The sequence below is a fragment of the Polyodon spathula genome, chromosome 26 (assembly GCF_017654505.1).
Source record: "Polyodon spathula isolate WHYD16114869_AA chromosome 26, ASM1765450v1, whole genome shotgun sequence".
In the NCBI taxonomy this organism is placed as follows: domain Eukaryota; kingdom Metazoa; phylum Chordata; class Actinopteri; order Acipenseriformes; family Polyodontidae; genus Polyodon; species Polyodon spathula.
Genome location: NC_054559.1, coordinates 17,408,274 through 17,529,548, shown reverse-complemented (window position 1 = coordinate 17,529,548; position 121,275 = coordinate 17,408,274). Strand labels below are relative to the sequence as shown.

The following is a 121,275-nucleotide window of genomic DNA, read 5'->3' as shown; positions in this document are numbered from 1 at the left end:
CACTTCAAAAGGCACCACTACGGTATCAACAGATTCTAGCACAGCTGTCCTCAAACCGGTCCCCTAGGGTCCACAGTGTTGTTACCGTGGCGTCAGTGAAATAATACAGAATGCTGCAATGCTGATGTGACTGCAGAGGAAGGAGAGCCGTTACAGTCCACTACCCTCTGCATGCTCACAGGCTCGGCTGTGGCTCCAGTTTGGGTATTCTATCTTAACAGCATTTCATTTTCTTTTGGCACAAATGTTTTAACTTCAAACAGATAAATATTTGCATGCATGTTGTTACCTACATTTACAGAAAGCAGGGATAGGCAAGGTTATGAGGCCCCTGTTGCCAGGATGTGACTGTATAACTGGGTCACACTGCAAGAAGCCCTGTAATCAAGAACAGGCATTAGGCACTCCGAGCTCAACCCCCCCCCCCCCCCCTGAAATCAGACGCTAGGGACACCGAGTTCAGCCCCCCTCGCCCCTGAAATCAGGCGCTAGGGACACCGAGTTCAGCCCCCCCTCGCCCCTGAAATCAGGCGCTAGGGACACCGAGTTCAGCCCCCCCTCGCCCCTGAAATCAGGAGCTGCTGACGTCTCAAGCTCTGATGTCAGGTGCACGAAGCTCTCTCCAGAGCCATTAAACATTCACAGCAGTCAGCTTGATAAATTAAACATCACTGTAATTATGATTCAATCAATATGAACCCAGGGAATGTAGCAGAACAGAGAGGACGACAAGCGCTGGGGCTTAACGATCACTTTTCAGTGAAAGTAGGACACACAGTTTTTGCACCTTGCTTTGGAGCCCTTATTTTCTATACAGTGCATTTGTTTAATAATCACACCTCTGCACCAGAACTCTTATTTTCTTGATTGACATACAAAACGGGAGGTTGGGGTCACTGCCCAATATTATTATACAGACTGACCCTGCCGCCCTTTCCAATCCACACACAGACCAGCGCGCAAGAGCAGATAATAAACTCATCCTCACATGAGACAGTTTGTTTTTAGATTAATACCCAAAGGGATTAAACAAATCAACAACTTTTTTTTTTTTTTTTTAAAGGTAACTCTGGGTCTGGGTTTGACTTGCTGGCCACTATCCAACATGCTGCCCACCCAGGTCCTGCAACATGAGAGAAATGTATTTACCTGCTCCAGGTATCATCCACTGAGAGGTACCGATTCCTAAACCAGAACCATGTACACAAGAGGGTCCAAGCACAGTGCTGCAGGGCCATTCCACTCCAGCTATCACAAGTAAAATGAGATGCTGTAACTACCTACTTCAGGCTCTGGATGGAGATGTAATTGTTTCAATTAAATAATTTAGAACAGGAGTGAAAGGGCCAAATTTAGCCACCCCTTTCTCATAATCCAAAATCCAAGCATTGCGGTACACCAGCTCTTTCCTATCCAGCAAAGAATGAATGTTTCCCACCTGTGAGCAGGCACAGGGCTGCACTGACCTGGAAACATGAGGGAAGTTGACACAGTACACCCAAGCTGCCCATCATCGCTCCTCTCGGGTGCATATCCGGAGGTGTTCCTGGTAACACTGTGCTCTTGTGATTAGTAAACGTAATCCACCAGCAGAAAGGCTCAAACTTGTAATGATAAAAGCTGCACAACAAACTTAACCAACATGGCTGAGAAATCAGGGAAAAGTGGCGATTCGTGTTCAAAACGTGGCACCTTCACTGCAGGTGACCGGAGATAATGGGGAAACACCACCAGTGCCAGGTCTGCGCTCTTAGGTGACAGGTAGCAGAACATCTTGAATTTAGGCACATTCTAACTTCTGCATAGAACAGTGTGGAACTTCTTGCTAAAATTCAAGCATGTCGGCACATCAATTCACAGGACACCACACTTGTCAGCCTTTATTCTTAGGGCCTATATGTGATTACACATTAATTACCCAGTGGCACCCTGCAGTAAATAAAAGCATTTTGGGATGTAATTGAAGATTGCACTCACACCTGCTACCAGCTCACTCTGTCGAGACTGGCTGCCTCTTTATTGAAGCAGTTTTAATACAGAATTGCCGACAATATGCTTAAAAAACAAAAAAGACCAACACATCTGCTTTCATATTTCGCCAAAGGCAGGGTAACCTACTTTTTGTCCTCCTGCTCTGTGCTGCAAACTAAAGGGAAAACAAAGTGGCAGAAAAACAAATCTTGAACTCTCTTCAGAATAAAGTGGTGTTGTTTTGTGTGCTGTAGTGCTTTGTTCCGGGATGTCTTCTGTACACGGCATGTGGATTTTGACAAATGTGTTTGAAAAGCAAATCCAAACTAGGTCAGAATTACAGGTGCATTAGTGTGGAGCTGAACTGTTAAAGGGAAAAGTTATTGGGCTGCTAGCACACGGCTAGTGATCATCTCCCGATACTATACAAAAAAAAAAACAAAAGACACACACACAGGATGAGAAACAATATCCCAGGATGGACAGGGTGAAGAACATCCTTCTTTTTTTATATAAATATTTCATTCCCTTTCTCCAAGCCCTTTACAACATGCAGGTTTTTTTTTTTTTTTATTATTTATTATCATCATCATTATTAATATTATTTACACATCAGAAATGTGTATACTGTTATACTGCAAAAAAAAAATGAAAAAAAATATAAATAAAAAAGTAGTCTAAAACCATAAAGTGCTTCTAAATGGCTTTGCACAGAGTTCTACACGTCCACACAGTAACAGGGCTGTGCCAGTTGTTGTCCTTTTTGGGTCTCCTGGTTGGACAACCCCCCCCCCCCCCCCCCCCCCAAAAAAAAAAAAGGGGAATAAAAAATAATTTAACGTTGGCATCAGTTGGCAAATTAGATAGATGGGTCCCGTCTTTCCGTTCTTCTCTCCTGCTGTCTTTTTAAATTCTCTCACTTATCCGTACATTCCTGGGTGTCCATTTTGTAACAGTTCTTCCAATGAATCCATGAAAATAAAAAATAAAATCACAGGCAGCGCAGCTCTCTCCCGATGTCTCTTTAATAAATCCCCAAGAGAAGTTACAAAAAAACCTGGGGAAAACAAAAAAAAATATTATGTACTATACATATCGATTCCTTATCCCCGGTGTTGAAAGCTGTCTTTTTATTGTTAAGAGTTCATAATCAATACTGATACTACTAAAGCAATGACAATCCACGTCTAGGGCTAGAGATTTTTTAGAGAGTTTTCGGATCTTGTCCCTCAATCCGCCAACGCTGTGGTTACGGGTTGACGCAACATAATTGCAAAGCTACGGTCCCAATTCTCCTGCCTGTTGTGTTTTATTTGGGGTTCATGACTCGGTGGCAATTGCAAAAGCAAAACAGCACAACAGATCTACATGACCTTTAACCTGGCAGAACTGCCCCGTGGTTCAGAACCGTTGTCCAGACTCTCTCTAAATGTCCAGTGGCCCGCAGGATCGCTTTTTACAAACAGCATATTATAACAGTTGGCTTGTGTCGTCCATTATTTAAAAAATAAATAAATAAAAATATGAGCCATATTTATTCAGTAGAGCTGCTGCTCATTTTCAACAGGAATTAATTCTCTTTAAAAAATGAAATAAAAAAAAAACAAAAAAAAACCTAGAAAAATCTGCCTCTTATCTCGAGCACAATACACAGACCTGCCTGACCCTCTTTCTTTCAGCATCCCTATACCGGATTTCAGCCAGTTAGTGTGAAAATGTGTGGGAGGCTTTGATGACTCATGCGGTGAGCTATTTCAAACTTATTAAATATTCCACTTTCCTTTCTTTTCAGAATTGATCCTGCAGTTCCTACCACACACAGCATGGGCAGCTCAGTGATTAGAGAAAGCGCTGGGCTGCAGTGTGGAAGGCGGTGGATTTGTGTAGCTCAGTGGTTAGAGAACGTGCTGGGCTGCAGTGTGGAAGGTGGGGGGTTTGTGTAGCTCAGTGGTTGGAGAACGTGCTGGGCTGCAGTGTGGAAGGTGGGGAGTTTCAACAGCTCATGCTAAAATGGCCTTGGGTACAAAACTGGAGCATGTTACTCATTGAAGAATAGAGATTGGTATCCAGGAAGGAGAATAGCTGGATGTGAACTAGAAAGAAAGGCCCTTTATACTGCAGAATAGGCTCAAATGAGGTCTGGCCATAACTCCTATTTTCCCCATAAGGCCATTCCACTCGAACGTTCATTCTTGGTAAAAGGTGGAGCACAATATCATGGTCTCGTAACTGTGCCTCCGGTCTAGAGAATTATCAAGAGAATCAGAGAACAGGGAAGTAGGAAATTACTGCACTTGAAAAGCAGACTGTATGAATGAGAAGCTTGCTGCATGAATGAATGCAGGAATGCATAAATCAAAATAAGAGATGGAGGAATGTAAAGGATGACAAAGGAAGCTGGAAAACAAAATTTTAAAAAAGTGATGTAATAAGCAAGAGAGAGGGAAAAAGATATTGAATACAACATATATTCATTCTGGGCTGGAAATAGGATAGCAGTTTCATCCATTTCTAGGAGTTTAACAAGACACCCCAGAGCTTGTTACCTGTACACTGTGGCTAATCAAGCGCATGTTAAAACCTGGAATGGGTGAAAGTGCTATGCAACAGGAGTTTTATTTCAATCTCTGCTAATTGATAAGGGGAAGTTTAAAAAAAAAAAAGAGGAGAGACAGGAGGGGGGGGGGGGTAAGAATATATGAATGAAGAAAGGAAATAAATGTTTCACTGGTAGCAATTTCAGCACAAAGCCGCCGAGCGAAAGCAGAGCTGACCTCCTTAAGGAATGGGGAGCTTTCTTGTGAATGAGTCATCAAGAGATGAAAGCCTGGCTCTGCCACTGCTGCTACACCGACATGAATGAGAGGGTGACGTTAGTATGAGACGGAGAGAGACACCCTGGAAGCGTGACTCTACTGCAGAGCTCTCCATCCACCCCCGCACTCCCGCTCTGCAACCCGCTCTCGTCAGCTCAGCTCAGGAAGCCGAGCCGAGAGGGAGGTATCCCGATTTCCAGCCATTCGAGTGGGTTAGAATAATTATCGTTTGCCGCACTATGTTAATGGCTTATTTGTTGTACTGAAAACTGATTCAAATCAATAAAATTATTAAAAAAAAAAAAAAACAGGAAGCGTCACGTTTCATTCCAAGTTTGAAAGATTCAATGCCTTTGCTGCCTGGATTTGTCCAGAGAGTTATTCAGAGGGTAAGGGGGTTAAGGATCATTTAATTAAACTGGGAAAAATAATTAGAACACCCCGCCTGCCCCCCCCCCATGGTGGGAGAGAACAGTGGTATGTTTTTTATTTAAATAACTAAATAATTAAATAAAATAATAAAACAAGTAAAAAGTAGACCAAGAAGAAACAGGAGTGTGCGAGAGAGGAGGAACTACTAACGAACTGTGTGTGAGTGTGTGTCGCTCTCACCGGTACAGTGTGACAGTCTCCAGCACCTCACTGCTGCTTGCAAGTGGAGTGTGTGTGTGTGTGTCACTCTCACCGGTACAGTGTGTCAGTCTCCAGCACCTCACTGCTGCTTGCAGGTGGAGTGTGTGTGTGTGTGTCACTCTCACCGGTACAGTGTGTCAGTCTCCAGCACCTCACTGCTGCTTGCAGGTGGAGTGTGTGTGTGTGTGTCACTCTCACCGGTACAGTGTGTCAGTCTCCAGCACCTCACTGCTGCTTGCAGGTGGAGTGTGTGTGTGTGTGTCACTCTCACCGGTACAGTGTGTCAGTCTCCAGCACCTCACTGCTGCTTGCAGGTGGAGTGTGTGTGTGTGTGTGTGTCGCTCTCACCGGTACAGTGTGTCAGTCTCCAGCACCTCACTGCTGCTTGCAGGTGGAGTGTGTGTGTGTGTGTGTCACTCTCACCGGTACAGTGTGTCAGTCTCCAGCACCTCACTGCTGCTTGCAGGTGGAGTGTGTGTGTGTGTGTCACTCTCACCGGTACAGTGTGTCAGTCTCCAGCACCTCACTGCTGCTTGCAGGTGGAGTGTGTGTGTGTGTGTGTCGCTCTCACCGGTACAGTGTGTCAGTCTCCAGCACCTCACTGCTGCTTGCAGGTGGAGTGTGTGTGTGTGTGTCACTCTCACCGGTACAGTGTGTCAGTCTCCAGCACCTCACTGCTGCTTGCAGGTGGAGTGTGTGTGTGTGTGTCACTCTCACCGGTACAGTGTGTCAGTCTCCAGCACCTCACTGCTGCTTGCAGGTGGAGTGTGTGTGTGTGTGTGTGTGTCACTCTCACCGGTACAGTGTGTCAGTCTCCAGCACCTCACTGCTGCTTGCAGGTGGAGTGTGTGTGTGTGTGTCACTCTCACCGGTACAGTGTGTCAGTCTCCAGCACCTCACTGCTGCTTGCAGGTGGAGTGTGTGTGTGTGTGTGTGTCACTCTCACCGGTACAGTGTGTCAGTCTCCAGCACCTCACTGCTGCTTGCAGGTGGAGTGTGTGTGTGTGTGTCACTCTCACCGGTACAGTGTGTCAGTCTCCAGCACCTCACTGCTGCTTGCAGGTGGAGTGTGTGTGTGTGTGTCACTCTCACCGGTACAGTGTGTCAGTCTCCAGCACCTCACTGCTGCTTGCAGGTGGAGTGTGTGTGTGTGTGTCGCTCTCACCGGTACAGTGTGTCAGCCTCAAGCACCTCACTGCTGCTTGCAGGTGGAGTGTGTGTGTGTGTGTGTGTCACTCTCACCGGTACAGTGTGTCAGTCTCCAGCACCTCACTGCTGCTTGCAGGTGGAGTGTGTGTGTGTGTGTGTCACTCTCACCGGTACAGTGTGTCAGTCTCCAGCACCTCACTGCTGCTTGCAGGTGGAGTGTGTGTGTGTGTGTCACTCTCACCGGTACAGTGTGTCAGTCTCCAGCACCTCACTGCTGCTTGCAGGTGGAGTGTGTGTGTGTGTGTCACTCTCACCGGTACAGTGTGTCAGTCTCCAGCACCTCACTGCTGCTTGCAGGTGGAGTGTGTGTGTGTGTGTTACTCTCACCGGTACAGTGTGTCAGTCTCCAGCACCTCACTGCTGCTTGCAGGTGGAGTGTGTGTGTGTGTGTCACTCTCACCGGTACAGTGTGTCAGTCTCCAGCACCTCACTGCTGCTTGCAGGTGGAGTGTGTGTGTGTGTGTGTCACTCTCACCGGTACAGTGTGTCAGTCTCCAGCACCTCACTGCTGCTTGCAGGTGGAGTGTGTGTGTGTGTGTGTCACTCTCACCGGTACAGTGCGTCAGTCTCCAGCACCTCACTGCTGCTTGCAGGTGGACAGCTTGCGGATCTTGCTGGTGGTGGACACCCCCTTGCGGGAGGGGTTGGAGGAGGTGGAGCTCGTCCGCCGCTCCTGTTTTGATTTGCTGTTTAACTGCACCGCCTCTGTGCCGTTCACACACACAGGCTTCGGGACAACCTGGCCGTGGCTCTGCCCATTCTGCTCAATCTCCTCTTCAGGCACCTGTCCTGCAGCGGGGCAGCAGAGAGAGACACACACAAGAAACAAGGATGAGAACCCACACTGCTGCTTGCTGTGCAATTCAGCTGTGTGAAGTGGAAGAAAACTGTTCTAAACCAAATTATTATTTTTTTTAATTATAAAATTAGGAACACCAATTAGCAACTTAAAAAAAAAAAGAAAAAAAAAAAAAAAAAAAAAGAAAAAAAAAAGCAATTCCTTAAATGCTCAAACTGGTTGTCACGCCAGCTAGGAATAGTGTCCTAAAAATAAGATGCAAATTTTTCACCCAAAAGTGAAAATTATCTTCGGAGGCCAAAAGATTAGCACGATTGGTGGCAGCAGCTCTCTGGCACTGACAGCTGCAAATAGATGAAACAAGCACTTTGGATAGAGCTGGTAGAGGCTCAGGGGTGTTTCCTTCAAAACCTCCAGTTACTGGAGCCAGCCCAAAGTTGTTAGGACTGATGAAGACTATCATGATATCTGCTGGACTCCAAATAGTAAGGCTGTAAAAAAAAAGTGTAAAAACGGTAAATATTTTACTAAACGTGTCCTGTTTCATGAGGGTCTTGTGTGGATTTTCATTATCATTCAGTGTCCTGATGCATCGTGGGCCACTACAACTGAAATCAGTGTTAGAAAAACAAATGTGAAATTTAAAAGAAAAACCAAAAGTATAAATATAAAAGGCAGTGTTGACTTAATAGAAAATCACGTCTATGGGAAACAGAAAAGTTAAAATGTTTAATCTGTTAAAATCTACAGCAAAAAAAAAGACCACTAACAATCCTCGCTAAGTAGCCCCTTTGTTGACTCTCAGAAGGGGCCCACCACTGTAGGGACATGAAACCTGCCTTCTCACGCCTTAAGGTGCTCTCTCCTGGGCAGGGCAGTGGAGACAAGGGGGGGTTCAGTCTCTAGGATAGGAGCAAGGAGTGCTTCCAGGAGCACGATCCATGCTGCATGGTTTCTGGGCACTTCACAGTCAGCCAACCTAACCAGCAAAACCTATTTTGTTCATTTCAGCTGATCATGGCAGGTTCATGATCCACGAAGCGTAGCGCAGATGGCACTCTCTTCAGACGCCCACACACTGGCTTGCTGTCCAAGCCGGACAGGGACAGGCAGAGCTGGAGGAACCTTTGTTTTTGATCAATTATCGCACGCAGGGCCAGTTTCAAAAATTAGCAGGCATGCCATCAGGGGCGAGCAGGGTCTACAGGGCTAGCCTGAGGGGATAAGACGCACATATAGAACAGAACAGCAGATCAGGTCACTATCCAAGAGACTTCAGACATTGCTGCAATTATTCTGAATGGACACAGACACATGCATAACACTACCCCGCTCCGTCACTGTAAAGACTTTTCATGAACCAGAACAAAAACACCAGGGAGACGGTTTAAAACATCACAGACAGGAGGGCTGAGACCGGTTATAGAAGGGGAAGCTAGAGATTGTTTAGAAAGGGAGCAGCTCATAAGAGATTGCATTAGAACAACAATAATAATAATAATAATAATAATAATAATAATAATAATAATAATAATAATAATAATATAGTGTCCATCAGTTTGTTTTGTATTTCAATGCATGAGATTTTATTAAAATGGTGCGGAAAATGTTTTTCAACAATTGGTCATTAAACACATTTTTGGCGAGAGGGGGTGGTTAGTAATGGCACAGGGAGTTGCATAGCAGTATCTGCAACCACGGTTTTTCCTCTAGCACTCTGTTCTATCTTTATAGAAATCACAGAGAATGAGAATACAGAGCATGCATAATTATAGGAGCCCTGAAGGAGCAAAACACAAACAAAAAGAAGGATGACCAACAAAAAAAGCAAGCATCATTTTCAGCACGTTTTTATCGTTTGTTTTGCACTTACGGGCAACCATACATCACAGGATATTAAACAGGTAACTAAAAGGAAACGCCAGGAGAACATGAAGGATCTCTTTAAAATTCACTATTTCTTGGATCCTGTGCCTGTTTTGCTCTCACGGGTTATGGGTACCAGACCAATAACCTCTTCAGCTTATTCACCGCCTGCCCGAACATAAAAGGGAATTTGATTTCCCCCGTCCATAAAAATGTTTCCGGTAAAAGTGCTAAATTGTACTGAACTGCGTGGCTGGGATTTAAGCAGCCAGACAAGTGGTTTAATAAAAACGCAATACAGAGAAATAAGACCAAGCACTAATCACACCTCCAGTACGTTTGGTGTGGGGAAATTATTCTTTTTTTAATTTTGATCAACATTAGTTTTCTGAAAGGAAATGAATGGTTTTCAAACTCAGACACTTTAATGTAGTCTCCTTTCCAAGTCCACCCAAGACACAAGCCTTCCCTCATCTAAGACATCACTTAGGGAGAGGTTTAGCTGCAGCACTAAGCTGAAGCCTGAAGCTTGAGTCTTTGCAGAATTGTCTGTAGATCAGCCAGATGTCTCAATTTCTACATTTCACCATTCAATTTTGACACAAAGCTTGTCTAAGATGGTAATGCTACATTGGTAAAATGCATGCTTTAAAAAAAAATAATAATAAAATAAAAGCATTGGAAAAGCTGTTGAGCTTAACTAAGGTAGCCGGTGCAAGGCTTTGCAGGTCAGCATCTCAATGCCAGCAGTATCCTTTTATAATCCCCTTTTGACAAACAGCAACTTGTCTCTGGACCTGCACAGTAAGTAGCACCACACCTGAATTCTACAAGATTACCAATGCATGCACAGCACTGCAAACAGCATTCTGCATTACATTCCAGCACACGCTTTGATTGTGTCGAATGCTGCCCCTTAGTTGCAGCCATGTTCTTGGGTGTGTTGGAAGAGGAGGGGGGGGGGGGGGGGGGGGGGGGGGGGTCTTACTCTGCTGCAGGGCCCTGGGAAGCAGCCTTCTCTGGAGGGACTGTCTGAGGGAGAGGGAGGGGAGCTCGGCCGGGCGAGGAGTTGGAGGAGCAAGAGGAAGAGCAGACAGCTGTCCACGAGGAGAGAGGCCCTTCACTGGCACAGGGGAGAGAGAGACAGAGAATGATAGAGATAAAATGATCGAATTCAAAGATTATCAAACACGCAGAGCTAGAACATGAAAAGTGTAGGATGGAAGAGCCCAACACAAGACAGACAAAGACACCTGCTAACTACCAGTGATGAAGCCACCCCACCATATGGAAGTGGACTCCCCAACCAATGCAGTTTCCAGTCCCAGATGCTTCTTGATGCCTGGTCAATATATTCAATGTTGTTCATTTGTGCCAATTATCTCCATGTAGAAAAGTGCCCTGGGTTGAGTGGGTGGGTCTTTCTCCAAACAAACATGTATCTTGAGATTCTTCGCTGGTAGTTTACATTAAATGGATTAAGCTGGTTGAATGTGAAGATCCTTCTATGGCTCCAGTCTGCGCTTCATCTTACCGGACGGTATTTCAATGTTTCCATCACTGGTCAATCCAGCAAGGTTCACCCTCAAAATGCACACGCAAACACACAGGAAGCACCATCTTCAACAGCTAAGAGCTACAAATGCACACACAGACCCAGCCCTCCTCTCTCATCTTGGGAGTATTATGTGATTAACGTAAAGTGAGGTGCGCTAAACGAGCTGGGTGTATTTGCACAGCACAGGAAATGAGCTTGGCAGATGATAATCCTCAAGCAGTGGCTATGGCAGCGCTCAGAGTGGATTACAGACTTCCATCTGCTCTTCTGATTGCATTATCAAAACACACAGTGGTGCCTGTCTTGTCTTAGAGTTGTACTCGTTTTCCTTCTTGGTGACGACACCTTGAAAAGGAAACGGCCAATTGCTGGCCAGGCTTTTGTTTGAGCGAAAAAAACTAAGAACAACGAATAATCGTAATAAAAGTAACTGAAATTGAAGGTATGCATTGCCCAAAGACGGCAGTAGACTGGGTACTGTGTTCAAGGTTTGAGGGCTCAGGTGTTTCTTTCTTTAAAAGAGAGCAAGTAAATTCCAATTTGTTTCCTTTATTTTTTAAATGCTACTTTCCGAACACTCTCAGCAGTCTATTGGTTATATATAAAAATAAAAAAAACAAGGATAGGCATTTTTCAGTGTGCAAAGGCTGTGTAATTTAGTTTCTATCCAGAATGGAAAAGACTCAGGATGATCCACTCAGGCAATTCCACTTAAACTGATTGAAAAAAAAAAAAAAAGCAAGCAGCTTCAAAATACATCTTTTCTATGTGTATGTCTGTGATGTTTGCTATAATTCTAAAGTGGTCTTAACCGCATTGTGTTTTACATTTCTGTTGATAACTCTGTACGGTGCTTTGGCAAGTATTCCAGGAGCTGGTCTCCAGTTCTAGTTGCCCGTCACAGACATATATAATACAGCGTAGATCAGTCAAAATGTCTTTATATTAGTAAGCCCAGCGCCAACTAGTGCAGAGGAGTGTACTGCTAGCAAAACAAAAGGAAACTATCAAGTTGCAGATCAATCGATGACGCTGGCTCTTGCTTCTCTAATGGCACCCTTCTCATTTAGGTGATGCTACATGTATGCCTGGCGGGTAACTTGAACTGAAGAACAGCCTCTGATCAAGTGAAAGCACCTCAAATAAAAAAAAAAACTGTTTGAGTAAATGCAACAAGATCCACCCAGGATTGCAAACGTTCAAAAAAAACAAGCAAAAAAAAAAATAAAAAACCCGCCTTTGTAACCCCTGTCTTAACAATGGTAAAATATAAAAATTAGACTGCCACTTAGGAACTTGTTTTAAAAGCATGTTGACAAAGAAAAAACAACGCAATCTGGGTTATGCGTTTCAGTTTGGACCCCTGCGTTGTAAGGCAGTCTGGCTGCTGGGCCATGGCAAAAAAAATAAATAAAAAAAATAATGAACAAAACCACACATGTCGACACAGCTACACCTCTACTCTCCATTCACATCAGTCCTGCTATCCCTTTCTCTCTGTGTACAGAAACACATACAGCATGGTCTGCTCCCCACGCTACTCCTCCAAGTGCTGACCTTATACAACCACTATCTGATGAATGCATTCTGCATGACTTCCACCCAAGCCCGTGACTCACTCGCAAAGCCACAGGCACTAACCACAGCGATACAAATGGGAGCCTACAGCGAATCTAATCCATCTCAGGAGCCCAGAGGTTCAGCTTCACTGTATTTAATGCATACAAGACTCTTGGCGCGCACGTCACTGCTGCCAAAGAAAGACACACAATCGTTTCCATTTTCTCTGAACACTGCAGTACTAATATAAATGTGTGCGAGTTAGAGACAGACCAGCATCGTAACAAGGGGCTGTAATTCTACATACAGGTTTTTTTTCCCCTCAAAACATGTTTGCGTGCATTTCACTGTAATTCATACACTGATTAAAGGAGTGTTAGGGGCACAGTTAAATAGCACAGGGTATATCTTTGAGGTGCTGAGATTGGAAGATGTCCTCAGTAGGTAGCAGGGATGATAGTTTGCATTTTGGTGGTCTGCTCATTGAAGCTCTCTCTATACACCTCAGATCAAAGGCATGCCTTATTTTCTGTCTCTAATGCAGAGGGGCAATTCAAATTGTACAAGCAGTGAATACAAGATTAGAAGTCTGAACAGGTTTTATTAAATGTGAACATAACTTTCAAATGAAGATTACTATTTTTTATTTATTTTGATCAACTATTCCCACCCACTCGTCCAAATGATGGGAGATTGAAAGCAGATTGCATTGCCCAAATATCTTCTGTCGTTCTCTCCTGTTTTAATGAAGGTTTATCCTTTGCAGCTGGATACGGTCAGATTAAAAACCACTCTCGTTCTCCCTCTCCTTTCTGCATACCTGCCTTGACTTCTCAACCCTGTCTTAAACCTCATCAACACAACCTGCAAATAGAGCACAAAAAAACACCACTCACAGTATTATGCAATACAACAGATGTCTTGGACTGACAAGTTTCAGCTATTTCCTTCTTAGAAACTGAAGCCACCAAAAGAGACAGGACAGAGCACACACAATATTACAATGAATGAATGACCATGTGCATCGCAATACATGGATGATCTTGAGCATCACAATATACTTCATGGTCCCGAGGGACTTGTTAGGAAGATTTGTATTTACAAAAAAACAAAACAAAAAAAAAAACCAATATGAAAGATTAATGACAGACTCAAACTTTAATGAGACATGATGGATCATGCAATCATACCACCAATAAATCATGCCTGGAACTTTTGGCAGGTTACTAGCAGCCGAGTAGTGCATTTAATTGACATACCCTGGATTCGTGGATTTACAAAAACACATTAGCCCAAGAATACCTCTCTGACACCGCTACAGACGACACACAGCAATGACAGCCCCTTCAAAGTACATGGATAAACAAACCACTATGCTGTGCACCACAAAAACTACTCGACCTCCATAACCAGAGGTGGAAATAAGACTCCTACTGTACAGCAGTTCCACCCATTCCAGGTTTTACTATGAGCCTGATTAGCCACAGTGCATTGGTAACAAGCTCATGTGTGTCTCTTATTCAAACTTGGTTATAAAACAGGAACTAGTCTTATTTCCACCCTGGGTAACACTGACCTGAAATCAAAGCATCCTTATTATGGATCTGAAGAACTTAAATGGACCTGCGTAATGTTGGAGAAACCTATTTTGAAAGCAGTGGTAAGTACATACATTTGGAATAGAATATTTATTTTATTGATGATCACAGGACTTGACAAACATTATTGGTAGTAACCCTCCCCCGCTCCCCCCAAAAAAAAGATGACATAAGCCCAGAACATGGTTCAAAACGGTCCAGTGTTGCCATCCTTGACAAGATGCTGCATCTCTGCGGATCAAATCCAGATTAAATATTCTCAAACCAGACAGAATCCCATAGTGCTAATTTAGCTGTTAAAGAAAGAAAAAAAAAGAATGCTTCACCACTTCATCACGAACCCTGCCGGGATTTATTTTTCCTCTGAAAACGTTTGTTTTAATGATTGTTTGTTTTTTTTTTTTCTGGACACACAGGCACCTGGGAATTGGCTGAAGCTCATTACACTAGAGTCGTGCAAAGCCACTTGACTGGAAAACAGACAGAGCTTGGAAGCGGAAATGGGAGAGGAATTCCTTTTTTTAATTTTTCAGATTTTTTTTTTCAGCTTTGCTGGATACAACAAAAATAAATAAAGCCTGACAGTTTGAATGACACAGTAGTTTGTTTCAGCTTCACTCATCTGACGATAAACTGTGAGCAATAAAAAGCAACACAGGATCCCTCCCTCTCCCTCAGAGCATCAGAGGCAATATAGGGTCTAATTGTCATGTAGAATAGAAATGCAGTTAGTGGTTAAAGCCGTGTGCCACTGTGGTTAGAGGGGCCGGTGAAAAGCATGGCCAACTTAATACTTTTACTTCCTAGCTCTCGGCACAGCAGGGAAACTATTTTAAGGACTTCTTGTAATGTGCACTGAATGATTTATGTTTCCGATAGAGGTGAATTGAAAGGTTTATCCTAATATTTTGTTCCCTCACTTTTTGTAATACATGGATAATTAGACAGTGATTGCAGCAACAAAACTTCCCACTTAATATAAAATAAGGGTCATTCTCTGCCTTTATCATTTCAAATATATAGTGCAGGCCCTATTTAAAAAAAAAAAAAAAACCTTCACTAAAAATTAAAACAAGTCCTTACTTAAAATAATCTCTGGATTTGGATAACATCTGTATTTAATTATTTTGAGTACAGCATTTGACAGTTTGGTGGTTAAATGTTTCCTTAGGAAACCTCCATGATGCAAAGTCTTTGAGAATGGGTAGCACCTACTGCCAAATCTCACTGTGAAATGAGTTAACAGCAAAGGATTAGTGCAAAAGGCCACAGGACAAAATAATTAGATCCTGCAATGGTTGCTATCTGCTTAAAGACAGGAAGCATCAGGGGAAACTGTTTTGTTTGTTTTTCAAAAGCAACAACGTTGTTTTATACATGGATCTCTCTCCAAGGATGTATTGCGCTAAGACTAACATTGTAAGCATTGGGCATTGTATCAAAGCCATAATAAAAATGGCATTTTACAATTTCAAAAGACTTCACAAACAACTCAATTCACCCTTTTTTTCATTACTGGAACAGGAGGTTTGTGGGTGTCTGGACACACTGTCAATTATTCCACCTAATCAATAGATTTCCTTTAACCTTTGGGGAGATTGAAAGGCGCTCAAAACACACATTATGCAATCTCCATGGGTTCATCCCCTCTCTAAAAGGGAGACATGTGAAAATGCGCGCAACACCAGACTCCAGAAGTTTTCATTTGAAAACACTAACCCGCCAAACTGTTTTGCATGGCTAATAAATGAACATGTGGGGGTCATCAGCACACTTGTGACTTCGTGCTTGTAAAAATGTTTCACATGCTAGTTGGGGGTAAACTTCTTCGTTGCTTTGCATTTTTTATCAAGTTCAAGAGTTGGTCTTTTTTGTTATAAATTTAGCAAGATATAGGTCATGGGTTGACATGAAGCAGTGGTCTTAGACTTATTGTGACCCAATGAATACAAAAGGCATATTTAATCCCTTTAAAACATTTTCAACTAGGTCTCAAGGATGCAATTCAATAACCAAGCACTTCAATGAAATGCATAGAATTACCTAAATGAGGAAAAAAAAAAGTTCCCTTTTTACAACAATGGAATTTATCAACTACCGTGCAATTATCACTCCGAGTCAGTTACCCTGCTGATTCTTGCACTCTCTTGCAACGCAACTGTCAATCAGCAAATGCACCCTGTCATCACATCACAGGCTATGGGAATAAATATCTTCCATATTACTGTGTTCTCTGATCAATGAACACATCAAAGTGGTAACAAAACAAGACTGTCTCAGTCAGACAAACAACACTATACACACATAACTGCCAATATCTCAGAGATCCTTTTCACTGGCACTGAGCACAGGGGAAAGAATACCCAGATTCAATTTAATGAAAGTAAATGCAGCTTGTCAAGTCTAAGCAATCAGGCACTTCCATCGCAAGAGAGCAATGATTACAGCAATCAATTCTGGAAATGCAATGAAAAACAAAGTCTCCATTTTGTGACAGGTCTCAAAACATTAAAATTAGCAGGACTGGGGGCACAGTTAGTAAATAACATCAATAATTTGAGAGAGAGAAGAGAAGAAAGAGAGAGAGAGATTCCCACTGCATAGCAGTTTGAGCCATTCCTGGTTTTAACATGAGTTTAAGACACACCTGAGCTTGTTACCTACACGCTATGGCTAAATAAAGCTTGTTATAAAACCTGAAACTGGGGAAACTGATATGCAATAGTAATACCCTCGTCTGTGGACAGCTTATCTGAATAATCACTTTGTACAGCATACATACATACATACATACATACATTACATATACACACACACACAAATTATGGAAAAAACTAATTTACAGCAAGACTAGGGCTGGGGATTGTATTGCCTATGTTTCCTCACTCAGACCCCTTACTTACTAAAGATCTTGGTATCCCTGAATAGACTGTTGCCGGGTAACCTCAGACTACCTGCTCACTAAATATCTTGGTATCCCTGAACAGATAATAGTCTCCTCTTTAAAAATACACAAACGATTTTATTGAGCAATCCATCTCACAAGTTCAGTGGTACCCCAAATATGATTAATTTACTAACAATGCTGTGTTTTGTTGTTTTTTTTTTTTTTTTTTTTTTTTTTTTAAAAACAAAAAAAAAAAAAAATGTTGGCAAGAAGACAGACACAGATCTCTCTAGTATCTTACCTGGTACTGTGAAGTCCTGAGTGTAGAGGATGTCGTCCTCCACGTCAAACAGCTCTTCCTCATCCTCCTCCTCCTCGTTGTATCCGTGCAGATCCTCCAGGTAAGGCACCACTGTCATGCTCCGCCACTCATCCTTCGTCTCGGGGCTCGGGGGGATGGGGACTGGGGCTTCAGATGGGGGGTGTTTCTTACGGACCCAACTGGATCACAAACAAACAAAAGTGAGAAAAGAAACAAACAAAAAATACGACACGCCGCCTGTTGCTGAGCGCGTAACACAGGCACGATTGCCTTCTGTAATCATTGTCCAACTTCTAAATACTCAATCACAATCCTAAAGGAGAACTTGGAAGAAACTGAGTCAAGGCGGCAAGCTTTTTGGCCTGTGCCTTCCGTCTGCTTGACTAAGTTTCTTATAAAGGTTCGGTTTTCTGTTGTCACCTCTTCCTGAACTTCGTAAAGCTAAACTTGAGATGCTTCAGTGTATGAAGAGATTTTATTGTACTAAAAAAAAGAAATGGTCAGTATTACTGCGAGGTGTAAAATAGAACAGATCATGCAGTACCCGATTCAGGGTTTATTACGGCATCTGGAGAGAACTGTGACACTTTCTTGAGCTGGGGGTGGGGGGTGTAGTGGATAAGACCCAAGATGTGTACACACATGCAAGGTCACAAATATTGTGAGCACCTTTCAGAAGACTGTGCTCGTGCACAGCTAGCTGCAAGGTGGGAGGATGTTTACAAACTCAACCAACGCATGGTACTAGGGGCTGATAAAGTGGGGTACAGAGTGAAGCAAGACATAACACAGGCACTCATTAGTGCTACAGAGAAAATCTACCTGAATCCTCTCCTGACGACAGACCATCGCAGCACCTGAGCTTTCTCCCTGAACACTAGGTAACTTATCACTATGATTTCTGATTAAATCTAGGTGCTACATTGTTGTGTCAAGCGATAATGTTTAAGCTACACGCGTGTAACTTTTGAATATTGGAATCTATAGAAAACTAACTGACTGGTATTGTGCACATTCATTTACAGATATCAAATTCGCTTCCTTACACACAAATACAACATACCGATAGTCCAAAAAGTTTTGTATAAAAAAAAAAAAAAAAAAAAAACAGCAGGTCATGAGGTTTATGCTTCAGGGCAATCTAATATTTCACCTGAACTGAGAAGCTTGCTGAATGCTGTGGTCTAATACTTGCACTCCTGCCAGTCAAACCATGAAACTAAAAGCAATCCTGGTAGATAGTTTAAATTCCAACTCCAGTCATGCTGACACAGAGAGACAAATCATCACAAGACTGAAAATCAGAATGACATCACCTCTTCTGCACACCAACTCCCACGCATCCTACCCACCCCTCGAAATGATTCATGACTACATCGTTAATTTAGCCTTGCGTGTTAGACACCTCCATTACCAGACTGACAGGCGAAGCTGTGAACGCCTCAATGAGATTTTTCAACCGTTCACCTTGGGGCCCATATCCCACGTACAGGAAGGAAGTGGGATGAATTAAGAAGTTTTTTCTGTTAACGAGAGCGCGGCGCAAAACAGTTGTTGCACCCAGAGGACCTGATATTTTACTATGGGTTATTGCAAGACTGGGTGCTTCATCAGCTGGATTCCCCCTTTTCATCATTAGCAGGGCTCGCAAAATTTTGGTAATGGTACTTGCCCTTTGGGCAGTCCACTGTAGACATTTGGTTGTCCAACAAAAAAGTCAAGTTGCCCATGATTGATCTACATTTGTACAAAGTACACTGCACTCAATATAGGTACAGTATCTCAGGGTTCATACACTTTAACGTCAAAACTTCAGTTTTTCCACACTTAGATAGTTTCTACTAGTTTTTCGATCGTTATCTACATTGGCGGGCAGCCGCAGAGCGTTATAACTTTTCAATCCAGTGCAGAAGTTGCTCCTGGTTTTCTAAAAGTATTTGTCAGAATCTGGAGGTGCATATCTAAAAAGAGACAATGCAGGTATGCAAAAGAGAAGAAATATGTCCAATATTTGAGAACTATGTTGCATTACTTACAAAAAGAATATACAAAGTTGTATACTGCAATTAGAATATATAGAATAGTATAATGGTATCAATAGTATACTAAAACTAGACAATTTTGGCACAAGTATACTTGCAGTATGTTACTTTTTTGTAACGGATGATATTGGATTCTGATCCAAACTTCTTTACACCCTCTTAAACGCTGAACACTATGGGAGGTGAAAAATAACAAAAATGAAAAATGTGCACACATTATATATTAAAATGTGCAAGTGCCATATATTAAACATACAAGTGAAATACTAAATACAGTACACCCTTGCTACAACCCTGTTTGGGTCCAAAGCCTTTTGCTCGCTATAGTAAAAGGACAATCCAAAACGAACAATACAGTAAGTTAAAGAAGTCACCTTGGATAAAAAGGCATTAACTAAATTATTAACAACATTAGTAGTATTTTATTCTTTGATTTTCTTTATTAAATCACAGTATTTGTCATTACTAGCAATAATAATAATAATAATAATAATAACTAGAGCTGCCAGGCAGTTTTACGGCTCCCAAGCCTCAGTATCAGTACCCGTCTAAGCGTGTTTAGTTCTCAATATGTCAAGTTTAAAATCAGCAACTTCAACTGTTCCACAGTAGATTTTGAAAGTTTTTTTTTTTTTTCTTCAAAAATGCGTCAGGCAGCCATCTTGTTTAACGCGAGTTTCTTAAGTCAGTTGTATTGCTAGTGTCAAGGATGATGTTTGTGAAGTTTCGAGTTAGTCAAGTAAATCGTTTGTCAACTGACGCAGGTTTAAATTTCAAATATAAAAACGTATACGTGGAGGCCATCTTGTTTTATAAAACAACCATTTTGGCATTTTTGTGTTCCATTGTTACTGGGACAATAACTACCAAGTTTGGAGTTTGTTGGTCAAACGGTGTTCAAACAGCAGCAGTTTGTTGTTAGGGGTGCGATTCGATAAGATTCGTGGCAGCCATTGAGACATAAAAATTTATCGCAGAAACTTCTGCTTCGTAAACTTGATGTGGGTTTGGATGCTGAGGATATATGCCAAGTTTCAGATCAATCGCTTCACCGGTTCCCAGGAAGATGATTTCGAAAGGTTTTATCGAAAAATGCGTCACGGCGCCAATTGCAAGGACGCAGCAGCAAAAATTTCAGCCAAAGCATCCAGCTCGTTACCTGTCAAGTAAGAACCTGATCGGTCACACAGCTTCAAAGCAACAGCAGTTTAAAAAAAAAAAAAAAAAAAACCACAGTATTTAATCGTATAATGAAGGCCTATAGCGATGATGTAAATAGCGTATCTACACTCGGCAGACGGTTTGGACCCGAGACTGTTGCTGCACACGGTACTGTACTTTACATTTAAAAGCACCATACATTTAAAATAAAATTACCAGTACATTTTATTAATCACATAACTGTAACTTTGTTTAAGAAATCATAGCCTTCAATATAAAAGTACATCCTTTGGCTGTAGTGGTGTCCGTTTTACCTTGTTTCAGTGAGCAGGCAGTCACGTGACATACACCAGCGCACTGACTCGATAGGATTGCTTGAGTTGTCAGGGGTGTTACACGGGCCAATCCTTGCAGGATTTGGTCACAAGCCATGTATACGTGTACGTCACCCCGAAAATCACTCAAGCATTACCAATGAAACATACTGATCCCTCTAAACGTGTTTTACCGGGATGACCTGTGAGCAGAATCTCGATTGAGAAACCACTGTTTTATTAAAGTACAGAACGTTATCTTGTTATAGAGTAAAAAATCTGACTGCCCGTTGGGCAAGCAGCCAAAAAAACACGTTGTCCGACAGATTTTTTTGGTTGTCCCGGTATGTTGGGCTAGCGATTTTGCAAGCCCCGATTAGAAATAAAAAAAATGCTGAGAATTAAAAAAAAGATCCTTCTGCCTTTGACGCCTGTTTAAACTAAAACTCCTATTGCATAGCACTTTTATCCACTCCTGCTTTTATTAGAGACTTTATCGAGACACACCTGAGCTTGTTAGCTATACATACACTGTGGCTAATCAAGATCACAGTAGAATCTGGAATGGATGATACTAATGCAACATGGGTCTTATTTCCATCCCTGGAATTTGAATCCACTCTTTTTAAATAAAAGATCTGATGAACAACTAGAGCTTTGCTGCACACTCATGCGTGTTAGTCAACCAGTGCCCTTCAACACCCTCTTGGCTCATTAAAGCAAACTTTCTCCTCAAGTGCCCTCAGTCCCCTCACCACATCATCAGAGCTGAATACATTTACAAGACACTAGATTGAGATGCGTGGGCACTTCCTAAAGGAAAGGGTGAAAGCTATAGCAATGAATTGCATGGCGTACTTCAGTGCATTAAAATACAGATCTTTGCTTTCCCACCTCCAGCTACTTAAACCCCATGCACAACTCCCTAATAAAATTTCAACCCTGGAAATCAACCGCTGCCTACTCACGACAGAGAGGCCCATGCTGTTTAAGCAAGTGCTGCTTTTCTACAAAAACAGTAAAATAAATGAATTAAAGCATACTCCTCTGTGCTTTATCACACTGTCTACACTTCATTAACTGTGCTTTTACTACAGTATACTGCAGTAAACTCTCAAGGGTAGGGTGACTGATACAAAAAATGAACAGATATATTACCATGTCAATGGGCCAGACAGTCCCCACTGGACAACACTCTTTCTATGCAAAGCCAGCAGAACAAGTGCACGTCTAGCAGGCAAGCTAGACGCCTCGTGCATGAGAGTCATCAAATCTTTAATAGGTAAGCCATTTAGCCAGTGGTATCTGCAGCCGCCCCCAGTGCATCAGCGCTGCTGGAGGCAACAGCTGCCTCTGCAGCAACAGAAACAGCTGCTGACATTGAGGCTACTGGAGCTGAACGGGAGCTTGAGCACTTGAGGTTAACAGCACCCACACAGAGAGCAGAGGAGGAGAAATCCTGCTGACAGGGGGCCAGCAAACACCTGCAGGGATATTCACAAGATGGCATGAAGGAAGACAAGGCAGAATACTTGTATTGCAATGATTAAAAAAATAAAAAATAAAAAAAATATATATATAAAAAATTATATATATATATATATATATATATATATATATATATATATATATATATATATATATATATATATATATTATATATATATATATATACATACACACACACACATACACACACACACACTAGTGTAAAGCCCTGACACACTGGAGCATGATCCCCAGACTGCAGCGACAGACCAATTACACTTTAATTTAAAAGACAATTTCAACATTTATCTTAAAAGGGAAAGTCTTTATTCATGGTTGGGCCATACTGGCAGGAAACTGTATGCATTGTACTCTAACTTTAAACGGTGCGTGTAGAGTGCCTCCTTTTTTATTTTTTTTTTAGTCATCAATGGTTTTTACCCCGGTTTTCTCCCCAGTTTGGAATGCCCAATTATTTTTATTTTTATCCTGGTTCCCCGTCGCAACCCCCCCAGCAACTCAGGAAACAGGTTCCTGCCAAGCCGTAATTTTTCGCAAAGCAGATCCACAGCAAAGCCACCAGACCTATAGTGCCGGAGGACAACACAGGTCTGAATGGCTCCACTGCAGACCCGCAGGTGCCCTGTCAGCCACAGGGGTTGCTGGTATGTGGCGAACCGTGGATTGCCCTGCCGTGCTGGACTCTTCCTACCCGGGCTGCTCTCTAGAAACCCCCGGTCACGGTTGGCAGTGACATAGCCTGTTTTCGAAGCTGTGATCTCCAGGCTACCGGGTAAATCCTGCACTCCACACGGAGTACCTTTACTGGATGTATGCCTCTTTTAGTTAAGAGATGTCACTTTGGGAGGCTGACTGCCCAAACTATGCAAAATGCTATTGACACTGCAACTCATTGTAAAGCACAGGAACGAAGATTGTACTAATGAACTACTGCTAAAACAAAGAAAATGCGTTAGGACTATACCGTATGAGAAATGCTTAACAGTGCTTGCTTGATTTCTCATGCACGATTTATAACGTTGTGAATAAGTAAAGGGCTTATATGTAGTGTTTCAGGATTTTAAGTTTTGTTTTTAAGTCAGACGGTGAAATTAGGGACCACAGTACAATGGAACAGCAGAACATATCACCACCCATGCCTTATAGACCCACAAATAACAGGAATTATAAACCGTTACTAATAATAACCCAATTAATAGTAATGATAGCTCACAGACAGGGGTCTTTTAGAGCCACAGGGGCCCCACAACAGAAGATTCTTTTAAATGGAAAGGGCATTAATCCCTGAACTGCGCAGCAACGCGTCCCCTTCTTGAGGAGAGATACCCAAGGAGCCGGGGAATTAAAAATGCATGGATTCTGATGTGGTGCCGGAGCCAATTTCAACTCCCCCTGAACAAAAAGACTTGCAAACAGCGACGCAAGCCATTTAAAAAGCCTGGCTGCCCTTTTCCCTGCGTTTAAATATTTATGTCCTGTACTTTATCACAAATCAAAATAAATTAATAAAAGACAGAAACAGGACAGATGAGACAAAGATGGGGGGTGTGAAGCATAATTATTTAAATTAAAAAACACACACCTCAGAGTTTAAAAAGAGTTTATTCTCCCACAAAAGGCGGCTCAGCAAAGTGTGATCATTATTATTTTTTCCTCTCCTTCCCCTGCAGTGGGAGAGTATGAGGAGATCAGGCAAGTGAACGGGTATGCTGCGGTCATTCGTAACCATGGCAACCGCAGGCTGCCTTTTGCAATTATCAGTCCTAATGTAAGGCACCATCAACACTGCGGGGGGGGGAACGCTTATAAAAGACACAGAAATTCAAGCCAAAAAATAATCTTTAAATGCATTACGCACGCATTTAATCAAACAGTAAAAGTCTGTCCAATTAGGCAGTGCCAACAGAAACAGGCAGGGATTAAAATTGGTTCTCAGACTGCAAGCTTGGGTTCCACAACGCAAAGGCTCGCAAGTGGACGGGTCAGACTTCCACGTTAGAAGTCCTGCTGGGAACGACGTGTTTTTCAAACCTATGCTTCACTGCTGAAACATGAGTCACAATAAAAGTAAAATATTCAAAAGCTTAAGACTGCATGGAGACGGAAAATGTTCATTCTTCTACCTCTACCTGCGTGCGTGCGTGTGTGTGTGTGTGTGTGTGTGTGTGTGTGTGTGTGTGTGTGTTACCTGTATTGAAAAAATGGCTTCACGTGCGAGACCCTGACAGTGAAACTGTGGAATTATCCCAAGCAGTAGGGCCATGGCTATTGAAGCATTAATTAACAGGTTAACAATGCTGTGGCCTTGTGGTTAACACACTAACTACACTTTGCAAGAACTTCCCATGAAAGATTTTTACATGCAATTTAAAAATAAATAAATAAATAAATAAATAAATATAGTGGTCCAATTGCTATTGGGGGGGATTGGTTATTTTGCCATTTTCTTTCCATCTGGTATTGAGAACCACACCCAAGCAACCCTGTGAGCCACTGCCAATTCCCCCTGCTCCCTCCCCATATCCATTTACACATCTCATCATCTGCAGTTAGGGTGTAACAGGCAGATAACAGGCCATTATATTTCAAAGGGCCCCTCTGTTTTGAAATTTAAGGAGACCTGGCATTAATTTTAAAAGCCTGTCACGCCTCATAAATCAGATTTCATCCCTTTTGAGCAAACACACAGTGGAGCAGCAAGAGGTAGCGGCTGTAGCACCTGATTTCTGTGGACAGCTGAAACCCAATAATCGGGTCGTGCAGCACAAACAGAAAAACACTGAGGCATTCCCCCTGGCGGCAGTGGCAATGTCTAATCCCTGCGCCTCTCCCTAGCACCGAGCCAGACCTGTGCAGAGACCCCAGCAGCATGACCAGGGAGGGGGAAGCATGTTTCAGTGGGACCAGGAAGCTGCAAGCTCTTCACAGAAGGGTGTTGTTTGATGTGCTTCAACTCTAAACATTAAACCACACCTTTCCTCTCAAAGAGCTTTGCTCTAACACCAAACAAACAACAATTTCAAGCATCGTCCAAATTGCTGCTGTAATTTCGCGTACTTGAAAAAATAAATAAGAAAAGGGCTTTGAAAGTAGACGGATTTAGTGTTACATGGGGTTGTAGAATTGATATTCCCTCCAGGTCACTGTGTGCACATTGGATCACGTTAAAGTTTCCTATCTATATCTATTTTAAAATGCATATCGTAAAACTTTAAATAAACACCCCAGCATTGATTTACAATATTTGCCAGTAGTCCTGGCATCTATTGGAGACCAGCAACTATTTGAGACTGTTTATTATTACACAGAGTGTCTGGTTATACCCTCTCACCAGGTTTGAAATTGCTGACTGCGAGCACCCAAGACGGCGAGCCACAGTACGCTGCCCTAATCCAGTCTCCAACATGCCGATTGGACGAAGGCGCTGCTCTCTTGACAGACGTGGCATATTGGGGTTTTTTTTGTGATGTTCTTCATTGCTTTTGTTCAAGCTTGCAATTAAACATCTGAAATCACGCCATATCCAGTGTCCATTCAACTGTCTCACTAACTAGGTGATTAAGTGCATGTGCTCCAGTCAGTCACTCAAGCGTGCCACGGTCAAGGATGAATGATCAAGTGAGTAAAAAAAAAGAAACCAAAAACATTTTGTCAATGTCCATCATTTAAATTAACAAGCAACGAATCCTCAATGCAAAACAACCGCATGAAATACTGTGTTAATACGAAATATAGGTTCATATTGTTGGCCCACAACCCACTGAAAAATGCTTCAAACTGTTTAAAGATCAAAATCAACACAAGTACCAGTTTTATCACAAAACTAAAACTAATTTGTTTTTATAATGTGTACATTGATAAATAAGAATGCTGGAAAAGGAACAAAATATGAACATTCATTGCAAAACTCAAATGCACGAAATACTGTTAATACAAAAAATAAAAACATATAAACACACTAAAAGGCAACCCTGTTAATATCAGAAAACAAGTTTGTATTTTACTTACTTTCAGGACGCTCAGCAAAGCTTCACAACTGGTTTTAACATGAATAACGTCATAAAAAACCTGTGTGCATTAAGTGTACATTTTAAAATAAATTAAATTCAGTTTTATCATTCATCCTGAGCCTCAAATTGGTAATGAGTTTTCTTATTCATCCTGAGGCTCAAATTGGTAAGCTCGCTGTACAACCACGTGTGTGTATTGGTGGAACACTCAGTATGACGCGTATTATATTATTATTCATAACCCAGTGTTTAAGAGAGACCCGGAGTCTATTGATCACATTTCCTGGCAGTCCCGGCGCTTAGAGAAGAAGAGAGTATTGGAGACCGGCGATTATTTGAAGTTTTGCGGTAGCCGCTTTTTTCAAAGTTATGGCAGGGCAACTCTCATACATCACACAAGGTTTTAGAAATTTATGATCAAATTTATGACTAAAGTGTTCTCAGCATCCAGTTGATAATTCGCCTGCTGATTTTTGCTGGCGAATCATTATGTTACACATGCCCATTATGACAGGCTATAAACACACCTGTGCCAAAAACAGTTCATTGTTTCAACTAGATAGTGCAAGGATTTGTCAACTCTGCATTTATTCCCATCGCTGTAAAATGAATCCGTGTTTTCTTTTTTTTTCTGAAACAGCAATAATCTTTAAAACTAAGTTATATAACATGGAGGCTATTTAATCTACAGAGATCTAAATTATACCACAGTTTAAATAATTACTGCTGGGATACAGATATAACTTGGGAATGATATTCAACTTCAGCATGATACTAACATACAGAAAAATCCTTACTTGTGTTGTCTTATGTGTTGTATTGAGAACCTCTTTGCTGGGTCATATTCAAGCATGCCTAAAACAAACAAAAATAAATAAATCAAATTGAGAGGTTAAAATCACCATAGCAACATCAACATACACAACACTTTGTAAAAAGCACAAGTCTTTACTCTGCCAGGTGTTTGACAAAAATAGCGATTTACACACACCAGCATATCAAATAAGTTATATTAGCATAAAGTCTACCTTCATATTTCTCTTTTAACAATACTGTGCATTACACATGTACTATTACTTCAATGACCACCTATAGTTAATTATTATCATCATTTTTTTTTTTTTTAATTTGTGTAATTTACTTTCATTTGCGTTGCAGCTTGATCATAATGCAAGCATTATTGCTACAGACTGTTTAAAATCTCTGGAGTCAGTGTGGTCATTTATCTGCACAGAAAAACAAGTATAAAAGGCAAAGTAAACAAGACTCCTGTTGCACAGCAGTTTGATCCATTCCTAATTGTTTCTACAAGTTAAACAAGACACACCTGAGCTTCTTACCTATTCACTGGCTAATCAAGCTCGTAGCAAAACCTGGAATGGGTGAAAATGCAATGCAATAGAAGTCTTATTTCCATCCCTGTATTAAGTTCCTGGTTATAACAGGGACTGTGATACTTAGGGGTACTTGAAAATCACTGCCTTAGACAGATCCCCAAAGCATGACCGCAATGAAAAGGGAATATGACAACACAGATGATTTTTTTTTTATTTTTTATTATTATATAAAACAGAAGCCACACCCAGTCCAGATGGCCATTCATCCAGCCACCTTGGGTTAGTGATCTCTACATGATATTTAGACCCTAGATATCTTACAGGCAGGAAGATTTCAGTATAATCAGTTTATGGAGAATATATATTTTTATCTTCATCAGCAGGAAAGGGTCAGGGGCAAAACGGGAGGCTTTTCTACAGGGTGATATACCAACACTGAAAAAAAAAAAAAAAATTAAATCCTGAAAATAAAAGCACATCATGCTGTCTATAGGGTATCAAGCTGGTTCCATGTACTTCACAGCTCTGCGGTTACAGCTTGCTGTGTTTTAGGAGTTACATCTGCTGGCAGTCTAGGACTGAGCCACACTCGTCTTTCCTTTGGGCTAACCTGTAACCTTCATGGAATTCATTCAAATGCCCATCCTAGCATGTGAAACTGAACCACAAACAGACCTTCAACAGTCTTTCAAACTTTACAGCCAATATAAAGTGTTCAGTCTTCCTGTGGTTAGGTAAGAGCACAAGCAACGAGATTTATTTCAGTGTCTCTGGCTAGGGAAAGGGTGAATAGGAACGAGCCCCAGTACTGCCAGTCTTCCAGTCATAGAGATGCTACGTGAGGAGCCTGCAGCTGTATCACTCCCACTTTGCTAAGAAGGAGTCACTGAAACCTCTTCTAAAACTGTTCCATTAAACAGCATTGTTAATATAAAGTCATTCAAGCCAACCAGCTTCGTCAACACTATTCAGAGAACCCTAGACTAGACAGAAGTCAATCTGGAGAAGTTAATTCGAAATTCTAAAGGTCTGATGCATTGTAGCAAACTGAAATAAAAAAAACTCCCATACTGTCAAAACAGTGCCCTCTGCTGAACTACACTATTAAAAGTACAAAACCTAGTACTTTTATGGAAGAACTGCAGGGATGAAAACAAGACCCCTATTGCATAGTAGTTTAAGACACACCTGAGCTTTTTACCTATACATTGTGGTTAATCAAGCTCTTGGTAAAACATGGAATGGTTGAAACTGCTTTGCAACAGGAGTCTTATTTCCATATTCAGTGGATATCTTCATAAGTGGCAATGCTCACTTAGGGGTGCTAAGTAAACGGTTGCTCATATTGAGAAAAGCTCCCCTTTTAGCGAGCTTTAACACTCAAGTGGTTCTCAGTATGGCTGGAAGGCTTTCCCCACTGTACAATACTTGGGATCTAACTGAATTTCCACCTATAACAGTAAGATTAGTGCACCAGAAGCTGCTCTTGTTAATGCTGATGGAAGTGTTCAGAACGGGCGAAAGTCCTACCTTATTAATTATTCTTTTTTTTTTTTTTATAAGCGTTTCAGCGTCAGAGCCCCTCACCTCTCAGTAGGTCTGACAGCAGGGGCCCACAGTCCTCAGGAATGCTGTAGTCTCCCTTGCCAATGTTTTCAAATAGCTTATAGATGTTGTCCCCTTCGAACGGATACAGGCCGGTTGTAATGTTATATCTAAGAAAAAGAAAGAGGAAAGACAGAGTCAAAGAACATGGTCCAATTCATTCCTTATTTAATCAAGTACTGCACATAAAAAACCAACACGTTCTGAGGAGAAGTGCGTGTATATACACAGTCGCTTTCTGACTTATCCCATCATTACTGCATTATAACACATTATTACATTACTAACACTATCATTCAAGCAAATAATTACTAATATTGAATCTGTCCCTCCTAATAGTGTTAGATAGGGACTGGTTTGTTTAAAGACTTAGGGTGGGGGTGGACAGTAAACCATTCATTATCCTCCTGTATTACCGAACTACAGCCAGCCTCACCAATCTTACTCCATAAATCTGTTCCAAGTCAATTTTCAATCGCAACCTGCCTGGCTTTGCAGATAGAGAGTTTCAATAGCCAGTATAGCTCAATCTGTAACTAGTTAAAACAAAGATGTACATTAGATTTTAGTTGTACTTTCACTTACAGCGTGACACCAGCAGACCAAATGTCCACTTTGAACCCCGAAAACGTGTCCAAGCCGTTGGCTATTTCAGGGGGCTGGAACGCTGGTGACCCTTGACTTGTCCTACACGTGTCGTCCTCTGCAAATGGATGCAACGCCTGGGGAGGGGGTGGGAATTACAAGTCAAGGTGGTGAAAAAGTCGCTGCTAACTAACGAACAGAAATAAAACTCCTACTGCATAGCAGTTTCACCTATTCCAGGTTTTAATGCAAACTTGATTAGCCGCAGTGTGATGCAGCAAGCTCGGGTGTCTTGTTAAAACTGCTATGCAGCAAGAGTCTTATTTCCATCCCTGTAACGACTAAATTCTGTAGCTATGGTATCAAAGCCTCAACCCAAACCCCTATTCAATTCTTGCTACATCATGACAAAAGTTCACTAACCTAACCCTGCCAATAGCTGCATTTAACACACAAGAAAAACTCTTTGCACCCATAAAATCGTGTTTTATATATAAAACGACTTGTGTACAATGTTGAAATATAGATTATTTAGCCTAGGAGAGAACAATTTTACCTGCTTATTTAGTTTAAAACATCTCCAACCTTCCAAAGCAAATGTGTAGCGTCACTGAAAGCACCCATAGTTCTCTTTAAGCAATCGTTTTTAACTGAACCAGGCCCCGAAGTAAGATCCATTCATACCATACCTCAGCCACTCCTAGATCAGAGATCTTCAGAGTGCCGTCTGTTGTCAGCAGGAGATTCCCTGGTTTAATGTCTTTGTGGACTATTCCCTGGCTGTGCAAATATTCTAAACCATCGATTAGCTGGCAGAAGTACCTGCGGAATGCAAAACAGAAGACACTGAGTAAGACAGGCAGCAACTTCAACGGTAGTTTGTGTTAAACTACAATCTGCACTAGGGGTGTTACAATTCATCATGCATTGATGAATCATATACTTTCTTTACATGGCACATCACATCGTACTAAAGGGATGTAGCCTTTGTGTCGTGATACAAGACCAAAAGCACAACAGAGCTCAATGCAGTTCACCAAATGGTTCTTCAAAGAAGAATAAAGGATGTTTTATAAGTGGTACGGATACACAATCTCCTTATCCCATTTCATTTTAGTTTAACAAAATAGTCCATCGTTAAAAGATCATTTGATCTTGCAATGCATCATACAAAACAGTCAATCTGGACCAGTATTGTGATACATATATCGTGACCTCCTGCATCTTGTGATACGTACTGTATCGTGACATCAGAGTCACTACAACCATTCTGTGCATCACACATCTGAGGTCTGGGGCGTTAATCTATTTACATGAACACTGATCTTAGTTTTACTACAGCAAATAGAATGCAGACATCAGAAAGTTACATATCGAGGACATTTAAAACACAATCTAAGAATAAACATGTCTCTAGCTGTGCATGGTTTAGCACTAAGTTGCTTGAGTTGCTCTGAAATACAACAATAAATCACTGAACACGAAAGGTCTAACCACAGGGTTTCATTATAGGAAAAGATAATTACACTTCAATGAATGAACCACTAGAGCAATCAGGGTGTCTCCTGCCAGCTGATGTTTTAGAATAACAGGTGTTAAAATGGTACGATACTCACCCGTGAGTCTGAAATACTGGAAAGCATTTTTCAGGAACACTGTCTAACATTTCCTGCATTCCACATACGCAATACTCCATAACCATATACGTGCAGGAAGGGTTAAGGAAAAACATGTGGAATATCACTAGCATCCAACACAAATAAACATCCATTCAAACAAGATGTTATACACCAACGGAAACCAAGACAATACAATTCACCATAGGGAAGCATTATGCAAGTTCACCACTGTAAATTTCTATGGTAATTTTGCAGTTTTTCCATGGTTATGGTTTGTCTTTTTTTTGGCTTTTAATATGCTTTACAATGCTTACCCACATATGCTATATTTTTAAATTTATTTTACAGGTCCTACAGCAAAATTATCAACAGGAGGAAAAAAAATTAAATGTGAGAATTACATCCCCCCCCCCCCCCCCCCCTCCCCTCCCCCCTCCTCCTCCTCCTCCTCCATTCGAACCAAGATTGATTCTGATCAGAGCTAGGAAAGCAATAAGAGAGTGCGAGGGTCATTTCAGCTGGTATGACAATCTGTTATGAATTCTTAAAGGAAAGGAAGGAAAAGAAAATCTGTATGCAAACATGAAGCTTGTGCCAACTAATCTTTGGAGGCTAGGTGGGATTTTTTTTTTTTTTTAAATAGACTTGACAAACTGCAGAAATCAAACAAGTTCTAAAACAATAGACAAAAGGGTTACACAATCAGTTAAAAGTCTGAAATGTTTAACACGGTGTTAGAACACTGGCCTGAGTATAAAAGTGTCTTTGTTAGATGTTCTCTGAGTTAACTAGCATGTTACCTAATTAACCTTTTGTCACCAATTACTGTTAACATGTGAGAGTCCATGATTACTATAAATATAGGTAGCATAGGCACAAGTTTGTTATTCCTGAATGTAAGGGAGCAGAAAATGGCAAAATACACTCAGTTAAGCAAAGAAAAAATGACTGTAATTACTTTAAGAAATGAAGGTCAATCTTTAAGACAAATCGCAAGAACTTTGCAAGTGTCTGTAACTGCTGTGGCCAAGACCAAATGATCTGAAGAAATTGGCACTCATGAGGACAGAACAAGGTCAGGCAGGCCAAGGGTGACCTCAGAATCAGTCACAAGTCTGCGAAACCGGCGATTAACTGCCTCTGAAATACAAGCTCAGCTAAATGTTACTAGAAGTACAGCTGTTTCAACATCAACTGCCCCGAGGAGATTGCGTGAAGCTGGCCTAACTGGAAGAATTGCTGCAAAGAAACCGTTGTTAAGAGGGCAGAATAAGAGGAAGAGACTTGCCTGGGCCAAAAAGCACAGAAACTGGACGTCTGAGAAGTGGAAGTTAATCTTATGGACTGATGAGTCAAAATTTGAATTTGGGTCCAACCGCCAAGTATTTATAAGACGCAGAGAGGGTGAGCGCATGAGTTCTGCATGTTTGGTTCCCACTGTCAAGCATGGAGGAGGCAGTGTCATGGTCTGGGGTTGCTTTGCTGGTGACAGAGTTGGTGATCTTTACCAAGTACATGGCAAGCTCTACCAGCATGGTTATCACAGCATACTTCAGAGGCATGCCATTCCATCAGGATTACAGCTAGTTAGGCAGTCCTTCATTCTTCAGCAAGATAATGACCCGAAACACACCTCAAAGTTGTGCAAGAACTATCTGGCGAAGAAGGAAAGTGAAGGCCAACTACAGCAGCAAGTAAACAGAGACCTCCAGTGGCCACAAGAAGACACTGCAGCAACTTGACTTGCAGCCATTGAACTCATGCAGTGGAACCCAAAGGCTAGTCTATCAGACGCTTCTTGTAAATCAAAGTAAATGCACATTAATGATACAAGTGGTTCCAAATTATCATGTATTAATTTAAAAGATCATTTAAGGGCTATTGCAACACAATGTGAACACTGATTGGTCTTTTGTATTGCAATTTGCAGACAAACTAAATTGCTAGGAATTCATTTAAAATTAACTGTAATGCATTAGCTTTTAAGAAAGAAATTACAAATACTACAATGATTATTTTAAATGTCTTGAAAATTCAATAATTAATTAGCAGACATTATCTAAAGCAATAGATTATCCACATTTAAAATGACTTTACATAAACAATGAATTAGAAGAAGAAGAAAAAAGGTCTCTCGAAGTTAATTAGGTCAGAAGTAGTCTGAAGTCAAAACAGCAGAAGAGTGCGCTGTGATTATACTATCAGCACAATATTGGCAGTAGGTTATAACCGGTAATTCTACTAAGACACATCCAAGACAAAGATGTTCTTCAACAGTGTCAAGGTGGTGATAAAGGATATATTTTCTGCTTCTCTTCGTTGTACAGCACGTCGACCAACTGAATCACATTTTTGTGCCTCAGCCTCCGTAGCAGCTGGATTTCTCTGAAAGAAACAAAAAGGAAAGATAAATATGGTGAGGAAAACAAAACAAAAAAACAAGCAGCAAACCGGGAACTGTTCCGACCGTCAGCAGGCCCACTGTTTATATGCCAGTAGTTAGAAACAACTTTTCCAGAAACTCAGATATGACGCCTGGCACTACACTGGGATAAAACCAGTTAGCTAGCTAACTTCAGACACCAAGCCTCCCATTGCATAGCAGTTTGTTCCAATCCTGGTTTTGCTAAGAGTTTAATAAGACACGCCCAAGCTTGTTACCTGTAAACTGTGGCTGATCAAGTCTGTATTCTAGAATGGGTGAAACTGCTATGCAATAGGAGTCATTTCCATCCCTGAAATAGATCAAAATATCAAAAGGTCACTGGCCTCATTTTCTTTTATTTGGTAAATTTTATTTCTTACACTGCTATCCACGGTGATGATAACTAGTGTTCTATGAGACTAGGGCACTCCTTCAATTTCATAATATGTGAAAGCACCGTGCACTGCAGAGAGGAACTGCACAAGGCCTCCTGGGAACGGTTTCCTTGTGTCTTGTAATTCTCTGTGATATTTGCTTGACATGTGGTATGAAATATCTACGATGATGGACTGGCAGGCTGATCCCAGGACTTAAATGACATGAGCTATGAGGACAGGTTAAAATACTTCAATCTCTTCAGCCAAGAATAAAGTAGGGAAAGTGGGGACCAGGCTATCAGACATACCCAAGAGATGTTCTCTGGTTAAGAGCGGAGCTAGAATTGAACAAAAACAAACTACAGCACAAGAGAAAGTGAAAGTGCAGCCAGGTACATCATGCTGCCAGCTAGTTCAGCTCATGCCTATCAGGGATATACCGTGGCACTGGGTCAGACAGCACAGAGCTCCACTCTTCTGTTATGCTATCGAGGAATTCCAGCTAGTGGATGCTATTCAGAATGCAGGCATGAGGAATAGTGCTCTAGAATCCAGAATGCTGAGTTCACCTGGAACAAACTGAAATCAACACTGAAAAATAAAAATGACCTTGACTTGTCTGGACCTCCCTGCGCCTTTAGTGTCCAAACACAGCAGCAAGATTATAACTGCTAACAGTAACAGGAAGCACCTTGGGTTATCTGGCCTAAAAAAAAAAAAACCTCCCACATACAAGGTTACTGGGTTTTTTCAAAAGTTCATACATTCCAAGGTGTACTTAAGATAAGGCAGAACCCCTACTACTCTTAACAGTCAACTCAGTTTGCATGGGTTTATGGTTCTCTGTGTATATGCATTATAAAAAGCAACTAGCAAGTTAAATGTCAGGCTAAAAGAGAGGACAGTGGTTTTAATCTGTTCAGCTGGAATGACAAAGTAAATCTTTATGGAAATCCAGGTGAAGCTCAAAACCTTTAACAAACTGTAGTAACAATTTTTGCTTTTGCATTTATTGGTGGTGCGCATTAGAAGTCCAAAATAAAAAATGGGAAGATACAGTATCCTTGCAGGCTGGGGAAGTAGCGGCACAGGCTGTACAGTGTATATTGGTAGGGAGTCAGGGAGACGCCGAGGAAGAGAGGCAGCAAGATTCATCTTCAGCAGTTATTTCAGATATTTCAAAGCTTCCCCAGTGTGTCCATTCCAACGTTCCCAGTTTAAATGCAGCTAGCAATGCATTAGCGCACAATGTCGGAATGGCTTGCGGGGTGATCTTAGAAGACACTGCCTGCGGCGTGCAGCACAAATGAAATCTACAAGATGGGTTTCTTCTGTGACGAGCTTCTCAGTTGTATTGTGGCTCTTAATAATATTCACTACAGTACAGTACGCTTGGTATTAGGAACACAGTGACCCTGAGAGTGCAGTTACTTTTAAACAGTAACTTTTCACATCCGTAACAACCAAGCTGGCAAGGGGTCTTTATAACCTTCCATTCATCCAATTGGCAAGATTTACTATTCATGCTTTAGCTTCAGTTCAACTATATGACTAATACGTTAATGAAAACTTCTAAATTTAAAACGTACAAGTTTAACTAAAATATCTACAACAATTTGAATGTAGGGGGAGGGAGCTAACTAAATATGATCGAATATTAACCTAATAGCTGAAAAAGATCTTGCCTTTTAAGTTAATCTTCAACCACACAGGCCTGCAGAGCCCAGTCAACTTTGATGCAGGTTCACTGGTTTCGGTTCAATAGGATAGTCGATAATTGAATCCACGGCGTATCAGATATAATGAACAGAGTTTAAGAAGTGTACAGATGTGCGCAGTGTGTGTACGGCAAGTTGAAACAGACTGCCTGCTGTGTGCCTACCTCACGGTATTTAAATGGGAGCTGCCTTCAATTAAATGCACAGACTAAATCGCTGTGAACCTATTTTAGTATTTTGAATAGCAGCCTGCAGTTACAGTAGCTGAAGTTTCTGGATGCCATCCGGGTCATCTTGCATGTCATATAAGTGAGCCCCTATCATGCCGAATTGGTTTAATATGTGAACGGAAGAGTAGGAGGAGGTGGAAAAAGTAGCAAAACTACATTTATTTTTAAATTCGCTTTTGTCAATATCTGCATCTGTAAATCCCTTCTGTGTTTGTTCCAGAAGTCCAGTTTACTGTACAGTGAACATCTGCTGTGTCAAGTCAGAGCAAACTGGCTGCAGCGCAGCAGTCTACAGATCCAACATACAGTTGTACAGCTTGCTAAATTAAAACAAGCATTAGTCATGCTGATAAAAAAATGGAAGCTTTGGGATTTAGTAAAAGATTAAAAATAGCTACTAGTATTTTCTATCAATTCAATATACAAACTGGCCACTAGAGTTAGAAACTAAAAGTGGCACGACAGCTTTGACCAGTTCATGGTTTTTTCAAACTACTGGTATGGCGCTGCCACTGGGATAGGACCAGATCCGGTATTTATTTGCATATTTATTCCCAAAAAATATAATCATACGGAACAACCACATACAGAACACACACATTGAAGTGATTATAGTAGCCCTTTCCACCCAATTACTTTTTACAGCACGTTAAACCTTCACTCCCAAACTCGGGCAACGCTGAACAGCATTTGTTTCTTTACAAAAAACTTTACACACACATTTACTGAATTTCACACAACAAAAAAATCTAAAAAGGACCTATCTATCTAACACAGGTGTATACGTTAATCTTAATGTTAAACCCAGAGGTCAGAGGCAGCTTGGTTAACCTTGACTACAGTGCTGGTACAAGCAGAGATTGAAAACAAAGAGCAGAGCACAACACAGTACATAAAAATGGTTTAGAAGTATGGAGAAAATTATGAATATATAAAACTACACAAACAAAACAGCTTATGAAAAATGTAAAGGTTTAACTGAGTTGTAAAGAAATAAAGGTTAAAGCACTACATGGAAAAGACTTGTTTTAGGCAGTTATGCAACATCACACCATCCTACTGCTGCGCCACTCCTTAGTCCTGCCAGTTCTGTCTGCCTTTGCGCAGAGGAATGCAGTCACTGAAATGTTCTGAATGAAGAGAGTACTGTACTATTGAAATCAAAACCATGCCCATATTAGTAGAGGCTGCATAGTGAGGTGTGGAGAAACTGCACGTTACCGGATCCACTGCAAACTTATTATTGCATTACTATGTCATTGTAGATATAACTTTTTACATCCTATTTCACATTGTATTCTATTAGTATTATTGTACTTCCTGTAAACTAAACTATTTAAATATGAATGTTGCATTGTAACCCTGTCCTGCCCTGTAACACCTGTAAGTCGCCTTGGAAAAGTGTCTGTCTAATTAAATAAATTAATAATAATAATAATAATAATAATAATACCTACACCAAGCTCGTACTGTCTCTGGAATTTTAGTGCATGAAAAAACTGGTTTCCAACTTCAAAAGGTATTTCTTGACGATAAATTACACTGCACACTCAATCTGTAATCTGCAGTGCAACATAAAACCTGAAGGTTTTCAAATTCTTTTTGATAGTGCTTAACAGTTATAGATAAAAGAAACAGAGACCCCAATTTTCTGTTCAGGCTTCTGCATTCTTCCAGTATTAGTCTGCTCCTGTATCTAGAACACAGACCCAACTGACTGTCCCGTTCGTTTTAATGGATTACCACCCTCTTCTTTGCTTTGCACTTATTTAGCCATACAGGCAGGGTACTACTTGCAGCAGTAAGGGGATTACGGTGAGATCATTAAGCCATCTATATAGACTTAAGAACCAAACCACACAGGAAACTGCATCTCAAAAGAACAGAACTGCAGCACAGACAGTGCAGGAACCCGCAACACTAAAGAAAGTCTCCTTGCTAAACACCTCAATTTAGCATGAACAAAAATGTTATGGTACTGTTTCATCGCTGACCTTTAAGGTGGCAATCACATGGTGTAGACCACATGGTTGATGAAACTAATGACAGGACTTGCTAAAACAAACCAGCAGTATCAAAGGGCCTTTTGCCCACAGGTTGACTAAAAGGGAGGGGTGCAGGGAAGGGAGGAGGGGAATGTCAAGCAGATGGCACAGCGTACGAAGTATTACTCTGCAGCGTAGCGATCAGTCACTTTAATAGCTTCTAGTGTCTTCCTCACAGACCAGCTCTTTGTTAAGAAGTGCAATCAGTTCCTCAACTCTTTCAGAACACATTTAGAGCAAAATCCTGGTCCAGCTCGGGGCAAATATATTTTGAAGTCAGATCAAACGCTGGCGAGCTGTTCTCTTCATCAGCGTGAGCAATCACAAACCAAAAAGCAAGCCTAAGAAGAGCACCAAATGAGGCGCTAGATCACTATAGTATAAAGAATGTCTACAGTTAAGTACCATCACAGTCAAAAAACCAACTATATCACAACAGCAACGTTGGGTCTGAACTTGCACACATTTCAAAGTCACAGCTATTTCATGAAAAGTTCCTGCTGTTGCTTCCTGGTACCTAGTCACTTCATGCTAGCAGCAGATCATGTGTAGCCTACAGCACAGGTACCAGGATGCAGCATTTTAGTGTTACAGGGATGGGAATAAGACCCCCCATTTCACAGCAGGTTGATCCATTCCTGGGTCTACTATGAGTTTTATAAGACACACCTGAACTTGTTACCTAGACTGTGGCTAATCAAGCTGGTATTAAAATATGGAATGGGTGAAACTGTTTTGCAATAGAAGTCTTATTTCCATCTCTGCATTGTATTTGAAATATTTGCATAAACTGAACTAAACTTAAAAAAATGTAATTTAAATGACTTAGCAACAAGTGATCTGAATAAAACAAATAGTTGGCAATATGGATTAGATGCATTTGTCAGCACTGATTTAAGTGGGTAAAGGCATGACATTTGCCTTGTATCAATTTCAAACAGCAACTGTTTATCTTGTTTAAGTAAACTTGCCCTATTCCTGTCACCCAGGTAAGCTACCCACGTGCCCTCAACAATAAATCAAGCAGGCCTGGCAGTGATTTACACTTACCTTTATCTGCAACAAGCACACCACTACAGAGAACTGGTAACAAAAGCGCCAAACACGCTGTGCCATGTAGTGGTCGGGACCATCTCATGCATTTGCCAGACCACACAAAGCTATGTAGCAATGGTGACACATGTGGCACGGTTCTGCATCACACAATGCATGATCAGTTTTTTTATTCTACTGTTCACTGATCCCATCTGCAGCCAATATGTTTTTATATTTGCAATATAAAAATAATATCGGGGTCTCTTCAGCTGGGACCTTGAAGAAGCAATCAAAATGTTGCTTGGAGTGACTGGATAATTCACTAACCAATTTCACTGCACTGGGCTTCAATTAGTATTGCTTTCCATGTGCTGTATTTACAGAAACTTGAATGAACAACAGACTCAAGCCTGTCATCCAGGCTTTAATGAAATGAAATCCTTTTCACTATCCACAGCTTTAGCATCAGTAGGTACAAAGTAAAAAAAAAAGTTTCTGAACATGCGCATTAGTAATGCTTATAAATCACTCAGGTGATCAACACAACAATTTATTTTTATATAGCGCTCCCAGGGCATTTTACAATTAAAAAAAAAACCAAAATGAAATAAAAAGGAAGCCAACGGCCTAGCAAATCCATCTTAAAAACGAGCAAACTCAAATAGCTATGTTTTTAAAATGCCAGCATTCCCGATATGATTTGGAATAGAGTTTCAAAGACAGGGTACAACTGATCTCAGGGTACGACTAGGGACATAAGGTACCAACGGTTCCTGCAAATACAAAGGCCCTAGACCATGAAGTGCCTAATAAGTAGTAAGAAGAATTGTAAAATCAATTGTCAATGCAGTGGTTTTAGAATCGGAGTCAAGTGTTGTGAACGGCAAGTGCGAGGAAGCACTGTGGCTGCAGCATTGCGAACCAGTTGAGGCTGACGGCATTTAGAATCAGGAAGGCCAGCAAACAAAGCATTGCAGTAATCTAGTCGAGATCAATACATTTCAGTGTTTAAGATTCATCCAATCTGAGCTGGACCAAAAGAAAAAGTAACACATGAAGTACACTTTTGTGTGAAAGTAAATTCCTAGTGATGTACACAGCTGAGACATAATAAAAAAACAAAAGGCTTACAAGTGCCACAGCCAGATCGCTCCTGATTTTGGCCAAACAAAAGTTCAACTAAAAAACTACGACAACCAGGAACAGCTTGCACAACCAACAGAGAATGGCAAGAGTTTCAAGTGGGCCCTATTTCTGGAATGGATTTCATTACATCGGTGTCTACATGCTGTACCAAGGACGGAAATAAGACTCCTGTTGCATAGCAGTTTTATCCATTCCAGGTTTTAAAACAAGCTTGATTAGCTACATACAGGTAACAAGCTCAGGTGTGTCTTAATACACTCATAGTGAAAGCAGGAATGGATCAAACTGCTGTGCAATGGGAGTCTTATTCCTGGTACCTGTGCTGTAGGCCACACAGGATCTGATTGCAGCTAGAACGAAGTGACGAGGTATCAGGAAGCAGAGGAGTCTTACATGCATTTCCATCCCTACCGTACTGCTGTCCTTACTTTTTGACGTTGGCTTCCCCGTTGGGAATCCTCCTCAGCTTCTTCTTCTTCAGGATCTTGACGGCCCTCCTGCAGAGGGTATCCGAGTCCAGCATCTCCTTCACTTTGCCGTAGGAGCCCTCCCCGAGCAGGTCCCCCATCAGGTACTTCCCGATCAGCTTGGCCCGCTTGCGCCGCGGCTGGTAGATGACCTCCGTGGAGTCAATGCGGTGGATGAAAGTGTCCATCCCCATCAGCTCATTGTCAGTCAGGTAGTCCAGCTGCTGGGGTTCATCCAGGTCCATTTTCACCCTAGGTCCAGCTAGTGCCCTACTGGTTCCAGTTCTGCACACAGAATTCTCTCAGAGGAAATATCCCTCTTTTACTCTCTGGTAGTCGTCCCAGTTGGTTCTGCCAACAGTACCGATCTCCAACCCAGATCCTTGGTGCACTGTTGCAATCAGTTGTGTCTTTGTGGTGTTAGAATGACCCCCTACTGTATAATACAATATATAACACTTGACAGGGGATCAACAGATGGCCTTCTCAGCAGGAGCTCAGTTCAGACAGACCTTGGCATTTACATTAATACTATTTTGTCATTTAACTTAAGTCCTGTATTTTTTTTTTTTTTTTTCAGTAGTGGCCTTCAATCCCTCCAGTGTGTTTTTTTTTTTTATTATTTGGTTGAGGTTACAAATTATACAATACTAAAATCACGGCTCCACAGTCAAATTAATCTGCAGTGCTATCAGCGCCACGTGCAGTCTCTTATAATTCAAGCACCAGGCCCTGGGGGGTCAATGAAAGGGTTTAAACACTTTCAGATTTGGTCTACAGGTGCATTAACAGACTTCTTTGGTATTGTGGTATTGCTTCGGGAAGATTTGTAATGGGGAAAGACCCCCTCTCTTTCTCCTGAGCCAAAATCGTGGGATTATACACAAAACAGCCTGCCGTCAGTTCCACTGCAGCTGCGACCTAGAAATAAATAAATAAATAAATACCATACATAAACAAATGAATAAATAAATGAATAAACAAACAAAACTTGCAAAATGGGCCGATACTATATAAAAGTAGAGCTGGTTCTAAATGATAAAGCCCAAGTCTCAGGGAAACTTTTACAGATTGCGTTACATTATTAATTTCCCCCCTGGCATTAAAAGTGAACATGATCTGACCAACTTAAAAGTGCAACAACTAATATTAATAGCCAATGCCTGGCCCCGGTTTAATACTCGACTGACATACAACTCTGTAAATTATAAAAGAATTCACAACGTGCTTTCTGTTTTTTGATGTGTGATAAACTCGTTAACACAGAGCAACAAGATAACAAACAAACACATTACAATGCAGTTATATTTCTATGTACTTGACTTACAGCTACATTACAATACTAATAATTAAAAAATATAAAAAAAAACACTTATTCTTACAGTCCGGCGTGCGGCAGATGTTACTGATGCTTTTTAAATTATGTTTAACTATTCGGGCGCTTGAGTGGTTTCAATTATTATTATTATGATTATTATTATTATTTTACACGTATTATCTGCCCTTTACAGAACCTGAAGACCGTACCATCTGAGGATTATTTCGCGAAAACTGAAGTCAGATATTACTGACTAGTATTTATTACATACGCTGCCAAGAACCAACGTACATTTCAGCCAGGGTCCCTGTCCCGTACCTGCCGTCCACGGGTTTGGCGCACTGGGCTTTACTCTGTATTTCTCGGACTCGTCTTCGGTGTTATCGTTTTGATAGCAAGAGGCTCGCTGTCCTGTAAACTGCAGCTCCAGTCAGGCGGCCTCCATCTTGATTACCTCCCCCTCACTCCAGTCTCAAACACCACGTCGGCGCGTCAACATGGCAACCGGAGGCGTGCGCTTCCATTGGCGCCTCGGTATGGCATTCACCTAAAGGTGCACCCCCTTGTGGGCGGGGCAGTCGAAAGCGAAACCCTAATTGGTCATTCTCGAGTTGCTCAAAGAGGCTCTCCGCCCCCCCACCCCTCCAGGCTTTTACAATGGGCGGGAAGGTGGGGGGGACGGAGGGGGATATATTTTTGTTTTGACTCACTGGCCCATCGCAGCGCACAGGAATATCCCATAGAAAGTGTCCCCAGGGCATTGATGATTGTTAATGGTTAGGGTCAGGGTTAGGTATTGGGTTTGAGGTTAGGGTTTAGGGCAGGGGTTGTTTAAGGGTTTCTACTCCTGAGGGGCAGTGTGAAACTGAAGGTGTTCAACTTTTGACTTCCAATATCTATATATATATAATATATAAATATATATATATATATATATATATATATATATATATATAATAATATACAGTGTTATCATGGTGTACTCTGAAGCGAGACCTAATAACGAATAACGCCCCCGATTGGTTTTGGTTAAATAAATTCAGTCAATCGGGATACGTCAAAACAAAATGGTCTTGCATAGTTGTATAATTCCCATACAGAATAATAATTATATAAACACGCTGGGAAGCGTACTGAAATATTGTATAAACATTGGGGACAAAAAAAAACCTAAGAAGCAAAATAAAGCCACTTCTTGTAAAATTGCAGGAAGGTAATGTTTATTATTATTATTATTATTAGTAGTAGTAGTAGTAGTAGTAGTAGTATTATAAGTATTTTAGAATATGTATTATTTTTGTGGCCCCGCACGTAAAACCCAACAGTGGCAAAATACAATAAAAGTTTCTGTGTATATCATTGATTTGGATTGATTTTATTCCCAGGGCAGGCACGCTTGTGTTGTATGTTTTGTTCAGTGAGAAGATGACTTTTCGTTTACTTCACATCTACTGTCGCCTGCTTCTTGGATACGACTTGTTAAAGGCGCTGCTTTAATCTCGGCATTTCTATTGCTAATGCTCTTTATTTACGCTGTGCTTAAAATAGCCCTGCCTGTCTATGTGGGTGTGTGCGTATATAACGAACGTGAGTCTTGCACACGGACTCTCAATATAGCTTGTAAGACTAACACACTGATAATGCTGCAAAGCGTGTTTCTGTAAATCATTCGTCCAAGGCCTATATATAACAAGCATGGTAGCTGTTGTTGAAATGTTGAACAGCTGTGCACATGGCAGGGTCTCGTGGTGAGAGCCCGACATTGCATTTCCTTTAAGTCATCTGCATTTTCATACTGTTATGATTCTTTATGGGAGTTCTCCATCATCCTCTATTGTTGCTGCCGCTGAGAGACGATGCTTACTAATTATTCCCCCAGGCGCGTTGAGCGTTGTAACTCTCAGTAACCATAGTTACAGGGGAAATACACTGGGGTTGGAGCTCAGTGCTAAAACCACCTCGCTTTGAGGGTCTTTTCAGAAAAACGGCATAGGTTGGCAGGCCTGGTGTTTAATGATCTAAGCAGAAACACTGCAATAATGAATTATACAAGACACACAGAACTGGATATTAAGCTGTCAAGAAGTGAAAACTATTCTGAAAATGTAGGATATTATCTTTTTAAGAGGTCCTGGGCTCGGCTGCTCACTCTGGGTATCTACCTTGCAGCACGCTGTTCTTGGTGGTCAGTAATGTCAAGAAGCAGCCGCTCGGATCATCAAAAGGTGAACAGAAAGAATGGCATTCTCGATAGTATGTGACAGCAGCAATGGGTTGCCATGGCTATTTTCAAACTGGTAGAGCTCTGTGTAACGATGGTATATACCTGATGTGGTGAGTTGATGAGGTAAACTTATTATTTAATCACCCTGTATATAAACTGCCCATGAAGAAAATGCTGACCATGTGTTTGACAATTAGCGGTGAGTCGTAAATTGCTGCTATCCAGTTCTAATAATAATCTTGAAGGAAGTGTTCTTTGTGCCGCCCCCGTTCCATAATTGGAATCAACAGTCCGAGCCCTTTGTAATCATGCCCAGTGAGCTGGGACCGTGTTCTCCTATCAAACGTAGCCCCAGGCTAGGCATTACTTAGGCTAGTTTTAGCTTCTGTGCAAGAGCAAGATGAGAATAATAACAATCTGACATTTTCTAACTCCACTCCTGCAAAAACACAGCTGGAGTCAGGCGCTTATCTAACAGTGCTGTCTCCAGCAACCGCAGCATTGCATGAAATTCACTGCTTTGGGTACATTCTTTCCTAATGTTACTTCGTAATGTGCTTCTGCTTCGGTGACTGTGGTTTTCATTAACCATTAGTCACCAAATGTTTAAACATTTTGGGTGGGGGTGGGGTAGAATAACAAGTATCCCACCCAGTCATGCTGCCGTGGTCTGCATTTGGGATCGCTGTAGAATAATTTGCATCAAGGGAAATTTAGCAAGGAGAATAAAAGGGGCAGCTAATGTCCCAGCCCCAAGGGTCACAAACCAGCTGCGGTGGTTGAATGCTTTGAGTCACAGGAATATTATGCAATGGAATAGCTCAGCTGAAGACTGTGTCGCTTCATATCTAACAAAGAATTCGCTTTCTTCACTTTCCCTATGAATAGTGTCAGCAGTAAGGGGTTCTACCTGAACAGTCACATTGTTGCCTGATTTGAACGATCAATCTGGGCCCTCAAAGCCAGGTAACAGCAGATTTTGAAACAAAACAAACCCACAATCAATCAAAATGTCTGCAAACCCCATAAAGTACCATCATGAAAATGTTTGAAATTGCTTAAAATAATATCCAACATTGCCTGGATTGAATTCCTCAGCAAAACACTGGGGAAGAAAAATAAAGAACTAAAATAACGGTCGCGTCTTTTTGCTCCCGGCTGTTATTATCCCAAAACCATGGAAATCACAAGAGGAGACTGCTCCAGCCCCCCTCCCTTTCACAGGCTTAACCCAAGAAAGTGACATGGGCGGGGCTGTCAGTGCGCCTCCTGCCTTACTTTCACCGCACAGGACATTACGCTCAAGCACTGGAGTGCTGTCTATGAGGATGCAGACAGTGCTGGGAAATGCCAGTACTAGTGTCTTTGTGCTCAAGCAATATTTTAAACTTTACAGAACCTTGTCACAAGAGGCTAGATGCAAACACCCTATTAACCTAAAACCAAGTTTGTTTGTTTTTTTAATGCTGATGTTAAATAAAAAATCTTCAACTATAAAAACATAGGTGAATTGCCGCCATTGTTGAAATAATTAAAAAGGGAAAACCAGCATCTTTTAGCAGCATGTTTTGAGTGTCTTAAGTGTATTTTTGTCGTTAAAAGCAAGTACAATTTAGTATTTCAAAAGCGGTACTTGTATCTGAATAAATCCCACATTTCAAGGATCTGGATCATCTTATAAACAAACATTTTTTATATATATATATATATATATATATATATAATTTTACTTTGGGGTACATCTGTAACTGGTATGGGGTCTACTCCTGTTACTTAGCTCACTGAAGTCAGGCTGTGAATGATCTACCAAATGCACATGTATAGGTATCGATAGAAATATATAAAACACCTGAGCTTTCTCCACAGTGATTCAACCAGCAGGAGTATTGATACTCATCACCACCGACTGAATAGAGCATTGGAGCAACCGGAAACCATGCAATCAACATGAAACTATTAAGGGAGAGAAACACACAAGCTTTTTTACTCTTTTAGCATCTTATTCACCGCAGCCATGCCAAGATGTAAAAATCACTCCTCTCAGCCATTCCGCCTCTGATCACCACGTTCTCTGTAATAATAGTTTAATTACAGGAAGGCTCAGTTAACTGCATTCAAGCAAAGTGGTTATTAATCAAACAGCAGCCGATGACATGGTTAATGCACTCTTAACACTGGCTATGATGGGACACAATCTAAAGCACTTGAGTTTTACTGTGTTTATTAATGTATTAAAAGAGCTATGCATTTGATTTTTAGAAGCACCCACACACGAAAACAAACCACAGCACGGTTTCACTTTGTTTACTGAACAACACAGTCATGTTTTAACAGGTTTCATTCAGATTTTGCTCCAGTTTAACCCTTTGTTATCACCATAAATAACGGCCGTTAACCCAACAGAACACGCAGGTTCCACCGTGCATGACGTCACATGCGTTTTAAAAAAGGCTCCGAGGTTTGAGAAGGGCTGTCTACCCTGCCAGCATTATGCAACTTCCAATTAAAGTCTTCCACTCTAGAGCCTGTTTTGCTTCGCTGGAAGTTCTGGGCTAAATTTAACAAGTGCAAACTCTCAGGAATGGCAAGCGGAGGATCTAGTTACACAACTACAGTCCTGCACTCCCTAAGGGGCTTCTATATTGAAGGCTGGCTCCGCGGTGCTGAAGGGCGGGCGGGGCGCACAGAAGCGGATATTACCGTCCCACGATTGCCAAACAAAAAGATCAGATTGTTGACCATGTCAAAAATAAGAGTGGAGTCAAGTTTATTTACTCAACACTTTCCCATTCTAGGAACCACAGCTATACCTGGAAATGATGTATGGATGTCATAATCAGAATTGCTTTAGTTTAGTTCACCCCCAAAAAAACCCAAAGCTTTCTAATTTTTTTAAACAGGTTGACAAAGATTTGCAGATAAGCAGCTGAACCACATTCACCAGGCAGAACAGCTGTATAATGACAGGAGCCCCTGCAAGAAAGAACACGAAGGGACACGTTAAAAAAAAAAAAAAAAAAAAGTTTATTATCGACAGAACACGACATTAAATTTTCCCAACTATAAATGTAGCAACAAAAAACGCACACAGCTAGACAGCAACTTTCTAGCAGAAGTATTTGGTTTTGAGGGTCAGGTTTGAGATTTCAGTCGAGACAAACCTACAACACATAGTGGGCTTGCTTGTTTCTGCGACCTACTGATTACTATGTACTCCGTTCAATGTTGGTCTTTAGTTGAAAAGAAGGTAGTGAATGCCGACAATGATAAATACACTATGCAGTCAAACCCATTGAAAGGGATTACCAGGCAACAATTGGGTGGAGGCTGGGGTGTGCAAGCAGCAACGTTCCCATCACCAATAGATGGTAAGTCGCACCCCGTGAGAAAATCCAACAGGTTAGTTCATGCTGCCTCTTTTAGAAATACAGTACTACAAGAATCGCTCAAAATTAGAATGCTGTAGATTTTATAAAAGAACCAGTGGAATATTTGTCTATTTTTTCCAGTAACACTGAAACAGTAAGACATGTAGCTAATTTGTGCAATTGCAACTAAGTGTCACTATTGCATTGCAAGAATCAAATCAGGAGATGCGGTAACCGTTGAAAGAGGCAACTCCTGTACTGTGCTGCTGTAGTGAAAACTAGCACACAATGCATCAATCACTGGATGTATCCAACAGTACCCCTTGCTTTAATACCTGCACCTTCAAGGCGAGCCTGGCTAGAGCAATGATTTCACCAATAAAAGCATGCAGATGATTCATTTCCATAGTATTTAATTCTGATTGGAGCATGCAGATGATTAAGACAGTCTTATGGTGGACTAGACAATACCAAACTCAGTAAGGATGGTAGACTATTAAAAAAAAAAAAAAAAAGTGATTTGAACTCTCTCCTTCAGTAGTACGGTCTTCTTGGATTGTTCTGAAACAGAAAGAAAAAAAGTAATGACAAACCAAAATTGGACCCATCAGTTATTCACAGCAGGCCTCCATATACCTCGGATTCCGATACCTTCAACAACTAGTGCAAAGAAATGACTTCATGACATTTCAACACAATTGAAGAAGAGGTTCCTCAGATACAAGTATAACACAAGTGTGACATACAGAAGAACTGATGAGACAGACCAATAACTTGCTCTAAAAACTCCCTTTTTAAGTTTCACCACAATTACAAGTGAAAGCTGCAAAGGAAACTCTGCATCCAACCCAGATCACTGCAGGAATCTGCAGCTGCACCCCCAATGCCCAGACATGCTCTGCTTCAGCTCTCAGTTAAAAATAACCATGGAAACAACACAAGCACAGCAGAACTGAAAACATGAAAACGGTTTTAAAAACCTTGATCAAGAACACGAACCGTGTCAGGGCTAATAACTGTCAGTAGCAACAAGCACGGCATATCCATGGAAACCCCTTTAAACGCTGCCTTAAAAAGAAGCCTCAGGTCATCCATGTTTGCAGATCAATAACACAGCTTGCTTGCTCAGGTAATTTCTGGGATAACAGCTTGTTAACTTCCCCCTGCGTCTCCATTTTCCTTACGAGGTTACAAAACCATACAAGAGACACCACAAGACGGGATAGATCTTAAATGACCTTTGGGGTATGAACAGACTGCTTGGGGTACAGCATGTTCCTCTCGCTATTACTGCTGGCAGTACCTCAGCGCTTGGTGTCAGCTACCACTTAAGGGATAATTTAGGTCAACACTGCTCAAGATCCCTTCCAATCCAGATCATTACACCAAGCAGGTCCTAAATTATTATAATTGCACCTGTTAAGGGCCAAATAAATAATTTTGCACCCGACTGGTACACAAGCCCAGACAGGAACAGATCTCATGGGCTGGAGTTGTGCACCACAGCTTGATTTAGACAGGAGGTCCCCAGCATTCCAGAGTCATTACGGGTCGTACCAGGGGGTTGGGCCTGAAGCGGTATGCCAGCATCATCCTCTTGCGGAACGCGTCATACTCGTCGTCGTCTTTCGAGAGTTCCGCTGGCCGGTCAACCCCGAACCCGGCCCCATCCACCGCGGTCGTGCCTCTGCCAGGGAGAGAGGGAGGGTTAGGGGCAGGTACTGCTGGGACCAATATTCAGACAAACACTGCTTGGAATGTCTTCGCCTGCAACACTGGCCATGTTCACATTCGTTACTAGAACATTACAGGGATGAAAATGAGACTCCTACTGCATAGCAGTTTCACTCATTCCAGGTTTTAATACATGCTTGATTAGCCACAGTGTCTAGTAAAACCAGGAATGGCTCAAACCACCATGCAATGGGAGTCTTATTTCCATCCCTGCATTATACTGACTGTATTAAAAACCTACATCAAGCAAGGGATGCACATTGATTCTACTGAAACTTCATTTGATAGCGTGCTGGTTGTATAATATCTGAGCAACAGCTCGTAGTACAAGGGTTATCTTGCAGAGAGCTGTTCTACAGGTCTAGTGTGCAAGAGGTACAGAAATACACAGTGAACTGTCGCATCCTACCTCTAGAGTGAAAGCATTCTTTCATGCAGCCGCCCACCTGTTCACTGGGTTCTTGATGCCTTGCCCGTCTGATCCCAGCCCGTCTCCTTCCTTCCAGCCCATCTTCATCAGCATCTGGAAGCCGAGGTTCTCCACAGTCAGCTTGAACTCCTTGTACTCCGAGTAATCTGGCTCGCGCCCCTCCTGCAAGGGGAAGAGAAATCACAGCAGGTTAGAGGCTTGGGGTCCCAACACAGGCTTACAAAGAGTTAGGAGCATTATTATATGCACGATCGCACCTAACTGCAGTGCACATTAAATAGAAACTGCTTTGGCACACCTGCCATGGTCGTTTAAGGGAGAATATTTCTGTATGTGCAGCATCCCCACCCCTAGAACCATCTAAGGGCCTCCAAGGGTCCTCAGTTTGGGAAAAGTTGGTTTGCTGTAATCAACAAGCCCTTGCTTTTGTAATGTACTCTTATATACATTACAATGCTCCCCTAACCTTCAGTGCCTTGAAGGTCTCCATGAATTTGTCCAGTTCATCAGGGGGCAGGAAATCCCCAATGAAGTGCTTGCCTTGGCCCATCTCTGTCAGCTGCTCTGCCCACTCTGAAACAAACAAACAAACAGATTTGTTAGCAGGTTGCCAAGGGTGTTAAGTTACATGGAAATGAGGTCACTCAGGCTTGCAAACCTGTATCTCTGCACACTATTGGCTCAGGACTCTGATATTTTGGCTGGCTGACTTACTCAAAAAGGTACCAAACACTACTGCACAGAAATTTTAGCCATTCCAGGTTTTACTATGAGCTGTATAGGTAACAAGCTCAGGTGCTCCTTACTAAACTCCCAGCAAAATGAGAAATTGCTCAAACTGCTATGCAATGAGAGTCCCATCCCAGTAGTAGTCCACATGTTTGAGTGTATAACCCCCACCTCTGGTTTTCTCCATCTCCATCTGGCGCAGCCGGTGTTCCCAGGTGCCCCCTTTGGAGTCGATCTCCTCGTCGCTGTCATACTCGTGCTGGTGGTCCCTAATGGCCTTCTCCCACATGATGTGCATCTCCTGCATGGCCCGCTTGTGCTTCATGATCATGTCGAACATCTGCTGCATCTAGAAATAGAGAAATATCGCATTAAACAGAAACCTTGCAGGCAAATTTAGCCCTGGATTACAGTAAATAGTCCACAGGGTTAAAATACATGTGTGTAGACTTTAGATTACAACCCAGACTATGGAACGGTTGTAACCTGTATTAGTGACACAGTACCAGGAACAAGAGCAGTGTAGACTTGTTAGTAACATTGTGGTGCTTGATAAACCTAAAACTAAAGGAAAAAAAAAAACACACAAGCAAAGAAAGCAGTGATAATGTTGCACAGGCTAATAAGAAAAAAAAAGAAAAAAGAGACATACCTCCTGCTGCTCCTTCAGCTGTTTCTTCTGGTCCTCCGACAGTTCAGTGACCCCCACCAGACCCACAGGCTTGCCTTTATCATAGCCAAGACCCCTCAGCTCCTGAGCTGCAAACACACACACACACACACACACACCAGACAATGCTGTTAAAAGCACTGGTGCAACTGAATGTAGAAATACGAAAAGAAGCCTAGATTTAATGACTAACATTTCACTGTCAATGCCAAGAGAAAGACAATGAAATGAAAATCAATAAGGGGGCTTTCACCCTTAAAAACAAAACAGCAGTACCAGTCAGTGCTGGGGGCTCCAGCTCTGGGGGAATGATGATAGGAGGTGCTGGGATGTCCAATTTGTCATCCTCGGCCCCCCAGCGGCTCTTTCTCTTTCTCTTGGTGGCGGAGGGTCCGGGTGAGGGCTGTGGAGCTGGTGCTGGTACTGGTTCCGGGGAGGCAGTCTGTGCTGTCAGGGGGGGCGGGGGGAAAGTGCATAGGGGGCTCCTGCGTTTCTGCTTCACCTGGGACTCCCGGTCCCCCGATCCAGCTCCAGAGTTCTGGGCCCTGTTGGCGCAGCGAAACTCCTCCACTTTCTGACGGTAGAATCTGTGATCCCTGCTGTGTGTCTCGTATAAAAACCTAAGGGTAGGCCAGAAAGAGAGTGAGAGAGAAGCATAAAACATAAATAAGGTCACGTTTCTGTGCTGTGGGTTAGCTTTGCAAAAACTTGAATCTCCCCCAAGCTTCAATGCACTCAGGGGCACTTAATGCAACAATAAAAAGCCTAATAAAAAGACTTTAAAATGTAAGATTCTGCCCTTACTGATTAAAAAACAAATATAAATGTTTGATACAGTCCAATAAGACACACCTGACCTTGTTACCTATATACTGTGGCTAGTCAAGCTCATAGTAAAACCTGGAGTGGGTGAAACTGCTGTGCAATAGGAGTCTTAATTCCACCCCTGCACAATAGAAGCTGTTGTTTTCTGCTGGTGGAAAGCAGGTGTCTCTCTCTTACCTGAAGGCAGAGTTTTCGCAGTTGTTCTGAATGGCGATAGCTTCCACTTCGGGCCCTCCGTCTGCCACAAACTTGGCCAGTTTCTCTGCCACAATCCGAGTCTCAGGGTCCACTGGGGGTGAAACTTTAAGCAGGCTATCAGTACTGGGGTTCAACCCAAACACTAACTCAACAGCCACTTAGCGTCTATGTTGACCAGGGGATAAGAAGGAGGAAAGGGGAAGGGGGGGAGGGGGAGGAATTGTATTTTAAAAGAGGGACCCCCAATTCTCCTAATAAACGCACTCATGCCAATTCAAGAAAGAAAGAAAAAAAATGTCTCTTGCCCTAATGTCACGGATGTCTGTTTATGAAAAAGACCCAGGCCTTCCCCCTTTTCAATGTGCTTCACGCCTGCCCTGCACTGGAGGGATCATAGCTTCTCTTAGGGGTGAGGAAGCAGTTCAGTTTGCCATGCTTAAAGCCTGCCCTGGACTGGAGGGAGCACACTTTCTCTTAGTTAGAAAGGGAGCAGTTCAGTCTCCATGCACATCCAATCCTAGACCTCTCTCACAGATCTGATTTATTAAAAAAAAATAACTAAACACTACATCCCCTGACTTTTATAATTTACATTTCATTACAGCTAAATATAATATTTACACCTGGTCTACACTGCCCTGTGTGGAATGGTTAGACAGTAAGCTGGGCAAAAGGTGGATGTTTTACAGTGCTGAAGCGCGCAGAGCTCTCTAGCAGAATAACCTTACCTCCAGAGTACGAGGATGAGGCGTAGTTTGGGTTGTCCTTCCTTAGCTCTGCAACTTTCCGCCTGTAGTACAGATAATCCCGGCTATTCTTATCATACAAGAACCTGCAGCCAAAACATTGGAAAGTGTTGATATACCTGCAGCCACAACTAGAGGAGATCAGCAATCTTCCGAGAACACCGGATCTCATGTGATCAAAGGGGAGAGAGATCCCCACTTGTCATGGAATGAAAATGCCATTTCTTTCTTAGTTAAGAGAAACTAAGTTAAGGCTGACGAGTATGGTTTTCTGCAATTAGTTTACATGCTTAAAGCTATCAATATCTTGTGTGGTTTGTCTAATTAAGCGCGGGTGTGTAACTCAACTCCCACCAAAAGCTGGAATGGAATGGCTCAGCTCAAACAGCCAGGCATTTGTTGTCTTAACCCTTTCATGCATGGCGACCTCATATGGGGACTAAGTCTTTATATGGGCACATATAGAAGACCAAATGCATGACAGCCTCTTATGAGGCTAGGAGACAGTCTTACTTTTGTTGCATGATGACCTCATAGGATGCCACCCCCACCTCCCCATATTTTTTTTAATTCAATTTAATTAATTTAATTTCTTTCAATTAAATATACTGTGCCAAAACTACTTTGTGTTTTTTTTTTTTCCCCAGCTATTTTCAATAATTCATGCATGAAATACACCCTAAAAAGACGAATGAATGAATAAATACTGCAAACACATATCAACGAAGAAGTGCCCTTACGAGAACACAGGGCTGTCCCGGTAGTCTTCCTTCGCTTTCTTCTCCAGTTCTGGGCCCCCTTCCGCCACAAATCGGGCCAGCTTCTCCAGTATGGTGCGGGTTTCCTTATCCTCTGGGGGGGAAACTTTAAGCAGGCTATCAGTACTGAGCCTTAGCTCACAAACACACTCTCTCCCACTCGCACCACCAGTCAGGTTCTACAGAGCCACTGAGGGGGGAGGGAGGGAACTGGGAGAGAGAATGTCAATGAAACAGAGAGGGAAAGAGAATCACGTTCCATCTCTAGAGCTCACAGCTAAGAGCAGACGCAAGGCTTTTCAATTTTGTAAGAGCTGCTGAGTCTCTTTGCTCGCCAGGTGTTTAGCTTTACCATTTGATTATGTGGTGGCGATAGCAAAGTTTTGTTTTTTTAATTTATTTTCTTGTAAAACATGACTTTTTTTAGCATCCTTTAACAGGGTCAAATACTTTTATTTCAAAATCCTTTCGACTTTTCTCTGCCTGCTATAAAATATACATAGCCTAAACTAAACTGCAGAACAAAAACAATAATAATGACGACAACAACAAGCTTTGCCATAAAAATTAAAAAATGAAAAAATCTAATCAGACCAATTCCTGCAGTTATTTAACCCTTCACTGGATCTTACTAGACCGATAAACAATTTTTATTGTTCCTCTTTTTACCTTTGACCTCCAGGAAGTGGGCGTCGTCTGCCTCCTCCTCCTCCTCGTCGGGGGACAGGAAGACACTGGCCCGGCTGGAGCTGGGCGTCTGCTTGGCGTGAGAGTAGCTCTTGAACTGACTGAGCATGCTGCCGACCCCCAACCCGGGCCGCTTGCCAATGAGGATGCCTTTCTTCTGTGGCAGGACCCCACCGCTAGCAGAAGCAGCAGATTTATTAGAGTTGCTGGTGGTGGTGGTGCTGCTGCTGCTGCTGCTGCTGCTGCTGCTGCTGCTGGAGCTCGAAGCTGTGCCTAGGTGGAAATGAGCTTTGAAAAGTCAGAACCAGGTCTGATAGTCTGCCCTCTAATCACAGCCTGCCTGGTCTGCTGCATTTTACTATTATAACAAACTAGTTATTAGGGCATTCAGGTTTTACACATTATCCACAACAGCAAAAAATCATTATTTGACGTTAAAATATAAGGAATAAAGTCAAGCAGAAAAAAAAAACCTTTCAGCTAGTAACTGCTTCTGGTACTCTAAAGAATGCTCAATGCTAAACTTTTTTGTTCTTTAGTTTAGGTTTTATGCATTATAAAAACAATTTGGGATGCAATTTCTACTTGTTCAGGCTTTGCAGATTTCAATTTTTAAATTTCAGAACACTAACATACAACTGCAAGTAATTTTAGATAGTAGATCTATATTCCAAGTTTCAATACACACACACACACACAGAGACAGGATGTCCTGTACCTGAATCTGGCTTGTCTTTCTGCATCTTCAGAAACTGCTGCAAGAAGCTGCCGTCATTTACAAACTTATTAGACAACTCCCCCTGCTGGTGAACTGCTCTATTAAACAAAAAAAAAAATATATATATATATATATTTATCATGATATTGCTGGGAGAAATACATGAATATTGAAACAGACAACTCCCACACTTGGTCTTTCAATTGGGCAGGCAATGCATCCAGTGAATTCTGAGGAAAAAAATTATCATGTTCATATAACCTGAATTTATACATGACTATTAAAAAGATCACACAAAGGAAACCAATGCATCACCGAGGTCAGAGTTTTTCTCTGCTTTCTTTAACAGGTAATCGGACAGAGTGAAGGGATTTATTTTACTTTGTAAGGGTTTTTTTTTTTTGGTTTGTTTTACTGTAAGATGGTCTGAATTATACTTGTATTCCAGCCACTTAAAATGAAAGAATCTTCAAATATTCAGTTACATTTTGGAAGACTATTCGAACATGCTTTTCCCACCACTAGTATTTTATAATACAACACATCCGCTATTTTTGTGACTTTTTCCTGCCTTCCTCTTGGGGCGCCTTTGCAAACGAACGGTTTGTTGCTCATATGGCTTTTAAAAGAACAAAAACAATCCAAATCAATGTATAAAATCAGAACGCAGTGTTAAAGAGAGCGACCGTTTCTGCAGTCCCTGCATACTTTGGCGGAAGAGGTTTCTGATTGAGCTGGTGGCTGGTCCTGGCTTGCTGTGCCATTTTGGCCTCGATTTCTCGTTTCTTCTGGGCAATCAGCTCTTCCTGGTGCAGGATGTTGATGCTCATTTTGTTGTTTTTCGGTGCGGAACCGAACCTCCAACCGGACCGTCCTGTACACAATTAGAAGGAAAAAAATAATGAATCCGATTAATTGCCATAAAAAAATGCATTTGACATTAGAGCAGATCATTCTACCAGCTGTAAGATTTTAGCAATTTCATCCATTCTAGGTTTTACTACAAGCTTGATTAGCCACAGTGCAGGTAACAAGCTCAAGCATGTCTTACTAATTTCAGGGTAAAACCAGGAATGGATCAAACTGCTATGCAACGGGAGTCTAATTTCCATCCCTGGGATTTTTACTGGCACTAAGGCAGCCGATTTGCTGTTGCCAGTAGTTGCACAAAACTATTTGTTTTTTGTTAAATGCATTAACTACTCATTTCTATAAACCTAAGGCCATGAAAATATCAATGTGTCCCTTTCTTCAGCCCTGCCGTTAAGCTACTGACAGCATTTGGTTCAGGGGTCTCTTACTGGTAGAAGAATTGTGTATTGGATATAAGAAACTCCCAAAAAGATCCTAGCCCAGGCGTGAATACAAGACTCCTATTGCATTGCAGTTTCAGCCATTCCAGGTTTTAATACAAGCTTGATTAGCCCGCAGTGTATTGGTAAACTCAAGTGGCTCTTATTAAACTCATAGCAGAACTAGGATTCTGGACCAAACTGCTGTGCAATGGGGGTCTTACTGTAGAAGATTCTCTCCTGGTTAGTCAGTCTGATAAATTATTGTTTTAAAAACCGGTAAATGTACAACCGCAGAATTGAATGGAAAAAAAAAAAAAAAAAACCGTCGTTAAACGTCTAAATAAACTTAACACAGCATAAGACGATCCAAACTCGCACAATACCAGCTCTTAAATGAATAACGAATCAGCAGTCGGCAGTGTATTATTTTTATCCGGGTGGTCTTACAGTACAGTAGGCCAGACCCTAAACAAAACCACCCAAAATACCGTCGCATTTAATTGTTCTCAAATCGAAACGTTATAGCGCGTTAGCTGAAAAATGACCATTGCTTAATACTCTATTATTTCCATACGCCGAATAACTGGCTATCTTGAAAGGAAATATCAACTTTATCTTGTTTATTTATTTATATTGTTTTGCCCAACCTGTCTCGCCGCTCTCCATAGCTGTTTTCCCTGAAGGACTAATCGTAACTTCCGTTTCCGTTGCGCCCCTGTTCATTGTTTGACATTACTCTTTTTTTTTTTCTTTCTTTTTTTTGGTTTGTTTTGCATAATTCAGAACTACAACTCCCAGTGGGCCATTGGGGCATTAAATTAGTAACCAGGACAATGATTCTGGTGGGTCGGTGGGTGGGGGTGCTAGCACGTGCAGATCTAGTACGTACAGTGTACTATACATGTATGTATAGTATTTTGCTGAAATGCTACACAATGCATTTTCACCTGTTTCAGTGAGAGCAAAAACTAGCAAAAAAAAAAAAAAACCCAACACTTTAAACCCATTACTTGTTCCGTGAAATTAGCAGTTTGGTTTTATTTGCTATATGCACCGCCCTTGGTGCGCCCTGCCCCACTAACTGAGTGAAAAGGAAAATGTGCTTCCCAATTGCAACAACACGTCATACTTCGTAGTTGAACTAAATACCTACGGGTTGAGTTTCAGAGTGTGGTTAATTTATATATTGCATTGTCTATTAAAGTGTTATTCAAGAAGGTCTTATATTAAATATTAATATATAAAGGGAAGGGAAACGATGGGTTTTTGTGCGTTGAATAGGGAAGTGGAGATAATCATCTTGTGTGGTCACTTTATTAGAAATTGTCTGAAGCCTGGCTGGACTGCAGGGAGCACTCTTTCTCTTAGAGGGTGACGGAGGGAGCAGTTCAGTCTCCATGCCTCAAGCCTGCCCTGGACTGCAGGGAGCACCCTTTCTCTTAGTTGGTGACTGAGGGAGCAGTTCAGTCTCCATGCCTCAAGCCTGCCCTGGACTGCAGGGAGCACCCTTTCTCTTAGGGTGGTGAGGGAGCAGTTCAGTCTCCATGCCTCAAGCCTGCCCTGGACTGCAGGGAGCACCCTTTCTCTTAGTTGGTGACGGAGGGAGAAGTTCAGTCTCCATGCCTCAAGCCTGCCCTGGACTGCAGGTAGCACCCTTTCTCTTAGTTGGTGACGGAGGGAGAGTTCAGTGCCTCAAGCCTGCCCTCCATGCACCCTTTCTCAGTTCAGTCTCCATGCCTCAAGCCTGCCCTGGACTGGAGGGAGCACCCTTTCTCCTAGGGAGTGAGGGAAGGGGTTGATTATAAAGTATTCCTATTAGTTGAACAAACATCACCATCAGAGCAATGAAAGTGCTATGATAGCCCAGGGAATTTGTCCAATGTATAAACATTTCTTCAGAGTATTGTTTAATAGCACTACTAATAATAATGAACATCATTGGTTAATAATTAGCTATTACTGTTTTTGTGCTTATGTGAACATGCCAAGGCGCAGTGTAGTTTGGTGTATGATGTAGGGTCGCAAAATGAAGTGCAGTGATGATCAGAGACAATCGATCACACCGATCGTTGCATCAAAGGTTTATTGCAGTGGTCATCAAAATACAGAGCGCTCCGGAGAATAACAGTCACTCCATCAGTAACTAATGTATTCTGCTGGGGTAAAGCACATACATGGGTTATATAGTTCCTACATAAAATTCCCTGCCAGCATTTGGCACGCAGCAGACAATTCATCCATCCATAAACTCAAATACTCAACCAATAAAGGATAGCTGTGGGGCATGATTGCCCCCTCCGTTGCGGTTGTTATGTTCACGTCGGCCTGGAATTTATGACCCAGCAAGCAAGCAGGCATTGCCCTTCTTCTACCATCCCCCCACTGCCCCTGGACATCTGACCCAACCTAATGGTGTACTGAAACATGCTGCCCTTCCCCCTTCCTTTCACAAATTCCTCACTAAACATTGCAAAACCGCACCCAATGATCGTTGGTTGATCCTGTTATCCTGTTTGGTTCCTTCAATGATCTCAAAGATTAGATTCTGTGGAAGTTAATAAGTTTATTTTGGTGTGCAGTTTTTTTTTTTTTTTTTTTATCACACTGCAGATTTCTTTATTTCCCTGCTGTGTAAACAGCCTCACACTGATATAAGTGTGCTCTGGTGTTGGAGTGCTGTTCTAGAAACGCCTGGCAGACACAGAGTATGGCTCTACACTGGCTCTTGCTGACAGTGGTTCTGCTGCTAGACACTCTGGCTTGTGGTGAGTTTCAGCTTTTATTTGTCTTATGATTCAGTGTTTGGTGCTGATGTGGCAGCGACTGGAAAGAAAGAAGGAAAGTGCTGGACTTGCAACACTAGAGAAAGAATGGTAAAAAAATAAAGGAAGAAAACAAAGATAAGTAAATACCATGCTTTACCCTTCACTGGGTTTTTTCCTTGCATGCCTGCACTTTACTTTTCTTTGCTAAAATGTTACCACAGTTACCCTTGAGTGCTTACTGTCCTGACGTTGTTGCAAGTGACTCTGCCTTGTATAAAGGCATTTGCTAAATAAACAAATAATATTGTGAACTATTGCTTTACTGATCTAAATCTGACAGTTAAATCCAAGTTAAACAGCGGCGGTATTAAGATCCACTGCTGTTTAGACCATTAAAATAGAGCCCCGAGTGTTATATAGTTTTGCAAGAGCAACATACTGTCAATATGAATCTGTGTTGCCATGTAGTTGCATCAGCTGACACACAAGGCCTATGTAATTACACAGTAGTTCTCAAGCCAGCGCCACAGTCGAGTTCCTAAATGAAGGCGCAAGCACGGTTCTGTAAGACCCCATTCCTCTCCCCACTCAGACGGAGGTGGGTTGAGGGACAGGATATTAGGAGGGACGGATGCCATCCCCCACTCCAGGCCCTACATGGCAGCCCTGCTATTGGACGGAGTTCATGAGTGTGGGGGGTTCCTGATTTCCGATCAATGGGTGATGAGTGCCGCCCACTGCTTTGTTGCTGAGTAAGTACCAACACTGTCATATCCTATTTACTAAGGGTGTGCTGATACTCGCAATTGCCTTTATTAAAATATTTGCATTGTAGCATGTCAACTTTTCATGACGTGACACAAGAAGAATTGATGTATAACCATTTAACTGTGGGGGGGGGGGTTTCCTGTAAAATATTATACAAAAACAAGCAGGCAGCACAATTTCTGTTTTGCTTCTTGAGCTGTAAAATTAAATCATTTATAACATTTCAAATGGCAGTAATCTCGTATGCTATCCTATTGGGTCCAATAAATTGTGAACCCTCTGTCTCTCCCTCTCTCTGAATCCTCTTTCCAGTCTCAAAGGAACATATACAGTCCTCCTGGGGGCTCATTCCCTGAACAATCACGAGGACACTCAACAGGAGTTTGGAATTGCAGCACTCTACCCTCATCCGCGTTTCACAATGACCTACGACAACGATATCGTGCTGATCAAAGTAATGGGCTCCACTAGGCAGTTCAAGGGTACCTTTGAGAAAACAGGTTTCTCTAGTCTTAAAACAAAGAATCCCAGTCAACGCCAAAAGGCAATCAAGAACACCTTAAAAGGGGAGTCAAAGCAAACGAACAGTTGTTTGGAGTAAGAAATTGTAGATTATAAGACCCGCAAAATAGAGGCATAGAAGACATTGGGAAAGACTTGAAACGGCTGTCAAAGAATTTTGCCTTTGTTTCTTGTAGTGTAACCGTGCAACCAAGCAAATAAGGGCAAGCACTTCTCAGCCTTGCAGGTTTGTTTTGCAGGTTTGGTGGGGGGTGGTTTAGACATTAAAACTGCATTTTAACAGAAAACAGCTCATTTGCAAGATGATACAGTACTACATAATTTTCAAATGATGGTGCTTTATAATCATGGATGAACAGGGATTTTTCACCACTGACTATCCTGTGTCGTTGTGTGTGTGTGCGTGTGTGTGTTTGCAGCTGGATAGGAGTGTCACCTGGAGTCCTGGCATCCAGCCTATCAGGCTCCAGAGTGACACAGCGGAGGTGCCAGAGGGGACGGTGTGCAGCGTGGCGGGCTGGGGCTGGAAGAATAATGTCGGGATAAAACCTGAAAACCTGCAACAGGTCGAAGTAAAGGTCATCAGCCACCAGCTGTGCTCCCAACATGATTACTATGGAGGCAGGATCACAAGCAACATGATGTGCGCTGGGCAGCAGGGCAAAGACACCTGCCAGGTACAGAATGATCCTGCAATAAACTTATCAGCAGAGCTTTCCAGCGCCTGGACAGTAGGGTCCACTGCAGCGCAATGAGGAAACGGTCCCTGGTGGTTTAACCTCCCTAACTCACTGGAGTGACACCACTCGGCCATGCAGGGGAAACACTCGGGGACCCCTCTCCTGTATGTTTTTTTGTCTCGACAGGGTGATTCTGGAGGTCCGCTCGTGTGCAACGAGGTGGCGACAGGCATCACTTCCTTCGGAGGGACCAAGTGTGGGAAACCGAAAAAGCCTGGTGTGTACATGATCATCTCCCACTACTCCCAGTGGATCAGAAGAATGATGCGTCTGAAGCACACATAGACATGAATACCCTGTCAACTGTGTCCTGTGCAGTCCTTCTGCAACCCTTGTTTCAGCTGACATAAATCAACGAGTAATGAAGTGCCAGTAATAAGGCGCAAACAGGACATGAACAGCCATGTAATTGCATTGTAATGCATGTGTAATTACCTAAGAGTCCTGCTGTTATTTTGTAACTACTGTGTAATTCCAGCATTCTGTTACCTGATGTAATGACATGCTTTAGTCAGCTATAATTATACTACTATACACCTATTCCACTATCAGCTGCCACGCTAGCACCACTGCTGGGTGTATAAAATGGTTGATGGGCTGATTTATCACATGTGTCACACCTGTTGCATAAGTGCGTGGATAATATAGTAGATTAAGTGATTTATGAGAAAATGTACATTGACTGTAAATTAACACTGCATCAGCAAATTATTAAAATCAATAAAACCGCTTATGAAAAATCAATGTGCGTATTACATCATACCAAGAATCTAGAATGTCTCTTGAAGCCTCATTTTAAAACAGATACAATCAGTATTGCAAGTTAGTGCCAGTTGAGCCATATTTTCAGAGTGTTTACTCCAGTCTTTAATTACCTCCTATATTTCGAAAGAGGTAAAACACCTGTTCATTTTAAGAAAGCCTTTATGGGACATTTTTGCTGCTTCAGAATGGAATTTCCTCTGTTGTATGTAAAACACAAAGACTGGAGGAAGCATTTTGAACGTATGGCCCCTTGAATTGTATTACCTAGCTTATGTTTAGTAAAATGTCCAGGTGTACTTGTTTTAGTTCATGCTTTTAATGAGTTAAAAAAAAAATAGTTCACAAGACCTACATTTAAAACCTGACCCAGATCACTAAAAAAATTGAAAAGATTGCGTCACATGGAAACTCAGCCCCCCTGATAACAAACTCAACTCTGGCAGAAAATCCATTATTTTAACTAGTTGATAGAAATTGTATTCCTACATATAATTACAAAAAATTAAACAGTAGGTGAGCTGAGTGCCAGAAACCAAGAACAAAAATGCAGGGTAAGACAGTAATCCCTGTAAAAAATGTGGAGAACAACAAAATAGAAATCCTGGTTGAGAGCCTGCCAAAGAAAACAAATAAAGAAAAAATGCATCCACAATTCCAACAAAAAACAATATGTGCAATCAGTATGAAAAAAAACACAAAAGTCCAATTGGAGGCCTTCTCCACAGGGCAGAATTCACCCAAAACAACACAGATGTCCAAAAAAAAAATGTCCTTATTGAAACTGTCCTTGCCCAAGGCAGAAAAAAATAAACTAGAAAAAAATAAACCAGCAACAGAAAATATGAAATTGGTAATCTCTCACCCGGAGTTCAGGAAAGGATGTAGCCTCAGAGTCAGGGTTCCTCTGGTGTAGAAAATCTCAGCCGAACAAACGACTTCCCTTTGAACAAATAGATTGGTAGAATAATCCTTGAATAATACTCCAGAGGAGACCAGGAGCGGCTTGGCAAGACAAAGCCCAGAGATCTGGATGGTGGATATAAAAACATCGATACATTACTCTTCATTTACAAAGCCAAGCAAAACTCAGCTGTAGAAGTTAATTATACTCGGGATTAAAGTTTTAGATACTCTTGCTTTCCTAAGTGTTTTCTTTCTTCTTCCACAAAAAAACTGCCTCTCCCCTGAACCAGTCAGGTGCCTGTTATCAAGAAATTGACCAAATGGCATAATGAGACAAAGCTAATAAATTAAATGAGAACCAGGGCATTGCAATAAAACCACTTAAACAATTAACCAGGTAATGAAGAACTTCTGCAAAAAAAACCCCATCTAAACATAGTGTTGAGTATAAAACAATGGCTTGAATAATTACTTTTAATTTTCAGCATGTACCGCAAAACCCTGGTCCTTTATATTTAATGGCTTAAGAATTTTTATTAGACATGATAGCAACCTGGCCAGGTTTTCTGCCACACAATTAAGGGCAGCTGGCAGCAAGCTCCTGTTGCTGCTGCTACACCACCACAAGCCCTTTTCCTTTCGACACTTGTTTCCAATTGTATTACACCCAAGCTGAAGGTTATATACCAACAATGACTAGAACTGCTGTTATATTTTCTGGTCAAATGCAAGCCCTTCCAGTAAGAATTAAGAAACAGCTTGTGTGCAAAAAGCTGTGGGTTTGCATACTGCCTGCAGTGCTGTTGCGACATTCCCATGTTTAAAATACTTATATAGAGGACATGCTAATTATAACTCTATAATAAATGTACAGCCACGTAGATATACAGTGAAACTTCACTGTGGGCTTCATACTGAAGAGCCTGTCTCCCTTCTTTTAGATTGCTATGTAGAATTTCTTGTGACAAATTATGATCATAGGATTTCTGATTATTTTAAACGTTCTTAGCTTAGCCATTTTTATATACTTATTAAAAGCATATTTAAAACTGGTTGATGTTAATAATTGAAGGTTGAGGATAGGGATTAGTCTAGGATTCGGGTAATACAATAACATAGTATTGAGGGTGTGCTAACATCAGTGGTGTAAACTAGGGTTGCATGCTATCTATACCTCTACCGTGTATATATGGAGCAGTTCATTATTATCTACAAAGGTGTAAATGATTCATATTGCTTCTCTATTTTTACACACTGGTCTGAAACCAGTCTGTCAGTCTATCCAAACTAAGAGTGAGAACTGGAAATTAAAATTGCATTTATTTATTTTACGATTGAGACTGATAAAATCGACTCCAGCATTTGCCAAACCGACTGAGTTTGACTCCAAAGAGTGCCTTCACTTTTTTGTGCAATTAATCTGAATTACTATGGAACCATAATAATATCTGGGTTCGCTGCAGAAAAAACGTATTTGCGTCACACTAGGGCTGCCGCAATATGTTTGCTTTTTGGGGGGGGGTTGTGCATGTTTACCCTTTACACTTCTGTCGACACGTCCAGTTTGAGAAACGTGATATGAGGAAGTGGGATTTTGTTTTTGTTTTTTTGGTGGCTGTGTGTTTATTTTATTGATACAACACACTGCAAGCAGCAGCTAGAGGCCCTTCCTCTTTCTCAGTCTCAGTATATATATATGTATATAGTGATACGCAACTGAATTGCGTCAAAAACAAGCATTTATCTTAATCGTTTACTTTATTGAAGGTGACAATTAAAGTAACCGTGGAGTGTGTACATAGTGCCTGTAGAAATGGAACAATAAAAAGTGAATGAATTCTCCACAAACGATTGCGAGAATTGATGTGTTCAAGAAGCTTATTTTCTATATGAATTCAATATGAACGAAGTAGTGTATTAAGAAATCGTTATTTTTTCGCTAATTGTCTACAGCAGGGTCGACACGCTTTGGTTACAATAGCGGTCACGCACACGTGAGTTCAGAGGGTCGAAAAGCCAATGTTATCATAATATATATATATATATATATATATATAATATATATTATTGTATGATTTGTCATAGTTCGTTCTGTATGTTCAAGTCGGGCGTGTAACCCTCAGAAAATGCATCCCGGTCAGAAGATGCATTCTGGTAGCATTTTCTCACATTGCTGTATATCAAATTTTACAAAATCTTGTAAAACATGAATGATTAACAGAAACACTTTGTTGCATAGGCAGGGGTGGCTTTGAGTGAGCCAAGGCCAGGGGTGACTCAATTTCTGAAAATCTGGGGGGGGCACAGCCCCTCAACCCCCCCCCCCCCCCCCCCCAAAAAAAAAAAAAAATGAACTCAAGATGCCCGATTTTAACCATTTTTATGTAAACATTAAGCTGGCTTTCTAACATTACCAGATCTTTCATTACAAACAGTTCTACGCCAGACTGTCACAATCAAGACAGCTGCAAACAACACTTTACAGGCAAAGGTCTCTTATTGACAGCTTCACCTGCACTAACCTGAGTGTTTGAAATGGAAGTATCGTCACACTCTCGTGCTGTTAATAACATTCTGAACTACACACGAGTCAGGTTCGGTTTCTTTTGGTCTCTGGCGTTGGTGGTTTAGCTTTTTTGTTGTAGAAAAACTCCAAACGTAGCTGTCTTTTTGCCATTTTAAAAGGGCTACAGCAAATTCACTCTGTTTTTAGCACATATATTTGCTGACTAAAACAGTGAAAGTCTCACAGGAGAACAAATATAACTGTGAAGGGTCTTATTCACTATTTGGTTATGTTATTAAGGTTTCACTGACTAATTTAATTACAGTTTGATTGGCGAGGGACTGCTGATGGTAGCTGCTAGCTTGCTGTCTTCAGAGGGTTCATCAACAGTCATCTGTGCGCCCCGAAGGCGGTGTTTAAGTTTAGGTCAAATAGGCATTAATGCCGCAGGCTTTAGCCAATCAAAGAAAAATAGTCATTGTGATGCAATACTTAGGTGGGATCTTCCTCTCACACAACGAATCATGTGCAAGCCATGTATGATTGACAGCACGTGGGACAGTTGGCACGGAGACGTGCCAGAGGGGACCGTGTGCAGCACGGCTGGCTGAGGCCAGATCTTGGGGACAATGCCGGACAAACTGCGGGAGGTCGACTTGACTGTCATTGGCCATGAGACGTGCGCCAGCTATAAATACCACTAGGACAGCGTAAGGGACAACATGATGTGTGCGGCGGACCCTGGTAAGGACAGCTGCTATGTAGATTTCCATCATGCTAAACCATTAATGCAAAATGCATAATAATTCAATGACAAACGTTTGGACTAGAAGCCCCAGTGTGTTATTGTTCTAGTCTGGAGTGGTCCTCTGGACTTGGACAAAGCTAATAAATGAATCAGTTTTTAGTTATTTTGACTGCACTTGCTAATAGTAGCACTCTAGAAAGTTTGACTGAATATCACCACAGAACAGGGACAATAATGCTGTGTTTTTGTTTCAAATCAAACCTGCCTTTTAGTTTCTTACAGTTTTTAAACCCTTATAAAATGTTCTCCATAGTAAAAGCATGGTAAAAGATAGGTAAGCATTGTGAAGAATAGTGAGGTATGGTATATCAATGAACATGGGAAGCTATGATAATTGCACCGTAAAACTGTCAAAATAGCATAGAGAAATATAGTGGTAAAGTTTTCTAAGGGAAGTTCTGCTCAGGGTGTTTTATTCTTGATTGTGAGCACGCTTCACTTAGATTGATTGTGAGCAAAAATCACTTCCTTCAGGGGGAGAATGTGTGGGAGACACGCCCATTGTCTGGTGCCTGTGGTCTCTTTTGACCGCTGTTTATAATCTCATCTAAGGCGAATGTGTTGCTAAACTAGATCACAGACCTGTTTTTTAAATGTAATTACATTTAGTGATGTCATAGAGGGGAGGTCAATCGACCTGCTAGCTGGATAACAGAGAGTTAACAAGACAACAACAATAAAAACAGACCTTAAAACCTCAAACCAGCTTGGAAGTGATGATAACAATTATATCTCAAGCTATTTGCATATCCGTGTTATATTTACCGACTTCAGAATATAATTAGTTCTAACAGAAAGGGCAAATTATACACAGTTAAGGTATTGCTTTCACATGGCAATGGCATTTACGCTGAACTGAGATGCTGCTTGATCATTCTTGCTTGCCGAGAGGAATGTGCTGATTTCTGCTATTTTGAGATGAACTTTCTTTCCTACTTTTTGTACAATATTTTATTTACACAGTTTAATAAAATGTGTACAAGATATACTGTAAGTGTTGCGTGTTTTATTGGTATTTATATCCTTGCGATCTTGAACTCCTTTGGGAGAAGTTTGTAACCTAGGAGTGTGAACTAAATGAAACCATTACATGTTAATTATCTTCACTGGGTAGCTAAACACTAATACTCCCCCACACCACTGCTTTCTGTACATGCATTCATTCATAGACACACACACATGTGTGTGTGTATATATATATATATATATATATATATATATATATATATATATATATATATATATGGGTGTATATAAATACAAGTGATATTACATTTATAAAACTTAACTTCCATTACATTGTGGCAACATGATATTAGCTATGGAGCTTATTGTTGACTTATTTTGAATCGTAATCATGTTTTTCTCATTATAATCAAAACTCACAGACGCCACCTCGTTCGAGCACGCAGGCTGCTTAATTCCTGTCAGCACCTGGTGGAAGTGACGATATTTCTCCTTGCTTTTTTGTCAGAGGTGGGAATAGAACAGGCAGGGTGTATTTAGCAAAGTTACCAGGAGATGGCAGCATTGCAGTTGTAACTATGATGTGAGGACTACTGCACGTTCTGTCAGTTTTTGATGAGTGTAAATGCTTTTGACTGGGGAAATACATTTTATCCTGCCAGCAAAAAAAAAGTATAATGTCGGTGCATAAGGTGGCTCCACCTTATATCCGCATTTCATGAAACTCCTGAAAATATTGCAATAGTACAGTCCAAAAGCCCCATAATCTTCTGGTATACAGTATATGACAGACCGAGCTGTCCAAACTTTTTGACTAAAAGAGCCAAACAAGTGACCAGTTCCTAAAGAGCCATAAAAACAAAGCATGCATTGAAAAATAAGACAGGCTGTTTAAGTCTGCGGAACCCTTTTTAGTTCTGAGCTTGTGTTTTTTTTTCCTCGTGCATACGCACATGCTTTGACTGGCTTCAGCCAAAAACTACACACTGTCCAGCCTTGACCTCCAAACTCCGGGCTGTGGAGATCAAGACACATTATAGTAGAAAGCATCTTATCTGTTATAGTATGAAGAAAAAAAAGGAATTGATAAACTGAAAACTCAATATTTTTATGATCAGCTGCAACATTTCGGCTTCGGTCATTTTCCGATAGCATGGTAGAAGTTGGCTGGCTGGAAGTTTGACAGTCCCACCTCAGAACTGTCTGTTTCACAGTGTTTCTAGAACACTCGTCTGTAACACTGAGGGAACATGAAGCCTCTGATTTCTATGGATTGATGAATATCATTACCTTGGGATACGGAGCTGTGTGCTGTTTTTGAGGGCTCTGAGGTCGCTTCTAGTATAGTATACAGCTGGCCGAGTGTCTCCCCTGTGTCCTCGGGCCCTATTTCCCACACACCCTCACCTCCCTCAAGGCTATGCGATGGCCTTGTCTGAGCCCTGTGGAGCGTGGCCAGCCTTGTTTTTGATCAGCCGATCGGGTGCTCCCAGGGTGTAGTGCCGCGCATGGATTGGCTACCTGTCAGACAGACGGAAACGCCCACTAATAAGAGGTTTGCAGAGCGTGGAGAGGACTGTGAAGGTTGTGTAATGAACTCTGTAGCCCGGGGGCAGTGGAAGCCTTCACCTTGTGTCACATTCAGTATCAGCAGCCTGTCTGGTACTGTAGCATATTATGTCTGCATCTTATATTGGCCGAATCTATAGCTCTCTTTCTATGGGAAAATGACATTTCAGGGACGGTAATAAGACTTTTACTGCACAGCAGCTTCACCCATTGCAGGTTTTATCAGCCCCAGTGCATCGGTAACAAGCTCAGGTGTGTGTCTTGCTATACTCCTCGTAAAACCAGAATGGAACTGCTATGCAATGGGAGTCTTACTTCCATCCCTGCATTTGATCTGGACGGTATCATGTATATATGAGATCTGTGACAGATATATATATATATATATACACACACACACACACACACACACACGCATTGCTTGGCCAGTATTTTAATGCTATTCTTACCATGCATGTGTGTAAACTGTACTGACTGGTAATGTGGTTGCATTGCAAGTTTTACTGCGCATATGTAATCTTTTTTATATGGGCTGGATATTGGAACTAGCTGTTTCTCTGATATAGTAAACATAACATGCTTTCCGATAGTGTTGCCCTTCCTCTCGGTAACTGTGAAAAAAAAAATATATATATACACACACACACACAGTGTCTATAGAAAGTCTACGCTCCCTTGAACTTTTTTCACATTTTGCTGTGTCAGTGCCTCAGAGTTTCATGCATTTAAATTAGGATTTTTTTTTCCCACTTATCTGCACACCAGACTCCACACTGTCAAGGGGAAAAAGTTTTTATTGAGAAAAAGATTATATATTAAAAATACAAAACTGAAAGATCATAATTGGATAAGTCTCCACCCCCCTGAGTTAGTACTTGGTGGAAGCACCTTTGGCAGCAATTACAGCTGTGAGTCTGTTGGGATAGGTCTCTACCAGCTTTGCACACCTAGATTTGACAATATTTGACCATTCTTCTTTACAAAACTGTTCAAGCTCTGTCAAGTTCCTTGGGGAGCGTTGATGGACAGCAATGTTCAAGTCATGCCACAAATTTTCCATTGGATTTAGGTCGGGGCTCTGACTGGGCCACTCAAGGACATTTTACCTTTTTGTTCCTTAGCCACTCCAGTGTAGCTTTGGCTGTGTGCTTTGGGTCGTTATCATGCTGAAAGGTGAACTTCCATCCCAGTTTCAGCTTTCTTGCAGAGGGCAGCAGGTTTTCCTCAAGGACTTCTCTGTACTTTGCTCCATTCATTTTCCCTTCTATCCTGACAAGTGCCCCAGTCCCTGCCGATGAGAAACATCCCCATAACATGATGCTGCCACCACCATGCTTCACAGTAGGGATGGTGTTCTTTGGGTGATGCGCAGTGTTGGGTCTGTGCCAAACATAACGCTTCGCATTTAGGCCCAAAAGTTCCTTTTCTGTTTCATCAGACCACAAAACTATTTGCCACATGGTACAGAATCTCGTTTTTTTTCTTTGCATACTTCAAACAGGATTCAAGGTGGGCTTTCTTGAGTAATGGCTTGCTTCTTGTCACCCTACCATACAGGCCAGATTTGTGGAGTGCTTGGGATATTGTTGTCACATGCACACTTTGATCAGTCTTGGCCATAAAAGCCTGTAGCTCTTGCAAAGTTTCCATTGACCTCTTGGTAGCCTCTCTGATCAGTCTCCTTCTTGCTCGGTCATCCAGTTTGGAGGGACAGCCTGATCTAGGCAGGGTCTTGGTGGTGCCATACACCTTCCACTTCTTAATAATCGTCTTGACTGTGCTCCAAGGGATATTCAAAGCCTTTGATGTTTTTTTATACCCATCCCCTGATCTGTGCCTTTCAACAGCTTTGTCCCAGAGTTCTTTTGAAAGCACCTTGGTGCTCATGGTTGAGTCTTTGCTTTGAAATGCACTGCCTGGCAGAGAGAACCTACAGGAACTGTTGAATTTATCCTGAAATCATGTGAATCACTATAATTTAATACAGGTGGAGACCACTTCACTTGATGTCTGATTATGAAGGCGATTGGTTACACCTGAGCTAATTTAGGATTGCTATTTCAAGGGGGTGGACACTTATCCAACCAAACTGTTTCAGTTTTTATTTGTAATTAATTTTCTACAAATTTCTAGAATTTTTTTTCACTTGGCAGTTGTGGGATAGGGTGTGTAGATAAATGAGAAAAAAAAAATGTAATGCGTTTTAATTCCAGGCTATAAGGCAACAAAAGGTGAAAAATTTGAAAGGGGGTGTAGACTTTCCATAGGCACTGTACATATTCAAGTTAGTATAACTTATCAATACCACCATACCTAGGCAAGTTTAACTTAATTTTAATCTTTGGTTATAAACAGATCATTTCAGCCTTTATATATTTATGTATAAAATACAGGTACAATCACAGCAGCAAACAACGAGAGTCTATATTATACTGTAAGGAAATTATAGAAGTAGGTTCAAGTAAAAAGAAAAACTATGTTGACTCGCTTTTTTCACTTTCTACTTCAAAAGTGGTTTGCCGTTTTACAAATTTTAAAGTATATGATATTGCTTGTTGCAATGAACCAAATAGTCAAACCCTCTTAATATCACATCAAAGGGCCTGAGCATAAATTAGGACAAGTTCACGTTTTCAAATGAGCCCCCGCTCGAGGCGAGATTATTTTAATGCTGTTACTGTTATTCCTTTGAAGTAAAAGCTTGCACAAGCTTACCAAACTTTGGGTATCCTATTCTATGTAAACACAATGTCTTCCTCCTAGATTGACCCTAATTACATCCATATTGAATGAAAACATAATTTATTTCAAAGTTACTGTATATGATTTGTTTCTAAATATTTACACAAGGCGCGTTGGCACGTTGCATCCTTTCCAGTGCTTATAGCATAGGCACCAAGCCAATCTGCATCAAGAAGGATTTTTGATGTCAACTCAGTACACAGGAGCTCTGTCTCTAGCTCACTCAGCAGCACAGTTTTCCCTAATACCCTGGAGTGAGTGAGGTAGCTTGTGACAGGCTGGTGAGTGGATAGAGGCCCAGAGACAGACTGCAGTTCAAAAAAAATAACGATTTTATTATAAATAACACAAAATAAAGCGCACAAGGGCAAAATAAAGATCTTTAAACACAAATAGAAAGACAACAAAACTTACAAAAATAAGGTTTCCAGGCTGGGCGATGCCTTCACTGGATTCACAAAATTCAAAAATACAAGCAAACCAAAAAACCACCAACCTGCTTCCTCAGCTCCCTCCTCCCAATGAGAAGTAGAGGCCTCCTTTTATGTCAGGTGGCTGGGCGTTGATTGATTGTTAATTAAGTTAATCATTTAAAATCAACTAATCAACCCCAGCCACCTGAACATAATAAACCCAGGCAGGTAGGGGAAATTAACCCCATCCCTGCCAATTTCTAAACGGCAGAGCTTTGCTCTGCCACACACCTCCCCCCATGTACAACGTACACCGGCCACAATCGGCCAACTCCACCCTCCCCCAAAGAGTCCAATTATGTCCCTTGGGTGGGCTGTTTTGGTGGGTGGTGGTGGGCAGGGTTGATGTCGGAGCCCCCAAGCCTTCTTTGGTTGAGGGGGCCCCGGATCTCCAAGGTAGTACGGCGACGGCGGCCCGGGTCCCTCTAGTGGCGGAGGCGGAGGCCCAGCTCCCTCTAGTGGCTGAGGCAGCGGACCCTCGGGAGGCGACGGTGGACCCTCGGCAACCCTAGAAAACAAAAAGGAGACACCACCAGTCCCAGGCAATGCGGAGCAGCAGGCAACCCCAGGCGATCCAAATGAGTTATCCCTGAGCGGAGCGGGCGTGGCATCCCTGAGCAGTACAAGGCAGGCATCCTTGGGCCATAGCTCCTCCCTTCTGGGCTCTGGGAGCGGCGGCTCCTCCCTCTCTGGGCTCCGGGAGCGGCGGCTCCTCCCTCTCTGGGCTCTGGGAGCGGCGGCTCCTCCCTCTCTGGGCTCTGGGAGCGGCGGCTCCTCCCTCTCTGGCTCTGGGAGCGGCGGCTCCTCCCTCTCTGGGCTCCGGGAGCGGCAGCTCCTCCCTCTCTGGCTCTCGGGAAGGCAGCTCACCCCTCTCTGGCTCTCGGGAAGGCAGCTCCACCCTCTTTGTTGGAGGGAATGGGGCATCTCCCATGTCTACCGCCAGGTAATTAACCACCATGAGGGCAACCTCTGGGAAGGACGCCGGGTGGTGTTGTTCCTCCCACTGTTCCCACCTCTCCCCATCTCGACGCCACTGCGTGTTGATAACTATGGGGAGATCGTGGACGAGGTCTCCCTCAGGGTGCATCAACCAGTTCCAGATCTCCTGGAACGGTGGTGAAGGTGGTGGTGCTGGGGGTAGTGGGGTGGCCCCTGATGCCCGGGGTGAACACTGCACCTCTTCCTGGGCCTGATTGTAGGGGCATCCTGCCCAGTTGTGGCCGTCCTCCTCACACCGGCCACACCAGTTTGCCGGTGGCACGTCTGGGCAGGACCGCCAACGATGGTCCTCCTTCCCGCACCAGGAACACCAGGGGAAGAGGCTGGCCAGGTCCTCCAGCGGTGGCTGCAGCAGCTTACATTTCTTCAGCTGCTGCATCTCCTTCTGCCTTTGCCGCTGTCTGCTCTTCTTTCCCATTTAAAAAAAAAATAATTATCCCAAAAATTCCAAAAAAAAATAAATACTGCTCTGAGCCTCTAGGTGGCACTATCCCACTCTGACACCAAATGTGACAGGCTGGTGAGTGGATAGAGGCCCAGAGACAGACTGCAGTTCAAAAAATAACGATTTTATTATAAATAACACAAAATAAAGTGCACAAGGGCAAAATAAAGATCTTTAAACACAAATAGAAAGACAACAAAACAAAACTTACAAAAATAAGGTTTCCAGGCTGGGCGATGCCTTCACTGGATTCACAAAATTCAAAAATACAAGCAAACCAAAAAACCACCAACCTGCTTCCTCAGCTCCCTCCTCCCAATGGGAAGCAGAGGCCCCCTTTTATGTCAGGTGGCTGGGCGCTGATTGATCGTTAATTAAGTTAATCATTTAATCAACTAATCAGCCCCAGCCACCTGAACATAATAAACCCAGGCAGGTAGGGGAAATTAACCCCATCCCTGCCAATTTCTAAACGGCAGAGCTTTGCTCTGCCACATAGCTCTTATTTCATATTTACCACCACAATTTGACAGTTTTTCCACAGTTTTCCTGTGGCGATAACATGCATTTGCCATAGTTTTACCACTGTTTGCCATGTTTTTTTTTTGTTTTTAATATGCTTTACCCTACCTCTTTGGGCTTTTCAACGGTCATTGTGCTTTGTTACACTTTGTGACTCTTTTATTACTGCAGGTAATCTTTGGAGCCAACCAGCTATGTAGATTTATTGACTTATATTATATGTTTCTAAGTGTTCTGAGGTTACCTCTAATCAAGTAGACGTTTACAATGAACATTGTAGCTGTTGTTATGCTACCATTGTCCTCTGCATCACAGAACCATTGCAAGTGTGGGTAACAGTTACTGGAAAACTGGGAAAAAACAAAGCAACATATAAAACTCTGTAAAACAGTGATGCAATTAATCCACAGGGCACTTGATGAAACTTCCACTCTGCTTTGTTGTTTCCCGTGTGGCTGTGGAATGGATTGAGATGATATGATATGAGATATGCACGCACGCACACACGCATTCACCCACACACGCACGCACGCTGGCCAGCATGGAGAGCTGCAATTTGTATTCTTCTAATGGGTTCCAGGTTTGTTATTTAAGAGCCACCCGTGACTGTGAATCCTGCTCGCCTGAGTTTCACCACTTAACTAGCATTTCTGCGGTTATAAAAACTGGGAGGGGGGGGGGGGTTCAATTGCATGAGGTCGTTCCAGGTAAAAAATAAACCATTAGGGCATGCCTGACTTCCTGCCTCTCCGTCTGCCTCCTTGTCTCCCTTCCTTCCTGCCTTCCAGCCTGCCTGGTGGGTTCAAATCCAACTCCGATCAAACGATCTTGGTGGTTTTGCTTGTAGTCCTAGAATGTACAACAGTAACAAACTACACTGGATTATACATGTGCACATACCCAGTGTAGGGCATGTTCTCCCGGTGTAACCTGGGTCCCTTGATCACGTTAGAAAGCTGAACGAATGTTCACCAAACAGTACCCATCCACCATGCCAGAATTGAATCGTTTGAGCAGCACGACAGAGGCTCTGCTTGGAAATGGAATGACGAATTTGCCAACACTATCCCCTGCCTCCATCTCCGCCCCAACAGTCCTTGAGAGATCTTGCACCATGCTATCCTAAGCCTTTGAACACTGGCGTTCCGGTACAGCACACGAGAAAGCGCTGGGTTTTCAGATCACATCCAGGCAATGCTTTGCTGATGCACTGTGTGGTCTGGCTCTAGTGCTTCGCTAAGCTGCAGTGGTTGCTGAGTTCAAAGCCTCACTCTCTCACTCAGTTCCAGAGCTCATGCACCTGCACTTGATCCAGGTCTGTGGTCAGCCGTGTTGCCTGCCAAACCCTGGCCTTGACTTCACCTTCCTGTTGGCCCCGACTCTGCAGGTAAGCTGTCAAAATCACAGAGCAGCAAGTGCATTACTAAAAACATACAATTCTGCTATTCAATTTGCACATCATTTTCCACTGTGCTTTCTGCTGTAGAGCACAACAGGCTGCATCCATAAAGCATTAACATGCCAGGGGTAATAGATAGCTGTCCTACATATTTAACAGCACAAATTTGGTCTTCGGTTCCAGTTTCCAGTGTTTACGTGGTTGACCCTCGGCTCCCCTGCCACACTATACCAAATTGCTCTTTAAGCAAAATATTTTTTTATTTTTAATATTTCAATCGGTCTGGTGTTTTGCCTCTTGGAATCTTCAGTGCTATTAAATCTACTGTAGGTAAAATATCCTGGCCCTCGTCAATGGGATAGCTCCCAAAACCAGTCTTGCGAAACAACAAGAATATCCTCGGCTTTACATTCCCATCTAGAGTTACAGACTCACATCCTTTTTCAGTTACTCTCCCGGTAATAAGATAATGTTTCTCTACCAGCGTGTTTAATGGGGAACACATTTCCATTAAATATTGCTATAACAGGTTGGAATGTGAGGTTCTTTGAACATAAACAGATGAGGATTTAGCATAAACAATATAAAATTCATTACCCTATCAGAAGTGCACTTGATTTCACTTGATGTTTTTTTTTTTTTTTTTTTTTTTATTTCATTATTATTTTTACTCCAGGAATCTAAAGAACGGGCCGGCAAATCTCCTTCAGAAAATCAAAGAGAACGGAATTTGAGCTGATCGGGTGGGGTTCGGAGTTTAATTTGGAAGTTTATCTACAGATGTGTGGAAAGACGGCACATAACTCACTACAATGACTGCCCTGTGATCCCTTTCACAAACTGCTGCTAGGTGGTTTAATCCAGTTTATTTTTATCAAGCAAAATGCATTGAAAGAATGAAGGGATTGTTGCTAGCTAGCAGCCTGCTCAGTGCTAGAAGAGAAGCTGTCTTCTTCCCTTATAAAAGTTTACCACAGCAATTTTACAGTTTTCCCATGCTTTTCCAGTTGATATACTATGCATGCCATGGTTTTTAATATGCATTAATATACTTGTGTGGGCTAAGCTTTACTGCGCTTTCACTATAGCTTTATTACACTTTGCTAGGCTAATTTATGACTCACTTTTATATTAGAGCAGTTGTCTCTACAGAACGCTCTCCAGCATGGGATGGGATCACTGTCCTTTTAGATGGCGCTGGCTCTTGCTTTACTATAGACTCTTCACATATATATATAGAAGGGAAGTAGAACTAAAGAGCAGCCCCAGAACTACTGAACTCAAAATCTAAAGAGGGTCCTCATAATGTTACAGTAGTCACGCAGTACCTGAAATGTTAAAAATATCTGTATGACCCGAGTCAGCAGGGGGGTTGCAAGCGGTAAGCCGGGGATACTGATAATAATTGGGTAAATAAATAAAAATATCTGTATGACTCTAGAGTGCATGGATTATAGCCAAATGCAACCTGGCAGTAGAGGGTGATAGACAGATGGACACCAATTGCAATCACAACTGCTCAGAACGATTGCAGACGTCGTAAAGCACTGCTTAAAGGAAGTCAGATCGCAGAGCTTCTTGTTCACTGCTCAGACCTCTCCATATAGTTTGGAAACAGAAACCCAGAGGCAGAGGAGCAATGATTCTAATTAGGGGGGGAGGGCACAGATCTCTCCAGAAGATACTGCCCTGTTATCAGTTCCAGTAAACAACGTTGGCTCTATCCTTGCACGTACATCATTCAAAGGAAAGGGAAATTGAATCCATGTGGCTCAGATAATTCATTAAGGGCGCTTGTAGTTTTTTTTTTGCAAATCGTACACTTGCTTTGTTTCTTAATTAATCCCTTGGACAACAGTGAGAATCTTTCTTTCCGGTTACAACATTGTCTTCGTTTTGAAGAGCTTGTAAACAGCTATTAAAGTTGTTGGGACATATTTTTGTGGTAAAACACCTCTCTTTTTTAAAGTGGTAAAACATCTTTTAATTTTACAAAATTAGACCCAAAAGTGATACATTTCAAGTTGTCATAAATACTTTAAAGTTGTTTTGATTCTCAATTTTTGACACGAACATGATTTTTTTCTCCTTTCAAACAAAGAAATCCGTCGAGTTGATAAAGCAGAGTGAATGCAGAGTGAGTCTGTCCCATTGATCTGAATTCAACAAGCTGAGCATGGCTCACTTCCCTGTCTCAGCATGGAGAAAGCAGCACAGGCATGTGTTGCGTTGACGTTGCAGAGCGATTAAAGACATTTGAAAATAACATGTAACAAAAACAAATAAATGAAGGACGGGATTCTTAGCCCTTTGTCTTCAAGACTGAATTGTTTTCATACCTTTCCTTTACCTTTTTTTTGTGATGAGATTTTGATTATTTGTTTTCCTACCAGTCTATTTGTCTCTAACTACATTAGCTTTCAGCTAAGTTTGCTGCTGGATGCATCTGTCTTTGATTGAGTGTAGTACACTATAGTGTAGCGCAGTACAGAGCAGGTGGTGCCAATAGATTTGAAAAGTTACAGCCTTACTTTCTGTTGTGAAGAAATCAAAACCACATGGGATCCGTATTCCACAACAGCAGCGAATTTAATGGAAGGCTAGTTGTAGAAATTGGTAGGAGAAATAATTATATTGCAATGCAAGACTATGTTTGGCACATGAATATAATGGCACAAATAGGTATCGATTCTGTTTACGCCAGTCTCTTTTGTTTGTGCATGTTTTCCAGTGCACCGGCTGTCGTAGTGGATGGAGATGCAATAGTCCCAGGACGCATCTCATCCCCTGTGGGATGAAAGCAGAGGTTTTCATTCACAGCGAGCTGCAGGTTCCTTCTAGCACTCCCTTCCCAGAACATGAAGCAGGCTTCTCAGTTTCTGCTCAGACTTGCCTGCTTGCCTGACCACTGTTGTTTTTGCATTATAACTGCTAACACCAGTGAAACGCATCTGACATCACTTATTTATTTCATCAATCTGTTTGGTTTAAGTGGCATTCAAATCTAAGCCAGATTTGTTTTCTACTTCATTGTTTTTTTCTCATCACCACCACAGGACCACCCATGAGAACCATGCCTTCAGGTTACGCTGGTGGTCTCGACTCTTAAACGAGGGAATCGGATCCAGACTCATTTTCTCGACTGCATGCTTAATTTGCAATGTTTGTGCAACTTCCTAAACCTGTTTTTTTTTCAAACCTTTTCCCCTTCTTCTGCTTCTCCTTCTTCTTTTGATGGGTTGTCATCAGAGGGGTAAACAAATTTGCAATTCTTTATAAGTATGTAGAGCACAATAACATATTTAATAACTGTATTTAATTACTTTTCAGAAATCTCAAAGCCTGAAGCATTTCTTCTTTTTATTCATCTTGGAATACATGTCTTAATCCTCTTCCCATTTGTCATTGTTAATGCAAACATGTTCTCATGGGTAAATGAAGGTACAGATCGTGAATCTTCTTAGCTACTAAATTAAGGTAAACATTGATTAGTTAGCTTCTTGATTGTTATTGACTTTTTGTCCTGCAGGGAAGCAATGACTGCTTGTGTTGTTGGCTACAGGAAAGGTTGGGGTAATGGATTGGGTTTTTTAAGGGTTGGATTTAGACAGGAATCATCGCAGCAATTCCCCACACACCTCAGGGAACTGAAGGTTCAATGAGCATCCTCTGATCCCACCACCAAGGAAGTTCCTCTTCTACATCCTGGAACTCGAGAGCGGATGTCAACGAGCTACCAGCCTCTGGAGGATAAAGACCAGCCCTGCAGGTGTCCGTCTGAGCTCACTGGGCACCATAACAATTTGACATTCTTAGATTGGATCCAGCTTTCAGACGTTAGTCTTGTGGTTATTGTTGTTTTTGTTTGTTTTTAATGTCTCTGAGGAATGTGGGTGGTCTTTTTTTTTCTTTTTTACGCCCAGTTTTTTTTACTATGAGGCTGTCTGTAAATACCATGCAACCTCCACCGCTCCTGGACTTACTGGGAACTGGAGCACCCATCCTCGGAGAAGAAAGAACCTGGGGACATATCGGGCTCATGGAGTGAAATGCTGAGTGGAGAGGACTGCAGTCCACATCACAGAACAAACCACTGCACGCACATACAGGCCATGTAATAATCACAGTACCTGAGAGGTTACAAATATTTATATAAACGTGAACGTTTACAGGATTTTAGCTAAATGGGATGCAAACCGTCTACAGGAGCCGAGCAGTGTTTGTTCAAAGATCGGAGCTCAGCATTGTAAGATGTAAAGTGTAGTGTGGGATGATTGACTGTTTGGCGCAGGATCTCGCCTTCTGGACTGATAGGAGCCGCCTCGTTTGAGGTGTGACCTCCGATGTCGGTCACCAAGGCCGGGTGATGGAGGACCACTGACACCCAGAAAGGATATACAGTTGCAATGGCGGTGGTGGGGAAGTGGGGGAGAAAGGCTTTTCAGAACAAGTATTGGAAGGTGACTATATAGGTTGAGGAGCCAATAGGATTAGCGTAGTGAGCTGAGCCTCGCTCCTAGATCCTACGACAAGACTCAATATATAAGTTTGGTGAAGATTGGTGCAAAATGAAATCACTAAGACAGACAGGCAGGCAGGCAGATGGACTGACAGTGCATAAGGCCCCCATTTTTTGCATGAGGACCCTAAAAAAAGTGTGGGGTTACTAAATTACTATGGGATGTTACTGTGAGTTGTTTTGGACCCTGAAATCATGCACTCCAGCTGCCACCAATCAGACCGGAACTTGCATTGAGCAACTATTTGATAGGGGCTTGTTAGGATAAGCAATCAAAACATGAAGCAATAAAAAACAGACAGATTCAGTACCCGCCCTTGTGTGTGTGTCTGTGTGTAAGAATCCAATTATGTAGCAGCTTTCATACAACATGCAGTGCATTCCAATATGAAAACTACTGCAGCCTAGCAACCCCTAACAAAACCATTCTGGCACGACAATGGTTACGTACCAAGGGCCAACAGGAAACGGGGTAGCATTTTACTGGATTAAATTGTCCTGTTTTCATTCCTGTAGTGTGACACTGTTACACTCTAGCAATAGAATAGTCTTCAAACATACCAGGAGCACCGTCTATGCAATATCTCTTCCAAGGCCTTTGTGTTGCCATTGTGCGTGTGTTGCTAATAACCATAAAAACAAAGGAGAAGGTGGGGAACAAGAAGAGGCCGTTTGGCCCATCAAGGTGGGTCCCTTCTTAGCACACCATTTGCCCATGCTAGGGGAAAATAATTTAATAGGACATAATCTAGTTTTTTTTTTTTTTTTTAATTTTATTCCTAGTGTTTGAGAAGCTACTGCTTCACTTGGTAGGCTATTGCATGCACTTACACCTATACAAATGTTACTCAGCGTACAAAACAGTGGCCTATTTTGGATTTTATAAGCTGGTGTCTGCACAGCTCATGCCACTGAGTCCCTGGATCACGCTACTTGCACTTCGCTGTACCTCATCAATCGCAATCGTGTCTTTTTTTGTAGTTAGAGAATCGGCTAGAGGTTCTGCTGTGGTTTCTTCAGGGCAGCGTGCTGGTTTTTGTAAACGTTTTCTTAATGGTAGTTGTTACACAGCTAGATGGAGGGTAGTAAAGGGGGCAAATACCAGTGGAAGGCCCGCACAAGGCTACAAGAAAACTGATTCAGTGGAATTCTTTCTTTCTTTGTCTTTCTTTAGTTTTTTCTTCAAGAGCGGATAAGAAGACTTTATCATCCTGGAGATAAGGTATAAGTAACCAAAGGGTTTTGATGCCAGCGCGCACCCAACCTGGGCTGCAACATTCATTTTCAAGTTTTAAAAAAATAGAAAAAAAGCAAGCCACAGTGTTTTGCGGCTTTATTGCAATTAAGAACACATTTCATCACTCCTTCACAAAAGCAGGATACTTGGAATAACACAATCTCCTAAAGTTAAAACAGATGCTCGCACAGTCTGGATTAGTGCCTTTCTAGAAGCTGCAAAACAACTAGGAATTTTGTGCAGGAAAGTGACTCCCCATCACATCAGCCTGTACCCCAGCCCTCTCACACCCCTACTTGGTGGCTTTTTCATACTATGAAGATTTTTTTTTCTAAGGGTACCACTGGATACTAATCAAATGCTAGCGTGTTACCCTACCAAATTCCATTCGAAAACAATGTCATATGATTTTTTATTTCATTCATTTTTTCATTCTATTTTTTCTATGAGGAACACCAGTTCCAACTGACTCAAGCTGATCCACATACCGCCCCTGAAGTGAGAAATCCTATAACATAAGATAAAGCTATTAGTACATTAAAGAAGTTACCAAGCCAAATGCTTGTCTACTTTTCTTAGCTTCTCATATTTGTACCTTGATTAAGTGTTTTGAGATTATGGAATGATCCCAGAACCTAATAAAAATTGCAGCGAATATACTTAAATGTTCATTGTAAGCATGTTAAATATTTTGACAACGATCACTGTATAAAAGGTCTAGCTGAATTCCAAATATTTCCAGCTCCACCCTTGAAGATGTTTAACTCTGAGTCAGTGAAAACAGTTACTGTAAAACAGGAACTGACTGTTGTGATTAAATAAATGAGAAGGAGGTCCTGCTGTGCCCTATCGACACTACCTACAAATATGATTGTGGTTTCACTGCATGTTAATAATGCATTTTTGTGTGGATAGGGTATAAGGCACAGAAGGTAATTAAAACTGTCTTTGGAGGGCTGAAAGGCTAGTATGTTCATAGGCTAGCAGACACACGTACTAACCCTTGTTAATCCTGGAGGCTGACTGCTATCAGATCGGGCAAATAACAAGGAATCCAACCCAAAACGTTACTGTCAAACATACAAATATATTTATGGTTGCATATTACAGAAGTACAAAAATAGAAAGTAAGTATACAGTACATAACAGGATCTCTCAGTGCTGAAGTAAACACATTGACATGTACAAGTTACAACAGAACAAGAAGTAAATAATATCATCTACTGTACTGCAAACTACATTAAACGCAAGCAGAAATAATTATAAGTAACTTGTGATATATATAGACACAGTGCCCCCCTTTACAAGGCAATCCTTTATCCCTCAGAACAGGTTATAAGGCTGTGATCGTATCATGGACTCCCATTTGCCCATAATGCCTTTTATTATGATCATAAGAAAAATGTTCCGTGTTTTACTTATATTACGAGAAAATTGAGATACTGATGTCGCAATATTTCCTCCTCGTGACAAAGGAGGAGCACTATATATTAGAAATATATATATATATTATATATATATATATATATATATATTATATACAAAATATAATAATATAATATTATATATATATATAAGCATCATAATGATATTCAAACCAAGCATTCAAATAGTGTTAATTTACCAAATCTGTGTGTAGCTGTATGTGTCTCAAATTAGGTTTGCTTTACAAGCAAAAGTGGAAATAGAGATTGGTTTTATTCCCCTTTACAGAATAACATTTTTAACATATAGAGACAGAGAGGTGGCCACTGTCTTTGTGATCATCTGAAACAGACAGTCCCCTGGTACAGTATAACCAGCTAAAAAAATTGGAGGCTGCTTTTTTTCAATAAAGTGAGCTTCCAGCCACCTGTGCTAAACTAAGCACCATGCGTTGGTGAAAACAATTCAGTTTGCATGTCTTCAGGGAGGACATATTCATTTCACAATTTCTTTGTTCACGTTGTCTTTTTCATGCTGTATTGTGTGTTCTATTGGAGCAGGGAATACAATGTTATTTTGTCTGGGCTCTCCCTCCAGAGACTACAGATTATACCAGCATAATTCTAAAGAACTGACCCTGGCATGCCCGAGCGAGACTCGCAGACACTGGGGAATTCAGCCATTGTGTTCGTATTCTTTGGCTTTTAGTCCTTAAAGCAGGACCGTGTCCTGATAATATCCACGCTATGCTATTATATCCAGAGATTCACATTAAAAGGAGCTGATTTTCCTGAAGTTTCCCATAGTAGTCCGGTGGTAAAAGAAAGGGGCTTGTTACCAGGATGTTCCGGGTTCAATCCCAGTTCAGCCACTGGCTCTCTCTGTGTGACGCTGAGCAAGTCACTTAACCTCCTTGTGCTCCGTCTTTCGGTTTAGATGTAAAGCCGAGGTCCTTTTGAAAGTGACTCTGTAGCAGCAGTTGGGACGCATCGTTCACCCCTAAATCTCTGGAAACTGCTTTGGATACAAGCGTCTGCTAAATAATAATAATAATAATAATAATAATACAAAAAGCATAGCAAAGTGTAATGGAGGATAATGAAAGTTCAGGCCAGAGAGCTATGGTAAAGTATATTAAAAGCATGGCCAACTATGGTAAATGGGATTATAACTATAGGGAAAATAATGGAAAACATGCAAATCTACTGTGCTAAACTGTTATAGGAGCTGTAAACACTAAGACAGTATTTTGTAAGTGTTCAGTTTATTGTGGATTATTTAGAAATACTAAAATAAACTTCAATGACAAATGTTTCAACTAGAAATCTTTCTCAATGTCTTCAAAATGTATAGCAATGTATAACTTCAGCTACAACCAGGAAAATGGAATTTCTATTAAGTTTACTGTCAATTAGATGGCATACATATTAAACACATGTACATTACATAACTTGAAAATATATTAATATTATATATTTTCTTTCTATAAACCAACAGCTAATTCCTGGCATCCCTTGATTAATACCAGCTGACCTACTTTACAAGCAGCATGACCTTCACAGGCATAAAAACGCCAGAACCCTTTACTGAAACACTTCACAATAAATACATCTCTGAAGGTAGCAGTAGATGACGTGAAAAACTAAAATATATAAATAAAACTTTTTTTTGTTTTTTCTTTTCTTTATATACCTTTTGCTCCAATAAATATCTGGGGACACTTATTTACAATATTCACATAATGCCCCTTGTGTAATGCAGTCTGTAATGTTCTCTAATGTTTAAACCAGCAGGGGACTAATTGTACACTAACGTCACGATATGATGCGTATCACGATATGAAATGAATCACGGTGTGACGGTCCTGATGGGCTGCTTGTATGATGCATAATAAAATCAAATGATCAGTTAATGACAGACTTTTGTTAAAAGACAAACGTTAAATGAGTCAGGTGGAGTATGTATTCCTACCAGCTGTAAAACACTTCACTCAAGAACCACTTGGTGAGCTACACTGAGCTACGCTTTGCTTTTGCTGTTGTATCAAGATACAAACGATGCTGACCTCTATGATGACACTATGTGTCATGTAAAGAAAGCATTCAGAGATACACTCCTAACCCCAAGCCCCTGTAGCAGAGCCCATCTACAGTAGCTGGATGTCTATTTAGAATGATTGTCGCCAGTCTAGAACCAAAAGTATAAACGTAAATTAGGGACACACCAGAGCAGGACATTATCAGCACAATTGCGTTGTTGTAGAACACAAGGGCATGAGTAAAAAAAAAATGGCTGCATGTGTTGTTTTGAGTGGAACACTTGATTTCATAAAATGCTCTGCAAATTCCTAGTATGATGGGAAAAGTGTGTAATTTAAATGGGAAATCACCCCTCCCCCCCAAACCCCATCGGGCACACAACAGTGCCCTCCCGCTGAACCCCTGCCCTGCCCCTCTTCAAAACTGTCAGATATAGCGTCCATAAAAGAACCAGAACAGTGTTCTGATCCTCGTCTTACTTTGATTACCAGCATTTCTGAGTTGCATGCGTGTGTGTGTGTGTGTGTGTGTGTGTGAGTTACGTTTTCTTCCGAATTATAACCCTTTCGTACAGTTGTGAACCTGGACCTAGTGTTGCTTCTGCTTCTGTTGGCTTGCGTTTGTTCCTGTCGGGTTTCCCCTCCGGCTGTGCCTAAATCAGAGAGTGAAGAAATGCTGCTGCAGCCTCCGGAAACGGAGGGGCTCACACTGTGTTCTCATGGCTGCCCCAATTCTCCTCAGCATGCTTGTAGAAATCTGCAAGAAACCAACGAGAAACTTTATAGACGAGACCAAGCAATTCTTTAGGCATGACACATTTCTTATTTACACCTTGTATTACTGAATTGAGACCATATTCAGCCCAGTACGTTTTCCGAACGAAAAGGTGCGAGGTGTCCATCACTCAACCTGTATCAGGTAAAACTTATAGCAAACTTCAGTGTCCGCTCATGAAGGCACCAGCTGAAAAGTTTGTCTGCTGCAATGTGGGCTTGATATGATACAGTATAGCTGGATAGGCTACAGCTGTACTGTATTAGAGCATTTTACAGCACTGAAGAACCCCCCTGGATTGTATTAAAGCACTTTACAGCACTGAAGAATCCCCCTGGATTGTATTAGATCATTTTACAGCACTGGAGGATCCCCCTGAATTGTATTAGAGCATTTTACAGCACTGAAGAATCCCCATGGATTGTATTAGATCGTTTTACAGCACTGAAGAATCCCCTGGATTGTATTAGATCATTGTACAGCACAGAAGAACCAACCTGGATTGTACCAACAACCTGTCCCTGGTTATGACAGGATTACCTCTAAAAATAGGTGCTTGGATCAATTCAGGGGCATTCCCTTCCCGGCACTGTAAAATGCTCTAAAAGCTACTGGTGGCTTATCCTTGTGGCATATAGGTCAAATCAAATCTCCTAAGTTTTACAGAAGAAAGAGGCTGTGGCCTGGCTCTTCCCCTGTTGAAACCCCCCTTTCATTGTAGTTAAATATCCTAGTGCAAGGGGCATGCAATACGAACATCAGTGAAATTTAATAGTAAAAGGTAAATATGTACAGCATCATATGTTGACCTTACAAAATTAAACACGTTGGGACACATTTTCAAAGAGTTAACTCCAGTCTTTAATAAATGGACTCCTATGAGTTGCCAGCGTTCTCTTACGTGTGCAGTGCCCGGAGTGTCGGACTCCGATGGAGCGCCCCTGGAAGCAGGTTGCTCTCCGGAGGTGGCAGGCGCTGGGGTAGGTGACATTGTTGTTTCCGCAGATGGACTGCCCACCGGCCATGGGGACAGGGCACAGTGCGGTGCGGCACATCACGCAGTGAGCGCTCTCTGTCTGATCCGTGACACAGGTGTGGGTGCCAGGACACACCACGTGGGAGCAGGACTCTGCAAGGGGGGAGGAGGGTGCGCAGTTAGCTGTGTTATATATCGACTCACGCCTTAGACTAACAGCATAGATGCCATAAAATTTATTTATTTATAATAAACTGGGTCAAGCAGACAAACATGTTCTGGGTACTAATGAAGGCACTAGCCAAATGTTTGTTTACTCAACTCGGTTTCTTATAGGTTTGACCCTGAGCAATTCAAGTTATGGCCCATTGTCAAAACGATGTTGGCTTTCTGCAACCCCAGCACCATTGTGATACAAGGAATGCCTCACCCTGTACTCTAAAAGCTGGTTAGCAAAATACTTTTAAAAACAAACGTTCTTTTGTTTTAAAAAGTGATTTTGTTTCAGTGTTTGAAGGCTGTTTTCATTTAGCTAACAGCAAAAACAGAAAGAAACCCGTTTGTTTTTTAACATTGAAGATGTTTCATTGTGCAAGTGATCACTGTGTACTTATTCTACATTCTGCTCTAAACCTTGCCCTCCTCTCAGGGGATGGCCTTCTGAATTTTGGAAAGGAAGTAACCAATTTCATTGGCTTTCTTTGAGTCCAGAGCTGAAAACTGCTGCCTGCCGGAGGTCTGCACGATTGGATAATTTGATAAAATGGCTCAATTAGAAATGTATCCTCTTAACGTTGTTTATTCTGGCTCAGGAAACAGTAAGCTGTAAAAATGATCTGAATCTCTCCCTTTTGTCAGTGTGGAAGGATGTACAGATGGTTGCGGCTCTTTGAATCAAGTAATTGCACATGTTCTGTTACTCGTATTCGATGAGGCTGCACAATGCCAGGCACACATCGTACTGTACACAGGCGCCGGCGCACTAACACGGTTTACTGGCTGAAAATCTCGGAGTTTAAAGCAGAAACGCATATCACTGACATCTGCCAGTCAGTGTATTAAGTTTATTTTACTATTTCTGCATTTAAAATTTGAATAAAGAGAACGTTATTCTAGCAGCGCTGGCAGATTGCAATTACCCGACCCAAGGTCGCCATTATCATTGCAATAGCGCGTTGTCAGTGACGCCCCCAAAACCTCGTTACACTCACTCTTGCATTCTCCCTGGTACATGACAACCAGGTCGGGGTGACCCCTGCATCGAGCCAGCAGCAGGGCGCACTCATCCCGGTAAGTGTTGCCGTCCCCGCCGCACACCGGCTGCCTGTGGTTGATGTGGGAGCAGTCCGGGGCGCATGCGCAGTGGGGGCGCCCCTGCTTCATTCTGCACACCTTGCTGGGCCCGCAGTACACATCGTCGCAGGTTTCTGCGAAACATAAAAACGAGACAGTTAAGATTTTGTGGTTTAGCGTTTAAGCTCTTCACAAGGTGTGTGCGTTCCTTCACACACTTTAAACAGAAAGCTTTACAATACATATGTTCTATACTTTTTGCATATATGAAACACATTTTATTCATATATATATATATATATATATATATATATATATATATATATAGATATAGATATAGATATAGATATAAATAATTATGCTTAATAAGTTTGGCAGAAGAAAAAAAAGTTGAATTTTCGTGGGTTTGAAGACGTAATGTGAGCAATCGAAACGTCCTTGAAAATGCTTGAAAAGGTCTACTAGACCTCTAACACAGCCAGCTTCAGTCTGATGGAGACATTATGGGCCATATTTTCAAAGTGTTTCCTTCATTCTTTAAATAATTCCAATTTTTGACAGGAGAAAAAAAAAAGTAAATGTTACAAAATGAGAAACAAAACACCATCTGAATGCTTAAGAGGGTTTGGATTGAATTGCAGCTGCTTGGTTCTGGTTTTGTATAATTGGCAGGCGTTTTACCTCTTAAAAAAACAATGAGTGAATTAAAGACTGGCGTAAACGCTTTGAAAATATGGGCCATACTTCTCACAGAATGCACAACTGGGGCGAACATGAGATTTTCGTGTTCAGATATTCTGTTATAATTTAAACAAACATCCGAATAATGCTCAGCTGGAAAATGAAAGCACAATTCGTACCATATTACAGTAACAAAAAGTGACCTAATTGAATGAATAGGTTGAGTGATAGGTTGTAGTAAATATAAACCAGCAATTACAAACTTAAATGAAACAAGTCCGTGGGCTACTCAATTCATTACACGAAGGACCTGTGCTGGAATGAATTGAAAACTACAGGGGCATCGCTATCTGGAGAAGAGGGTTGGGAACTCTGATGCATCTGAACCAGGACCTGAATATCAAAAATTATGACATTAGCTGTGCTTCGAGTTTATTGTCTAACTGATTACATTATTCCTCTTAAGATTGGAGTGGAATGGCCCTCAAGGATTGCATCTGTCCACGGCTGGTCTAGGCTTTTTTTCTATATGAAACTGTATGTATAGAAAAGCATGACTTTGAACCGTTGAGCAGTAACACATGTGTACACTATAACAGCATTACCTGTGAGGCCCGCTGTATTGAACATGTGCAATAAAAAAGAAGGGCATGTTGTTTTTTTTTTTGCTTTATGAATACCAGACCTTCTCAGCATGTGGAAAGCATTGTGGAACTGTGATTTAATAAGTTTGTTTATCAAAATATATTTTATTGTAGGCTGATGCGTTAAAACGATAGCATGTGTTTAAATTTCAAATTCCATCTTCTCAAAAAATCTATTGTTTTAGTAGCCAGGTTGACCTAATAGTACTTTGTTTGGTGAGAGAGAGAGAGAGAGAGAGAGAGAGAGAGAGAGAGAGAGAGAGAGAGAGAGAGAGAGAGAGAGAGAGAGAGAGAGAGAGAGCTAATTAAAAAAAAGAGCAAACAGCTCTATGGCCTGGATCAGGATCCAACAGGATACTTACCAATCACCAGAAATACTTCATGAAGAAGAAAAGTAATTAATTGATAAACTGAAAACTCATATATACATGTATAAAATGTTATCATATATAAAGCCGCCAACGATTACTGTGAGACAAAGCTTTGAGCGCACGCTTTCCAAAATGCTAGTAAGTAACGTGTGCTGCCATTTGTAGCCAAAGTCTGCAAATATTTTGTACAGTGCAAGGGGTATTGGATATGAAACAGCTCTTAAAATACAATGGGGTTTTTTGTTTTGTTTTGTTTTTTCTTCTCATCGTTTTAAGTTTATTTCAGTCCAGCCCGGCCGGGCTCCAATGAGTAACAACTGCATTGCATACTGAAACGATGCTGAAGAGATGCTACATAGAGATACTAAAAGGCTGGTGGATTCTACTCCAAACACCTGGAGAAATTCGGAAAGAAACATCTGGGTTTCATCCAGAGCATTAAAAAAAGAACGATCTCCAACCGATACGCCAGACACACCGCTTTATATTAATATTACAGAACCCTATTCATTCACATTCCCGTATTCGGACAGCTCCTTCCAGCTGACACAGCTTTAGGAAGGAGCCCGACAGAAAGCAATACAAAAAACCACTCTCACGTGTTTGCTGTCACAGATGTGAAGAGATCGAATGACTTTGCTGTCATCAAATCGCAGATAATAACACAGACCTACCTACCGAAATTACCTTTTTTTCTGAATTGAAAGTACAGTTTAAGTACAATAACTTGAAGACACCGCCGAGCCGAGCTCAGCAGTTAATTGCTAAGGTAAATATGAACTAAGACAACTCAAACTATCTCGCGGAAATCGACTATACTCAATTTAGGCATCCTAAGCCCATGGTATCCCCTTGCTACTGCATTTCAATTTTTGGCGTGTGACAGCAGAACTTGTAATGAACCTAGCCTTGTCAGTTTCTTAACTTTATGAAATAAGTTTTAAGTCGCGTGTAGCTTCTCAAATCAACAGACAACCAAATCAAATCAAGCAGTAGTACAGTTGCCCCACTCATGCCTCAAGCCTGCCCTGGGCTGGAGGGAGCACCCTTTCTCTTAGGATCGATCATGCACTACCTACACTGCTAACTACCTACAAGGCTTTGATTTTCTCTTTTTAATTGTTTTGAAAATGTCCCTTTACTGAACATAAATACTCCAGACTAAAATATTTACATTGTGATACACAGTATATATTTTTAGAAAGCATTTTTTTAAAGCATTAAATGAGATAATTGTTGTAACTGCACTGTGGAAAACAGGACCCCGAAAGGAACCCTAGACCCCTGCACAGCACCAACCACCCCTCCCCTAATACCCGGGCACGTCTGCGTTACCTTTGCAGGGCTTGCATGTGACCATCCCCAGAAAGCCCATGAGGCTGATCTTGTTGATGGAGAGGGTGTAGTTGGACCAGGCCGTCTCCAAACTGCCGTTCCCGCAGCACTCCTCGCGGGACACCTCCGTGTTCAGTATCACCGCGCACTTCTGATCGCGTCCTTGCTGCAGCCAGCAGATCCCGGCTGAAAGCATGGGAACAAGCATGCGGTTAGACCAGCAGCAACAACACACGTGCAGCGACATATCACTGACCCAGGCGCCCACTTCTCTTCAGCGGGTGCTTTGAAATGTGCCACGGTCTTCACTAATGCGCGACTTAACGACGTGCTTGTATCTGTGCAGAGTCAGCAAGAAAATGGTGGCAGTCATTGACTACTGTGCATATCAGTACAAACAAGACAAACTGCAGTTCACCCACACAATCTTATATGTTACATGTGATAACATCACACCGGTATGGACTGAGTAACGAATTTGCACTATGCGGAATCTTTTAACTGTCCATTTTTAAAAGTTTGATTTGAGTGCAACTTTTTTTTGTTAACATGACAGATCAATAATCATCTTTATCACTTAAAACACTGAATCTGCCCTGGGAGACGGGGCCATTATGATTAATTCCGAAAAGTTTCGTTGTTCAATATGTGCAACATAACCCCCCCCCCCCCCCCCCCCCCCCCCCCCCCCCCCCCCCCCCCCCCCCCCCCCCCCCCCCCCCCCCCCCCCCTTCCCCCCCCCCCCCCCCCCCCCGCTCTAAATCGTGACACAAATGAGCTGAAAGATACCACGATATATCCCCCAATGTATAATGTTATAATGCTAACATCTAGTTTAATCGCAACTGGATAACCGAGTTTCTAGATAGCTGTAACAAACAAAAAAAAAAAAAAAAAAAAAAAAAAAAACGTGACTTATCTAGGCTAACTTGAATTTCGCTTTTGTTTTCACTCTAGGCTTTAAATAACTTACATTTTATAAACTTAAGCGTTCTCAAGTTGTTACAAAATATAATTCAGGCATTGTTTTTAGGAATGTTTTTTTAAGGACCTTTTTTTTTTTGAGAAGGTTAATAAACATTCCAGCCGAAAAGTTTCGTGAAATGCAAACTGTAGTTAATTCATTAAATAGGGCGTTAAAAAAAAAAAAAAAAAAAAAAAGTCCTTAAAAAACACATCCTTAAAACAGTCCTTTTGTGGATAGGTCCAATTAATATGGATTTTATTTGCCTCATTTATAAATGGGAAAGATTGCAGTAAATGTCTTGCCATTAAGAGACCTGGGTAAGTGCTCACTCTCCGAGCGTTAAAGTCACTTCTTTGATTTGTAATGTGGTGCCTGTATCTGGTGACACGTGTTAATATAAATCTAATTGTCAATAAATACTGTCTGGTGAAGTCTGTTTCTTTCGTTTGTTGGGCACTACAAGGAGTTTAAATAGCGTGGTTGCAGGCAAAGCCGCAGACACAAATTGAACTATGCCAGTGGTAAGGAATCATCGAGCAGCAGTCAGAGATAACCTTTGTTCAAATAACATTGAGATCCAGTGAACCTTGAAACTAAACCAAGGAAAGGCACGCCCTATTGAGAGGGACTGCACGTTAAGTCCGGTTTAACATTGATCAAGCAACGCGCTGTTACCGAGGGAACGGACACGAGATTGATTCTAAACGTTAACAGAGGCAATAATAATGATTAACGGATTTACCAGCAGTAATGTTGCTTCTCTACTTATTTTGTAACATTTCCTTAGCAAATGCATCCTCTGTAGCGAAAAATAAAAGCAAATAAAGAAGGAGATGATATGAAATAAATAAAAAAAAGAAAAGTCCTGCAGAAGTCACAACGCCAGTGACAGCGCTAATAACAGCTGTCTGGAATTCCAAGCGAAAGTGTGTGCAACTGTACTTGCTAATGTTAACCCTTGTCGTGCACAGTTTTGACGTTCAAAGAAAAGTCCCGTTACGCAGCTCTCTTTTGCCTTTGCTTTCAAATACAGAGACATCTCCAATCGTTTATTATTCTATAGATTCCTGGAGATGAGGCACCTTCAAGCAAATGTTATAGGAATTTGGGGAACGTTTTTCTTTTTCTTTGTGGGATTAGATTTTATAAAGACAAGATTGTCGACATCCTTTAAGATGAAACTGTTAGCCTAATGCGTGTCATATTAAGTAAAGCGGCATTTTCCAATTTAATATAGTTGCAGTAGATCAAAGGTAATCAATAACACGTTAAACGGGGTTAATGCGTCACGAACAAGCACGAAGAACGATTCAAACTAATTCAAATAAAAACAGGTACTGTAATATAGCTCAGGTCCCCTGCTTAAAGTGGGCACCTCCTCTTACCATTGGATCCATTTTATTTTAGTTTTAGCCGCGAGACCCCTGCACCTGTCCTCGCGCAGCTCACGGCACCTTGCAATCTCTCCAACGAGCTCCCCGCGCACGGTAACACGGCATTGTGCGCCTTGCCTCACAAATATATATTTATCTTTGTTTTTATAATGTTGATGATGATGATGATTATTATTATTATTATTATTATTATTATTATTATTATTATTATTATTATGACACAATGTAAGCTATGCCTTCAGGCTCTACGCCTACACGAGTGTGCGCCCTGGCGCCTGTAGAAATGAACCGCACGTTGCATCCAGTCGTTGGTGAAATAACTCCAGTGCTGGTCTGAAGTGTGTTGCTTGTGCTCTGATGCTCTAATAGAGAACGCACATCACATTCGTTTTATATGGAAATACTACAGCTGCATTGCAAGTTACCCAAAAATGCTTTTTTTGGTAAAAAATAAATAAATAAACAAAAAAGAAAAATAAAAAACATTACTCCGTTTAATAACATTTAGATACTCTTAAACGAATACAGTGTTCGTTTGTGTACTGTCAATTAATTTACTATTAATCTATCTATCTATCTATCTATCTATCTATCTATCTATCTATCTATCTATCTATCTATCTATCTATCTATCTATCTATATATATATATTATCGGGATCAGTAATATGCTACACATTCAAGATCTATCCATGAATGACATACTCAAAACTATACGTTATATATGAATATAATCAACAAATACTAAACATTTTTAGGATCGGGTATAGGCAGCACACTTACCGTTTACTGAGTATCGTCCAATATTTTGACATAAGATGACACAGGTCAAAATGTTACTAAATGCTAAAAAGTTCATGTTTGAAAGAAAAATGAAGGAGACCAACTTTATTCTCGGGACTGCTCGGCCAAATAAAACTCGCCAGTTGCTTTATTTATATATGTATTTGTTGTTGTTGTTGCAATTATTAGAACTATATAGAATTTTCAAAGGTAGTTAGCGCTTCTGTTTGTATTAACGCTCTGCTGGCAGTCCCCCGCTGTCTTTGCTGAATGAATGTGTGTGAGTGTTCAAGGTCCTTCCTCTATATAAATATTTTGGCAAGGCAGAATTACGCTGATGGGCGATGGTTTAACTTTCAGCCAGTGCTATTGGTGGGCAGGGCATTGTTTCTGATGTCTGATTGAGTCGGGGTTGGGGGTGGAAATAAACAACAAGCTGTCTCTAGCTGCGGCACGGACACGCCACCTACTCCCGCCACACACAAATGACTCGTCTGGGATCAGGCCAACATTTCAATCCGGCCAAAATATCTAACTTAATCAAAAACTCAAGTAGTGTTATTTTTTCTCTCTCTCTCTCTCTCTCTCTCTCTCTCTCTCTCTCTCTCTCTCTCTCTCTCTCTCTCTCTCTCTCTCTCTCTCTCTCTCTCCACAGCAAACCGCTGCCACAAGCAGGCAGCAGAGAGATCGTCTTCATACAGTGGTATTAAGTTTATTCACTAGAGAGACTGGAAACTCACATTTTCTGTCCGCGTTTTGCTGTACACGAGAATCTGTGTGGGACGCATCAAACAATATTAGGTTTTAGACTTTACGTGAGACGTATTTACTTTGTTTGGTGGTGAAAATTTCTTGAATAAATAACATAACTTTGCAAGAACCACATTGTTTTTGCGGGAGAACAACAAAGTACTCACTGTACAAGTGCTACGACAGGTCAGTAGACCCTCAGTTTATGTATAAACTTACTCTCACCTTCATTCGGCGTACTCCACGGGGGGGGGGGGGGGGGGGGGGGGGGGGGGGGGGGGGGGGGGGGGGGGGGGAGGGGGGGGGGGGGGGGGGGGGGGGGGGGCACGGGGGGGGGGGGGGGGGGGGGGGGGGGTCTGTAAAAGGACAATCTGCATTTACACACGTTAAATATATATATTTTTAAAAATGTAAAAAATAAAATCAAGTAAACATTTTAAAAAGTGCAACTTTTTGCAATAAAATGCTAAAGTGAATGCGGTCCTGTAGATTAAAAGGGTGCTCGGATTGAACTGTGTCGACTCTGTCAGCTTTATTTTAGTTAGGATGACAAAGAGAGCTGGATGGGAGCTCCCCTCTGTGCCTCAGCTATGCTCCCCGCACGGCAGGTGATTGAGACATTCGGCTTTCTAGCTGCATTTACTAGCCTCATGCACGCGTGCATGGATGATCAGATTCAGTTCATTGTAATTTACGACTCACCTAAAACAGCTAACATAAAACCATTTGGTGCATGGCGACCTCATGTGGAGACAGATAAAAAAAACAAAACAAAATCATTATTGGCTTTATATGAGGACATAAGGAACTGCATGTCGACCTCTCATTGGTGGATGCAATTTTCCCCATACAAATCAATAAAAAAAAATAAAAAAAAAAACTTGCAAAGAAATTCAAAATATATTTATCATTGCTCCAAAACTACTTTGTTTTCAGCTATTACATTCGAGTTCTCAATTCGTCTATTATCAGTTAATTTTCCTTCACATTTATCACTATAACTGTGGTTTGTATTTCAAATAATTAAACATTTTAGTTCGTGTATAATAACACGGTCTGTTGTTAATACGCTCTGCTCAGTATGTAGCGGCCGACGAAGGCTTGCGTTTTCGTGTTTTTTTTTTCAACCGAGGCGCGTTTTGTCTCCTCCGGCTGCCCGTACCAGTTCCGTATCGTACGTGTGTGTCTGTCTCAGTTAATCGGAAGATGGCGGAAGCTCCCACAAGACCAGGTCGGTTTTTCTGTCACCGCTGCTCGGCGGAGATCAGCCCGCATCTCCCGGTAAGAATCCCGGTCATGGACTGGGGTGTGAAGCAGGTCCTTTGAGGGGGTAGTGGTAACGGTAGGCAGGGTTCGCTACGTTAAATGTGTGTGGTGTGATCCCAACAGGCCCCTGTATCACAGTGTCTCTGCATTTTCACGTACAGTTGAAGATATCTGAACAATACAGAATATTATAACAAAAAAAAATAGATATATGTATTGACAGCGGGGGCAAAGACACATTCACGTCAGAACCTCATGCTGAGGCGACATACTTGTGATGATAATGTCTTTAAATCGAAATACCTGACATTCAAACGGATTGTTTGTGGCTGATCACACATATAGCCTGACACAAGCTAGAGGCGTTTCTATGGTTTTTCTTATATGTGTCTGGAATTTAATATTACATCCTTTAGCACGTTTTTAATGAAAGCTAGTTACCCCGTGCAGTTATGATAAGACTCCAGTTATATAAGTTAAACGTGTCTATAAACGTGAAAATGAAAACTGTAAAACCATTTTTTGTTTTGAATTCGGCCAGCTTCATTTATTAAGCTCGACAGTTCGCTGTGAAATCTCTTTTTTTCGTGCGAAATGCAAAGACTATTAAATTGCGTTACGTAACATTTGTAATCAGTTTTCAAAAGGCATTTGAATTTCGTCCTTAAATAAACTGCGTTATTTTACGTAAATAGATGTCAGATGTGGAAATGCAATTATCTTAAATCATGCATTTTGTTTTAAGTGACTCTGTAACCCGTAGCGCACACTGCAACATTAAGGAGGTCTGAGGTTCGGGCACACCTGTGTACCTGTTTAATTACTGCACATATATTTTTCATATATACCAGATTTTCATTTTCTGATGTGTGTATCATACAATAAGGAATGTAAGGCGCTTCTCAGGACTAAACTAAAGGGAATAGACGCTTTTTATTGCTGATGCCTGTTTCTATAACGTGAAGCGGTGTGTCAGAATCTCTCAATGCTGTTTGTGGGTCCTACACCCCCTTTCCAATCCGAGGGAGACAGACAGTCACCTATAGGGCACAATAAAATCAGGAACTGATCCCAGTGGTACAATAACCCAGAATCGATATGCAGTCAATAGTGCCTTGTCAGGCTGATTTGGGGTCTGTAGGGAAAAAAAAAAAACATTAAAATAAGTGACAACTTTCATGCTAAAACAATACAGAAATCAGCATTTTCTCTGTTTGCTGGACGATTTTGGTTCTTAATTGCACTTTGCATTCTTGTTGTTGACATTATATTGGCCAGGTTTTGGTTTCGGCATTGATTGTGCATTGCCACCTGGTGAACAGAGGTTATTAGAATTATGAGCTGAAGTGGTTTATAGTGTTGGACACCCCCGCTTATTCTCAAATTAAATTAGTCTGCAGGGCTCCATTTCACATGACAACCTGACAGGTACAAACCATGTGGCTGCTGCTGCGTACTGTGGTTGATGATGAGCACCGGTATAGGTGGCATCATTTATCTGCATAGATCACTGTGGTTAAATACAATAAAACACTTTTTTTTTAAAACCCTGTCACTGCCATCTGAAGAAGTGAATGGCGTTTCACCTACAAACTGACACAAAGTTCTACTTTCTTTCAGACGATCCCATTCATTACTTTTACATTGGCAGCCATGGGGTTGGCTTCTAGAATGAGCCCCTACGGTGCCAGTCTAGCATTGCTCAGCACGCATAGGGTGTACTGTTGTGTGTCGTCATCAGATCTGATCTCAGGACAGGGAAGTTCAGCCTGTTTCTGGATTTTATTGTGCTCTGCTGGCAATTGGCTGTCTGTCTCCCTCTGTGATTGGGAAGAGGGTTGGATAATATGCAAACCTTGAGAGATCCTGACACACAGCTTATTACAGGAACAGGCATCAATTACAAAATGCGCCCCCCTCACTTTAGTCCTGACGTCTTCTTCTAATTTATCATACACAAAACTCACTGAGTGACGTGCCAGTGAGTGAATAGATGGGGTTCTGGTACTGTCTATTTTAAACAAATCTGTACAGTAAATAAACACACATCTAAAGATTTGTGCACTTTCTTTAAGCCATGTGATTTTAACAAACAAACATAAGCACATGTAGAGAGGGTACATTTATTTGTTTTGTTCATCCCCTACAGGATTACACCTGCCCGAGGTGTGAGTCTGGGTTTATCGAAGAATTACCTGAAGAGAGAAGGTACGCAGGGAGGGGTTATAACAGACTTGATTCTGAAAGTCGTTTTCCTAGATCAGCAGCTCTAAGCGTATTAACCCCTTAAGGTACATGAGGAATTGAGCGCTTCTTTAGATGGTTTCTTCTTAAAATGCATTTGAGAGCGACTCAAGTATCACTAGGAGGAAACTGACAATTTGGATGACCTGATCCAACCTGTCAGTCACACCCTGTTTCGTGCCTCTCGCTGCAAAAATAAAAGTTAGCATCATTTTTATTTGTGGGACACACATGTCCCTTGTACCTTAAAGCAGTGCTTCCCAACCCTGGTCCAGGGGAGCCCCTGTTTCTTCTTGTTTTAATTCCAACTGAGCTCTTAGTTATTTAACTAGACCCTTAATTTCACTGATAATTTGCTTAATTAGACCTTTTTAATTGTTTTCAGTTCTTAAACAGTTGCAGAATTCAAGTTTTTTATAAAATGGTGTAGCTAACATGAAATCTACAACTGTTTAACAGTTGAAAACAATTAAAAAGGTATAATTAAGCAAAACCAGCAGACACACAGGGGGTCCCCAGGACGAGGGTTGGGAACCACTACCTTAAAGGGTTCATACTGAATTAAAGAAAGCATCTTTCTTTCATAATAAGATTTCATAACACATAACAAAATGAATCAATGCAGCTGACAAAGAACTGAGTCGGTCTGCTGGTGGTGGGGTTGTTTTGTGACCCCTGAAACTGTTCTGAGACCCCTAGTTTGAAAACCCCCTGCTCCAATTGAGCTGAGCATATGTATTAAATTTCCTGAATACTCAGTTGTAATAGGAATTATTTTAGTATCCAACATTTTAAAACTTCCTTTGCCATTTTATTTCAACAGTACTGGTGTGTCCTATTTTGGGGACTGAATGATGTTTGTTTTTCCCGATTAGCACTGAAAATGGTTCCACCTCTTCAGCCTCTACCAGTGATCAAAACCGACACCAGTTTGAGGTTTGTGAGTTTCTTTACTAAACAGCTTTTATGTTCTGCTAAAACAATACAAAATCATTTAACATAACTTCAATTCTTGCTAGGTGATACATTTTCACACCATAGTATTCCTAGAGTTCTGGAGAAGCAGTTTTGATGGCTGTGGTCCTGATTCTAGATGGCCCTTTTGAGCTGCGTAATAGAACAAAAAAAAAAGCAAAAACCCTTTCGATAACTGGAGATGTAAATAGTTTTAGTATAAAGTGAGCAGGGTTAGGTTCAGCTTCTGATTTTCATTTCCAGTTGCCAGTACCTTTTAACCAATTCCAACACATCACTGGACAAAATGGCAATTCTGTTATAAAATGAGCTTCTCACAGTGGCAACAGATTACTTCAATTGAAGTCGCTGCTAGTCGATGAAATTGGTTTCAAATGAAAGCAGTTGAACAATCCCAACAACTCCCTAAAATATCAATTCCAATTCCTTCAAAAGAATTGGACTTGAATTGGGAATTGATTTTAAAAAGGAATTGGAAATTGAACTGGAATTGGAAAAACAGGAATTGACCCGAACCCTGGTAGAGAAGAGTTCAGAATTTTTCCTAAACGTTTAACCATTGTCAGAGAGGGCAGCTGTAGTGTTTATACAGTAGGGTGTGTGCAGTGTAAGGATGTTTATTCAATATTTGTCTTTTCCATGTACACAATGGTAGTCTTGTGTATTAATGGTCTAGTGCATCATGATAAAGGAACAGCTTTAATATGGTAAGAAGTTGAATTACTCCTGATTTCCCTGCAGACCCTGGACCAGCACATGTTCACCTTTCCCCCCGGCTATGGGCAGTTTGCGCTGGGGATTTTTGACGAGAACTTTGAGTTCGGTTCAGGGCCGCCCTCGGAAGACAACAGGGAGACGGAGAACCGCAGGGAGAGGGAGTTGGCGTCGAGGCAGCGTTATGGTGCCAGGCAACCCAGGGCGCGGCACATGGCAAGACGGCAGACAGGGAGGCACGAGGGGGTTCCCACTTTAGAAGGGTAATTTAAAAATTGATGGGACTTGTACTGTATGCTAGAACTAACCCTGCACCCGGCCCTACTACACTTTACAAATTTTGTTAGACTGTTTTTTTAATTCAAATTCTATTATGCAATCTGTGTTTCTGAATCCATGGGACAAGCATCCAAATCTGAGCCTTTACAAAACGTGAGCTGGCAGAAATACAAAAGCTATTGTGCTTGTTTGTTTTTGTCATCCTATTATGCAGAGTTGCACTGTGCTTTTGAGTCTTTACGCTGTATAACACAGGTTTGTTTTCCTGATACAGAATTATCCAGCAGTTAGTGAATGGAATTATAGCACCTACAGCCATTCCAAACATAGGACTGGGACCCTGGTAAGTGCATTTTGGGAAGTTTTAAGGAATATTCATGAGTGGAGCTGCTTACAGTGGCTTGGCAAAAGCGTTTTGCTCAAAATACATGACAGTAGGTTTTAGCATGTGCATCTGTAACCCTGAGTCAACGTGACAAGCCTGCAAGTAGTTCAGATTGCTTTCTTATTAGTCAAAGAGATTGGAGAAAAATATTGGTTGCCTCTCTGTTTCTTTCAGGTTTGAAATGTCTGTAGGCAAAGAGGAACGAGTTCAGACCAGTGTGGTGCAGATGGGGTGTGGCTGCCCCTTTTAACAGAGAACTTCCTAATCAGCATGATATTGCTTAAGATGCCTGACTTATCCACTTATATTACTTGTCGGCAGTTATTGTAATAAATGCATTAATGAAAAAGGCATATTTTAATATAGGTAGAGATAGGGACTGGCAAAGGTGCATCAACTAAATGTCAGGTGTCTTGATCTGATTCCCTGTGTTCTTTTCTGAAGGGGTATGTTGCACTCAAACCCAATGGACTATGCATGGGGGGTGAATGGACTTGATGCAGTTATAACACAGGTACAGTGAACGAGGGGGTCGTGGGGTCAGAGGGATCTTACTCTGCTATGCCAGTTTTATTTCTAAATTGAATGTTGCTGTAACTATGGTTCTTTTCCTTTCTTTACCCCACCAGTTATTAAATCAGTTTGAAAACACCGGCCCCCCTCCAGCAGACAGAGATAAAATTAAGAGCCTCCCCACAGTGCAGGTTACAGAAGAACATGTAGGTACGTGTGCTTTTAATATATGTGAGTTTAAAGGCAAAATATAATGGGATATGTTCAATTGCATTTTGCCAAAATTATTATTACACCTACACAGTGCAACCCTAAATTAAACCTTAAAAACAGCCCTAAATTAAATTCTAATGCCATTTTCCCAAACTCTTCCTGTCCTGTTGGAACAAAAAAGGTCAAACATGTTCCACATCACTTGCTCCCCAAGTTTGTTGTGCTGGGACATTTGCTAGAAGCTGTGCACTGTGGCCTGCATGATGCTGTGGCCTGTATCGTCTATGTCTAGGGGGGTCGGCTTGTTTAAGAGGAAGCTGTCTGTGTTTGTCATTTCAGGTTCAGGTCTAGAATGTCCTGTCTGTAAAGAAGATTACACCGCAGGAGAAAGTGTAAGGCAGCTCCCGTGCAATCACATGTTTCACAATGATTGTATAGTACCTTGGCTTGAACAGGTGAGTTTGTTTCAGTTTATGTTGTACTCTGCACTACTTAAGAGCTGGACACTTGGCAAGGAATGACCTGTGATGTGGAGAGACTCTCCTGTTTTGTTTATGAATTATACGTCTGCATGAGTTACTGTATCTCTGCCTTGTTGACTGCACAGCATGCCAAGCTTAATTTAAATTCTCAGTTGTTAAGTAGACAAACGATTTGGCTAATGCCTTCCTGAAGTGATGAAGGCAGCGTCTGAAACTGTATCTGGTTTACGTATTGCTGAGTGTTTTGAAGTTACGGTATTTGTGAACAGTTACCCAATGTGTTTCTTTCTCTTTATTTCTTTTTTTAGCACGACACGTGTCCAGTTTGCAGGAAAAGTTTAAGTGGACAGAACACAGCTACGAATCCGCCTGGGTTATCTGGGATGAATTTCTCCTCATCCTCCTCATCATCCTCCTCCTCTTCCTCCAGTTCTCCCGGCAACGAGAACATGACGAATAACTCCTAAAGCCCCTTCCACACTCTCTGACTGAGCCAGGAGAATGCGAATGACATCAACCACCCACCCAACCAACCACCCAACCAACCACCCACCCAACCAGCCACCCACCCAACCACCCACCTCATTCAGGAGGCTGTCGGAGGGGAATGACGAGAATAAAAAAAATACTGATCTCAAGAACCTTGCAACGTTTTTCAGTTCCACGCATAAGCAAGTATGGTATCCCTTTTATAGACCCATCAAATGACAAATGCAGAACCTGCCTACATCTGGACCAAACTGAAAGGGCATGCCTAAAATGGAAATGTGGCAATTGGCCCTCAAGAAATTACACACACACACACACACACACACACACACATACACACACACACACATCCTTGGGTTGGTGTTTATTGGCTGACGGGGTGGGAATAGACCCCTTTTAAAAAAAAAAAAAAAAAAAAAAAAAAAAATTCTGTATTCTGTTCAGCCAAAGGAACAAGGAAACTGAACAAACATGTGGAATTGATTTAAGAATTCAGTGAAAAAAATGCACTTGGATAAAAGTTTTTTTTCATCTCTTTATATGTACTCGAGTAGGGAAAGATTTATTAGGTCCAGTTAAAACCCCAATTAAAAAACAAGCAAAATGTGTTCGGACACACTAAAGATGGACTGCTCTTCAAGAGATGATAAAAACCAGCCAGGTTAATCCATGAGGTTGCCTGAGCTTCTAGCAACAGAATAAACAAAATATGTATATATAATCTCACAACTGTCTGCATCTCTCAAGATAGGCATCCTGCAACAGTGGAGAGGAAGAGAGGGAGAGAGAGTCACTTCTTTCTGAAACTGAACAAAGAACAGCCAACTACGTTTACATCCTTGTGCTTCTTTTTCTTAGGTATTCAGTGAATTTGAGTTCAACACTGAACTTTTTATAAAACTTACTATTATAATTACTATTCTAAGTTAAGGGATATATATATACACACGTGTGTGTGTGTATGTATATATATGCATATATATGTGTGTGTGTGTGTGTCTGTGTGTGTGTGTATGTATATATATATATATATATATATATATATATATATATATATATATATATTATATGTATATATGTGTATGTTTTTTAAATCATCATTATAGTAATAATAGCGAAATATATAATTAATGGTGGTTGTGGAGAAACCAGGGTAATAGAGATAGTACTGTTGTGATGTGATAGGTGGTATTTGATCTAAAATATGACACTGCAGCCAGACACCACTGGCGGTGCCCTGCTGAGTACATGAATTAGAAAGCATGGTGCAGAAATGGGAGTTTTGACTTTCGTTAATTAAACATGTTTTCTACAGCAAGAAGAAAAAGATTCATTTCCCTACCCTCATGTTAGCTTTAATGCCTTTTCCAATGTCCATGCTTGCTGCACAATTTATTTATTAGATTTTCTTTGCATTTCCAATGAAGTTTCTATATCCTCGCACATGTACAGCACCCAGAGTACTGGGGCTTCACTGAGATCAGCAGAGTGCATTGGTGGTTGTGAATACTAGCGCACCTACATCAGGAGAGAACTGCTGTATAGTGAAGGTGTTGGGCTTTCACAGCTGTTTAAAAGTAAAGAAAACTTAACAGCACAGTTAAGACTAGGGAACTTAATTGAAAACCCTTTGCTACTTTGTATTTAAAGAAAATGTAGATTGTGGACTGAACCTTGTTCATTAACGTCCTTCAGGAGAGAAGAAAGCTCCTCGCTCCAGCTCTAAAATACTGAACGTTGACTAGTTTCTTCTCTGATTTGATGAGGCTCTGCTCTGCTCCAAAATTAGCACTGCTGGTGAATGGTCTTAGCAGCTTTATTTACAGCTACCTACTGGATGCAAATTGAAAGTATTTTTGAACTGTACAGATGGAAGCACAGCTAGATGATTGGGAGACGTACTCCTTTATTTGCCTTTTAGTTTTTTGACACAAACGCTTCGTAAAGTAAGGCAGTTTCTCTATCTATCAGGGACCTATGAATTACATTGCACACACAGTGAAATACAGGGGATGCTACATTACAGTGGCTTCATCTGTTCCGATCTGTCCCGGTTCACTCGCCCAGGTTCTGTTTGCTCTGTGCTGGCAGAGGCTCTGTGCTAGCGTCTTTACTGCAGTCATTTCTGAAATCAGTCAGGTTTTAAAAGCTAAATGTCGAAGCATTGTACATATCAGACATTTCCACTCAGACTTGAAAATATTTATCTTTCTGGACAAGGTTTTAATTATATATTATAATTTTTTCTTTTTTTTTTCAGGTACTATGCTATATTTCTGGGCTTGTCAGCTCCAGAGTTTCAAACTAACAGTAATATTTCAGTTCTAATGTGTTTTTTGTTTGTTAATTTTTTGTCTTGTATGCCCCGTTGTAGAAGCTGTCAGACTGCAAGCGCTTTGCATCTGTGAAAATGCTTTTAATCAAGCAGACCAGCGACTCGGCCGGTGCGTTCAGCCGGCACGCTGGCGAAGGTACCAGCCGAAATGTTTGTCTACTTGGCTCCGACTGGCAGGCAAAGGGATGCTTATTTCCATCCCTGCAGGAATGCATTTGCCTTCCGCTGAGAGGCTTTCTTCCAACAAACCCGCGTCTACAAGCTGGTTTTAAAAAACAACGCACAGTCCGAAAGAAACATGCTTGCAGCACATGCTGGAATTGAGCTCTGCCACTGGCCTGGGGTATGGCAGCTATTTGATTCCAATGAGTTTGAGGTCCAGAGTGGCAGCTGTGATGTTTGCACATCCTGTTCTGATTTCAGTCCTGTAAATCGACAGTGCTCCTGGGTTTTTCAGTGGACTGGTATGTTTAATAAATCACCTTGTGTATTTGTATGGCCGTTGCCTTACCGGCAACGCACAAGTACAGCACATTGAATTAAATATCAAATCAAATAAAACTAGAAACAATGACAGCCTGTGTTCTGTACACATAGTTTCTTAATCTCTGCTGAACAGTGCTGTCGGGAGGCAATGGGAAGGTGATTGAAGGTTTTTTTTCAAGGTGGTTGTTTTAGTGTTTCAAGTTTTTTTTCAGCCAACCTAGTTTTACTACTTTTAAATCATCTTTACCCAATGCCACAAAATATGAGACCCTTTACAGGCATGGCAATGAGACTCCTATTGCATGGCAGTTTCATTCCGGGTTTTACTATGGGATTGATTATTCGCAGTGTACAGCTAACAGGCTCAGGCGTGTATTAAACTCATAGTAAAACCATGAAATGATCAGACTGCTATGCAGCGGGAGTCTTGTTTCCATCCCTCTTGCTAGAATGCATTTATAAATCTCAGAGGGATTCGTGCATGGGATCTCATGTATAATTGCCTCCTTGGCTCGCTGCTAAAGCCTGATTACCGACGAAAGGAACTCGCAATTAATTTTTGCCGAAATTGTTTGTTTTCACGTTGGTTTGAGGAGACAATGTGAGTATGTGTGCGTCTGTCCTTTTAATTTCCTTTGAGGTGTAATTAAAAAGTAACTTATTTCTGCTGTTGTTATTTTTCAACCTCCCCGCATCACATACTGGAATATTTTAAATGTAGTGCGTTTTTTATGTTGAATATTGGATTGGCTTCTTCATTTACTAAGTGTATTATTTTATTTTTTCGTTTTTTTAGACTGAACGCTAAAGAGCCAAATATTTGTCAACTACCAGACCAATTTGTTTACTCAGTTTAATTTACTTTGCAATTTTTAAGAGCAGCATGCCTCATTGATTTGGCCAGTGCTGTTTCACTGGGCATGGCTTTTCGAGTCGTTTTGAATACAGCTACCGTGCAATACTTTAATCAAACACCAGAGGGCAACAAAACACATTTTTCTCTGCGAGTGATGCACAGTTCAATTCGATATCAGGTTTCCTAATAGGCGTTCTGGGCTACATACAGTACGGTGTACATTGCATATGAAATAAAATGTAAAATAACACGTTGGAAATTGTTGAACCAGACCGATGTGGAGAGTGATGGACAGGTGAAATCAACGCTGGTTATAAGGTTACAGTCACACGTTCAGGAATGATTATTATTTTTATTATATATATAGAGAGAGAGAGAGAGAGAGATAGACAAACAGGTACAAATCTGTTCAAGAGCAGAGGAACAATCTCGACAGGAGGCGGTTTTGATTATGACATCACAATGGTAACTAATGGAAACTTGCAACATGGTATCACATCTCTTTGCTTGCGTGGCTTGATCGTGTTAGTATCAGCATACCGTGTGTACCTTACAGCAAAATGCATTGTTTTTTTTAAAGCTTGGAAATTGATGTTATCAGCTCCGTGTACCCCCATATTAACCTATTGTGGGACAGCATTATATGCAACTTTGCATCAACCAACAAATGTAGCAGTGCTATCCAGGGTAATCTCTGGTGCCTGAAAATGCTCTGAAAGTCATGTTGCTGCTTATATTTTATATATTTCAACGTTGATCAAATCTAACTTACTCCCAAGTACAGTGTATAAGAGTCCTTACACACATTTAAACCCTTCGTTTTCTCCAAAACAAGCACCGAAGCGGGGGAATGGATCAATGCAAGCATTGACGCGGCATTAAGGGAGTCCCTGCATGCTGTCCAGATTTATTAATTCGGAGGGTCTTACACACACACACACACGAGCCTAGAAGGAGATGGTCTTACAGCAGCAAGAAAAATACATTTTCTGTTCTGCGTAGAGAATCTGTGGCGAGTATTAAAAATGAATAGGCACAGTACAGGAATCTGGAAAATGGGACTCTTCCCTACAAGGAGCGGATTGAAAAAAAAAACAAAAAAAAGAAATTTACTATGGAAGTTGCGTCAGCTTTTTATAAAGCTATATTTTTTTTCTTTTCGTCCAGTTTTTACTAGTGAGTGCATCTCATTAGCAACACAGGTGTCAGCAGGGAATCTCACGCAGGTGAAACCAGTGATCAAGTTAGTCTCACTCTCTCTAACTTTTAGTATAGTTGTCCCGACCCTAGGACAGTGACTGCAGGACAGCCGACCCCATAGCACACATTGTCCTAATCTGGACTTGTGCTGGAGCAGCCACATTAACAAGTCTTCATAACGCGTTAAACCCTGAACCAAAAAAGTGCACTGTGTTGCATTCCTTTCTTTGAACAAAATGAAAATGAACTAATTCTCAGTAGCGTTTTCTTGATGAGGTATTTTTGTTAAAAGTTGTTAATTAGTTTAATTGCTCCCTCTATTTTAGCGAAAGAAAGAAAAACAAATCCAGTGAAATAATGAGGTCGCCGTGGTTTGCAATCCCTGACAATCTGCCATCTTAATTGTTCCTAACATGTTAAGTGAAATAATAACGTTTTGGCTGGCCGTACAAACCGCTGACCTGACTGCCACTGGATTCCAACATTTTCCTTTCATGTCAACATTTGCAAACGTATTCCTGCATCTTTTGAGGTCTTGAAAGCTTGGGGATTGCTTATTGCTTTCCTTAATCCAATAAAAGGTATCAGCACTCTTTATATTTGACTGTCATCTCCGGACTGATACAGCGCAACCATAAAAAGCGAGTCCTGAAAAAAAAAAAAAAACATAGACATAAAACTCTAAAATAGCTCAAAATAAGCACCGCACAATGAAACTCATCGGCCTTTTGAAGGAATTTAGTTGCAGTGTACGCTGGAAGGTATAACGATTTAAGAGATAGTGATATTGGAGAGAGAGGTGCATCATTATATAAGAGAATACAGAACCACATATGAAATATAAGAAAAAAAAAGTAAATGAACTAATAGTTCAGTACTTTACAAGGAACAGTCACGCTGTGGATGACCTAAAGTTTGTGGTTTTAGAAGAAAAATCGAGATAATGTACAATATAGAAGAATAAAATAAAATCACCTGCTTATCTATGGTACATGGCGGACTTCCCCAGTTAAGCCTGTCAGGTGTCTGTTAAGGAGCAGTAGACTAGACAAATAAAATATAGTGAAATTCATCACAAAGACATTACATTTAAAGAGAAATAAGTGTGTGGTTACCATGGCATCAAAAGCCTATATATTCCTCTAATGTTTGTTTTGAAACACACTTTCCCTTGACAATTGTATATGCTAAACGTAGCGTAAATATAATATATATATATATATATATATATATATATATATATATATATATATATATTATATATATATATATATGTCAGCAGTTTCAACTATAATAATAATATGCTTTTCTTTGCGATATCATCTGGTGACTTTTAACACAATTATATCAGATAAAGTGAAAACGAAGCTTCTGTAATGATAAGGACAAATACGTACTAATCTTATGGACAATGCAATAGCCTCTGTTTTCAGAAAAACGGTAGATTTAACGGCGGCATTTATCTAGTAATATTCATACAAGTAATCACTGGTGCCGTGTGTATGATTTTTAAAAAATTTGCACAGCGGCTACCAAAAGGTGTTTGCTTGATGCTGTAATTATAAACTAACACTGAACGACTAAATTCAGCTGGGAAAAAGACTCAAGTACACCACGTGACCGCAGCTTCTTCCCAAAACCCTCCATCGCAGTCACGTCCCACACGCAGCCGCGACGTCACCGCGCAGGCCGGCGAGGAAGAACGAGAGGTGGAGCTGCGCTGCGCTGCGCAGTCTGCTCGACACCGGGGAAGAGAGAGGAGCCGGGCTGCGGTTAACACAGTAAAACAAAGCCTTTACAATGGCGTTATTGTGGAGCCTCGGCGCTCTGTTGGCGTCTTTGTGCGCCGCCACTGCCATGACGGGTAGGTCAATTTCTGGTAATGTTTACTGTTTTTAACTAAGGAGAAACGCAAGTGTCGGTGTTGTTTTGTTGTTTTGTTCCGGAGCTGTGACGACGGCGTTTGTAATGGTGAACGGCAGGAGACGAGCAAGAGAAACACGCTTGTCGGTGGCGGTTTCACCTTTAGGACGTTTTCTTTTTAAAGTACGATTAAGTGATCTGATGTTATTTTAGAAGATGTGTGTTATGCTGAGAGCGTTTGATACACTCGTTTGCTGAACAGGTTCGGTAAGATGGCGGAACACCAGTCGAGTTGTGTTGAGAGAGACAGAAAAAAAAAAAAATCCATTTGTTTCCGTAACCGTGTCTGAAATAAAGCCCGTTTATTTTCTGTTATCCAGTCATGGTTAATGATAAACACGTTCAAAATAAGGTAACACGTTTATGCTAATTAATATTGGTGACCTGACCTAACTTGGCTGCTATGTAATTGTTCACAGTTTGCTTGTGTGTCTGTACTGTGTACATGCGATCGTGCTTTCCAGCCCTACATACACACCCGGAAAAATGTACATGTTAATCACATGTCATGTAGGGGAACATGCTATTAATTGGATTGTAACTCGCCTTAAACGAGGTCTCTGCAATTCGAAAGTAGATTTCCGAATTTGGTAGCGCGTGTTAATAAAACTGCTCTTATTTTAAGTGACGCTAGCTGCGCAATTAGTGGTTTTAAATTGGCTTCAATCTTTGCATTTAATTTACTGATGTGGCTGATTTATTTAAATGTCCTGGTAGGATAAATTGGTTGTCTTTTAGGTTACAGAATCTCATTGTGGTGTAGTTGTACCATACTTTAGACAGTGGCCCTGGAATTCATTAATTAAATACATACGAGGTTGGAACAAGGTCCTGGATAGATGAATTAAAAAAAATTAAACTTAATAACTGGCAGATTACTAATACGTGTAATTGGGACAAAGTTCCCTAATGAAACAAACTCGAATTGTATTTAGAGAAGGGGTGTCTGTTACTTGAATGTCGTCCTACCCAGGGCATTTTTTGTATTTCCTTTGAGTTTAAAACTCTTGTTCATGGATGGAGATGAAAAGCACAGATTTCAGTGTGGTTTAGATCACTCTTACCGGTAAGGCACACATGACTTACAGTACAAGTGTGTGTTTCTTTGTGTAGGGAATGTACTAACAGATTATGGACCTGTGAAAGTGAATGACCTGCTTGTTGTGTGACCAGATATAAAGAGCCCACTCAGTAATCTGTATCGTACTAGGGGCTGTTTGGTAGACGGTCAACCATGTGACTTGAGTAATTGGGAAAGAAATGGCTCTACTGACTTTCTAAACCGGAAACCACAGCAGCGTATATCAGCCAGTCACGGGTCTTGTGGAAGGAGTTGAGAGTAATGTAGAGACGGAAGGACAATTAGAAAAACCTACTGGGAAACTGGAATTGTGTATGAAATTCCAATGTTCAGCGCAAGGACTTCTAAAGGTTATTGGAGGGGAGGGCTTGCTAGGCCTAAAATCCATTGGGTGTTTTATAGGAAGGCAGTATCCCAGAAGCAATTCTCAATTACCAGGAAGAGCTTCAAATACAGTGAGCAGAGAAGTGGGGGATGTAGCACCCGGAATACTTGAGTCTGCAACTAGATGATGACAGAGTTGGCATAAATATTTACGCGGTGCGTCAACTGAGGTGCTGGTATCCTATTAAAATACAAGAATTGGCCAACAAACAGTCGTGCATTGCACATCAATTTTATTTATCTACTTTTTTAAATGTTATGTTTAATTCCTTCTTGCTTATTGGAGCAGAATATGTTGCCAGGACATGATGGCTTTGTTTTGAGTGGCTGCAGTGTAAATGATCATAATTAAAATGTGCCTGTGTCCTATTTTTTGGCTAGACAGAGCTTTGTCTTTATAGTATATGTAACCTCAAACCCTCACTAGTATTATCTTCACTGTATATCTTAAGTTTTGCTAATGGCCTGTCGGATATCTATCATTAAACAAGCATGTGCACCTTGTTGAAATAAAAACCATAGACCTCTTTACTGGGCTATGGCAGGATGACCAGAATCGTTGTGTGTTTAATAAACTCTAGAAAAGATGTTCATAAATATCCATCAGATATCTAAATTCTCAGTATTTCAGCCTGGCATGGCTTCAACAGACTTGGCTCAGCATAGGATTAGGAAACTGTATTGCAACACTTTTTTATAAAACCAAATGGGAATGATGAAATAAAAAAGCAAAGCAGTTAAAGCTACATAACAACCTTTTGTGGGGTGGGGGGGGAGTTAATGAATAAAGATTCCTGGTATATTTAAAGTTGGAGCCAGCAGTCTTTGCTAAATAGGCAGTACATTTGTTCCCCAGAGATTTAGCTGTCATGAAGGTGACTTTTTCGAGCAGTCAATAGCCGTGGCTTGTAATTTAAAGGTCACGTGTCTTTCTGCTTGGGGCGTTTGCAGTTACTTGTACAGAGTCTTTCCTCTTCGCAAGAACAGAAGAGAATGACCGGACAGTCTAAATACATACCATGAATCATCTGGCCCTCTCTGGCCTCAAATGCCACCTTGAGGTTTGGTTAAACTTGGAAGTCTGTAAGTTATACTGGCGTGATGTGTTAAAGGCTGCTGAATAACCCTTAACAGGTATCATTTGGGTAAAGTTGGCTTGGAAGGGGGTGTGGGGGTGTCATACTGAATCTGCAACACTTAAAGTACATTGATGTTGCATTAGAAATCCCTGACAGTATAATCTGCGTGGGGTTTCCGTTTTCCAGAGAAACTTGTGCATTCCTCAACTTATGTACACAAGTGGTTGATTTGTACTTGTCATTGTTTTCTTAACAACATTTTCATGTTTCATTCAACATTCTCTTGCCTTTATTGCTTAAAAGGCCATAGATTTTGATAATGTATGTACACATTTTGGAATCCATGCATCTTAATTGAGTGGGAAGAGACCAGAGCTATATATAGTTCACAGTGGACAAGAAATTTGAGAACTACAGTTAAAGTAATTGGTGATTGTTAAGTTTGCAAGAGGCCCCTTTTGCAATTAACTTATTTATTGCTTGATAAAACCATGGCTGCTTTGTCTTCTGCTAATCTGCTTGCTTTTTTTTCTTGACTTTAACTTGTTCTTCTTTCTTTTCTGCTTTGCATTAACACCTGGAAAATAAATAAATAATAAATCAATCTGATTACCCCCCCCCCCCCCCCCCCCCCCCCCAAATCCAATAAAACCCAAGCTGGTTTTATGAAGTCCCCCATGTCTCAAATGAAACTGGTTGAAGACAATGCTGAGCTGCACTGTGAGGTAATGGGGAACCCCATCCCTGAGGTTCAGTGGTGGTTTATTGAGGGGGACGAGTCGGAGGAAACGTTCACACAGCTGTTTGATGGGGCGCGCCAGGAGCAGGTCAAGATCAACGCCACCTACATCCTCCACGCCACCAGCACCATTTACTTTACAAACCTCTCGCTCAATGATTCGGGCACCTACGAGTGCAGAGCCTCCAATGACCCCGACCGCAACGACCTGAAGAAGAGCCCCAAAATCAAGTGGATTCGCTCACAGGCAAACATTATTGTATTTGAATGTGAGTGGCGGTCAGTTTGTAACGGTGTCTGTTACCCCCTCTATCCACCCACCCGCCCCGTTGTGCCCTCGTTGCCAAATGATGTAAAACACAAACTGACTGTTTTGGTTTGTAGAAACAATTTCTCTAGATTAATGTTTTATTTTAATGTTAAAACATTCACGAACAAATATTCGTCCAAGATTGATTCAGTACTCTGCTGTTTTTGTTTGTGCTGTACGTCTTTTGGAAGGTCTGTACCTTTCATATCTCCCACCTGGCGCCTCCTTTTGACCCATAAAGAAATCGCATGCAGTTCCATACCGTGATATTTACCACTGCACTGAAAAAAAATCTGCTTTTTTGATTAAACACGTTTTGCTTTTATTAGAAACTGCTAGTAGTTTCTCTTGTAATTTTTTATTGCTGTTTGTTAAAAAGCAATGTGTAGATTAAACAGCTGATAGTTATAATTTAGGATTTTTAGTTAGGATTTAGCACGGTGTCCTAGTTTGATGTTTTAAATAACTGACTCTGTACTTTACAATGCCTCAGACAGTTGTGACCGTACTTGTCATGGCAGTAAAGGACATCAGAGGAAATCCTTCAAGGCTTTAGTTTACACAAGCAGAATACCAAAAAGCTTCAGTAATCAGTTCAGTGGTTTGCAGTGTGTCCAGATGCTAATTTTCTAAAAGGCAAGAGGCTCAAACGGGGTGCCTCTTATTTGAACACTTAAAGTACCACTTTAGGATTTTTTCTTTACCAAAAGTTGTTAATCTGTACTTTTCTTGCATTGAGGACAGTGACTATTTTAAGTAGGACAAATATTAAATATTTAATATGTTAGATTCAAAATGAGCTTACTTTGGATTCTCTGAACTGGCTCGATTTCTCTCCTTCCCCTCCCTCCACACTGCTGGTCAGCTAAACCGATCACTCTGTACACTTCAGTCCAAAGCCTCTTCCTCTGCTGCTGTCTATAATCCAGGTCTTTGCCTTTGTCCTTGTTAACCATTGCTTTGCTAATGCTGCTGACCTCCCTCTTTAGAATCTCTTGTGCCCTAGTTCCTTTGAGCAGAGTTCTTGAGTATAAAACCTGTCTGTCTGAAGGCAGTACTTAACGCACCTTTTAAAGTGCTGCACCTACTAATTGCATAGTTCAAATTACTGTTTGCTGTCTGGGCTTGAAATTCACAGGAACTGTAATAGTCAAAATGCACTTGGAGAGAAACCAACAATTATACAAGCCCTAATTTTATAAATGGTTGGGGATAATTTTGAGCTCAACAGGATTTATATTTGTTTATCCCTACCTTCTGTTATTCACTTGTCCTATAAGCTGGAATGTCTTGTATGGCTAAATTGCATAACTTTCCTTTTACAAAAAGTTAACTCTTGCTTTCCTAGACCTTTTAGTTTAAGCTTGTGAGTTGCAATGTGTAGTTTCCTAAAGTGCCATTAATAAGTGTTTAATTTCCTTCAAGAACAGGAAAAATTACACTGAGCAGGGCATGTCACACGTAGCTGTGGAAGTTGAGCGTGGGACCTGCTTTTGTTGTATTTGATCCTGTGTTTTTTTTTGTTTTTTCCTTATCCTTTTGGATTTCTTGATTTTGATTCGGAAACAAATGTCCTTTCAGAATGAATTGGCTGCGCAAACTGACAATTAAATGCAACAACTTAACCCTTTCAGCTCTGCCTTTGTTGGTGCAGTATGTTGGTGCATGACATTGGAAGTAATGTTGGAACATCATGGACGGCTAGGTCAGGCTGAGGTAGTGTGTTAATATATGCAAGTAAAGGTCCTGACCTTGTGTATACTCAAAGGAGTTTGTTCTGCTTGACAGTTCAGGGCTGAAAGGGTTAAAGGGTGAGTCTTGTAAATGTTTAGCCAATGTTCAATATCTTTTATTGGTGTTTCTCTATAGCTATTGGCAAACATTAAGATAACAAACCTGCATTGCATTCTAACTTTTGTTCATTTGTGGAATTTACCCAAGCTTAAATTGATGGATGTTGCCCATTATTTCAAGACTTTGGAGTTAACACTTCAAAATAAACTGATGTAATTGTCATCTATTTTTAAACTACGTTCTGTTGTGTAAATACAGATCCTGTTATTGTAACAATGCCAAGTGAGGTTGTGAATGTCAATGAAACAACTGTCCAGCTGTCCTGCAACCTGACAAACCCAACCTCTGCTGTTGCTGGAAGTCACTGGGAGAAAGACGGGAAGAAGATTGATAGTTCTGTGGACACCAAGCCAAATACCTTCATAGAATACACGTATGTAGTCTGGGTCCAGACCCACACCTATTGAATGTTTTCCCAAAGTACAGAAGCCTTAAAAGCTGTGCATTGTTGAAGTACTGTTTTATGTGATATGGCTAATTTTTTTTAATGTATGTAAGACTTTGAGTTAATTTAAATGCATGACAGCCTGTTCAAGCACTAATATCTATATGTAAATTACATAAGGTTAGAAACGAATTGCCTTAATCTGCTTTATTAGCTGTGCTCTGGCTGCTCATTATAATGGTGGTGCTGTTGGCTGTGACCCATCTGATTTTAGTGGCTGACGCTCACTCGACTTGACAAGGCAGACATGCGGTTCTTCTTGTAGCAATGCTCTGCTGGGCTCAGTGGCCACGTGGATTACCATTCTAAAACGCAGCTTCTGCTCTGATGTTAATTCCTCATTAGAAAAGTGCAGTCAGAGCTCTTGGGGCTAACAAATGGGTTATTGTTATAGGTACTAGCAAGCTTTGTAGTTGTGCATTTTTGCCAAATGAAAAAAAAACAAAACTTAACTCAAATGAAGGTCTTGGTGGCAGCAGGGGGTCTATTTGGTTAGCCTGTCTCTCTGATGGGTTGTTCCATACTAGCTGGGTTCAGTGTAGATAAGTCTTCAGGGTTCAGTTTTTTTTTCTGGCAGGAAGTGTGTGCACAGTGCTCTTGAACAAAAGATCAGTAGTTTTAATACCAGAGTTTAACTATTATTGGATTTGCAAGGCACATGATAAGCTATTTGCATAATCCTCTTGCTTAGCTCTTAAGTGTGGCAATCTCTAGCTTGTTTCTTTATGTATGTAATCAATTGCTAACCCCCACCCCCCCACCCCCACACTTTAATGAATTCTTACTTATTGTGCATTATGGTCACCGTCTTGCTTTCAGTGCTTTTAAAGCCTGGTATCTGTTAGCTGTTTTTTAAATTGCTTTTTCAGATTTCCCTCCATCTAATTTGTATGATTGACAATTCACATCTTCATCTTATTTAATGTACTATGCCTGTATTTAATATTTGCATTTTTTACTGTGTAATGTACTGTGCATTGTTCCTCACTATCTTGTAAAGTGCTTTGTGATGTTTGTCTTATGAAAGGTGCTATATAAAAAGATTGATCCTGGACTAAGTCAACAGATGCAATTCTGAAGGAAGCTTCTTGAGAGACAGTTAGAAAGTGTTGAATACAAACGTGAAGATAAAATCATGTAATTTTAATATTACTACAGTGTTCTTGTTCCACTTACACTTATTTTTTTATAATATGGAAGAACATCTGAATAGATTTTGAATTGCAGTCATTAAGTTCTGCAGTTTAACATTAATGCAATGTTCATTTTATTTCCAGGATAAAGAAGGCAGACCTCCAAACTGGTGGAGTGTATCACTGTGTGTTTCTCACCTCTCCACAAGTGAATTCTTCAATCGAAGTAAAAGGTAAAGACTTTAAAACTGGCCCCAATGGTGTAGATAACTGAATAGTGCTTTGGAGGTTTTGATTAACCCATTCTATTGTGCTATGCTTGTCAACCATTGCTGTTCTCCTACGTTGCGTGGGGTGAGGATTCAGTCTCCTAGTACAAGGTATCTGTTCACTATACAATGTGAGGTCATGTGAAATGCGATCAAAGCGGATTCAATGGGAGATGAAAATGATAGCAAGGCTGTGGGCTCTAATTGGTGGTTTTGTTTTTTGTATTTCAGTTCTTCCTCATGTGAAAGCTTATAAGCACTCTGAGCAAGGCAATGAAAATGACAAGGGGGTACTGACCTGCACATGCCACAGTTACCCTTTACCCACTGACTGGCAGTGGTTCAAGGTTATTGGGGATAAGAAAACGGTACGTAAACCAACTTTGAGTTCTTGTACTGGACAGGATTGTTAGCTAGATACAGACAAGTTGGCGCTGCTTCAGCCTGCAAGAGTTTCCTTACCATATTAAACCACTGATTTAAGATAACATACACAGACTTAACATTAATGTTACTATAACTGTATATACAATGTCAAATTATTTACATACGTAGCATTTTGAAGATTGTTGTAACTTGCTTCCTAGTTCCCTATGACAAGGGATTTAACTAAAGCTGTGAATTGAATGCTCCCTCCAGCTCCTTGCTAATGGAACTGAGAGATATGAAGTGAAGAGCACCCCTGAGAAGTCGATCTTGTCTATAAGCGAGCTAGATATAGAGAAGGACGCGGGGGACTACGAGTGTTTGGCCACCAATGAAGTTGGCAGCGGCTCTGACAAGATCCAGCTGCGCGTGCGCAGCCGCCTGGCAGCCCTGTGGCCCTTCCTGGGCATCGTGGCGGAGGTCATCATCCTAGTCACTGTCATCTTCATCTATGAGAAGAGGAGAAAGCCCGATGACATCGCCGACGGTACGTGCACCTCGGCTAGTTTATTGCTTTTAATTACTGATTGGTCTGCAAGATCGTTTTAGTAAGAGCATTGGGAAGGGGGAAGAGAACTACTCATGAATTAATACTTCCTGAATTCCTGCAGTGACCGTGAGGAGTTAGAGGGGGGGAGAAACTCTCAACAATGTTGGTCTTGCTTGTGTGATTGAGACCATGGAAATCTCTTTAGTAAAATAAATAGTCTGATAAAACTACTAAGCCTAGTCTAGGTTTCAGTCCAGTTTATTTAAATCCAGACTTGGTTAATGTGGCAGTACATGGGCTTCAGGCTTGTTAAGTAATATTATAAAATCAGACATTGTAAAAGGTGGGATGGGAGTACTTTGCAATTGCTGTTTTTGCTTCATCTGCAGTCTTGGTCAGTTTAACTTTCTTTAGCTTTAATGCTGGGAAAGGGCATGTTAGGATTGCTTTAAAGCAGGGGTTACAAAGTTTTGGTGATGGAGTGCCAATTTTCGGAGGTTGCGTGGAATGGGGGGCCGCACCACTCATGAACCGAAATATGTCCCAAATTATATCTTTATTTCCAATACATTTTTGTATTTAAATTAGGAATGTATATTTCTAGCACTGCAACACCAGAAGCTTTGAAATGTATTTGTATTTTATCCTGTGTCTTGGTGCCACAACAGGCTTAGGTTTGAGCAGCAATATCATGCCGTCACATCTTGCATTGTCCTGGGCACGACAATTAAAGAAGATAATACTGAAATAGATACTCTTCAAACTATATCAGTTAAACTTTGTGGGTTATTCTTCAGTAGTGAGGCAGAATGCATCTTGTACAACTAACCACTTCACTAAGAGCTGAATGTATGTACAGTGAACTCTGCTTAATTCAAATCTCTGGGGACCATAGTCTTTGGGGGGGGCCGCACTTTGGGAACCCTTGCTGTAAAGCATACAATGGCTAACCTGTGCCAGGAGCTTAATATATAATCTGTTTGAATTTGGTATGCTTTGGTAAACACGCTGTTGTACAAGTCCAGTCAAAGTTCATTTTGATGCAAACATGGTTTTATGCTGTGGGTAAAGATTTTACTAGTCTGGTAGTTTTAATACTGGCTTAATACTTTCCTTTTTTAAATGAGTTGTAAATGTCTACTTGCTGTAAAAAAATAAATATTCTGGTCTTATGTCTGTAAAGACTATAGAACTGTTTCTTCTATGGTCTCAAATGTGTTCATCAGGACCAGTTGGTTTATTCGCTACATTTTTTTTTCAGCCGATTTCCTTTATGATTTTAAAGATTTTTATATAGTTTGTGCTATGCCAGAATTATCATTTTGTTTATTTTTTCATTTGCTGCTGCTTTTATATTTTGGTAAGTTGACAAAACTGCATGTCAGACTGAAGTGGCTTCTGCCTCGGATTTATAAGAGGAAGATAGTGTTTTATGCATCGCTTCAATTGAGTAACTATTAATAGTGAAGATGTTTTCTTTATAGTGATTATCCCTTTCACTGGTCTGTCTCCCAAACTGCTTTTGAAGCTTTAACACTGTTTAAGATTTGGTGCAATGGGCAACTTATCAAAATGTGTATTTGTTTTTCATGAATGTGCCCAGACCTGTTGAAGATGTTAACCAGTGAAAGGGTTAATTGTAAGTCTAACATGATACAGCAGACAGTTGTGTAAATTGTAGATGGGTTTTAGCTGTTCACTTAAGGGTTTATGCAGCATCATTAGTCTTCCTTGGTGAAGGTTAACCCTAATGGACTGGAGTGGAATGTTGGCTTTATATTTTTGCATGTGAAGCTTTGCAACTAATAGTTTTGCATGGGTCTGCATTCACTTTGTTAAATTGAAGACTAGGATGGAATCTGTGTGTCCATCTGGATGGCTTAACCAAGTCTTGTGGATGCTGTGGTCTTGGTCCACGCATGGACCTTCACAGCATGGATAGTTTGGGTGTCTTTCTTCACAAAGTGTAATTCATTCTCTTTTTATAGTCGTTACATGTTTTTAAATGGTAGTAGTGCTCAGCACTGTTCACTAATGGCTAAACCCTGGTAAATTTGAGGGGTTGAAGAAGTAACCTCTATTTAATGTATAATGTATATAAGTGTACTTCCTATGTAAATGGGTTGTCTTATTTGAAACAATTGATTTAATTCATGTGTGTGGCACATGGATGGCGTGGAGGTAACAAATTCAGCACCGTTAACCAGAGTACCTGTAAACTGGGCCAAGACAACTAGGACCAGGCGGGTTCCCCAAAGCAGAACTGTCCTTTGTTCGACCTCTGTGGCTGCTGACTAACATTTTCTTTCCATTTTAATTCCCATGTATTGCTGCTGCTCTCTAGATGATGACTCAGGAGCCGCCCCTCTGTAAGTAAATGTTTATCTGTACCTTATTTATCTGTTCACTGTTTAGTTGGAACCAGTGTGTCTTGTTTTACTGTAAGTGTCATGAAATGGCACTGCAGTTGTACCCTGTTTTGTTGAAGGGCATGGTTTTGCTGTGAAACATAATTGACTGCTCTGAATTCACTTACTGTTTTCTCATGCATTTTTGCACAGTGGAATAAAATGCAATTTCCTTTTAATCTACTTCAGTCTGTCTTGTGTTTTTCCTTTCCTTCGATATAGAAAGAGCAATGCAGCAGCTAACCATAAGGACCAAAATGTCAGGCAGAGAAATTGCAACTGAAAACTGGGTGAAGGTGAGCATTCTACAGTTTGTTATGAACACTCTGGTTTTAAATGTTTGTTTTTTTTTAAACGTGTTTCAATCCTAGAGTTTAATGGAATTCAACGTCCGTAACTTGATTATCTTGCTTGTTTTGTTTCCAGAGTAATCAGTTTGTAAGTATCTTGGAGTGTATGAACCAGCTTGAGGGTAAAACTGTGTTTCTTTGACAGATGCCCTCAAGACTACTATGGCAGAGATCTTTCAAGCAGTTACTTTCCAGTGTATCCTGCGATTCAGTGAAGTAGTCCTTGCTGGTGGATTTCTGTTTCTTTTTTTATGTATATATTTTGTCTGCCAGTGCTTTTTTTCTTCCCCCGCTACCTTGCACTGACAGGGAACATAGGGTTAATTTAACAAGCGGGCTTGTCTGTCTGCATGATTTTTATAGGCTGTGGTGGTGGTGAAACTTTTCTAATGTGTGAAATGTGTAGTGTGTTTCTTTTTTTGTTTTGTTTTTTTTTTAAACCTGGCAATGCCTGAAATAAGGATGGCTATTTAATGATAATGTAATGATTTGACTTGCTGTTAAATTTTTGTAAATATTCATACAAACGGATAGGATTTTCCAAGTTGTAATGGTTTTGTATGTGCATTGGTAATGCAGCTTCCGCTGCAAATTGCTTGCTTTTCCTACAACCTTTAATATTTTCCAATACAAAATTAAATAGGATGCATTGCATAACCTTGATATACATGCTTGCATTTTGTAAGATGTTATGCTTTTTATTGGCAGGTTGTATGTATAAATGGGTTACTATTGCAGTGGATTTAATTTAAATATCCTATTTCTACCAGTCCCTGTAAGTGGGCCATATACAGAGGTAGCTTCTGGCTTACCCCTTTCTGTCCTTTTTATAGTTCAGTCAGATTAAACGTTTGGGGTGAGTTGCTATTGCCAGAATGCCCTTTATGCTTTTTTTTTAATTTATTTTTTAAATAGTCGCTATATGTGCCATTTAATATTGTAACAAGCTCCAAGGTGTAGGATTTGATTGACATTAAATACATGTTTTAAATAGTGTGCGTAAACAAGTTATAAATTTGCCTGAATTGACACAAGCTAACCGTGAAACCACCTTGTCTCCTCTTAACAACTTGCACAAAATTTAATAAACTTCCTTGATTTTAGCTTGTGTGGATTTTCTTTCAATGTGTGTGTGTGAGATCTCTTGAATGGGCATCCAAATGAACAAAGGATCCTAGAAGACTGCATTTTTAGTAATGTCATCCTTTTTAAAACAGGAACCAGATCTATCCACATAGTTCATGCTTGTTCAGCTTTCTCCAGACTGGTTTGGGAAAGGAAAAAACCAGTGTTTTCATCCCAGCACTGGTCCTTGTTCCAAATT

The 121,275-nt window shown here is 41.2% G+C and overlaps 6 protein-coding genes and 1 long non-coding RNA gene across 11 annotated transcripts; 4 read left to right on the top strand and 3 right to left on the bottom strand.

The window, feature by feature from the left end:
* Positions 1–1,935: 1,935 nt before the first annotated feature.
* On the bottom strand, positions 1,936–42,642 carry LOC121300738 (serine/threonine-protein kinase STK11). Of its 4 annotated transcripts, none has more exons than XM_041229507.1 (12): positions 42,454–42,642; positions 40,806–41,765; positions 33,703–33,786; positions 31,399–31,488; positions 30,472–30,604; positions 29,783–29,919; positions 29,180–29,307; positions 27,053–27,110; positions 17,199–17,398; positions 10,283–10,417; positions 7,180–7,418; positions 1,936–3,028 (listed from the first exon to the last, which is right to left on the bottom strand). In XM_041229507.1, the coding sequence occupies exons 2-11, from the start codon at positions 41,087–41,089 to the stop codon at positions 7,207–7,209; spliced, it is 1,461 nt and encodes a 486-aa protein (XP_041085441.1). In that variant the 5' UTR covers positions 41,090–41,765; positions 42,454–42,642; the 3' UTR covers positions 1,936–3,028; positions 7,180–7,206. The 4 variants fall into 4 exon arrangements, with proteins under 4 accessions (XP_041085441.1, XP_041085442.1, XP_041085443.1 ...); XM_041229508.1 differs by having other exon boundaries at positions 42,481–42,642; XM_041229509.1 differs by lacking the exon at positions 10,283–10,417 and having other exon boundaries at positions 1,942–3,028.
* A 4,999-nt stretch (positions 42,643–47,641) lies between these two features.
* LOC121300829 (SURP and G-patch domain-containing protein 1-like) lies at positions 47,642–57,248 on the bottom strand. Of its 2 annotated transcripts, none has more exons than XM_041229723.1 (14): positions 57,192–57,248; positions 55,958–56,123; positions 55,250–55,347; positions 54,514–54,819; positions 53,827–53,950; positions 53,069–53,172; positions 52,320–52,443; positions 51,594–51,937; positions 51,300–51,406; positions 50,819–50,996; positions 50,385–50,491; positions 49,935–50,080; positions 49,312–49,441; positions 47,642–48,315 (listed from the first exon to the last, which is right to left on the bottom strand). In XM_041229723.1, the coding sequence occupies exons 1-14, from the start codon at positions 57,208–57,210 to the stop codon at positions 48,289–48,291; spliced, it is 1,980 nt and encodes a 659-aa protein (XP_041085657.1). In that variant the 5' UTR covers positions 57,211–57,248; the 3' UTR covers positions 47,642–48,288. The 2 variants fall into 2 exon arrangements, with proteins under 2 accessions (XP_041085657.1, XP_041085658.1); XM_041229724.1 differs by having other exon boundaries at positions 54,514–54,804.
* A 1,955-nt stretch (positions 57,249–59,203) lies between these two features.
* Positions 59,204–62,063, top strand: LOC121300830 (complement factor D-like). The gene is made up of 5 exons (XM_041229725.1): positions 59,204–59,309; positions 59,902–60,061; positions 60,390–60,531; positions 61,019–61,276; positions 61,466–62,063. Exons 1-5 carry the CDS (start codon positions 59,252–59,254, stop codon positions 61,622–61,624), a joined length of 777 nt encoding a protein of 258 aa, XP_041085659.1. The 5' UTR covers positions 59,204–59,251; the 3' UTR covers positions 61,625–62,063.
* A 4,063-nt stretch (positions 62,064–66,126) lies between these two features.
* On the top strand, positions 66,127–77,067 carry LOC121300554. The gene is made up of 3 exons (XR_005947538.1): positions 66,127–66,257; positions 75,321–75,424; positions 76,113–77,067. It is a non-coding gene; the product is annotated as an uncharacterized LOC121300554 (long non-coding RNA).
* A 5,712-nt stretch (positions 77,068–82,779) lies between these two features.
* fstl3 (follistatin-like 3 (secreted glycoprotein)) lies at positions 82,780–94,134 on the bottom strand. Its single transcript, XM_041229796.1, has 5 exons — positions 93,874–94,134; positions 90,731–90,916; positions 87,618–87,833; positions 86,332–86,559; positions 82,780–85,412 (listed from the first exon to the last, which is right to left on the bottom strand). The coding sequence occupies exons 1-5, from the start codon at positions 93,947–93,949 to the stop codon at positions 85,360–85,362; spliced, it is 759 nt and encodes a 252-aa protein (XP_041085730.1). The 5' UTR covers positions 93,950–94,134; the 3' UTR covers positions 82,780–85,359.
* A 1,662-nt stretch (positions 94,135–95,796) lies between these two features.
* On the top strand, positions 95,797–105,669 carry LOC121300852 (E3 ubiquitin-protein ligase RNF126-like). Its single transcript, XM_041229793.1, has 10 exons — positions 95,797–95,904; positions 98,039–98,097; positions 99,009–99,069; positions 99,850–100,085; positions 100,376–100,444; positions 100,931–101,000; positions 101,116–101,209; positions 101,552–101,667; positions 102,003–103,041; positions 104,558–105,669. The coding sequence occupies exons 1-9, from the start codon at positions 95,830–95,832 to the stop codon at positions 102,159–102,161; spliced, it is 939 nt and encodes a 312-aa protein (XP_041085727.1). The 5' UTR covers positions 95,797–95,829; the 3' UTR covers positions 102,162–103,041; positions 104,558–105,669.
* Positions 105,670–108,785: 3,116 nt separating this feature from the next.
* Positions 108,786–121,054, top strand: LOC121300853 (basigin-like). The gene is made up of 8 exons (XM_041229794.1): positions 108,786–108,924; positions 114,629–114,803; positions 116,153–116,241; positions 116,509–116,645; positions 116,917–117,190; positions 119,538–119,562; positions 119,824–119,897; positions 120,097–121,054. Exons 1-7 carry the CDS (start codon positions 108,861–108,863, stop codon positions 119,882–119,884), a joined length of 825 nt encoding a protein of 274 aa, XP_041085728.1. The 5' UTR covers positions 108,786–108,860; the 3' UTR covers positions 119,885–119,897; positions 120,097–121,054.
* The last annotated feature ends 221 nt before the right edge of the window (positions 121,055–121,275 follow it).

Coding starts and splice junctions, on each gene's coding strand:
- LOC121300738 (XM_041229507.1), bottom strand. CDS start 41,089: ATGGACCTGGATGAACCCCAGCAGCTGGACTACCTGACTGACAATGAG. Junction 33,787..40,805: donor GGGGAAGCCAACGTCAAAAA/GTAAGGACAGCA, acceptor TGTTTCTTTCAG/AGAAATCCAGCTGCTACGGA. Junction 17,399..27,052: donor CAACACATAAGACAACACAA/GTAAGGATTTTT, acceptor TTTGTGATCCAG/TTGGGTCCGTAAGAAACACC.
- LOC121300829 (XM_041229723.1), bottom strand. Junction 51,407..51,593: donor GGAGCCCCCAGCACTGACTG/GTACTGCTGTTT, acceptor GTGTGTTTGCAG/CTCAGGAGCTGAGGGGTCTT. Junction 48,316..49,311: donor GCTTCAGGCCCAACCCCCTG/GTACGACCCGTA, acceptor TTTCTGTTTCAG/AACAATCCAAGAAGACCGTA.
- LOC121300830 (XM_041229725.1), top strand. CDS start 59,252: ATGGCTCTACACTGGCTCTTGCTGACAGTGGTTCTGCTGCTAGACACT. Junction 60,532..61,018: donor ACGATATCGTGCTGATCAAA/GTAATGGGCTCC, acceptor GTGTGTTTGCAG/CTGGATAGGAGTGTCACCTG. Junction 61,277..61,465: donor AGGGCAAAGACACCTGCCAG/GTACAGAATGAT, acceptor TTGTCTCGACAG/GGTGATTCTGGAGGTCCGCT.
- fstl3 (XM_041229796.1), bottom strand. CDS start 93,949: ATGAACTTTTTAGCATTTAGTAACATTTTGACCTGTGTCATCTTATGT. Junction 90,917..93,873: donor TGGACGATACTCAGTAAACG/GTAAGTGTGCTG, acceptor CCATGCTTTCAG/CCGGGATCTGCTGGCTGCAG. Junction 87,834..90,730: donor CACATGCAAGCCCTGCAAAG/GTAACGCAGACG, acceptor TATGTTTCGCAG/AAACCTGCGACGATGTGTAC.
- LOC121300852 (XM_041229793.1), top strand. CDS start 95,830: ATGGCGGAAGCTCCCACAAGACCAGGTCGGTTTTTCTGTCACCGCTGC. Junction 101,001..101,115: donor TTGATGCAGTTATAACACAG/GTACAGTGAACG, acceptor TTACCCCACCAG/TTATTAAATCAGTTTGAAAA. Junction 101,668..102,002: donor TAGTACCTTGGCTTGAACAG/GTGAGTTTGTTT, acceptor TTCTTTTTTTAG/CACGACACGTGTCCAGTTTG.
- LOC121300853 (XM_041229794.1), top strand. CDS start 108,861: ATGGCGTTATTGTGGAGCCTCGGCGCTCTGTTGGCGTCTTTGTGCGCC. Junction 116,646..116,916: donor TTATTGGGGATAAGAAAACG/GTACGTAAACCA, acceptor TGCTCCCTCCAG/CTCCTTGCTAATGGAACTGA. Junction 119,563..119,823: donor GACTCAGGAGCCGCCCCTCT/GTAAGTAAATGT, acceptor CCTTCGATATAG/AAAGAGCAATGCAGCAGCTA.